Source organism: Elephas maximus, chromosome 18, assembly GCF_024166365.1.
Source record: "Elephas maximus indicus isolate mEleMax1 chromosome 18, mEleMax1 primary haplotype, whole genome shotgun sequence".
In the NCBI taxonomy this organism is placed as follows: Eukaryota; Metazoa; Chordata; class Mammalia; order Proboscidea; family Elephantidae; genus Elephas; species Elephas maximus.
The window spans coordinates 44,030,045-44,157,469 of NC_064836.1; the positions used below are offsets into that span (position 1 = coordinate 44,030,045).

Consider the following 127,425-nt stretch of genomic DNA (forward strand, 5'->3'; position numbering starts at 1 on the left):
TGTATGATAATGGGGAAAGACAAGAGAGTTCTAAGTTCTTTTTCAAGGAAAAAAAATTATGGACTCTTGACCTTTCAGAAAGTAAACCCGTTGCCTTCGAGTTGATATTGACTCATAGCGACCCTACAGGACATAGTAGAACTGCCCCCATAGGGTTTCCAAGGAGTGGCTGGTGGATCTGAACTGCCAACCTCTTGGTTAGCAGCCAAGCTCTTAACCACTGAGCAACCAGGGCTCCTGTTTCAGGACGGTTCTGTCATTAATTCAACAAACAGATCTTGAGTGCCTCTTATGAGCAATAAACATCTGTTCTATGAAGCCAACCATAGCACTCTCCACACCATCCCTAACAGCTGAACTTCATCTCTGACTCAAGTGCACTTATTGTTTATATCATTCGTTTGGCATACCTTATTTTTATGTCTTATCTTAAATACAGTACTAGGTCCTTAATTGTTGGGACTTATGCTTCTGCATATCCTTGACAGATGAACCTCTCAAACTTTAAGAGTATAACCCGAGAGGCTTGTTTAAAATGCTGATTCCTAAGCCTTCCACCCACCCCTTTCGATTCTGATTCAGTTATTGGCAATTTACATTTTTAACAAGTATCCCTCTCGGCAGTGGTCAAGAGCTATGGCTGCTATGCAAAAGGCTGGCAGATGGAATCCACCAGGTGCTCCTTGGAAGCCTTATGGGGCAATTCTGTTCTGGCCTATAGGGTCGCTATGAGTCAGAATGGACTCCACAGTGATGCGTTTGGTTTCTTGGTCTCCCCTCCCTGTGATTCTGATCCAGGTAATGTAGTGATCAAAATTTGAGAAAAAATTGCTCCACTATATATAGTACCTTTTCTTGCTGTTGCACTTAGTCTGAGCTCAAAAAATTATTTTTTAAAAATATCCTTTAATTCAGAGGCATAGATAGGCTTGCAAGGACAAAGATCTAAAAGAGAAAATGGCTCAAGAGGGATGGGTAATTCGATTTTTATGAAAAAAATAATACCCAAGAGGAAAGAAAATGGTAAAATACATAGGAAACCAAAGAGACTACACAAGGCTGATGGATCAACTACAAATAAAACAGACTGGCTGAAACCCATAACGACCAGTGAAGAGAAGGTTAAATGTCCGAGTAAGCTGAGGCTGCAGAAGGGGCTACTGAGCTAAGTTCAGAGAAAGTGTGCAGACCCCTGCACAGGCAGATGGAGACAGAAAGCATAACTTTCAAAATCTTATTTTGTTTTCATTTTTTGCTCTAAGGAGAATAACTGTAAACTAGAAAGCACAGAACAAATACCCTAAAGAAAGGGGTTCAAGAAAAAGAAGGGAACACGTGATAGCTGTCAATGCACACCTCTGGCTCTAGAGCTATTTTTAGATTAAGGGTGCACGGTCAATAATCTTGGAGGAAATGTTTAAACAAAAGAGAAATATCAAGAATTTGCCATAGAGATACATTCTGATCTTAAAAGACAGAGAAAAGTGGATTCTGAAAACTACAGACTTGAGTTCTTTCAAGATTTTAGAGGAGGTAATTTAAAAGTTTGCCACCATTTAGAGACGGAAAAGATGAAAACTTGTATAGTTTAGGTACACCAAGGACAATAATGCCAAACTACTTGTTTTCTTTTTTGACAGACTGAGGATTCTATAAAAGTGGTGACTACTGAGTTTAGCAAGTTATTTAACAAACTAATGATACTCTCATGAACAAGTTTTTTTGTATGTAGTTCTATTAGGTCAAATTCAAGTTAGTTGTTCTCAAGGACATGATTACATGATTAGTGGAGTAAGGCCTCAGAGCTTTTCTTTTCTTTTTTTTTTTTTTTGGTGATTTGCATTCATTCAACAAATATTTATTGAACATTCTACCTTATTCCAGGAACTGTTCTAGGTATTAGGGATTACAACAGTGAATAAATCAACGTTCTTGCTCTCAAGGGACTTATTAGTAGAGGAAAACAAGTAATAAACAAGTAAACAAATATATTCTATGTCAGCTAGTGGTGCGAGAAAGAAAAACAAAAGCAGGTCAAGGGGAGTAGACAGTAACGGGAAGGTTTCTTCTAAAAACAGGTCAGGGAGTCTGGTAGGACCTGGTGATACTTAAGCAGAGATCTGAAGGAAGTGGTGGAGTGAACAGTGTATGTAATTATCCAAGGGAAGAACATTCCAGGTAGCAGAGCAGCAAACATATGGGACCTCAGATAGAAGCATGCTTGGCCAAGAGGTCCTATGGTAGAAAGAATAATGGTTTCCCAAAGATGCCTGTGTTCTAGTCCCCATAACTTGTGAATTTGTGATACTACATAGCAAAGGGACTTTGCAGATGGAATTAAAGTTTTGCACCTTAAAACAAAGAGATTATCCCGGACTACCAGGATAATCTAATCTTAAAAAAAAAAAAAAAAACATTGCTGTCGAGTCGATTCCAACTCAAAGCAATAGCAGAGAATTTTCTCCTGCTTGCGGAAGAGAGATTCAGCAGAAGGAGATACCAGAAGTGAGAGGCTTTGATGCACTGTTACTGGCTCTGGGATGTAGGAGGCCCATGTACAAAGGTGGAAAAGAGGCCTCTAGGGTTATGGGCAGCCCCCCAGCTGACAGCCAGCAAGGAAACAAGAACCTCAGTCTCACAAAGCAATGGATTCTGCCAACAACCTAAAAGAGCTTGGAAGTGGATTCTTCCCAGGGCTTTTCAATAAAAGTCCAGCTGTCAGAGACCTTCATTTCAGCCTTGGGAGATCCAGAGCCAAGAATCAGTTGACTCAACCTAGATTTCTGACCTTCAGTACTGTGAGATAATAAATTTGTGATGTTTTAAGCTGCTAAATTTGTAGCGACTTGGGGTCATTTCTTATGGCAGCAATAGAAAACTAAACCAGACCATGACACTGGATTGAAATGAATGGGGAGTGTGGTAGGAAATAAAGCAAGAGAGGTAGGAAGGATGAGTTTAGGGAAGAGAGCACTTGAGGGGGCAGCTACCGTGGAACCCTGTGAACCATGGTAAGACCTTTGTCTTTTACTCTGGATGAGATGGAGAGCCAATGCGGGATTTGGGGCAGAGGCAGAATGTAATTTTATATTATAAAAGGATCACTCTGAACTACCTGTGTAAAACACAGTTAAATAGGTGCTGCAATAGTTTAAGCAATACCCTGGACTAGGAAGATAGCAATGGAGGTAGGACTGGTCAGATTCTGGATACATTAAGTTGAACCACATAAAATTGCTCTTTGAGTGAGTTAAAAGCAGTTGAAAATCAAAGGATAAGGCAAAAGGATTTGCTCATGAATGCGCTATGGGGTGTAGAGAAAAGACAGGAGTCATTGTTGACTCTAAAAATCTTTGATCTGAGCCATTGCTAGACCACTATGTGTCTGTCAGTTTGTTGAACTGTGGCATCCTGAATGTTGCTGTGATACAGAAAGCTTTGCTATGCCAAGAAATCTGGAAGACAGCTATCTGGCCAACTGAATGGAAGAGATCCATATTTGTGTCCATCCCAAGGAAAGGTGACCCAACAGAATGCAGAAATTATTGAACAATATCATTAATATCACACACAAGTAAAATTTCCTTGAATATCGTTCAAAAGCCACTGCAGCAGTACAACAACAGGGAGCTGCCAGAAATTCAAGTTGGATTCAGAAAAGGGCATGGAACAAAGGATATCATTGCTGATGTCAGATGGATCCTGGCTGAAAGCAGAGAATACCAGAAATATGCTTACCTGTGTTTTATTGACAGTGCAAAGACAGTCGATTGTATGGATCATAACAAGTTATGGATAACATTGTGAAGAATGGGAATTCTAGAACACTCAATTGTGCTCATGAGGAACCTGTACATAAACCAAGAGGTGGCTGTTCCAATAGAACAAGGGGATACTGCATGGTTTAAATTCAAGAAAGGTGTGCATCAGAGTTGTGTCCTTTCAACATACTTACTCAATCTGTACGCTGAGCAAATAACCCAAGAAGCTGAACTATATGAAGAAGAACATGGCATCAGGATTGGAGGAAGACTCACTAACAATCCGTGTTATGCAGATGACACAACCTTGTTTGATGAAAGTGAAGAGGACTTCAAGCACTTATTGATGAAGATCAAAGACCACTGCCTCGGAGACTGGGGACCATAGTATCAGGGGACATCTAAGTCAACTGGCATAACAAAGTTTATTAAGAAAATGTTCTGCATCCTACCTTGGTGAGTGGCATCTGGGGTCTTAAAAGCTTTCAAGCAGCCATCTAAGGTGCATCAATTGGTCCCAACCCACTTGTAGCAAAGGAGATAGAAGAACACCAAAGATGCAAGGAAAATATCAGCTCAAGAGACAAAAGATCCACATAAACCAGAGACTCCGCCAGCCTGAGACCAGAAGAGCTAGATGGTGCCCGGGTATGCAGTGACTACCCTTACATGGAACACAACAGAGAATCCCGGATGGAGAAAAATATAGAGCAGAACTTAAATTCACATAAAAACACCAGACTTAACGGTCTGACAGAGACGGGAGGAACTTCCGAAACTATGGCCCCTGGACACTCTGTTAACCCAGAACTAAAACCATTCCCAAAGCCCACCCTTCAGACAAAGATTAGACTGGAGTATAAAACAAAAAATAATACTCATTAAGAGTGTGTGCTTCTTAGTTCAATCAGATACATGAGAACAAATGGGCAGCTCCTGTCCCAAGGCAGGATGAAAAGGCAGGAAGGGACAGGAACTGGTTGAATGGACTCAAGAAACCAGGGTGGGAAGGGGAAGTGTGCTATCACATTGAAGGGATTGTAGCTAATGTCCCATAACAATATGTGTATAAATTTTTGTATGAGAAATTAACTTGAGCTGTAAACTTTCACCTAAAGCACAATTTAAAAAAAAAAAAAAAAAAAAGACCACAGCCTTCAGTATGCATTACACCTCAACAAAAAGAAAACAAAAAATCCTCATAAATGGACCAATTAGCAACATCATAAATGGAGAAAAATTGAAGGTGTCAAAGATTTCATTTTACTTGAATTCACAATCAACACCCATGGAAATAGTAGTCAAGAAATTAAACGAAGTGTTGACTGGGCAAATTGGCTGCAAAAGGCCTCTTTAAAGTGTTAAAAAGCAAAAATGTCACTTTAAGGACTGAGATGCACCTGACCCAAGCCAGGGTGTTTTCAATTGCCTCATATGCATGTGAAGCTGGACAAAAATAAGGAAGACCAAAGAATAACTGATGCTTTCAAATTACGGTGTTGATGAAGATTATTGACTAGGGACTGCCAGAAGAATGAACAAATATGTCTTGGAAGAAGTACAGTCAGAATGCTCATTAGAAGCAAGGATGGCGAAATTTCGTCTCTACTTTGGACATGTTTTCAGGAGGGACAAGCCCCTGGAAAAGGACATCATGCTTGATAAAGTAGAGAGTCAGCGAACAAGATGAAAACCATCAACAAGATGGATTGGTACAGTAGATGCAACCATGAGCTTAAGCATAACAATGATTGTGAGGATGGGGCAGAACCAAGCAGTGTTTCATTCTGTTATACATACGGTCGCCATGAGTCAGAACCAATGGCACCTAACAACAACATTGCTAGAAGAATTATACTCAGATAACAGGAGGAACATGTTCAGTGGGGCGTGGAGAGGTGCAGGGACGACCAAGGGTTTATCTTGGGACATGTTACATATGAAATGTTTATCAGCCATTCATAGGAGCCCCAGTGGTGCAGTGGTTAAACCAGGGCCAGATTAAGGCATGTGAGGACCCTAAACACTGATAATTGGAATAGGATATGTATATGAGTTGTATACACACATGTGAAAGTTATATATTTATATATATATATTTGGAGCCCTGGTGGCTCAGTAGTTAAGAGGTCAGCTGCTAACCAAAAGGTTGGAAGTTCATTTCACCAGCTGATCCTTGGAAACCGTATGGGGCAGTTCTGCTCTGCCCTATAGGTTGCTATGAGTTGGAATCGACTCGATAGCAACAAGTTTGGTTTTTATGTACATGTTTCTGTGTGTGTCTTAGCTATCTATGATGTAACTTCTTTTTAAATTATTAATTTTAAATTATGAGTATTGGCAGGAGCCCTAGTGTCTCAGTGGTTAAAAGCTCTGCTGCTAACCAAAAGGTCAGCAGTTTGAATCAACCAGCTGCTCCTCGGAAACCCTATGGGGAGTTCTACTCTGTCCTATAGGGTTGGTATGAGTCAGAATCCACTTGATGGCAACGGGATTTTTTTTTCTTTTATTATTATTATTAAAAATTGAACTTAAAAATGGCACATGACATTTTAGCGGAATGAGGTGAACTGGATTATAAAATTTTTAGTGGATGTTAGGTATTAAGATTTTTACTATATACCAGATTTTCAACAAAACCACATATTCTAAAACAAGAAAAGGAGTCAGTGAACCTAGTTGTTTCAACAATCAATGTAAAATTCCATTGATTTCCCACCAAATTTGCTTTAGATGGCTCATACTTCAATTTTGATGCTTGTTTTGTAATAAATGCAATAATTATAAATGAAAAGATGGTGTAAAAGAAAATTTAATGATCAGAAAACAAATATTACAACAAATACTATATTTTATTTTTAGATAGACCTTTCGTCTCTAGCATGTTATAATTAAAAACATTTCTTTCTGTTCTTTACTCTTACAAATCCTTCAGTGGTTTTGTCACAATTAAACTGCCAAACAATATCTACTTCCATACATAATAAGGATAATGAATGGAGTCTTTCTTGAATCACTGTTGTATCCTGAGAGTTTCTGAGTCTCTTTAGGGATGAAAATGATTGTTCTGTTGTGCAGTTTGTGATCATTAAAGTTAGCAATATGCATAAAGCAATGTCAACATTGGGAAATACGCATTGCTATTTTATCTTTTAATATGGACTCATACATGCCTACATGAGCAAAATTTGTCTTTCCTGAATCTGTACTTAGTTCTCATGCAAGAATGAAATCGTCACATTTCTTTGTAAAAATTTGTATTTAAGTCATCTGGATAAACCTGCACTAATTTCTTGGATGTCTTCCTGCATTCTTCATCAGGTGCATCCACATTTTTTAAGAAGGAAAATATGTTTGAAAGAATTTCATATACTTTCGCCCTTCTTTTCCTGCAAGATTCAAGCGTGTCAGTGACTGTGTAGTATGTGGTTATGCAAAATTGATCTCTGGCACTCAGTACTTCTGGAGTACTGCCATTTACTTGTTTCTTCCTAATCATTCTGCAGTGGCAAAATGCTTGATAATCAGTATTTGGCAGTCTTTGTTTTGTGGTGTTTTAAAGTCTCTTAAAGTATGTAAATATCCTGTTAATGACTGGTAGAGACATGTGCCTATCTTTAAATTTACTTCTGAATCTTGGACAGCTGGACTCATCTGATGAAAATACTGCAATATATTATTCCACATAATTAAGCTTCTTTTTTGTTATCTCCTTTTTGTGTCTGGTCTTCAGCAATATTGTCTAAGTCATCTAGAATCTGAGCATATGATTCCAGGACTGCACTCATTGCTACAGCATGTGCTTCCCAATGTATATTAGAAAGACATTTTAATACTGGATTATTGCCTAAATATTTTTTAAGAGCTGCCAATGTGTAACTAGAGGCAGCAAAAAATGTAGAGTAAAAGGAACAGTACAAAAAAAAATCGACTGCTTCTGGGCAACAATCTACTGCACTATATCCTGGAATGCACAGCACATGGTATGAAAACGGCTTATTCATTAAAAAAAAAAAAATTTACAACCTTAAAAAAAATAAAATCATCCCACAAAGCAGGATCTGTATTTATGGGGTTAATTGTGTTATTTATGGGATCTGCAGATGTGACAACTTCAGATTCTAAAACATGCCTTTATAATCCACTGACATATTGGCAGCCTTGTCATAGGACTGGCCTGTGCCCCTAGAAAAATCAATTTTGAAAACTTCATGTAAATAGTGAAGTACTTGATTTGCAATTTCTTCACTGGTATGACTTTTTAAGCTAGTAAATGCGATAATTCACACAACACGTTTTCCATCTGTTGGAGATATATATCTTTAAACAGTACTTAGTGGACTTGTATGAGAAAGACCAGGATTGGAATCTACAAACTAAAATATCAAGCTATGCTGACTTCACTGAAAATAGGTCACTGAACTTTATCATTTACTAAGTTTATCAATTCTTCACATGTTGTTTTACACTTATACGATGGGTTGCTCTTCCCTGTGTTACCGTATTTTGAAATGTGACCTACTAAAAATGGATCAAACTGAGCAACAAGTTCAAGTAAACTAGAAAAATTTCCATTTTGTGGAGACCCAAACTTCTTTCTCAAAAACAGTCCATATTCAGCAATTATAATAATAGCAACAATGCATTGCAAAATGGCTTTCCAATACTGATGTTCTTTATTAATTTTTGTTTTCAGTTCATGATTTAAGCCAAAACCATGCCTTTGGTTTAAATATGACAATATACAATCTCTGCAAATTGAACTGTTTTTATGTTTATCAATCATATTTGAGTCATGCCAATCAATAAATCTATCCATAGCAAATCAAGAATTAAATGATTTATGACTGAATAGTTGGCAAAAAAAAAAAATACAGAGCCGACTGATGAGGAATACGGTAGCCACTCCCTCTTGTAACTTTCTTAGTTTTGCATCCTAAAATATACATACTGGCTACAGAAACTTGTTTGTTTACTACCCAGAAATTCTTGACACAGATTTTCAAATGGTCCACTGTGATGCTGACGATCACTTGGTCCTCTTCCGATTCAAAATTTACATCCTTAGAAAAAAAAAATCATCCCACAAAGCAGGATCTGTATTTATGGGGTTATTTGTGTTATTTATGGGGTCTGCAGATGTGACAACTTCAGATTCTAAAATATATTCACTTTCTACACCATTATTAATTTTTTTTTTAACTCCACCAAGAAATGGATGCAGAATTTGGAACAAATACTGCTATATTAATATTGCTATTAGTAATTTCAGCACTTGTTGCTGTTGTTGTTGTTAGGTGTTGTCCAGTCAGCTCTGACTCATAGCGACCCCATGTACAACAGAACGAAACACTGCCTGGTCCTACACACTTCTCCCAATCGTTGTTACACTTGAGCCCATGGTTGCAGCCACTGTGTCAGTCCATCTCATTGATGGTCTTCCTCTTCTTCGCTGACCCTCTACCAAACATGACGTCCTTCTCCAGGGACTGATTCCTCCTGATTACATGTCCAAAGTATGTAAGACAGAGTCTCATCCTTGTTTTTAAGGAGTGTTCTGGTTATGCTTGTTCCAAGACAGATTTGTTCATTCTTTTGTTAGTATATTCAACATTCTTCACCAACACCATAATTCAAAGGCATCAATTCTTCTTCGGTCTTCCTTATTCATCGTCCAGCTTTTGCATGCATATGAGGCAATTGAAAACATCATGGCTTGGGCCAAGCGCACCTTAGTCCTCAAGGTGACGTCTTTGGTTTTTAACACTTTTAAGTGGTCTAATTTCAGCACTAGCAGTAGTAATACAATTTGCACCCATTAAACTTGACGTCCAACAAAAAAAGTCTCTTCTGATTCACTATGTTTTAAAAAGGAAATTAATTTTGGAATTGTCTTTCAGGACTCACAAATTCTTTTCTTTTTATCTTATTCGAGCTTTTGTTTTTATGCTTTACTTAGTTATTGCCATTTTATTTTATCTGGAGATAAAATTATGTCACTTTTCAAATTTGGTTCTACCGTAGCAAATAAATTTGAATAACTGAAGACAAATAAAATTTATAAAATAAATTTACATTCAAATTTGAACATTAACACAAAAATTTATATTTGAAAATTCATAAGTAAAAAATTTATTTGGAACATGTAATTTTGTCCTTTGGGTCTGAGATAGGCAAAAGAAATGGTATTTACAAGGCGGTCAGAAATAATTTCATTCGTTTGTCACATGATGTTTGTTGGCAGGCCTTTTGCAGAGTTCCGTGTTTTTTGTCTTGAAATAATACTTAAAAACTTGTGCATTCACTTTCTGTCCGATGATGCTACATTTTTTACAGGTCATTGGACTACTGCTGACACTCAATGGGGGCGAGAGTGATTGCAAAGAATGATATAAATACAAGATGCATTTTGGTTTGCTTTGCACAGAGCAGGACCAGACCCATCATGAGTTATGTGATTACAGTGCCATTGGCGTGCTCTTACCTGGTCAACGAGAGAGAACTGAATGTGACATTATACCTGATCGGTCCAAAATGGAAAGGAAAACATAATTGTTATCGTATACAGAATTTATGAAATGTACATTTTACTTCTTTGTGGAATTGTTCAACTCCCATATTCAGAGATACATACATAATTGATGCAACAATAGCACCACTTCTCGATAAGCAAGTTTGTTTTGGAGTTATAACAACAACAATCAATTTCTTAAAAGAAAGTCTCAAGGAAAATGGAAAATAAAATATATTTATATAAATTTCATTATCTAAATATGACAATTATTTCTTTGAGGAATTGTTCAATTTCCTTACACTGAAAAAAAAAAATCAATTGCCATCGAGTGGACTCCAACTCATAGCGACCCTATAAGACAGAGTATTGCCCCAAAGGGTTTCCAAGGAGCACCCGGTGGATTCGAACTGCTGCCCTTTTGGTTAGCAGCTGTAGGTCTTAAACCTTACACCACTAGGGTTTCCCCTTACACGGAGATATGTAAATATTCTGATAAAATATAAATGTAATGTTCTGATAAATGCCCTTTGTTGCTTTCTTGGAAGACGAATTTAGAAACACACTCATTGTTGCAAAAGAGAAACATTTTGCATGATAATTACATAGTGAATTTTACATTTTCTTATTGTGCCTAGCACCTCGTTTATTAACACATATAGAGTAATATCAAGCACTGTGTCCTTTGCAATAGACAACAAAAAATGAAACTCAGTTGATACGTAAATTACATATTAATATTTCCAGTATTTTTAGATGTTTGCTATGTTAAATTATTACCCATGTTAGTATTACATTAAATGTATGTTAGATTGCATCCAGGTGTATGCCAAACATATTTTAAAGTTAAAGTTATAAATATTGTTGACAAAACTTAGGACATAACTCTGTACATAAATGCTATACAATTAAAAAGTAACTTGATTGAATTCATTGCAACAGCTGACTTATTCAAGTTCCCTCACTTTTGCACGTCATCTGAGACTGAAATTGCCAGAGAGCATACCTTTGTGTTTGGATCACCGGTAAAGAGCACTGCTGGCCCTGCTGGCTGGAGTTGCTGGATCTGCAGATGTGGATGTACAGGACGGTTGTCTCAAAATGGATCAGAGGCCTGTTATCTATTAATATAATACATCTTTGTCCAGTAACAGTTCACGTTGTATCCAATTGCATGTTAGGTGAACGAAGCAAGAGTTAGACTCAACAGCTGACCCCACCACTTATTTATTAGAAACAGATAGTATACTCCCAAAAGACCCACCAAGATAAGGAGTTTCAATTACATGAGAGAGGACCATATGTGACAGAGGTCAAGAAAGGTGTCAAAGTGGTAGGGGCCTCATAACTTAAACAACCTTGCATGTGAGCGCCCTCACAGCCCTGAATAAATTTAATTTCTAATCGGCACATTCTCACACACTTGAGCTGGTATTAATTTCATTTAGTGCCCTGCCAGTTCCCTTATACTGCAGCACTTGCATTTTCTTGTGCCCTGTCTGCTTGGCATCTATGGTCTTTGCTTTGGACAGCTTGTGTCCCTGTTTTGTTGATGGCTTGAGCACACACTTACCTTTCTTATTGGGTAATCCATCCCTGGGTTAAGTGCTTGGCTGCTAACCAAAAGATTGGCAGTTGGAACTCAGCGGCCACTCCGTGGTAGAAAGATGCAGCAGTCTGCTTCCGTAAAGATTACAGCCCTGGAAACCCTATGGGGAGGTTCTTCTCTGTCCTACAGACATAGCAATGAGTCGGAATCGACTTGATGGCAACTGGTTTGGTTTTGGTTATCAGACACTCAAGTGGAGATGAGGTGTTCATTAAACTGTTCAGAGGATGTCTGGAGTTGGAAATATTAATTTGGGAGATTTTAGCACATAGACAGGATCCCTGGGTGGGGAAAATGTTTTGAGTTCAACTACTAACCTAAAGGTTGGCAGTTTGAACTCACCCAGCAGTGCCACAGAAGAAAGACCTGGTGATCTGCTTACATAAAACCCTATGGAGCAGTTCTACCCTGTAACAGCAATGGGGAGAAAAGCACATAGAAGGTATTCAAAGCTATGAGATAATAAATTCAAACATCAAGGAGATGAGTGTAAAAGAGAGAAGAAAAGTGGGGCCTCTGGCTTACTCCCTATTAAAAGTCTATTCTAGATTGTTCTTTTCTGATTTGTGAACAAAGATACATGAATAACTCTACAAACCAAAATATTTTTAACTAGTTTTGTATTTAATGAATTACCTGTCTTAAAAATAATAAAATTGAAAGAAATCAGTATCGTTGCAGAAAATCCAAAATAAATGGTTATCACTTAATTTTAGGGTTTCTAAATTATATAAAGTTGGAAAAACCCCAGTGAATTTAGCATACATATCAGAAGATTAGCAAATCATATTCCCCCGAGAGCTGTTGCTTTGAGATATTGAAACATCCTAGAATTGTGCACACATTCATACAGCATTTAATATTTATACTGAACATCTGGTGAGTAGTATTATCCTTTCAATTCACTTTGCTTCCTCACCACTGTGAGAATTCAGCACTTTCATCTCTGTAATGAAAAACATAATAAAAACAAAACAGAAAATTCCCAGCCCAACTTTGTTCTACTGTTTCCGTTCACACATAACCCCGCACCTTCCCCTCCACTTCCACTATTGTGTTTCATTTGTTTCTAGTGATACAGGAAAACAAAAAAGGGTGCCAGCAAGCCAGCTCCAACTCATGGTGACCTCAAGACGTCTCTGTAGGTTTACAATGGCTGATTTTTGGACGTAGATCACCAGGCCTTTCCTCAGAAGCACATCTGAGTGGAATTGAACTTTTGGTTAGCAGCCATGTGCATTAACTGTTGGCTTCACCCTGGGACTCCTCTAGGTTACAGCTAAATTATTACTCTTCCCAACTTGCCTTCAGAAAAAGAATTACTTGTGAGCATTTTGTTGTTATTTTTGAGTGCTGCCAAGTCACAGCGTTTTTGACTCCTAGTGACCCCATGTGACAGAGCAGAGCTGCCCCATAGGGTTTTCTTGGCTGTAATCTTTTCTGGAGCAGATCGCTGGGTCTTTCTCCCGCGTGCTTGAGCCCCGACCTTTCAGTTAGCAGCCGGATGCTTAACCATTGCACTACCACGGTTAGGCTAGTATAAAAACACTGAAAAATAATCTGCCAAAAATCTCTGTATGTACGTATGAATGTGTACATACATGTATCTATCTAAGGACATCGTGATGTGTAAAGTGAAGGGTAGTCAGCGGAAACAAGGGAAACTGTGAGATGGATTGACATGGTGGCTGTAATAACGGGCGCGAACTTGAGAAAGACGGTGAGAAAGGCGCAGGACAGGGTAGCGTTTAGTTCTGTTCTACATAAGGTCAACATGAGTAGGAGCTGACTCAGTGGCAGCTCTCGATAACTATCTATCTATCAACCAACACATTGCTTTACGTATCACAAAAAGAGTTAGGTGAAGCCTTCCTATAGGGCCAAGAAAAACATGGCCTGCAATTATCTCCCTAAAGCAAATCTATAAGCACCCTAACAAAACATTTCGCCAACCACATCACAAACAATTATTAGGTACTAAATTTATTTCCATGTTTTGAGCTCCTCCTGGGTCCGGGGTGGGGTGGGAACCTGCTGTTTATGGTATCATCTTATTGGATCATCTGCTGACAAAGCAGATTTTTACAGCTTGCCCATAATCACCCCTAATTAGGGCATCAGATGTCAGGACTTGCTGTGTGAATTTGATTAATTCTAGCCATCTCTGTGGAGCGACTGAGGTTGCCTGAATCAAAGGAGTGGTTCTGTCTTAGAAGCAATTTCCTCATGCTTACGGCCTCTCCCTCCACCTGCTTACACTTAAAAAAGTAGTAAGGAAGGTTTGCAATGACGCACTTACAAGTCTGTGGAACCTCCTTTCAGCTGCGAGTCCAATCACATCCAATCCCTTCTACATATCTACAACACTCTTGCCTTTATGTGGCATAAATGATGCAATATGTAAAGGAGGCTGTTCACACGTCTCTTTCTTCCACTAGATTGTGAACAACTTATTTATTCATCTGTTCAACCTCTCTGACTCACTGTCCCCAGTGTCTTAGCACAAGTTTCTGACATGGTGTGGAGTCCGAAAAGGTTATGCAGAAGATGGCCCTGAGAAAGGCATCCAATCTTCCCTACACATCTTCACGCTGCAAGATCAAAGAAAAACAAGTGGATTTTTTTTCCTTAATAAAAGCCTGCTTTATATTGTTCATGAAGAGATTTATGTTTTGAAATCTACTCACCATCGTGCCTTTAAAGAAATACTATTGAAGGAAAGTTGTATTTCAAGCCGTGCTTTCTTTTACAGTATTTCTGAACATTTTGCTAATTGCATATGCTTGTATTCCTAATTTATTGCTACACTGAATAAGGGTGGGAGTTCATGCGCTAGTTACAAATAAAAGTCATTTCTCTGTATGGAGAACAGAAGATTGGTGTCAAAGAAACCCAACAACAATGGCGCCTCCCATGCCAAGCAGAGACATTTTACACCGGGAGTTTCCAATATGAAGCTTTACCTGAGCCCAGAGTGTGTGGCCCCCACCTAAGTATTATAACCTATATATTTTCCTAACCTAGATCCATGGATTAACAAATCCTAACCAATTATCATAAAGAACCTAAGAAGTTTAATAAAAATATTTTCTCTTGGAAAACAAGGGGCAAGGTTGGGGCTGGGGCAAGGGCAGGGTGTGAACAGTTAATAGGATGTTGGAATGCCCAGTTTCCATTGCCTCATTTATCAAGAGAGTTTGTGTTGGGACTTTTGGAAGCCAGTTTTATTGCATGATGTAATAGAGAAAGTAATAAAGATTTACAAATTTTCTTTATGCTTATGTTTTTTAACCACTGCCAGTGTGTGGGTATTTTTTTATTTTTTAGGTTGAAGCAAAGAAAGGAGATTTAGTTTGTTTTAATTTAGCCAAATGGCTAGGTTCTGGAAATTTCTGGAGAACTATATTGTTTGGGGGATTAAAAAAGTCTTAGATCCCACTTGCTGGACCTCCAATGGTCCCCAAAGGCTGCACACATTTCCCTGAACCCTCCAGGTCCACTACAAATGCAGGAGAATTAATGCTTTTGTATTCAGACTCAAATTTGACATGTGGATTGAGAAGATGGCAACTGAAACTGTTCTGTTTTCAACCATAAACTTCTCTGAGTTCAAAAGAATAAAAGATATTAAAGAGTTAGAGTTATTTAGAGTTATGTAGTAGAAAATACATCCTAATTTTGGAGGTTATTCAGAGATTTTGTTACTGTGTGTGGAAAATACATCCTAAATTTGGAGGTTATTCAGAGATTTTGTTATTGTGTGTGTGTGACTTTTGCTCTACATGACTTTGGGGTACTATGTGATTATAAAGTCCTGGCCCTATCATTCCTCGCTTATGAACATGGTTAGATTCTAAAGACCAGGTAGTTATATGGAAATCGGGCATAATGCGAAAATGGGGGTGACTACATCAGATCACAGAAATGGAGGATGGCTACGTCATTACATAACTACCAAATTACATCATTACAAAACTGCCAAACCACTGAGAATCATGGCCCAGCCAAGCTGACACATAACCTTAGCCATTACAGCCAGCATTACTTTCTCCTCACACCTCTGCCTTCGTCACTGCCAGGTGTACATCATTAATATGAGGTACACTCATCAAGACACAACATCAGTGAACATTTAATTAGCTGTGAAAGGGAATCAGGTATGAAAATGGAAAATATATATTAAAGTATAACTGTTTATATCAGCTCTACTCCTCTCTTCTGGCCTCGTAAGGAGGAGGGAGGGCTCTGCCTTGCTAGATCAATTCTTTTAGGGTTTTCTGATTCTGAATTAGGAAGAAAGAGAGCTGGGGGAAAAACCTGAATCGCACAGCCAAGGCTGGAGAGTAGGATAAGCTCTGAAAGACAGAGGCACGAAAGGAGCCACTGTGTGAGAGAAGCGGACAGGAGAGAAAGGGGATGTGTCTAAGATAAACTGTTATGTACCTGCTTCACAGTGTTCTGGCTATGAGAGTTTTTAAAAAGTTATTTTGAAATGTTTTCAGGTATTTGCCTGTGGCACTTGATCATATGGGACGCATTTATAAACATTACACAAAATACCATTTCCAACCTACTGAAACATTCTGAGTAATGTTTGTGGCTATTTGGCTATTTTTTGGGATTGCAGAGATAAAAGGCCTCATCAGTATAGTAACCTCACTCAGATTGTTATGAGTTTAGAATGAAAATACTCTCATGTTCCCTAGAACAGTCCAGAGTGTAAATATTAGTGTTGTATCCTCTTTAAAGTGGCTTAGAACAGTTTAATTTAAAAAATAAAGTTTATTGTACTAGTTTTAGGTTTGCATATTACTGCTAAATAATTATCATTTTGAATTGCTAATAGGCTATCATCACCAACATCAGTAATAAAAATTTAAAATATTCATAAAACTGGGCTGAAAATATGCTCCCAGGTCTAGTGGGCAGTGAAGAATCTGGTCAATGCGTAACTTGAAAAACTAGTTCTTGAGTATCTTATAGCATGTTTTAGCTGGATTGAAAACTAGCCCTCTTCTAAAAAAAAAAAAAGAGTACAAATATCTTGTGCTGTTTCGGCCTGTTTGCTATATTAAAGTGCTTTCACAAAACTAACACCACGGTGCCAATTCAATATAAAAAGTGGGAAAGATGCCCCTCCTTTTCTTCGGAAAGTTGATGTACCTTTTCCACGTTTGTATTTGCTCAAAGATTAAGCTCTGTCTCTGGGACAATCCTGAGTAGGTGTCTCACAAATAGAAAGACTGGACTCCCAAGGCTTCATTCATTTTAGCCAACATCCCTGGAACCATCCTTTGTGCACCGTATTTATTCAATGCCAGGTCCAGGTCGGGGCACAAAGGCCAACGGGAGGCAACCGAAGGGACTACCTAACCCAAAACCCAGTGCCGTCGAGTCGATTCCGACTCACAGCAAGTCTACAGGACAGAGTACAACTAGCCACATAGAGTTTCCAAGGAGCGCCTGGCGGATTGGAACTGCGGATCCTTTGGTTAGCAGCCATAGCACTTAACCACTACGCCACCAGGGTTTCCTGAAGTATCTACCTAGGAGTTTTAAACAACCTAAAGTACAGCAGGGCGGCTGATTACCCAGTCAACGTGTCTGTAATTAATACGGCAAAAAGGGTGAGGATCAATCACATAAATACAAGGGTTCCCCTGTCGTCTGGTCCGTGTCGCTCCATGAAGCCCTAAGTCAAGAGCGCTGGCGCTAGAGCTGAGTCTCGAACTCGCCCCTCCGCTAAGAGGGTGTCAAGGCGCAGAGTGGAAAAGGACGGCTGAGGGGAGTGAAGAGCCTGAGACAGTAGAGCGGACGCGGCCCACGCGACCCCCGAAGGCGCTGCAGCAGGTGGCGCCGCCGGGGGGGGGCCATTCTAGCCTCAGCACGGATCTTTCGCCCGAGGCAGCCCAAGCCGCCGTGGGATTCGGTGTCTGACTCAAGGGTGGGCGCCCGGCGCGTGGCGGGGCCGAGGGCGCGTCGGGGCGCGCGCAGCGCTGCCCGAGTCTCGGGGGCGGGCTCGCGGGGAAGCCCCGCCCCTCAGGCTCCTCCCCCCGGGGTGCGCGAGCTGGTCCCGCGCGGCGCCAACCTTTTCCCGGGTCATCGCCCCTCCCCTCTTCCGGACCGCGAGCCCCCCGCGCGCTGCCTCGGGGCCGCGCTCGCTCGCCCGCCCGCCCGTCAGCCCGCCCGCCCTCTCAGCGCGCGCTCGCCCGCCCGACGACGCGGGAGCCGCACGCGCCGGACGAGGTTCCCCGCGCTCCCTCTGCCGAGCGCGGGCCCGCAGACGCGGCACCCTCGGTTCTCGGCCCGGGAGACTGTCCGGGCCGCCCACTCTGCGGCCCCGGAGCTGCGGCGGCGGCGGTGAGGAAACCGGGCCGGGGGAGGCGGACATGGCGGGGCTGAGGGGATCGGCGCGGGGGAGGGTGGTCCGCGCGCCCCTGTGGCCACGTCGAAGGCTCGCTGACGGGGCTGCGCCTGGGAAAACGGAGGGCTGGACCGAACCGGGCTGCACCGGCGCCGGCTCCGGTGAGGGAAGGGCCAGGGGCGGCGGGGCGGTCCGCGAGGGTGTCCGCGGGACCCTCGGCGGGCTACGCGGAGAGGAGACGCCGCCGGGAGCGAGGCTCCTGCCACGTTTCCACTGCGCCGGGGCGCGCGTTACCTTCCGCTTTGGGGTGGGCGACAGCCCTGCGCCTTCCCACCCTCATACCGACCCCCTCCGCGTCCCCGGGCTTCCGCTCCCCCTTTTGAGGCCGGCTTTGCTGTGTGTGGGGGGGGGGGGGTCGCGCGTGAGGGAAGCCTGGTCCTCGAACCCAGGGCCACTCGCCCATTGGACTCCAGTCTGGGCGCACAGGAACCGGGATGCTTGGGGGCAGGAGGGGGACTGGGCCCCGGGGCCATTTCCCTCAACTTTGGGGAAACCCGGGATTGCAGAAGTTGGACGCAGCTCGCAGGCCTTTCTTTCAGAGATGGGGATGCCTGATGTCTACTCACCTAGCACTCCAAAAGCCAAGCGCGAGTGCTCAGCACCAGGTCCTGGTGGCTCACAGAGTCACCCTCCCGGCCCCTGGGAACGCTGCTTTTCTCCCCATGGTCTGGAGAGCCCCCTTTGTAACGCCCCCGAGGCAGGTCAAGGTCTCACCCCACAGGCCGGTGTTCCCGCTTTCTCAACCTTGGAACGTCTATCAGGAGAAATATTGGCTTCTAGAAACGGTGGCGATTAGGTTTTCGTTACAAGGGAGGGAAAAGTTATAAACTCCTGGAATGCAGGGCTTGCGTTCCCTTTGGATTTTATCCATGCAGTCGTGAGCAGAGGAGCCTGTGGAACAAAGTAGAACTTGAGGGGCAGCGGCTGCCGTGACTACGTCCCAGGATGACGTCACCGTGCGATGTTTAAAATGGGAGATTTTTGCTCCGAGTGTGGGTGAAAGAATTGTGGCTTACTTACTTACCCAAGACGCCTAAGGTCTTCTTAGTCCCGCTTGCTTTTGTTTTTCCTCTCCCTGACTTTATTACTCTCTCCCTTTCACCTTTTGGTATTCCTAGAATACTGGTTTGGGGCGGGGGGGGGGGTTAGTTTTTCAGCTTTTCCAGTCATCGTTCCTTCAGAATGGGGGGGGGGGGAGTAATTTCATATGACTCATCTGTGTTAGAACCAAAAGCAAAAAAGGAAGACCACTGAGTGTTTTTTTTTTTCCTTCCTTTCTTCCTTTTTATTTTTTTAATGTGAAGGAGCAAAACAAAAAACAGAAAAACCCCAACACTGATATGTAGCACATAGCTGGCAAATGTAATGAATGAGGAGACTGATCTACTTAAAGATTCAGAACATCCCTTTAGTGTGGTTCCTTGTTTTCTTTGGTGGGGTGGAAGCTAGTGTAATACCATCAGCAACTTTCTTCCCAAACCGTGTATTAAATTGCAGTGGGTTTTCTTTTCCGTGGTAACACGGTGGTGTATGAATGTAGCTTTATAAAGTAGAAATGGCTTGCATTTTTCAGGAGGAGGCAGCATGGTGGTTGTGGTGGGCTAGGGGTGTGTGTGCCCACGGAGACCAGTGCCTGGTAGTTGATAGTGGAAGGTGGATTTGGCATTCTAAGTTTCCAGAAAGAAGGTTTGGGTGTCTTCCCATCCAGGATCAGGGTGGCTATGGCTGCCAGCACACCTCTCAGATAACCATATGGAATTTATTTCACAAGGAGGTCCCCTGTTTGAATTTGCACACAAAGTAAAGGGATCACATTAAGAAGAGAGACATTAAGAAGCAGATTTGAGAAAGGGAAAAAAAGGAAGTTTTATTTTTTGAATGTGTGGGAATACAAACTGTGGCTGGGTTAGCCAGTTTTTATACTAAACATAGCAGAAGCCGTATATCTTTAATAATTGGCTCCAAAAAAGGTGATGTTGCTTAGTAAGCGCAGCATCTGAATAACTCCAAGTTACTTATAGCAGCCAAATGAATGAGCTCATTGCGTAAAGAGAGAATACTCATCGAACCAAACTCAGGATAAGGTTTTTGCCTTTATGAATTAATCAGTGATAAATCAGATCTGCCATTAAAGAAAAAAAAGTCCTTCTTTGAGGCAGTTCCAAAATGTGGCTAAATATCTGCTTATTTCTTTTAGTTTTATCTTCCATGGATGACCCTGAGTTTCCATTGTCTTTAAATACGTTTTGATAGAGCCACTGTTTTAATGTCTTGTCTTTTAGGTAAATAAATCTCCCTTCCTGAAAAAGCACTTACATAAATTCAATATTGGATTTTTTTTAAGTATGTAACAGCTTTATTGAGATGCAATTCACATACCATACAATTCACTCATTTAAAATGTATAGTTTGATGGTTTTAGTGTAGAGTTTTAGAAGCCTCACCACAATCAATCGTAGAACATTTTCATCACTCCAAAAAGAAACCCTGAACCCATTAGCAATCACTCGCGTTCCCCGCTCCACCTTCCCTAACCTTAGCCACTAACCTGTTTTCTGCCTTTATAGATTTGCCTGTATTGGGCATTTAATGTAAGACCATACAATATATGGTCTTTTATGATTGGCTTCTTTCCCTTAGCATCATGTTTTTATGGTTCATCTGTGTCATAGCATGTGTCAGTACCTTAGTCCTTTTTATGGCTGAATAATATTCCAACGTGTGGAGGTATACTGCATTTTATTTTTCTATTCATCAGTTGATCAATTGTTCATCAATTGTGTTGCTTCTACTTTTTGGCTATTATGAAGAATGCTGCTATGAACATTCATGTACAAGTCTTTTTGTGGACATATGTTTTCATTTTTCTTGGATCTGTACCTAGGAATATAATTGCCGGGTCGTATGGTAAACTCTAAATTTAACCCTTTTAGGAACTGCCAGACTTTTCCAAAATGGCTTTATAATGCTAGATCTTAAAGTGGACTATTTTTTATTTTAAAACTCAATCATTTCACAAAATTTTAAACTTAAATTATTGTAGTTAAATATTGACACATTTAGTAAAAACTATTATAGTGCTTCTCTGATACCAAAACCAAACCAAACCTTTTGCCATCAAATCGATTCCAACTTATAACAATCCATAGGACGGAGTAGAACTGCCCCATAGGGTTTCCAAGGAGCAGCTGGTGAATTATAAACGCCAGCCTTTTGGTTAGCAGTAGAACACTTAACCACTGTGCTACCAGGGCTCCCAACAGGAGCAGTTTAGAGTACTCTCTCTACTGAACTTCATAAAGCTAAGTGATAAGATTCTTAGATAGTATTTTATAATAGTAAACTTTTTATGATAGAAACATAAATTAGTGATTGTTCCATACTTCAGATATGAGCCAGTGGAACACAAGATAAAATTGGGAGGAGGAAAGGGAGTTACAAAGGAGGAGTGTTTTACAGAGCTTTATCTTTTAGTTTTTATACTTTGTGTTTTTGAGAAAACCTGTTTTATCTTTGCAGGGCAAGATGAAGAATGAAATTGCTGCTGTTGTCTTCTTTTTCACAAGGCTAGTTCGAAAACATGATAAGTTGAAAAAAGAGGCAGTTGAGAGATTTGCTGAGAAATTGACTCTAATACTTCAAGAAAAGTATAAAAATCATTGGTATCCTGAAAAACCATCAAAGGGACAGGCCTACAGGTAAGGGAGTAGACTGGACAGTTGGATTGGACTAAGCGAAGAGGGCGATCAGTTCCTGAAATGGGTGCAAAGCCAGAGGACCGAAGGGTATCTGGATCATGCCTATCACAGTTTTACTTGCAAAATACAGCACAGCTATTTCTTGATGGGGTCCCACTGCCTGTCCTTAGGAGCCCAACACTGTAGGCTCATAGGGGTTAGTCTTCTGGTGGCTTATAGTTTGACTCATAACTGCGTTCCTTTTTATATATATCAGAGGTACTAAGGGTTTGCACAATTCTAGAGAACCCCTAAAACTGTCACCCACAAATGGTCATGGTGATAGTTGAGGGACTTGAGTTCTCTTGTGTCTAAAAATAAAATTACAAGTTACATGTTTTCGGGGGGAAGAAAGTTTTATGGAGAAAGGGAACAAAGATTATTAGATACCTAATACTAAGTTCTTGATACTTACAAGAATAATTTTGTGTTAGAAGCCAGCATACCTATTTTATAGATGAAGGTAACTCACCTATGATCCACAGCTGGTCAGTGTTGGCACCAGGATTTGAACTTAGGTCTAAATGACACCAAAGTCTTACGAGCTTTCTGTATACCACAGTATGACCACTGCCTTGGTGCTGGGAGGGAAGGTAATTCTCAGTTGCACCCCTCTTGTGCTTTGGTTTATAAGTTACATTTACAGTTTAAAGTAGAGCAGGCTTCTGCAAAACATGTCCTGGCATGCTTACTCCCTAGTATTTATGTGACTGCTTGGGAACCTGGGTTGAGAATGTTTTGTTGCTAAACTCAGCTGTTAAACTTTGCTCCATTTGTGGATGTGGGCACAAAAATGGAACAGTTGTGACTGTAGAAATTCTCTTTGATTTATGCATATTGCTGTCCCCAAAGTTTCCTCCACAAATCAGCTCTTTTGTGCTTTGGTATAAAAAGGAGTTTCTTTTAGTTACTGAGTTGCAAATGCAGGACTATTCAAGGAGCCTAGGAGAGAGGTGAAAATAAGGGTTTTGTTTTTTTTTTTCTAAAACTCAGGTAAGCCTGTATCCTATTGACAAGAATTCAGGTAATTGGTAGGTTTTCCACCACTTCATTGTTATCCAAAGAGGTTTCCTAATAAATTGAAAAATATGGTGAATTAAAGTAAAAATGTGGATAGTCTGTGTAAAGTAGGCTTAAGTTATCTTTTATTTTTACTTTTCATGATTCTCTTAGTTTTTTTTTTGTTTTCATGTCACATTTATGATAGTATAAACAGTTTTTGTGAGGTAGAGCTGTTCAGTCTTTTTACACTGATCTAATTGACACTGGATGAAGGCTTTGGAAGTGCCAAGCTACCATACTATTACTGAAAAAGAAGACGCTGTCAAGTAAATGTGTAAGGGTCAAATAGTGTACATTTTCATTTCCATTAGTTCTAAAAACCCGAGAAGAAAGTTTGTCAAATAGGATTAAGTTGGCATGTGATCAGAAGTATCATTATTGAGTCATTTTGAAGCTGTCTTTGAAGGAGAAAACGGTTGGATTTAATGGTGGGTCTTTACTGTTGTAAAAATGAACAGAATATAGGATTAACCAGAGTTAATAGACTCTTCAGTCCATAAGGAGGTTGGAAGTATTCTTTCTGTTCCAAAATGTGCATAAATTAAAATTGTTTGTCTGCAATATATATAGATAAAATGTTTGTGGAGGACAAGTCGGGAATATTATGGTCTATAAAAATATTCATATGCTTTGAACAGTAAGTCTCTCAGACTACTGTAGAAGCGTATCCGAAATGCAGACAAATATGTATGAATATGGACATTTCTTATACTTTATAACTGCAAAAATTGGAAAGAACTGAATTGTTAACATTAGGGAAATGATATACTATTTTTTGTGCAACTTTTAAAATCTTGTTTTTCAAGAGTAATTAAGGGATAACTAGTCACGGTATGTAGATTAAAAAAACGGTGAATATGTAAGGTATGCAGATTTTGTTGAAGCAAAGTCTCTGTTTAAGTGTCTGTATTTTCATATGTATTTTTTAAGCTTACAGCTGACATAAGAAAAATATACACAGCTAAGATATATCTTCTTACCCTTAGCTGATTTTGATCCTGGGGCCCATGGGAGTTTTAAATAATCCTGTATGCAACATTAGAACCTATAGCATAGGACCATTTTATGAAAAGGACCAAGTGGCATTTTATATACTATAAGACAGTTTTTTTCATTCAGAATTTGTTGTATTGTTGATGGTGATGTAATATAGGTACAGACAGAATAGAGTGCTGTTTAGTAATGTGAGTTTTGAAGTCAAATAGCCTGAATTCAAACCTTGGATCCACCACTTGCTACCTGTTTGATGTTGAGAAAGTTACTTAAACTCTGCCTCCTTTTTCCTTACAGGGGGGATAATAGTATCTAACTCATATGACAGTTGTGAGAATTAAAGAGTTGACACATGCAAAGCATTTAGAAAACTATCTGTTGTGTAGTAAACCCTTAAGTAAAGTTATTATTATTTAGAAACATTTGTTAGCTATTATGCAAATTGTTTTTAATGAAAATCAAAACCAACTAATTAAATACTTTAGTTTTTTTTTTTTAACTTTAAAAGCATGTTACTCCATTGAGAGAGCATTGTGTTTTGTCAATTAACTTGTATTGTCCATATTTTGTAACTTAAAGTAAAATGACTTACCTAAGTTCACCTTGTAAATAAGTACTAGGTTTATTGGCCAGGTTTTCTTAATTGATTTCCTAGTAGTAGTAGATTTTAGGCAGTAAATACTTTCTATTGTAGTTTCCCTTTTCCTAATTAAATAGAATGCTATTTTTGACATATTCACCCAGGGAGTTAGTTTTGGCATTCCATTAGGTAAATGTAGTATTTCTTAAGTTTTAAAAAAAAAAAATGTAAGAGGCTTTATTGGTTGAGAAATTTTTCTTTCTTTTTTTCCTTTTCTAAATTATTTTGTTTTTGAGAATATGCACAGTAAAACATACACCAATTCAACAGTTTCTACATAAACAATTTAGTGACATTGATTACATTGAGTTGTGCAGCCATTCTCACCCTGCTTTTCTGAGTTGTTCCTCTCTCAGTAACATAACCTCACTGGCTTCTAAGGTTTCTATCTAATCTTTCGAGTTGCTGTTGTCAATTTGATCCCATATAGATAGTTCTGGAAAGAGCATAATGCTCAAGGCAGAAGTTTTTTTACTAGTTAATCTAAACTGTTGTTTGTTTTTAAGATGATTTCAGGGGATATTTTTGGTTTTGGTGTGGAGATTATCTCAGGGCAGTGGTTTCAGGGGCTTATCTACCCTCCAGGACTCCAGGAAATCTGGAGTCCATGAGAATTTGAAATTCTCTTCTGCATTTTTCCCCTTTGGGATCTTTGATCAAAATATTCAGTAATGGTAGCCGGGCACCATCCTGTTCTTCTGGTCTCATGGCAAAGGAGGGAGTTGCTCATGGAGGCAGTTAGCCACACATTTCATATCCTCCACTTATTCCTGACTCTCCTTTCTTGCTTCGGTGACTAGAGACCACTTGTTATGTCTTAGATGGCCACTTGCAAGGTTTTAAGACCCTAGGTACTACTCAGTGAACTAGGAGGTAGAACAAAAGCACTAAACCCATTATTAGGCCAATTAACTGGAATATTCCATGAAACAATGACCCTAAATCTCCAAATCCAGGAACCAAATCCCATGAGGTGTTTGGTTGAACATAAGCAGCCTCATCTTACTTGTTTTGACAAATTTTTTAAAAAGAAAACCCTGGGGTAACTGAGAAGTTAAATGAGAAAAACCAGTAACTCTTCAGGATTATATTTGGCTTTTAAATATGAGATAAATGGTTCTATGTCCCTGACTAATTCTATATTTATAGAGCAATTCTAAGTAAAGAGCATACTTTTTAATACTTTATTTTATTATCTGGGATATAAAAGGAAAGTAATAACAGATCAAAACCTGCCATAAGAATTTTCAAATATTATTTGAAACATTGGCTGAAGTCTTTTGTTAGCAGGCAGTTTTGTTCTACAGGAACTTGGCCTAGAAAAATTTTGACCTTCAGAGCTCTAAGTAATTTTATGCAACTTTCATACTCCTCCTTGTTCATGTAATGTACATGTGAGGTTGAGTAGTCTCTGGATAAACTGAGGTAGAGTCAGTTCTGGTGATTTGTATGGGCTCACATAATTGTCCTCTTTCCACTAGACTGGGTAATCTTATTGGTTCTGCCTCTTGGCGTGTAGTAATAAGTAATACTAAATACTATTATGCTAATACTAATATATGTAACTAGGTTTATGGTTAAAATTTAGTTAAAGCCATAAATGTACCTTCTCTTTGTTGTAGATGCATCCGTGTCAATAAGTTTCAGAGAGTTGATCCTGATGTCCTGAAAGCCTGTGAGAACAGCTGCATCTTGTACAGTGACCTGGGCTTGCCAAAGGAGCTCACTCTGTGGGTGGACCCATGTGAGGTGTGCTGTCGGTGAGTTCTCAATTTTGCCAGCTCACTAATTACTGTGCCAAAACAGATTTTCCATGAAATTTTCTCATGTACTGCTTGCCTGTGTATCTTTACAACCAGGAGCTAGTGGTTTGGCTTTGATAGAAGTGAATTTTATTAAGTGCCCTTATGGAGGTGATGGTGAAGGGCTGCTCACATTTGTGTTTTGCAACTGAAGAAACTAAGAAATTGATTGAGCAGGTTTTTTTCTAGAGCGTTGCCGAGAAGTTTATTGTAGAACTTAGACACCCAGACTCCTCTAGGTCAGTTAGCCTTTTCTTTCATTGGTATTCACTTGTCCTTTTTCCTTTTTCCTACCACTGCTTATGATTTTAAGAAAATCTTTGCATTCTATTAATATGATTAAGATTTTTCCAAAAATAGGTTGTGATGTTATAAAAATGTTGTGGCGGGGCAACTGACCTCCTCTAACTTCACAGAGGGGAAGGAGAATTATTATCAACATCAACTGCCTATGGCTGATTCCTATGAGGCAGAAGTCAGATGTACCTCCTCCTGCCAACCTTTTTACCCGTTATAATACCAACTGTCTCTCTCACGGCACTCTACTTCTCTGTTCAATAATTTGTTGTAGTGGCCACACAGAACTCACAGACCATACTCACAGTTACGAGGTTTATTAGGGAGGTAACAGATTACAGTTCAGGTTCTAGAAGGCTCAGGATAAAGTTCTTTAATCAGGACAGCCTCCTTTCAGCTGTGCCCATAGGCACATCTCTCTCCGGCCCCTCAGCCTCTGCCCTGCTCAGGCAGTTGTTACAAAGCTCTTTTAGCTTTGCCAATAAGTGCCTAGAGGCACCCCAACTCTACCAGTAACCCTTGGCAGAAGGCGCTCAGCTTTAATACCGTGAATCAGCAAATAGCCCCACCAAGAGCCCAGAGGCACCCTACTCTGCCAGCAAGCCTCCTGCCCAAAGGTGCTCAGGGTCTCACTTCCTGGGCTGGGAAGCCCACTGTGCTGTCTCCTGGTTCTGCTGCCTCTGCTGCTTTTTTTTTTTTTGCGCCACCGTCTACTCTTCTTGGTTGTGAGGTCCCCTCTGTCCACCCCTAGGATACCTCATTTTAAGCCTAGTGGAATGGAAAAACTGACCAATCCCCTTGTTAGGATTCCATTCACCTTATTTGGATGGTTCCACCCCCACAAGGGTGTCATGCTCCTTATTTATATTACTAGCGAGCTATCCAGTCCCCTTGGTGAGCCATAGGCACCTCATTTGCATAGTCCCACCCAGTCATTTGGTGGAAGTTACAAAGATTATGGCTAGAAGGGCCGTATTAAGTAACGCACTGCACTGCAGATGTGATTTTTTCCACAGCTAATAAAGATCACTTTCAGAGCATAGCATGTTCACTCAGGGGTAACTGAACCCCAAAAAGAAAGACTTGCTAGCAATTGAGTAGAAGTGATTGCTGTAAGTTAATAGAGGAGATTGAGATACTGTGAAGTGCGTTTGGACCAAAACTGGGAAGATAAATATTCTGAAAATGAAAATAAACCAGATATAGTAGTTATATATAATAAAACAAATATCTGAGATTGATTGGAGGATAATAGCTTACTGATATACTAGAGACTAACTTAGGCTTATGGAAAAAAATCAAGATGTACTCGGGGAGCATTCTTTATAGTCTCACTTCATCAGGATTAAATGTTAGAAGGGTTCAGAGAGTTCTATATAGTTAGAAAGGGTATCACTGAGTTAAATATTTAGAGGATATAGAACAGATGACAGATTTTTCCCACGATAACAAGGCCTGAGAATAGCTGATAGCTTCATTATCCACTCAACAGTCTACAACTTTTATTTTTGTAACTTTCTGCAATCCTTTTTTTTTTTTCATGCTGTATAGTATTAGCAGGGATGGACTACCCAATAAGGAGGGTAAGCACATGCTTAGGGCATCAACAAAACAGGGGTACCAGTTGTCCCAAGCAAAGACCCATAGGACACAAGGATAAGCAGACGTAGGACACTGTAGAAGGGAACTGCCAGGGCACTAAAAGGAACTGAGACCAGTTCCAGTGCGTGAGAATGTTCAGCAGGGTCGTGAGGGCGCCCACATGCAAGGTTGTTTAAGCTGTGAGGCCCCTACCAGTTCAACAACTTCATTAACATCTATCTCCTATAGCCCCCTCCCATGTAATTGCAACCCCTTGTCTTATGGGTCTCCTGGGAGTATACTGTTTCTTTCTAACAAATGAGGTGGGTGTAGGCTTGTCCAGTCTAACTCTTGGTACATTCACCCAGTATGCAGCTGTATGCAACATGAGCGGTTACTGGGCAAGGATGGATTATATTATTAGATAACAGGTCTCTGATCCATTTTGAGAGAACTGTCTTGTATATCCACATCTGCTGATCGTGCAGCTTCAGCCAGGAGGGCCAGCAGTGCTCTTCGCTGTGATACAGACACAAAGGTATGCTCTCGTGCATGTCCTGGTAAACAACCAATGGGAACTCCAGTCCTTGATGATGAGCAGAAGTGCGGGAACTCAAATTAGTCAGCCATTGCAATGAATTCAGTCAAGTTACTTTTTAACTGTATAGCTTTCATATACAGAGTTATGTCCAGTTTTGTAAACAATATTTATAACTTTTTAGTGTCTCTGTGAGTTGGAATCGACTCAGTGGCAACTGTTTTTTTTTTCTTTTAAACTTTAAAATATGTTTGGCATACATGCAGTTACTATCTAGCACATATTTAACATAATACTAACATGGGTAAAAATTTACTATAGTACATAGTAAACACCCAGAAATACTGGAAATACTATTTATCTAACATGAAAAGTTTTAATTTATATATCAGTTGAGTTTCATTTTTTGTCTGTTGTGTGGGACACAATGCTTGATATTACTCTATATTTGCTAATAAACAAGGTATTAGGCGTACCCCCCTTCTGCATTCAGTCGCTAACTGCTAACATTATAGTCCCATTTAAAAACTTAAATCATGGATAGCTAAGACACACACGTAACACACACATATACATGTATATGTATAACTCACATAACCTATTCAAATGTATGGGTAAGCAGAGCAGGGGTACCACAGAGCATCAGTGTTTAGGGCATTCACATGCGTTAATCTGGCCTTGAGTATTAGATACTATTGATTTGTTTCAAATTAAAATGTTTTACCAGTGTGTCATTGAAAAATGGGAAATTTTAAAGTTCATTACTAATTCTAAGGAATTAACTGCACATTCTAATATTACGGTAATACAGCCAGCAGCTTCACTTAGCATTGAGAAAGCCCTCATGCCAGAACGCTGCAAAGGAAGATGAAGAGCCTGTTTGAACTTGCCTGTCAAAGAAATTTGAGTTAATAAAGCTGATCCTTCAATCATTAGATGTCTGCCATTGAATTAGGTTTCTGTTCCTACAAAGGCAGGGATTTTTCTCAAATTGCCCCACCTTTCTGTTTTGCTTGAATTTTTACTCTGTTAGTGGACAAAACTGAAGGTAGGCCTAAGCTCGTTAATGCCACTAGCATTAACTCATGAATTAACCTTTGATTATATTGAGATTGTGGAGTCTTTCAACCATGTAGAGGAAGGAAGAGTAAATTTCTACTGCTAAAGCCCTATGCTAAGTAACCTGGAATATGCATGAATTCTGTGTTGTGAGGAACTCGCCCAGTTGTTCAGACATCTTCTCCCAAGAAGAATCTCCAACCAAAGACCAACAGCTGTCCAGCAGGCTCCAGCTTCCTCGCCCAGCAGATAGAAAACTGAGGCCTGAAGAGACTAAATGACTTGCCTCCTGGTCACAGAGCTAGTTAGTGGTAAAGCCAGACCAGATTCAAGTCCAGTGATCTTTCTACCATCCAGTAGCACCTTCTTTTATGAGGTAAACTGAAAAAGAAAAGAGAGCTATGTACCATATTTGGGTAGCATTTATGACACCTTCCATCCTGTTGAAGTGGAAGACAGCACAGCTATATAAAGAAGTAGAACTCGTCTAGGAAACTGCTTGAGTTCCATATACACTTTCAGAGGCTTTAGAGCAGTCAGGCCTTTTACTTTATCAGATACTCCTGATTTAGAGACAATTTGAGATGAAACTAATTGACATCCCTATTTTTCTGTCAAATCAAAAACTTGACATTATTTCTACTTAGTTATTTGTTCTTAAGCTTAGAATCACTTCGTGTTTCTAACTTTAATTACATGTTCTGTAAGAACTGCTTAACAACTAATTTTCTTCTAACACTTAGTAGAAATTGTTCCTTAGTGTTTACATTGTGCAGTTTATTTAGATAGATTTGTGGGTTTCTCCTTTATTCTCTAAATAAAAATTTTATTATGCCATTTTCCCTCATCAAAATATTTATTTATTTATTTTTAGTAACCAGCAGCCTAGGTTATATATTTAAATTTTTTTTTTTTTTTCTGAAATCAAGGTTTCAGAATGTTTTGAAAGGATGAAAAGGCATGTTCACTTTATATGAGGTAGGCGATATAACTTAAGCAAAAGCCCTTTATTTTACTCAACAATAGTCTTTTTTCCTTTAATCTCAATTAATGCCCGAGTTCTCATTTTTGTCAGTGTGGGTGAAGGAAACACAGGCCCATTTTTTATTTAATTTTGGTAAAAGTAAATTCATAAGATACATATGGTGATTTGTGATTTGAATTACTAGAATGTACATTACAGGAGATACTTTCAAACACATCAGAAAATTTTACTGTAAAACCAGTGTCAGTGGTACCTAAAAAAATGTAATCAAAACGATGACTTTGTCTTTGATGTCTTAAATAATTATTTCTGTTCGGAAGCAGTAGAAAAGAAAGACAATTGAGAAAGAGAATGGGTCACTTCTATTGGTACTGAAATAGATCAGACGGGGAGAGTTGTGACTGGTTTGCTGGTATGTATGGAGCTGGGTTTAAGGTATTAAATGTGTAGGGTCAAGCTCTGGGAGTGTTTCTCTTTTGCCTGAGACTAATGATATGTCCAGACCCGTTTAATTGTTTTTATGGATAGTTCTTGTTTTTGATGTGACTTCAAGGTTTGTTAAGTATTTTATTTTATTCTTAGGTATGGAGAAAAAAACAATGCCTTCATTGTTGCCAGCTTTGAACGTGAGGATGAGAACAAGGATGAGATCTCCAAGAAAGTTACCAGGGCCCTTGATAAGGTTACCTCTGATTATCATTCGGGATCCTCTTCTTCAGATGAAGAAACCAGTAAGGATGTGAAACCCAGTTCGGTGACTGCAACCCCCAGCCCTGTGTACCAGGTAACCATGAAATGGCTTCATGTTGAACTGCATGGGCCGGGCTTGCCAGGTGCTCCAGGAAGTCCTGCTTATGTTGCCCAAGGTTTCTAATTTGATATTCTAGATTACAGATCTTGCCTTTCCACGCCAAAGGGAAGCTGGACCTCTGACATGTAAATAGGCATCCTGGTTCACTTTCAGTCAGGAGCCCTGGTGGTGCAGTGGTTAAGTGTTTGACTCCTAACCAAAAGGTTGGCAGTTGGAATCTACCAGCTGCTCCTGGAAACCCTGTGGGGCAGTACTCTGTCCTATAGGGTCACTATGAGTCGGAATCGACTCAGTGGCAATGGATTTGGTTTTGGTTTTTTTGGTTCACTTCATCAAAGGTCTGCTTTACTACACAGTAGTTAGGGTAAATATATTTCAAAATAGTGTGGCAAAGAATAGAGAAATTGTGATGATAAAACATTCGTGAGGTTTTAAAATTCTTTATTCAAACTTGAACACTCATTTTTTGTGGTACCTTTATGCTTGACTTCCTTGTTCCTCTCTCCTTTTTCATGATTAAAGAGAAACTTCATTTAAATTGTATTTTAGTTAATTTTATCCTGAAGCCAAAACAGTGTCTCCCTCTGTGCTCTAACGGTTGAAAAGCCATATAGCAAGTGCACATGCATACACAGACTCAGTCACTTATTTTTTTTATACCCCCGTACCAAACACATTTAATGTCTTTTAAAAAATCTCTACCACTGTGCAAACTTTCACTGAAAACACAATAAAATATTAAAACAAAAAAAATCTCAACCAGACAACTCTTCAACAGAAAAGATATTTTTAAAGTCGGAAAAGTTTAAAGAGATCTTTTGAGTTGAGCCTTATTCTGTACACATTATTGTTAGGTGTCATCGAGTTGGCTCCAACTCATAGCGACCATACATATAACAGAACGAGATGTTGCTTGATCCTGCATCATCCTCCAAATCGTTACTATGCTTGAGCCATTGTTGGAGCCACTGTGTAAATCTGTCTCATCAAGGGCCTCTGTCTTTTTCACTGACTTTCTGCTTCACTAAGCAAGATGTCTTTCTCCAGCAATTGGTCCCTCCTCATGATGTGTCCAAAATAAGCGAGACCGAGGCTCGCCATCCTCACTTCAAAGGGAGCATTCTGAATGTACTTCCCCCAAGCCTGATTTGTTCACTCTTCTGGCAGTCCGTGGTATATTCGATGCGTCAGTTCTTCTTCGATCTTCCTTTTTCGTTGTCCAGTGCTTGCACACATATGAGGCAGTTGAAAATACCACGGCTTAGGTCAGGCACACCATAGTCATCAGAGTGCCATCTTTGCTTTTTAACATTTTTAAAAGCTCTTTTGCTGCAGATTTGTCCAGTGTAAAATATGCCGTTTGATTTCTTGACTGCTGTTTCCATGGGTGTTGATCATTGGTCCAAATAGAATGAAATCCTTGACAACTTGAATTTCTTCACTACTTATCGTACAGTAGTTTATGGGCCGAGTTGTGAAGATTTTTGTTTTCATGTTCAGACGTAATCCATACTGAGGCTATAGTCTTTGACTTTCATCAGCAAGTGCTTCAGGTTGTCTTCACTTTCAACAAACAAGATTGTGTCTTAACATATCACACGTTGTTAATGAGTCTTCTCCAGTGCTGATACCACGATAGTCCAAGTCCAGCTCAGTATACAGATTGAATAAGTAAGGTGAAAGGATACAACCCTGACATACACCTTTTCTGATTATAAACCACACAGGATCCCCTCGTTCTGTTCAAATGACTACCTCGCGGTTTGTGTACAGGTTCTTTAAGAGCACAATTAGTTATTCTGGAATTCCCATTCTTTGTAATGTTGTCCATAATTGGTTGATCCACGCAGTTAGATACCTTTGCATAGTCGATAAAACAGAGATAAACATCTTTCTGGTGTTCTCATGCTTTTGGCCAAAATTCATGTGACATCATCAATTATATTCCTTATTCCATGTCCACTTCTGAATCCGGCTTGAACTTCTGGCGGTTCCCTGTTGATACACAGCTGCAGCTATTTTTAAATTAGCTTCAGCAAAATTTTGCTAGCACGTGATACTAATGACATTGTTTGGTAATTTTCATATTCCATTTGACTGCCTTTCTTTGGAATAGGCACGAATATGAATTTCTTCCGGTCAGTTAGCCATGTAGCTGTCTCCAAATTTCTTGGTATAGACGGCAAAGCGCATGCATCCATTTGTTGAAGTATCTCACTTGGTATTTCATCAGTTCCTGGATCCTTGATTTTCACCAGTGCCTTCAGCATGGGTTTATTCTATTTTCAGTACCAGCAGTTCATTGAGTTGGAATTGACTCAACAGGAATGGGTTTGATTTTTTTTTCTTGATCATGTGCTACCTCCTGAAGTGGTTGAACATTGACCAGTTCTTTTTGGTACAGTGACTCTGTCCCTTCCATCTTCTTTTCATGCTTTCTGTGTCATTCAGTATTTTGCCTATAGAATCCTTCAGTATTGAATTTGAGGCTTGAATTTTCTCTTCAGTTCTTTTAGCTTAAGAGATGTTGATCATGTTCTTCCTTTCGGGTTTTTTTTAACTCTCCAGGTCTTTGCACATTTCATTATAATACTTTGTCTCCTCGAGCCCCCTTTGAAATCTTCTATTCAGCTCTTTGACTTCATTGTTCTGTTTGCTTTAGCTACTGTATGCTCAAGTGCAAGTTTTAGGGTCTCTTCTGACATCTATTTTATCTTTTCTTTCCTTTTTAATGACCTTTTACTTTGTTTGGTAGGATATGATGTCCTTGATGGCATCCCACAACTCTTCTGGTCTTGGTCATTAGTGTTCAGTGAGTCAAAATGAGATGGTTTCTAAATTGAGGTGGAATGTATTCAAGTTTGTACTTTGGCTCTTGTGGACTTGCTTTGTTTTCCTCAGCCTCAGCTTGAACTTGTATATGAGCAGTTGATCTGTTCCACAGTTGGCCCCTGGGTTTGTCTTGATTAATAAAATTGGACAGTTCCATTGTCTCCACAGATGTAGTCAGTTTGATTCCTGTGTTTTCCATCTGGTGAGGTCCATGTGTATGGTCATTTTTATGTTGTTGAAAAAAAGAATTTCCAGTGAGTAAGTCATTGGTCTTGCAGTATTCTGCCATGTGATCTCCGGTGTCATTTCTATCACCAAGGCTATATTTTCCTGCTTATGTGAGTATAAAATGGTACAACCACTTTGGAAAACTGTTTAAAAGTTAAACACGTATCTGCCCTATTACTCAGCAGTTCCATTCCTGTTTACCCAAGAGAAATGAAAAGATGGCTATAAAACCTTGTATTAGACTGTGTATAGCAGCTTTATTCATAACAGTATTCTAACTAGAAACAAAATGTCCATTAACAGGTGAATTGATTAACAAATGTGATATGTTTATATAGTAGACTAATACTCATCAATAAAACAGAAAGAACTAATGATACACATAATATAGAAGAACCTAAGAAACATTAGGTTGAGCGAAAGAAGCCAGACACAAAAGAATAATGGATGATTCTATTTATCTGAAGTTCAAAAACAGGGAAAACTAATCTGGTGATAGCATTGAGAACAGTAGTTGCCTGTGGGGTGTTAGGATTAACTGGAAGGGGGTATAATTTAAGTTCCAGGCTTTTATCTGCTTTCGGGCAATTTAAAAATCTTACCACCATCCCAGTATAGAAAATAAAAATTTTATTTTGCTACCGTCTTGCAGGATAGGTCAGTTAGCAGTTTGAACTATAAAGTCTTCTATATTTTCCCCATTGTAGGTAATCAAGAATTAACTGTGCTAAGGTTATTTATTGCAACATTATTTTTTGTTTGTTTTTTCAGCATTGTTTTTTAATAGCAAAAGAGTTGGAAGCAATCTAAATGTCCCATCAGTAGGAGACCATTTAATTTAATTACGGTATAGTCATTGCAGTACTACGTAACTGTAAAACCAGAATAAGGAAGGTCTTTATGTATTGATATAAATATCTGCAAGATGTATTGTCATAAAGTACAAAAACCAGGGTACAGAATTGCGTGTGTGTTTAAAGTGTATGCATAGATACATACACAGGTATATGCATAGAATATCTCTGAAGGTATACACACAAAAATTGATTAGTATCTGTTGCTCCTGAGAAGGTGATTGGGTAGCTGGTAGTCAGGTAAGGAAGAGGGACTTTCTACTTACATACTTTTGTACCTTTTGAGTTTTCTGTCATGTGAAGACAATCCTATACAGAATATAAATAATAATTAAAAAAAAAAATACTCGTACTAAGAAGAACAGATAAGAGATCAGAGAAATTTGAAACTCATAGTCAGGGTGTGTGATGTTCTGAGCAGAGTGCTCCAAAACTGCTGATGACATTTTGAATAATGTGAACTTAATGTGCTTACCTGACCTGTGGGAGAAGGTAAGGCCTGTTGTTCCCAAACACCAATCTGGATATATCAGAATCAGCTGGAGAGCTTCATCAGCCTACCTGGGCACTATTTCTAAGATTTCACTAGTCTTACTGTTGAATAAACTAGGGCTGGTCCGTGAACATTTTGTATTTAAAAGCTCCCTAGGTGTCTGTCTCCTTGCTTAACCAGCCAGTTGTGGAAAACACTGGTATAAAACATGATGTGTCATACAAGCTTCCATTCTTTCTGTGTTTTGATCTCTTCTAGTTGAAAAACCCTGAGGGTACAGGCCATCCCTTACCTTTTTTTTTTAATTGTGAAAATATATATAATATACACGATCTCAACAATTTCTACATGTACAGTTCAGTGTCCTCCTTTTATGAAGTTGTTTTAGAGCTGAGTTTGTGTTTAGTTTATTCAGGTATTTCCACATTTATTCGTAAAAACATTGATCACCTGTTATATAGGTAAATGTATATCTCAACCACTGGTTATTAGTGGTTGTCCGGGCCAGGACGGGGAAGCAGTAAGGGAATTGGTGAATTTATATCTATGGTGATGGGAAAATTGGCATCGATAAAGGGTAATGGTTATACAGCTTAACTGATACCACTATAAATTGTACACCAGAAAACAGGCACAATGGCAAATGTGTTAGATACAAATTTTACAGCAACATAACCCCCGCCCCCCCATAAAAAAGATGGCAGTTGCTGATACTACTTAGGTACAACCACACACCTCATGGGATTAGTTATCTTGGTTTGATGCTTAGGATCATGGCTTTGTGGGACTGTCCAGCCAATTTACCCAACACTGTTTTTAGTTTCTGACCTACCCCCAGTATGGCGAGTAGTACCTGGGGTCTTAAAAGTTTGTTAGCAGCCATCCAAGATACAATAGTTGGTCTGTATTCACCTGAATCAGCAGAGGAAGAAGACAACCCAGGGACTGGAGAATGAACTGGACTATAGGTGTAGTTGTCTCCATGAACTGCTGCCTCATTTGCCATGAGACAGCAGAACTAGATGGTGCCTGAGTACTGAATGTTTTGATCAAGAACTCAATAGGGGAGTCCTGATCAAAGCGGGGGAAAATGTGAAACCAAATTTCAAGCTTCTTATAGAATCCAGACTTACTGGGCCCGTTCAGTCTGGAGGAACCCCTGAATCTGTTGCCCTGAGAAAATTTTTGAGCCTTGAGCTGAAACTATCACCTGAAGTCAATGGTTTAGCTGAATTAACAGAGTGTTCACCTTAAGCATTGCACTCTTTTAAGGAATTACCTCTATCAGATCAAATTGACAACAGTAACTCTGAAGCATAAAATAGTTTATGGGGCAGCAAGTCTAAGTCCATGGTGGTGAAATAATACGGAGAGGTAGAATGGTTACACAATGTGAAGAATGTAACCAGTGTCATTGAACTGTACATGTGGAAATTGTTGAATGGGTGTATGATCTGCTGTTTATATTTTCACCTAAAAATAAAACTGATCTATTAAAATTGAGGTTTTTAAAATACACTTAGACATTTAGGAATGTCACTGGGGTTTTGAGTGAGTGACTTTGTCTTTAATTAGGAATCTGGAAGGCCACTTAGTCTTAACATAAAATTTTACTTTTTCCATTGAATTAAGGTTTTCTCTTTTTTACAGGTTTCAGAGCTGATATTCCCACCCATTCCAATGTGGCATCCTTTGCCCAGAAAAAAACCAGCAATGTACCGAGGGAATAGCCATCAGAGTCACTACCCACCTCCTGTTCCATTTGGTTATCCAAATCAGGGAAGGAAGAATAAACCATATCGCCCAATTCCAGTGACATGGGTACCTCCTGGAATGCATTGTGACCGGAATCACTGGATTAATCCTCATATGTTAGCACCTCACTAGCTCCTTTTGATTCTGTTAGTGTCATGTTGAAAGAAAGGTAGAATAAGCCTGACTATATATTAAAAGTTCAAAGTTCATACTCGGTAGTAAAGTTAGATGGACCAAACCATCAAACTTATTTTTATAGAGAAGTTATTGAGAATAATCTTTCTTAAAAATATATATATGCACTTTAGATATATTGATATAGTTTGAGAAACTTTATTAAAGTTAGTCAAGTGCCTGAGTTTTTAATATTGGACTTGAGTATTTATATATTGTGCATCAACTTTGTTGGATACGAGAATACTGTAGAAGTGGACAATCTGTTTTAGCACCTTTGATCATTTACTTTATGGAGAGTATGTAAGTTATTTATACACAGGATATCTATATTTTATGTCATTGTTTAGAAGAATTGCGTGAAATCATGTAGTTGCAAATAAAAAATAGTTTGAGGCATGACAATGTGTGTTTCTCTTCTCTGCATAAAAAAGAAGGGAGAAAGCAAAGGGTTTGTTCTACTTCAGTGTGTTTAAATATTTAGCAAAAAAATAAATAGTATAGGCATGAATCAATATAAATGTTGGAGAGGCTGCAGGGAGATCGGAACCCTTATACACTGCTGTTGGGAATGCAAAATGATACAATCATTTTGGAAAAAGGTATGGTGCTTCCTTAGAAAGCTAGAAATAGAAATACCATATGATCCAGCAATCCTACTCCTAGGAATATATCCTAGAGAACTAAGGGTTGTCACACAAATAGACATGCACACCCATGTTCATTGCAGCATAGTTCACAATAGCAAAAAGATGGAAACAACCTAGATGCCCATCGTCAGATGAACGGATAAACCATGGTACATACACATAGTGGAGTACTATGTAATGATAAAGAGCAATGGTGAATCATCTTACAACATGGATGAATCTGGAGGGCATTATACTGAGTGAAATAAGCCAGTGACAAAAGAACAGATACGTATAAGACCATTACTATAAAAATTCATGAAAAGGTTTACACACAAAAAGAATCTTTGATGGTTGCGAGGGAGGGGAGGGGTAGGAATGGAAAAACACTAGATAGACAATAGATAAGTGGTAACTTTGGTGAAGGGTAAGACAGCACACAGTACTGGGGAAGCCAGCACAACTTGTACAAAGCAAGGTCATGGAAGCTCCACAGACACATCCAAACCCTGAGGGACTGAACTGCTGGGCTGAGGACTGTGGGGACTATGGTCTCATGGAACATCTACTCAATTGGCAAAACATAGCTTATAAAGAAAATGTTCTAAATTCTACTTTGGTGAGTAGTGTCTGGGGTCTTAAAAGCCTGAGAGCAGCGATCTAAAATACTCTGCTGGTCTCACCCTGAAGGGACCAAGGGACAATGAAGAAAACAAGATACAAGGGAAAGATTAGTCCAAAGGTCTAATGGACCACATCTACCATGGCCTCCACCAGACTGAGCCCAGTACAACTAGACGGTGCCCGGCCACTACCGGCAACTGCTCTGACAGGGATCACAATAGAGGGTCCCGGACAGAATTGGAGAAAAACGTAGAACAAAATTCTAACAAAAAGACCAGACTTACTGGCCTGACAGACTGGAGAAGCCTTGAGAGTATGGCACCTGGACACTTTTAGTGCAGTAATGATGTCACTCTTGAGGTTCACCCTTCATCCAAATACTAGGCCCATAAAACAAAAGGAGACTAAAAGGGCACACCAGCCCAGGGACAACGACTAGAAGTCAGGAGGGGACAGCAAAGCTGGTAATAGGGAATCCCAGGTTTAGAAGGGAGAGTGTTTACATGTCGTGGGGTGGTTAACCAATGTCATACATTAAAACAATATGTATACTAACTAATGAGAAGCTAGTTCTGTAAACCATCTAAAGTTCAATAAAAAAATATATAAGAATTTCAGTTTTTCCTTTTAAAAAACTTTTTATTAACTGTCTTTTCCCCCAAGGCTACTATCAAAAATACACATATAAAAAGTCAATTTCTTAATGGTAGCTATTGAAAATACAAATATAATAAAACATCTTTTATTATCAAAGTTACTCTCCATAGAATTTTCCTGTCCGAGCATTTGGCCTGTATTAATTTGATCTGTCCCCTGACTTACATGCCTAATGCCACTTATACAGCAGAAGTGTTCTTCCAGCGGCTAGTAAACTCTGCCATATAAGAAAGCTTTTCCCAACATGTTCAAGTCTGATGTCGAATTATTTAATAAATACTCAAGTAAATCCAAATAGTACACAGTACTTCAGATTCTTCAGTAGTCCTTCATATTTATACCACTGTAATCCCATCAGTCTCGTAAGCGTACTTGAACTACAAAAAACAAAAAGAAACAACAGTTTGGATTTTTTCTCCCCCAAAATTAAGCTTTTAAAAAAACTAAGATCAGCAATACTTTTCCCGTCACTCAAATCTTTTAAGTTTCGAGTCCTCAATTATTTGACTTATCTCAAAACAAAAAAATCACAACGGGCTGATAAATCTTTGGAAGGCCTTGGCTATCCCAAAAATTTGTTATTGTTTTTTGCAAATTACCTTTTGGGTAAGTTTCTAGTAACCATAGAATATAGGAAAGTGCACAAATCATAAGGATCTAGCTCAACGATTTGAAAGCATTAAGTCAATTTCTACTGTGGCATTTAAAATGTTTGGAACTTCATCAGAAAATCCATTTTTAAACCTTGGAAACCTAAAGTTATTGATACTTGGTAAAGCCATATACAATGTATTTACATATTTCTAAACCATAATATCCCTTTTTTCTCTCCCTGAAATACATAGTGGATGGCTTATTCATACTAGGGATAGCTGACATCACAAGGGACATCAGTTTTATTTAAGTTTAAAAACTTTTTGACTGTCATCAAAGCCTTCACACCCTTATAGACCCCAGAGGTTTCGTGGCAATTGCAGATTTGTGGGCAATTAAAGGTGGCAAGTTTTGAGTATATCATGAAGTTACCAGATTGCATTTGTTCTTGTAGTCTGTACATGCTGTAGGTAAGGGCTTGTTGAGAAAATCAGAAGCATAATAGCTGTACTGCCAAATGGGAAGTGTTATTTTTGACACACACCTACTAACCAGGCCATTCTTTCCACCTTACATTATTACAGAATCTTTTAAGTCTCTTATTCATTAGTGCTGACAATTAAATGGCAGGGCCCCTTGAAGAAAATGCCAATTTAGAATTTGGCAGCACATGAGACACCTACTTTTCGAAGATTATGCCCTTTAAAGCAAAAACAAAAACACTATAGCTTTTCCAATCCATTCCTAATGAAGTAAAAATATCCGCCAGCAGCCCTAGGCACTGGCCCAGTAAGCACCTGGCACAAAGTTTGCCAGCCCTTTTCTAATGATAACTATGATCCTAGGTGTTAACTTCTCTAAGTCTACCTCTGTTAGTCAACTCCAGGACTACTCCAGTGAAGACAAAACATAGCTGCATTATTCCAGCTTCAAAGACTTATCAGGCTGTTTCAAGCAGGAGTGGTGTGTGACTGGTGAAAGTAATTTGTTTTAATTTTCCTTTTTATATCTGTAAGCATATCTGCAAAGTCATAAATTCTAGAGGTTGAATTTGAATTTTTTAAAAAAATGTAAAAAATATAAATTCGTTTTGATAAGTTCTTTTACATCAGCACTGAGGTGATTCTAGTTTTTTAGTGTAAATTTTACCTCAAAGTGTTTAACTTCAACAAACTTCTATGAGGATCCCTGGTAGTTAAGCACTTGGCTCCTAACGAAAATGTTGCAGTTCGAACCTACTGGGCACTCCACAGGAGAAAGATGTGGCAGGTGTCTACAGGCTTGGAAACACCAGAGGGCAGTTCTACTCTGCCCTATAGTCACTATGAGTCAGAACTGACTTGACAGCAACAGGTTAAACTTCTGTGATTTCAAGCTAAAATAGCAAGAAAGCATTCGTGTTGACTTCTACTCAGCTATCTGATATATTTCCCTATCAACTCAGCTATTGCTGTTAGGTGATTATTTCTTATTTGATAATAGGGAAGGAGGAAAAAACTTAAAAACACCTACCATATACATTTTGTCTTGCAGAGCAGTTACTATATCCATTTTACAGATAACAGTAATAATAACTTAGTTTTTCATTTTTATCGCTATGTGCCAACAACTTGGTTAGTCCTCATAACAAGCCTATGAGATAACCAAACCAAACCTGTTACTGTCAAGTCAATTCTCCACGGGGTTTCCAAGGCTGTAATCTTTACGGAAGCAGACTGCCACATCTTTCTCCTGCAGAGCAGCTGGTGGGGTCAAACTGCCAACCTTCCGGTTGGCAGCCAAGCACTTAACCACAGCGCCCCCAGGGATCCTTTACCCTATGAGATAGGTACCATTATTATTCCTGGTTTAGAATAAGGACTCTAGCTCAGAGAAGTTAGTAATGCCCAAGATCACAGAAAGCTAAGCAATGAAGCCATGACTCAAAACCAAGATGGGCTTCTGTCAAGCCCATGCTCCACCGATGCCTTGGCACCAGATTCGGCTTGTTACCTATAAAATCTCGCAATTCTGGAAATCTGTGTGAATTCAGTATCAGGTCAAGACTTGAAAAAAGCAACTGATACAAAACATAGTAAGTAAGAATATAAGACATTAAAGTATCTATTGATGAATCACTAGCAAGGCCCTGACAAAGTTCACTGCTGCAGACTAGTCAGATATTTCTGAAAAGGGGGTTAACTAGTAACTTGATAGCAATTGTGTTGGCTTGAATTAGAAATCAAATCGCAATAGACAATACAAGCCAATGGTTTGAGGTTTGAGATGACAAAGCAAACCTCGCCAGTGACTGGTCAAAGGAAAAGATCACATAGATAATATTAGTAATGCCTAAGTTTATCACAGACTGTATTTCTTTTTTCTAGTTATCAAATATTTGGAGATTCAACATGGTGTATGATGTTAGCACTCCTTTTGCCAACATTTTCCATATAATCTCTGGAATCTGTATTCCGGTGGGTGAGGCAGTAAGGCTGTGATGATCTTACAGGAACACAATACCTCTGTATTACCGACATCTTCATGGCATCATCTTATTACACTAGGAAGTTGTCAAGGAAGCACAAAAATTAAGAAGGCTCATGCAATTCCTCTTTAAAATGTGTACACTTTATTCATTGCAGAAACCATCACTACCTCCCAAATGAATAGCATTAGGCCATCTTCCAGATTCCTTTGTTCTTCTTTCACATTTAATTTTAAGGATAGTATAAGGACCAAGATTGAAACACAATTAATCCTTACAGAAAGCAAATTCATCATTAGGACTTGCAGCAGATATGTCACTGCAACTAGGGGTGGCTTGATGTTTATCAAACGCGATCAGCGTAAATAAAAGTATTGCACTTAATTGTTTCTACCCTCAAGAAGGGAAGAGCTAGTTATAGAAATGATTCCCAGGAAAATTACAAATGCAATCACGGGTCATTTTGCATAAATTTCATAGGACTTAGAAGTACAAGGTGTTATTTAGACAGCTGTAGCTTGATTAAAAATTCTACCTTTAGGTATATATAATACAAAACTACAGGGAATATGGTGGGAAGCATCTCTATCCAGCTTAGAAGTTTAATGGATAACTTCTGTGTAGAATTTTAGTGTTGTGGCCAACAAATGTATGTATAGTCATTAAGCTTCACTAGTCATTAAAGGCAAATGAAAGCAGATTTATTTTGGCAATTACAAGACAATAATGCCCAACGTACTTGAGGGTGTAAAAGCGGTCACTCTCATCTACTGTTTGTAGACGTTTGAAACGGGTATAACCTTTTTGAAGAGCCTTTAAAAATGTTGGTGTGCATATCCTTTGACCAGGCATCTGTATTTCCAGAAACTTGTGTACAGAAATATGCAAAACAATGGGGCTGTGTGTGATCTATAAAAATTTTCATTGCAACATGGTTTTAGATTGCAAAAATACCAAAAACAGAAATAGCTATTAATAAATTTGAACATCTAGTCAGGGAAACAACTGTGGAAAATATCATATAGACTTGAAGAAAAAAGGAGGTGGATCAATTTGTAATGATATAGAACAAAACATTGCAAGTTGAGGAAATATTCCAAGTGGGGGAAAATGTTATGTCTAGAATGACACCAACATTGTCTGGAAAAACAAATACCAAATTGATAACAGCAGTTAATGTTCACAGGAGTAGGGGGAGATGGGCAGATACAGAGAACTTTATTTTTCTAGTTCATCCATTTCGGTCTGGATTTTTATTCCGAACATTGTAACCGGTGGGAGAAAAAGACAGGCATGTGTTTTAAGAAAATATTATTTAAGGAATGTACAGTGGCTGATTTTCTGGAAGTAAATCACCAGGCCTTTCTTCTGAGGTGCCTCTGGGTGGACTTGAACTTCCAACCTTCGTGATAGCAGCTGAGTGTGTTAACCATTTGTACTATCCAAGTACTCAGAAGCTGGACAGGAAGCTGAAAAGATAGCCCCTAAACTGTAATAACGATTATCCTTAAACGGTTAATAATATTGAGTGTGTGAGCATTATCTTTGTCATTTAAAAAAGCAAAAAAAACATAATTCACAAAGAAAATGTTCTACATTCTACTTTGTGAGTAGCATCTGGGTCTTAAAAACTTGCAAACAGCTATCTAAGATACATTTATTGGTCCCATCTTTTCTGGAGCAAAGAAGAATGAAAAAACGAAAGACACAAGAAAAATATTAGCCCAAAGGACTGAAGGACCACACGAGCCACAGCCTCCACCAGCCTGAGCCCAAAGAAACTAGATGGTGCTGGGCTACCACCACTGAAAGGGATCACAATAGAGGGTCTGGAACAGAGCAGGAGAAAAGTATAGAACAAAATGCAAGTTCACAAGAAAAGACTAGGCTTACCGGTCTGACAGACTGCAGGAACCCCCAGCCTATGACACCCTGCAAACTTAGAACTGAAGCCACTCCTGAAACCCAACTTTCAGCCAAAGGTTAGACACGCCTATAAAACAAACAGTAACACAGGTGAGGAACGTGCTTCTTTCTTAGTTCAGTCAAGTACAGGAGACCAAGTGATCAACTCCTGCCCAAAGGCAAGACATGAAGGCAGAAAGGGACAGGAAAAAAATGGACAAGTGGACACAGGGTGGAAAGGGGGAGAGTGCTGACACATCACGGAATTGCAACCAATGACACAAAACAAGTTGTGTATAAATTTTTGAATGAGAAACTAATTTGTGCTGTAAGCTTTCATCTAAAGCACAATAAAATCTAAGAAAAGAAAGAAAGCAATAAAATAACATTTTCGTATTATTCTCTTGGTTTAGACAAATTTCACCAAAAACAAATAAATCGCGCATAAAATGGCTGGCCACAAGGGGGCATCAGATATTCTTTTCTACCTTTCAAGCTAAACGTTGTGTTTGCAAATAATATTCTCCCTTCTCCATGGAAAGCATTAGTGGTTATAGTTAAAATCACTGCTTTTCTCATGGATCTATATGAAGAAACTCTTCTTAATAAGGAATTTTAATTAAGCATGCCATAGTTATACTATAGGGTCGCTATGATTCGGAATCAACTTGACGGCAACAGGTATAGGACAACAAACACCTCTATTTAAATTATTTTTCATGTATTGTTTATTTAGAAAAAAAATAAATATACAAAAACAGAGTGAAAGATAATAAAATCACCTATAATCTCTCCAGCAGAGATAACCACTGCGGATAATTTAGTGGCTAGGGGATGTTTAAAAAGAGAGCTTTTCCTTTATATACTCCTATAACGCTATACATTCTATTTAATTTTGTAGTCACTAAATTTGAAACCATGATGAACATTTTGTCACTAATTTGTCTAAAACATGATTTTTTTTAAATAATTTTGATTGTGCTTTAAGTGAAAGTTTACAAATCAAGTCAGTCTCTTCACACAAAAACCCATATACACCTTGCTACACACTCCCAATTATTCTCCCCCCCTCCTTTTTTTTTTTAATGAGACAGCCTGCTGTCTCCCTCCACTCTCTCTTTTCCTGTCCTTTTCCCCAGCTTCTAACCCCTCCCCCCTCTCATCTCTACTCCAGGCAAGAGATGCCAACATAGCCTCAAGTATCCACCTGATCCAAAAAGCTTACTCCTCACCAGCATCCCTTTCCAACCCATTGTCCAGTCCAATCCATGTCTGAAGAGTTGGCTTTGGGAATGGCTCCTGTCTTGGGGCAACAGAAGGTCTGGGGGCCATGACCACTGGGGTCCTTCCAGTCTCTGTCAGACCATTAAGTCTGGTCTTATGAGAGTTTGGGGTCTGCATCCCACTGCTCTCCTGCTCCCTCAGGGCTTCTCTGTTGTGTTCCCTGTCAGGGCAGTCATCGGTTGTAGCTGGGCACCATCTAGTTCTTCTGGTCTCAGGACGATATAGTTGCTGGTTCACGTGGCCCTTTCTGTCTCTTGGGCTCGTAATCACCTTGTGTCCTTGGTGTTCTTCATTCTCCTTTGATCTAGGTGGGTTGAGACCAACTGATGCATCTTAGATGGCTGCTTGCTAGTGTTTAAGACCCCAGACGACACTTTGATCAAAGTGGGATGAAGAATGTTTTGTTAATAGATTTTATTAAGCCAACTGACTTAGATGTCCCCTGAAACCATGGTCCCCAGACCCCTGCCCCTGCTACGCTGTCTTTCGAAGCATTCAGTTTATTCAGGAAACTTTTTTGCTTTTGGTTTAGTCCAATTGTGCTGATCTCCTCTGTATTGTGTGCTATCTTTCCCTTCACCTAAAGTAGTTCTTATCTGCTATCTAATTAGTGAATACCCCTCTCCCATGCTCCCTCCCTCCCCTCTCTCGAAACCACAAAAGAATGTTTTCTTCTCAGTTTAAACTATTTCTCAAGTTCTTATAATAGTGGTCTTCTACAATATTTGTCCTTTTGCAACTGACTAATTTCACTCAGCACAATGTCTTCCAGGTTCCTCCATGTTATGAAATGTTGCACAGATTCCTCACTGTTCTTTATCGATGTGCATTATTCCATTGTGTGGATATACCATAATTTATCCATTCATCCACAGAGTTGCTTCCATGTTTTTGCTATTGTAAACAGTGGTGCAATAAACATGGGTCTGCATATATCTGTTTGTGTAAAGGCTCTTATTTCTCTAGGATATATTCCAAGGAGTGGGATTGCCGGATTGTATGGTAGTTCTATTCCTACTTTTTAAGGAAGTGCCAAATCGATTTCCAAAGTGGTTGTACCATTTGACATTCCCACCAGCAGTGTAGAAGTGTTCCAATCTCTCCACACCCTCTCCAACATTTATTGTTTTGTGTTTTTTGGATTAATGCCAGCCTTGTTGGAGTGAGATGAAATCTCATTGTACTTTTGATCTGCATTTCTCTAATGGCTAATGATCGTGAACATTTCCTCATATATCTGTTAGCTACCTGAATGTCTTCTTTGGTGAAGTGTCTATTCATACCTTTTGCCCATTTTTTAATTGGGTTATTTGTCTTTTTGCAGTTGAGTTTTTGTAGTATCGTGTAGATTTTAGAGATCAGGCGCTGATCAGAAATGTCATAGCTAAAAACTTTTTTCCAGTCTGTAGGTAGTCTTTTTACTCTTTTGGTGAAGTCTTTGGATGAGCATAAGTGTTTGATTTTTAGGAGCTTCCAGTTATCTAGTTTTTCCTCTATGTTCTTTATAATGTTTTGTATACTGTTTATGCCATGTATTAGGGCTCCTAACATTGTCCCTATTTTTCTTCCATGATCTTTATCATTTTAGATTTTATATTTAGGTCTTTGATCCATTCTGAGTTAGCTTTTGTGCATGGAGTGAGGTATGGGTCTTGTTTCATTTTTTTTGCAGATGGATATCCAGTTATGCCAGCACCATTTGTTAAAAAGACTGTCTTTTCCCCATTTAACTGTTTTGGGGCCTTTGTCAAATATCAACTGCTCATATGTGGATGGATTTATGTCTGGATTCTCAATTCTGTTCCATTGGTCCATGTATCTGTCATACCAGTACCAGGCTGTTTTGAATACTGTGGCGGTATAATAGGCTCTAAAATCAGGTAAAGTAAGGCCTCCCACTTTGTTCTTCTTTTGCAGTAATGCCTTATTTATCCGGGGCCTCTTTCCCTTCCATATGAAATTGGTGATTTCTTTCTCCATCTCATTAAAGAATGTCCCTGGGATTTGGATCGGAATTGCACTAAATGTATAGATCGCTTTTGGTAGAATAGACATTTTTATGTTAAGTCTTCCTATCCACGCACAAGGTATATTCTTCCACTTATGTAAGTCTCTTCTGGTTTCTTGCAGAAGTGTACTGTAGTTTTCTTTGTATAAGTCTTTTACATCTCTGGTAAGATTTATTCCTAAGTTTTTTATCTTCTTGGGGGCTACTGCAAATGGCAACAATTTGGTGATTTCCTCTTCGATGTTCTTTTTGTTGCTGTAGAGGAATCCAAGTGATTTTTGTATGTTCATCTTGTAACCCGATACTCTGCTGAACTCTTCTATTAGTTTCGATAGTTTTCTGGAGGATTCCTTAGGGTTTTCTGTGTATAAGATCATGTCATCTGCAAATAGAGATACTTTTACTTCTTCCTTGCCAATCTGGATGCCCCTTATTTCTTTATCTAGCCTAATTGCTCTGGCTAGGACTTCCAGCACAATGTTGAATAAGAGTGGTGATAAAGGGCATCCTTGTCTGGTCCCCGATCTCAATGGGAATGTTTTCAGGCTCTCTCCATTTAGGGTGATGTTGGCTGTTGGCTTTGTATACATGCCCTTTATTATGTTGAGGCATTTTCCTTCTAGTCCTATTTTGCTGAGAGTTTTTATCATGAATGAGTGTTAAACTTTGTCAAATGCCTTTTCTGCATCAATTGATAAAATCGTGTGATTCTTGTCTTTTGTTTTATTTATGTGGTGGATTACATTAATTGTTTTTCTAACGTTGAACCATCCCTGCATACCTGGTATGAATCCCACTTGGTCATGGTGAATTATTTTTTTGGTATGTTGTTGAATTCTGTTGGCTAGAGTTTTGTTGAGGATTTTTGCATCTACGTTCATGAGGCATGAGGGATATACGTCTATAATTTTCTTGTGGTGTCTTTACCTGATTTTGGTATCAGGGATATGGTGGCTTCATAGAATGAGTTTGGTAGTATTCCATCCTTTTCTATGCTCTGAAATACCTTTAGTAGTAGTGGTGTTAACTCTTCTCTTAAAGTTTGCTAGAACTCTGCAGTGAAGCTGTCTGAACCAGGGCTTTTTTTTGTTGGGAGTTTTTTTAATTACTTTTTCAATCTCTTCTTTTGTTATGGGTCTATTTAGTTGTTCTACTTCTGTTTGTGTTAGTTTAGGTAGGTAGTGTGTTTCTAGGAATTCATCCATTTCTTCTAGGTTTTCAAATTTGAGTATAGTTTTTCATAGTAATCTGATATGATTCTTTTAATTTCAGTTGGCTCTGTTGTAATATCGCCCATCTCATTTCTTATTCAGGTTATTCGCTTCCTCTCCTGTTTTTCTTTTGTCAGTTTGGCCAATGGTTTATCAATTTTGTTGAGTTTTTCAAAAAACCAGCTTTTGGTCTTGTTAATTCTTTCAATTGTTTTTCTGTTTTCTATTTCATTTAGTTCAGCTCTACTTTTTATTATTTGTTTTCTTCTGGTGCATGTGGGTTTCTTTTGTTGCTCTCTTTCTATTTGTTCAAGTTGTAGGGATAGTTCTTTGATCTTGGCCCTTTCTTCTTTTTGGATGTGTGCATTTATTGATATAAATTGGCCTCTGAACACCGCTTTTGCTGTGTCCCAAAGGTTCTGATAGGAAGTGTTTTCATTCTCATTGGATTCTATGAATTTCTTTATTCCATCCTTAATGTCTTCTATAATCCAGAGGGGAGGCCAAGATGGCTGACTAGGTAGAGGCTACCTCGGATCCCTCTTGCAACAAAGACTCGGAAAAGCAAGTGAATCAATCACATACATGACAATCTACAACCCCTGACCATCAAACACAGATCTAAAGAGTTGACCTGCGTGACAGAGACTGAGAACGAACAACCACGGGGAAGCAGCGACTGTTTTCGGAGCCTGGAGCCAGTGTCCCAGTCAGGAAACCTTGGCACCGGGGTTTGGACTGGGCGCAGGGGAGCTGAGCACAGCATCCTGAGACGGCGCAAACACAGAAAGCAGCCCTAGCCCCCAGAAATGACCTCGGGGGAAGCCCAGCCAGTGCACGCAGGCAGCGCAGTGACACGGCTGAAAGGAGGAGAAGTCACTGGGAGGCAGCGACTGGTTTTGGAGCATGGAGTGTGGCGTCCCAGCTGGGAAACCTTAGCACTGGGCTTTGGACTGGGAGCGGAGGAATTGACCACGGCTTCTGAGACAGCGCAAGCACAGGACGCAGGCCTGACACTCGGGGGGCAGTCTCTACCCAGCCAGCACACACAGTCAACATGCCCCTCGGGAATCTCAGATAAAACAGTCATCCCAAGCAAGATAAGTAACTTTGTCTATATTCTGGGGTGCTACTCTCTCCTATTTATCTGAACCCTCCCCTCCCCTTTCCAGGCGGCTTCATTAACATTGGAATTTCCTGAGCCAGAAAGTGAACTGCACTGCGGTTTTTCTTTCTTTCTTTTTCTTTTTTTTTTTTTTTGGTCTTTTCCTAACCCATTCTCCTGGCCTGAGAGAAGCAGCTACAAAAAACCCAGGGACCAAAAATCCTTCCCTAATTGGACTAAAAACACAGAACCAGCTCCAGCCAAACATATGTGATCCACAGTCTTGGGCTTTCATCCCTACAGGGAACAAGGTAGCTATTATAATGCAAGGGCATTTCTGATACGGATCTGACTATAATTGTTTTAGCGGATTACTGGAAAGACAAGTTTCCCAGGTCTGATATCTCTGCTTATTCAACAGAGCCCTCACTGACCACAACAGGGAACTGAGGGCTGAAGCTCCCCACAGACCACCTAGCCTCCTGCCTTAGGGGTCTAAAGAGGGTGATACCTACCAATCTGTAAAGGTACTTGCATTGGGGGCCTAAGGTACAGCTGCAGAGCCCACCCACCAAAGTGCTTTAGGAATAGAGACACACCTACCTCACTGGCACTTGGGGGAGGCCTGTCAGCATCCTGCCCCCCCCCCAGAGCGTGAACCCCAGCTGCTACTAGAATCTGGTGCACACAACTATCACCACTACTTCTCTAGGTGGATAGGTGACAGTCTGCACCACACACTTGATGACCCAAAATGAGATTCTACCTAGGAATAGTGAATGGACTCTTAGGTTTATATATCTGGTAACAGCCCAAACCAGCTGGTAATAGGACATAAGTGATTCAAGGGCTACAACAATCAAGACAGCGCAATCTAGTAGCCCATCTACCTATACTGAAAGAAAACAAAACAAGATAAGACTCAGTGAGCAAATATAGAATAAATCACTACAATATCTTAGAAATGGCTCGGAGACAGCAGTCGATATCAAACCACATAAAGAAGCAGACCACGATTGCTTCTACAACTCCCCAAACTAAAGAATCAGAATCTTTCCCAAATGAAGATACAATCCTGGAATTGCCAGATGCAGAATATAAAAAACTAATTTACAGAATGCTTCAAGACATCAGGGATGACCTCAGAAATGAAATAAGGCAATCTACAGAAAAAGCCAAGGAACACACTCATAAAGCAGTTGAAGAACTCAAAAAGATTATTCAAGAACACAGTGGAAAAATTAATAAGCTTAATGTCTTCTATAATCCAGTCTTTTTTGAGCAGAGTACTGTTCAGTTTCCAAGTGTTTGATTTCTTTTCCCTGCTTTTCCTGTTATTGATTTCCACTTTTATGGCCTTATGCTCAGAGAAGATGCTTTGTAATATTTCAGTGTTTTGGATTCTGCTAAGGCTTGCTTTATGACCTAATATGTGGTCTATACTAGAGAATGTTCCATATGCACTAGAAAAGAGAGTACAGTTGGTTGCTGTTGGGTGGAGTGTTCTGTGTATGTCTACGAGGTCAAGTTGGTTGATGGTGGCATTTAGATCTTCCGTGTGTTTATTGAGCTTCTTTCTGGATGTCCTGTCCTTCACCGTGTTGAAGTCTCCTACTATTACTGTGGAGCTGTCTATCTCACTTTTCAATGCTGATAGTGTTTGTTTTCTGTCTCTTGCAGCCCTGTCATTGGGTGCATAAATATTTAATATGGTTATATCTTCTTGGTGTATTGTCCCTTTAATCATTATATAGTGTCCTTCCTTATCCTTTCTGATGGATTTAACTTTAAAGTCTATTTTGTCAGAAATTAATATTGCCACTCGTGCTGTTTTTTGATTGTTATTTGCTTGATATATTTTTTTCCATCCTTTGAGTTTTAGTTTGTGTCTCTAAGTGTAAGGTGTGTCTCTTGTAGGCAGCATATAGACGGATCTTGCTTTTTAATCCATTCTGCCACTCTCTGTCTCTTTATTGGTGCATTTAGTCCATTTACATTCAGGGTAATTATGGATAGGTATGAATTTAGTGCTATCATTTTGATGTCATTTTTTGTGTGCTGACAGCTTCTTTTTCCCACTTGATTTTATGTGCTGAGATTTTCTTTATATATTGTCTTTTCCTCATATTTGTTGTTTTTGATTTTGTTTCTGCTGAGTCTGTATTTTTCCATTGTGTTTTATTTTGATGAGTAGGATAGTTTGTCTCATTTGTGGTTACCTTATTATTTACCCGTTTTTCTAAATTTATAACTAACTTTTATTTCTTTGTATCACCGTATCTTCCTCTGCATATGGAAGGTGTATGATTACATTTCTTAGTCCCTCTTTATTATTTTAATGTTGTCTTCTTTTACATAATAACATCACCATTACCCTGTGTTGGGCTTTTTTTTTTTTTTTAATCTTGCTTTTTTTTTTTTTTTTATTTCCCTGTCTGGGTTGACTTCTGGTTGCTCTGCCCGGTGTTCTAGTCTTGGGTTGATACCTGATATTATTGATTTTCTAATCAAAGAACTCCCTTTAGTATTTCTTGTAGTTTTGGTTTGGTTTTTACGAATTCCCTGAACTTGTGTTTATCTGGAAATGTCTTAATTTCACCTTCATATTTAGGAGACAGTCTTGGTGGATATATGATTCTTGGCAGGCAATTTTTTTCCTTCAATTTTTTATATGTCATCACATTGCCTTCTTGCCTGCATGGTTTCTGCCGAGCACTCTGAGCTTATTCTTATTGGCTTTCCCTTGTAGGTGACTTTTCTTTTATCCCTCGCTGCTCTTACAATTGTCTCCTTATCTTTGGTTTTGGCAAGCTTGATTATAATATGTCTTGGTGACTTTCTTTTAAGATCTACCTTATGTGGAGTTCGATGAGCATCTTGAATAGATATCTTCTCATCTTTCACAATATCGAGGAAGTTTTCTGCCAAAAAATCCTCAAAAATTTTCTGTGTATTTTCTGTTATCCCTCCCTGTTCTGGTACTCCAATCACTCCTAGGTTATTTCTCTTGATAGAGTCCCACATGATTCTTAACGGTTTCTTCAGTTTTTTTTAATTCTTTTATCTGATTTTTCTTCAAATATATTAGTGCCAAGTGATTTATCTTCGAGTCCAGAAATTCTAGCTTCTACTTGCTCAATTCTGCTCCTCTGACTTTCTACTGAATTATCTAATTCTGTAATTTTATTGTTAATCTTCTGAATTTCTGATTGCTGTCTGCCCATGGATTTTTCCAGCTTATTAAACTTTTCATTATGTTCCTGAATAATCTTTCTGATTTCTTCAGTTGCTTTATCTGTGTGTTCCTTGGCTTGTTCTACGTATTGCCTCATTTCCTTCCTGATGTCTTGAAGGGTTCTGTATATTAAACTTTTGTGTTCTGTATCTGGTAATTCCAGGAATGCACTTTCATCTAAAAGATCCCTGGATTCTTTGTTTTGAGTGCCTGTTGAGGTGATCATGGTCTGTTTCTTTATGTGACTTGATATTGACTGTTTTCTCCAAGCCATCTATAAGTTATTGTATTAGTTTATGCTTGCTTACTGTGTCGTAGCTGCTTGCTTTGTTTTGTTTTGGTATACACCTATGGGTTGTTTGAGTGAGCTAGCTTGATTATTTTCACTTTTGGAACTCTGGTGTCCTGTCCTTAGCTGGCTAGAGCTGTTATCAGGTATATCAGTCTAGGAGTCCATTCAGTTTTCTTGTATGAATTCAGCTCAGGTTTCCAGGTAGCTGATATCAAGTGTGTGGTACAGGCTCTGTCCTATAGTCTTAGAGGGGCAGGGGTGATTGGCATATATACTGGTATCTGATTGCAGCAGGGGGTCAAGCTCTGAACAAGGCAGGGGGCTGAGAACCGACCCCCAAGTGTCTCTGAGGAAAACACGTCTCTGTTCCCTAGAGCGTGCTGGTGGGTGGGCTCTGCAGAGGGACCACGGGCACCCAAAGTTTTTGTTGTAAAGAGTGGGAGGTACCAGTTATCCCTGGTCCCCTTTTGCACGTGGCTGGGTGACCCAAGTGGAGCCACCAGTCCTTAGGTCCCCGTTGTGGGTAGGTGAGGACCTTGTTTAATAGGCAAAGCAATGTCAAACATCAAACACCCACCTCTCCACCACACAACTGAAATGGTTGGAGTTTGCCAACAAGGACCTATTCTCCCGAAATAGGCCCACACAGGTCCATGCAGAAGGGAAAGGTGCTCAAGGTCCACGGACGGTTTATGCCTGGTCAGGAGCCACTTCTGTCCTGAGCTCCCCCAATTAATGGAACTAGCAAATTATCTTTTCCCCCCATTTGCAAATTTTTTCCTTCTCCAAGGCCGAGAGGATGGCTCCAGGTGTTCACCAGGGCCTATCGCAGGCCTAGGGATTCAGCCGCTGAAGCTGGATTTGGGGTGGGGGTGGGGCGCGGTAAAAAATAGGCAAGTACTTAGCTTTTGCCAAGAGCGCCGTTCTCCTCAGTTTCCAGAGGTGTGAGTGGGCTGTGTGGCTGCTGCTCCTCCCTGAGGAAACTGTGGCTGAACACTAGTACCAGCCCGCTGCCACCGCCCCGGGAATGGTGCCTAAGGGCTCCCTGCGATTCAGGTCCGGTAACTCCTCTCCTATTCTGAATGGTCTCTTCCTTCCCCTGCCCCTCAGTTCGTTGTCTAAGCTTGCTTTTGATGCTCAGGGCTCCAAGCTTGTCACAAATAGAGTTGCTTCACTTGTTTTTTTGGGTCTTTGTTGTAAAGAGGGCTCGACAGAAGCGTCTGTCTATTCCGCCATCTTGGCTCCACCTCCCTAAAACATGATGTTTAATAGTTTCATGGTTTGTGTGCCTTGATTTATTTCATTGATCTCTATTATTAGATATTAAGCTACAGATCTCTTTCGGAAACATCTTTTTCAGCCATATATCTAAATATTACCACCTTTGGTGGTGGAAGAGTGTTCTTTTAAAGTCCAGAAATGGACAGTTGATCCTGTAACAGAATTGCCAACCCTTTTAGTTTACACATAGAAAATACATACAAGATAAATTTCCTAGAGTCAAATCCATAAACTATAAAATTCAACAGAAAAATGACTAGTATGCTTAACTGACCTTTTGTTTAAAGTCAATGGAAGAAACATTGTTTTTGCATCTTATAGATCATCAAACACTGAGAACTGATTCCCTAAAGAAGTGAAAGTAAAATATGTTAAATAGTAATGAAAGTGTATTTAAAGTTTCTGAACTTTGCCTAAAGTGCTTGGAATGTAAAAAATAGAAAATTCTGTTTCATCATATAAATTATTGGTTTGTGAATTCAGACTGTTTCGAGTTTCTTCTTTTCTCTGGTTAACTGTAACCCCTCCAATTCTGTCTTCTGCTGGGTGTATGTGTGTGAGAAAAACAGAAAAAGAAGCACAGAGATGACTCATTATGCCAATCGGTCCTTCTCTAAAAAAGTTCTGAGGGTCTGGACTGGAGAGTACTGCTGATTTCCTGCTTGTTGTGTACACCAGATGTCCAAAACTCTTAGGTATATATAAGAGAAACTACACGTCTGGACTAGTGTATCAGTAAAGCTGCCATGCGGGGGGAGGAAGGCAAAGATATTTAGGGTACAAGGTTAACAAAAGGCTCAAAAACAGAAATAATATTCTTAATGCTGCCTAGTGATATAATAGATCATATTTAAAATTTTAAATTGATAGTTAAATCAGATCCTTCAATAAATAATTTTGAAATGCCGTTTCTGTTGACTGATACTGGGAAATTTGGGAATGAATACACAAAAGTTAAAACATGGGATCTGACATATGGATTTGGCATACAGGTTTTAGTAAAATCCTTCTTGACTGACATAATCAGGAGGGTTTATCAAAAAAGTTTAGATGAGAATCCATTAAAAATTATATATACCTTAAAGATCTTAAACATTGTATCATTATACTTTCAGTCACCAAATTTTTGATGCAGAGTCAAGAATTTTTCTTAAAAGACGGGTCTGTTGCTTCAAATTGTTTTCTTTTCCCCATCAACTACGCCCGTAATACACGGTTCTCATTTAAAGTTTGATTTCTTTGCAGTAGCATGAGACACTTTTGTAGCAATGTGACAGAAGAATCAGGTTTTCATTTTCCTCAGCATTTTAATGTCATCTTGACCAAATCTATTTGATAGCAGTTTTTTTTTTTTTTTTTTTTTAAGCAACGTGTCTTTGTCATCTCTTCCCAAAACATTCAATTTCATTTTCAAAGGTACAATCTCTTCTTTCTTGCCCATGCATTTCTCCGGCTTATGTACTCTTTAATTACATTATGTAGTCATCAAGCATAACATGCATGAACAGGTTTAAAACCAAACAAAACGGGCTTGTCAAGCACCCACTCCGCAGCCAGCAGGACTAGCCGGGCCTCCTGGAGCTGAGCCTGCAGCTGTCGGTGTGCGGGGTGCCCTGGGCGTCAGTGACCACGATTCAGAGAGGGAATGGAGGGGTCTGGGTAGGGGTGGATCTGCTCTTCTTTCATTGATCCCCCAGCTAGCGTTGCTGAAAAGGGAAATGTGAGGGGTCAGAGGGGGTCACCTACTTTTAACTCTTCCCTTCTTTGCTTTTGCTTCTTTCTCAGGGCCTGGATTGCCAAGGACTCACGGTTCCTGGAAAAACACTAAGCCAAGAATCAGGAGACCTAGATTCCTAACTATGTGGCCTTAAACCCATTGCCGTGTAGTTGATTCCAACTCATAGGGACCCTATAGCACAGAGTAGAACTGCCCCATATGGTTTCCAAGGAGGAGACCTTTAGGTTACCAGCCGAGCTCTAAATCAGTATGCCACCAGGGCTCCCATGTGGCCTTGGGAAGTCAAAACCTTTTTGGATGGACCTTGGTTTCGTTATAAAATGCTATTGAACTAAGACTACAGAAAGCATTCTAGTAAGATTTTTATTGCTGTGTGTTACATAATGATGACAATTTATCTGTGTCAGGCTTGAAAACAAGCTTCTAAAATGCCATCTTTTATGGAGCAAGAATTTTCTTTCTCAAACAGCTGTTCCCTACTCTTGCTTTAGACAAGCTATACCATCTTGGGAGCAAGACTATAACGTTCATATTTGCAAAGCCAAGGTCCAAATATATTAAGAACCACCTGAGACTTCACTTTCTAGGGCAGAGTGACCAAAGAAAAGGTGAGTGAATGCAGGGTGACACTGATGTGTGTAAAAACTCCTTTTAGAAGACGACTTTCACTTAGCTGTTACAGACCCGAAGAAATAAATAAAAATCTAAAAGCTACAACCTTACATCATAAGAATCATTGCTTACTGACCACCTAATAGTCACCAAGTCTAGTGCTAAGCCCTTTACATGACTATCTCATGAGTATTCATGAGGTATATACAAATTGTTTCCTCATTTGCTTAGTGGCTGAGCCAAGATTTGAACCGATATCTAATTCCAGAGCCCAACCTTTAACTATGATACTATTTCTAATAGAACCCTTTGTTTATCTTAAATTGACTGCCAGCATACACCTTTCCCACCTGAGTTGACTGCATACACAGACCTAGGAATAAGCATTTTTGACTTGTGTAAGCTTGCAAAGCACTAACTTGTGGCCACAATGATCTCCTTCTAGCACAGGAACAAAGAGGAGGAAGAGGGATCCTTTCTATGTGAGATGCTACACCCAGGAGCGGCCCTGTATTTCTACCCTGGAGAATATTTTAACGTGGATGAGACCAGGTCATAATGAGGTCTTTCTGGGAGCTTCTATAAAATATCCTTTTAGGAGTCCACAGATGAATTACATGTGATAACTAGAGTCATGCTGAATTAAAAAAATCTATTTTCTCTTCTGTACCATGACATTGGGCACACAAGAGGTGAGGGCAGTACCCAGAATTTGTATTTCCTAACTAACAGTCCAGGCTTTAATCATTAAAATACACTACTCGCTGATGTCAGGGGGAGAAGAGTGAATCTCAAAGGGTGTGTGTGAGCGTGGCCCAATTATCTGATGTTACCTTTGACGAGATGGTATTTTGTTTCCAGTCTTGCTTTGGTAATAAAGTGATGCATGATAAATGTACAAAAGTAATCCATGTGCTTTGGAGCAAATTTGCAAAACACAACCAACACCCAAAGTTAATCTCTATTAAAATTTAGCCTATTCTTCCTGTATGTAACCCCTCCACAGATATTTAAATATTTTTTTAAGATTTAAAATAGCCATTTAGCTTTCCTTTTACAAAATTGGAGATGCTATGTAAATTTTCCTCACTTAATCACACATTATCTTTTGCCCATAACATTACAAGAAGTCTATTATCTCTCTACCAATAGATCTACCTATCATCTATCTCTGTTCATAGATCCCTGTTGGTACCGTAAAGCACAGCTTTACATTGTCCTGGATGTAGCACACAGTATCTTTGAGTTGACAGGGCAGAGACTGCATTTCCTCCCATGTAATTATTTTATTTTGTGTTCTGGTGTTTTTGTGAAAACCTAAACTGTCACCTCCTTATCAGGAGATTAAAACACTGGTGGAGGCTAAACTTGGAGGACCATGATTTTGCAACAGTTTGTAAGTTGCAGTCATTGGTATCTTCTCTAACCTCTCCTCTCCTCTCCGAATTACAAGGTCATTCACTGTTCCCTAGAGAAGTTCTCACACTTGACAGTTCTGGGACTTTGTGAGAGGTAAGGTTCCTACTTGGCAACACTAAAAGAGCACAGAGCCAGCAGCCAACATTCAACTTAGAATAATAATATCTGACAACTGACCTAACACATGATCTAGACATATCTTCTTGTCAAGCCCAAAATAACTCATTTTCTTCATTTAGTTCGTGCTGATTCCATAAAACTTCTCTGGACAAGAACCCCAGCAAGTTGACCAAACCAAAGATACCTTAAGAAGAAACACACTGATGAGGAAACAAATGGTGAGGGCTTGATATGAACAGAGTTAGAGCTGTTGTTAATTACTACCATTGACAACGGTTACCGAGAATCTCCTGAGGTTCACCCTCCAGCCAAAGATTAGGCCCATAAAACAAAACCAGACTAAATGGGCACAACCAGCCCAGGGGCGCAGACAAGAAGGGAGAGTGTTGCCATATCGTGAGGGTGGCAACCAATGTCATAAAACAATGTGCATTGTTTAATGAGAAACTAATTTGCTCTGTACACCTTCATCTGAAGTACAGTAGAAAAAAAAAATTACTGAGAATTCATTATGTGCTAAACATTACGGAGGTAAAAATGTCCCTGCCTTTGAGAAGTCTGACATCTGCTTAGGGAGAGGAGACAAACATGAAAAGACAGGCAACCTCCAGCTCCTGCATACAATTTCAAGAAGGGAGAAGCTGGGTCGAAGGAGGATGACTGGAGGTTTCTCTGGTGGTGTTACTTGGGAAGAATTAGGATCACAAGGTCTGAAAAGGGTAAGACCACATAGAGAGTCAAAAATGACAAAGCGAGAAAAAAAAGTTTCAATTCATATCACACACACACACCAAAAAAACACAACCAAACCTGTTGCTGTCGATTCCAACTCATAGCGACCCTACAGGACAGAGTAGAACTTGTCCCATAGAGTTTCCAAGGAGTGCCTGGCGGATTTGAACTGCTGACCTCTTGGTTAGCAGCTCTAGCACTTAACCACTACAACACTAGGGTTTCCAGAATAATAATACAAAAAATGGGGAAAGGGTATGAACAGTCAACAAAAAAGAAAATACAAATGGTTCTTAAACATGTGAAAAGATGCTCAACTGCAACACAGAAAGAGACACAGAACTTTAAATCAGGTGATAATTTTCTCATCTGAGAGAGAAAGATCAAAGAGTCAGCTCAGCATATCAGTGAGGATTTGGGGAATAAACACTCTCATCCATTGGGAGCATCAGCACTGCAATACTTATGAAAGTGTTTTAATAATAACTATCAAAATTCAAATGCGCATATTCTTTACTCAGCAAATTGCCCTCTAGAAATTTACCTTAAGGGATATTTACACACATGCAAAATGATGTATATACAAATATACCGATTGTAATTTTACTAGTTATACCAAAAGAATGGGATCAATGTAAATGTCTATCATTTACATTGGAGATCAGTGAAATAAATTGTAGTGTGTTATTTTAATGTATGTTATTTTGAAAAAGTATATATATGTAAGTATGTATATGCAGGTATAAGCATAGGTTGTGACAGTGGAGGGACAGATATGAAAATCTAAAGTTAGGCTAGGATTAGGATTCTTTAAGCTGGAAGCTGTCCAGGAAAGTTTTTCAGCAAGAGAGTGAATACAGTATTTTAGCAAAGTAATCTGGAAGTGAGTTTGAGACCAGGGAATTAACTCTCATCTATGTGAACACAGGTAATTGATAGAGGCAAAGAGTCACCTATTTGCTCCCATAATTGGGTAGAATCCTATTTCTTTCTAAATGGGTCCATTGTCTCTTCATATCTTAATGAGGCTAGGTGCTTCCACTATAAACGGTACAGACTTCACACACGGTAAGCTATTAACTGTTGTGGCTATTATCCCATTTAATTTTATAAGGTAATTCTATCAGTTGTTCCATTTTAAAGTTAAGAAAAACATGCACAAAGAGGTTAAATAACTTGCCCAAGGTCGAAGAGTAAGTAATGGCAAGCCTAACACTGGCATCCAGAGTTTTCTCTCAAACTCGAGTTCTAAATTTTGCCCCAGGATGGAATATGCCTAAAGTCTCACCCATATTTGACTTAGATGATTTAGAGGATGATTTTTTTGGAATTGGAGTTGATCTAAGACTTTTGGGATGATGTGATAGGGTGAATGTGTTTTGCACGTGGCAAAGACATGAATTTGGGGGTGGCAAAGTCATGGATTGAACTGTGTTCCCCAAAAATGTGCGTTGTAAATCCTAACCCCTATACTTGTGGCTGGGAACCCTGGTTATGTAGTGGTTAAGTGCTTACAGCCGCTAACCAAAAGGTCGGCAGTTTGAATCTACTAGGTGCTCCTTGGAAATCCTGTGGGGCAGTTCTACTCTGTCCAATAGGGTCACTATGAGTTGGAATCGACTCGACAGCAACGTGTACACTTGTGGCTATATTCCTACTAGGGAATGAGGTTTTGTTATGTAATGAGATGGGATCAGAGTAAAGTCAATCTCCTTTGGATTTAAAAGAGATTCAACAAGCAAGTGAAAGAAGCAGAGACAGGGAAGAGAGATGCCAAGCCACATGAAGATAACTGGTCAAGCACTCAACTACTGTCTGGAAGGTTGTGCCTCAGAACCCACCTAGATGTGCCTCAGAAGACAGGCTTGGTGATCTGCTTCTCAAAAGTCACAGCCTTGAAAACCCTATGGAGCAACTCTGCTCTGCACATGTGGGGTTACCATGAGTTGGAATCAACTTGATGGCAACTAACAACAACAAGGGCTATCACATTAAGGTGTACGTTGTGGGTATGGTGAAAATAAGCCATAGTGAAATGGAATGGACCATGAGTGGCCTTTTTTATCATGTTGAGATGATCTGTTTTTAGTATGACCACATTTACACTTAAAGACAACCAAACCACTCAGACTAGGGAGAATAACTTAGGGAACCACAAGCCAAGATCATGATGGTTTCTAGTAGTTTGCTGGTGGTTTACATCAGGCTTTACCTCTATAATTTCCTGAATTTAAGTTTCTCTTGCCTCCCCATTTTCCATTACAGACTTAGAATTTTCACGATCAACAGTGAAATAAGAAACAAACTGAGCAAGGGCCTAATTCTTGTTTGGATAACTACGATCAAGGAGAACTTGACAGCTTCTTTTTCTGATGTTAATTTAGGGCAACTACTTTCTTTTGTACTAATATTTAACAAATTCAAAACAATCACCTATGTAACAAAACAACAAAGCACATGTGATTTCTACTTCAGGAACACCAGCAAAAAATCTTGACTCAGTTTCTAGGTCTGGCTTCTTGATCTTTCCACTGCTGCCTTTACTGCATTTAGAAATAACATTTGATTCTGCCTTAGACTTTAAAACTAGACGATTTTTATTTAATAACAAATTACTTTGTATATATTTTGCCATTTGGTATTTAATTAAACAGAAATAAGGTCTGGCCTTTAGAGCTGCAAGGTTAAAATATGGTCTAAGTTAAAGGTATTAAATTATACTCAGCAATTTCACTTAGCATATTTTATTACAATCTCAGTTCTTTGAAAATTTGTGTATCATTACCAACATCCCAACTACCAGGGAGAAATACAAAGATTATATCAATTTTATCTGTAAACCTTCCAGCATCCCCTGTGAAGTAGATCTTTTCATCCCAATTTTAAGCACTGGAAACTGAAGCTAAATAAAGCACCTAGTAATAACTGGTATTCTAACACATCTAACTCCAAAGCTTGTAAGGTTCAAGTCCATTCAGAGGCACCTTGAAAGGACTGATGATCTAGTTCCGCAAGATCGCAGCCATCGAAAACTCTGTGGAACACAGTTCTACTCTGACACACAGAGTGTTGCCATAAGTCAGAATCAATTTGACACACCTGGTTTGTGTCTGTGTGCATAAACCAGTGGTTCTCAACCAGGCATGATTTTGCACTCCACTCTCACCCCCAGCGACATTTGGTAATGTTTGGAGACATTTTTGGTTGTCACACCTGGGAGGGTGGGAAGTGCTAGTAGCACCTAGTGGACAGAGGTCAGGAATGCCACTAATCATCCTACAATGCACAGGATGGTCCCACACGACAGAGAATTATCTGGCCCAAAATATTAATAGCACTGAAACTGAGAGACCTTGGTATGAAGAAAATATTCCTCAAAACGTCTTCTTACAGAAACACTACTTACTACCCCATCCTTATTCTTCCTGGTGTCTTAGTTATCTATAGTGCTGCTATACTAGAAATACCACAAGTGGGTGGCTTCAACAAACAGAAACTTATATTCTCACAGTTTAGCAGGCTAGAAGTTTAATTCAGGGTGCGAGCTCTAGGGGAAGGATTTCTCTGTCAGCTCTGGGGGAAGGCCCTTGGTCCTTGGGTCCTTGGTGGTCTTCTTGTGATGTGGCATATCTTTCCCCATCTTTCTGCTTCCTGCTCTCTGCCTAATCAGCTTGGTTTATATCTCAAAGGTATAGGTTTAAGACACACCTTACACTGATACGGCCTCATTAACATAATAAAAAAACCTATTCCCAAATGGGATTACATCCACAGGTATAGGGGGGTAAAGAATTACAACAGATATTTTGGGGGGGACACAATTCAATCCACAACACCTGAAATAACATTTAGAAGTCAATGAAAATAGCTTTACGCCATAAGTAGATGTGTATGTACTTAATACATATAGGTACGTATCTGAAAATCTTGGGTTTACAACTGTAAATTCTGAAATAATCACAGAACTTTGAGGATTTCACCCCCAAATAATATATCCTGTCATATAAATGCACAGAGTAGGGAAATACACCTCTCTCTCTCTCAAGGAGCCCTGATGGTGCAGTGGTTAAAGCATTCTGCTGCAAACCAAAAGGTCTACAGTTCAAATCCACCAGCCACTCCAAGGGAGAAAGATGTGGCGGTCTGCTTCTGTAAAGATTTACAGCCTTGGAAACCCTATGGGGCAGCTCTACTCTGACCTATAAGGTCGCTATGAGTCAGCAGTGGGTTTGGGTTGGTACTGGTGTGTGTACGTATATATATGTATGCACGTACGTATGTACGATATATGTATGTTTGGCACGTTCTCACTGATGTGTGACTGTCATACTTTTTATTGTTTATCAGAGTATGCAAGGGGTGGGGGAGGAAACCCTGACTCAGGAGAGCAGAGAGGAATAGCACATTCAAAGTTCAGTAAACATTTAAAAAAGGCACAATGAAGCCACACCACACTCTAAGTTGCAAGGCAGAAAACTGCTTTCTTGATTTTATTTCCAAAGTACACAAGGTCACAAAACTAGAGCAAGTTTTTGCTTTTTTAAACAAATTTTGTTGTTACAAATTTCAAAATCTGCACCATTGAATATTTAAAGCCAGAAACTTCAAATACAAAAGTTTGAAACTGACACTACCAACTCTCTACTTGGCATACGTGATGTGTCAAAATATTTTTCTTCTCAATAGTACAAGTGTATTTATCGCTGAAATTCAGAGTCAGGGACAAGAATAAGTGAATCAATGAATTCTGGTTCTCTTAACACTTGTGTCATTAAATAAATTAACAGAAAACACAAGGCTCTTCAGTGACTGGAGCTTTAATGTCCATGATCAAAATCAAACCCAACTTATATCCACCATACTTTAAATGATAAAAATAGGGTTTTGGAAACGTGATTTTAATCAATAATAAGTGGCGAGATGAAGCAACTATTTGGTGGCGTTACCATCCACAAAATAAATGATCAGTCTTGCCTGAGGAGGCATAAGCAGAATCACAATTCACACATTTATTTTCTTTCCCTGCTTCTCCAACATTTATAAACCAAGTCCTGCTCAGTTAGGGACTAAAATTAGTGTCAAAATAGGCAAACAGGTAAGAAATTCTATTGCAGCATGTGTTGTCTTTATTCCAAGAGTAGCCAAAGGTATTTGAAATAGTAAAACTTGCCCAGAATATTTATACCACTAAACACAGAAACATGATATATATATACATGTACATATAATATATACATATGTCACGACCCACTAGAAAAGTTAAAACTGTGCCAACATTTTCTACAAACTACTCCTCATGAGACACACCGAAGCATTAACCACATAAAATATGAACTTTCTCTGTTCACACTGCAATAAGGCATCTGAGAGCCCTAAACACTGTTGAGATGAAAATAAGAAAAAACTTTTAACATTCATATAACTTCAAATATACATGCCACACACACACACACACACACACAAAGACACTAAGAATAGTTCTTTTAAGAAGCCATACATTACAGAATTCCATATCCAGCTTCATGCAATCGGCCCTTTTTATGTTTACTCAAAATGTTTACTTGCCCCTTGAACTAATACTCCGAATTTCCATGACTCAGTCTTTGATTAAACATTTGGTGAACTGAGGAACGGTGAAAGCAACATATAAACTGAGGCAAATAATTAGTTAGAAGTCAGATATTTCTTCATATCCATAATCTATATGAATAAGAGTTTCAGTCTCCTCAATTAACATCCCCCAAGACACACTCAGGCTGTATTTCCCCTGAAAAATGCCATGGCAGACAGTCAAAAGCAGTTATAATTTCCAGAATAATTGGTTAGTGTGATCAAAGAGATCCCCCCCCCTCCTTTTTTTTTTAACTGGGGAAAGTTGGTAAGATTGCAGAGGGGGAAAAAAAAAAAACCTGTAAGCTACTTCATATTCAAGATGCAGAACCACATACTCCACGGTATCATTTCTTTTAGAGTTACTCCGTGTAACGTACAAACAGTGTTTTGGGTTGCTTAGGTGTAGAGTGGCCCTCAACGGCTCTGCTCTGAAGATGCAGCGTCGTCCTTGACCGATGTTTTTGTCTCTCTATAGAAATGCTTGTACAGCAATTTTTTTTTGAGTAAACTACTGATGATTAATAACAATTCCATAACAAATATTTGATCTCTAGCTCAGTTGAAATTATCAGTGAGGATTATTTGGGAAGTTAGTAGTGATACTATCTGGCCTTTGGATCACCTGAAATTTAAAGGAAAGCAGCTGGAGACACATGCCTGAAACTCAATTCTGTCCTGTCAGCTTAACCACACGTAACAGGTCTTCCTTAGGGTACTAGCTCATTTCTCAGACTGCAGTTGGTACGGATCTATCTACACAGAAAACTTTTCTGAAAGAGATACTGATTTACTTAGAGCCAAATTCTAGATAAATAGGAAGACTAGGGGAAAGAAGGGTCTCACACATGTCCACCTTTTGGAGTAGTCTCTACTTATAAACTAAACCTGTTGCCATCGGGTCAACCCAACTCTAGCGACCTTACAGGACAGAGTAGAACTGCCCCACAGGGTTTCCCAGGAGGGGCTGGTGGATTTGAACTGCCAGCCTTTTAGTTAGCAGCCGAGCTCTTAAGCACTGTGCCACCAGGGCTCCAATTTCTACTTATAGTGATAGCTTAATCTTCATTACATGACAATCAGGAATAGAAAGGACCAACTTTATATTAAAATTTGTGTTCTGCTACATATTTATTCTTATAGTATCTTATAAATACATTGTATTCATATAAAAAAGTCCAGCCATCTGGCATTCAAAAATAGTTACTATTATAAAATCAGAAGCCATGAACACAGTCAAAGAATGCTGGGGGCGTTGACATTTTGAAATCCTTATGAGTAACACATTTAACTGCATCCAAAAAGAACAGAGAAGAAGGGGCAAGATTCAAAGTGAGAGGATAGGTGTCACAGTGATGCATTTTTGGAAGCAGTACCTTCACCTCTAAGCACCTTTCAGGTGATAGCTAGCTCATAGGCACCAGAAATTCATAATAAAAATTACATTACCCAAAAGGCACAGATGAAAAGTTTAACACAGGTATAAAAGTAACTGTATGTAAGGTTAAAAACCTATTTTAAAAATGCTTCCAAACATGTAAAACTATACACTAATCCATTACAGACATTCAGCTTAAGTTACCATTAAAAAGTGTACACAATATTCTGCTTAATTGTAATTTCATGCCAACATTAATTTATAATGCAGCATTTACCACCACAGCACCCAAAGAGGTTAACAGAAACCAACTCCCTACTAAAATCTAGGGAAAAGGTTTTACAGCTAATGAAATTTATTGCAGACCTTAGTATTTACTATAGAGAAACTGTTGGCTCACTCCACTATATCCACGCTCCCTCACAATCTGAAGGGAAACACAATGGGTTCACTTTCTTCTACTAAAACAATATTTAACACATTTGGCAGGTAGTATCCTTTTGCGCCTTTTTTCTTTTTTTTTCAAAGGATAAATCACTTTCACAAAACTACGGCTCACACTTTTTCAAAGCTCAACGTGATTTTCTGGAACTACACAAAGACATGTTGGCCATACAATAGTAACTGTACATCCTCCCAGAACTGACGGAGGAGACTTACTCTCTCACAATGTATTTGATCATTCTGCGTCTATAAGGAAAATATCCTCCAGGAACTGTGTTCAAGAGGGTAAGGATTATATAATGATTCTTACATATAAAATATACAAGAACGTTTAAAAAAAAAAAAAAAAAACTGAATGGGGGAAATTTTAAAATTTGGAACCAATAATTACAGAATTTCAGTCTGTAACTACCAAGTGATAAATGAGTTATAATTTTTTCTTACTAGAAAAATATCAGCTACAGTGGAGAGCCTGTGTTTAGCTGGGAACAGCCGTTCTTTTTAAAGAGTCTAGGTCCATGAGTTCAGTGGATAGGGCAAGCTACAAAATCTTAGTCACTGATCTGGCTAGTCACCGCCATGAATACCGCCATTGGCCTGGAGGCCTTGGATCACTCTCCAACAAAATCCATCCCCACTACTGTACCAATGCTTGTCATCTCTGTGTGCAGCTGACATTTGTTCATCTCTAATGAACCTGATAGATGCTCCTTGACTTTAGCATATAAAAGAGTGTATATGTCTCTAGCCCTGTAGCAGTCTATCGGTTAAATACTGAAATCATTTCATAAACAAGGTTCATGGATGATTAAGTGACTCAGAAGTAAAACCAGTAATTTCTAAAACATGTTGGTGTTTTCTGTTATTAAAAACATTCCAAACACACTTCAGAGTTTTTAAACAAGCTATAAAATCAAGAAGGAACATATATGTCTGTAAGTATTTTTGCCATGAATGTTTCCTTACCAACTGCGGGGGGGGGGGGGGCACTAAATGGACCATAAATTAAATGAGAAAGGTATCCAGAAACAAATGGAAGAAATTAGAAAGTACCACTTCCAGATGATTCAAGTATCAGCTTGGTGTGCATGTAAGTTCACCAATTTCTCCAGCTATGGTTTCAGATTCAAAGTGCTACATCTTACTTAGGTATTAATATTGTGAAACTTATGAAATCAACCTCTTACAGAAAATCTATCTTTTTTGGATGGTTTATTTACCTTTAGTAACTTTAATGCCTTTACGATTTCAATATAACCAAACAAAACTATTCAAAGTAAATGCCTTATGGTTTCTGATTAACTTCTTTTTGGTACCTTTTGAGGCTGGTAATGAAATTTAGAAGAGACCAGGTGTTCATTATCTCAAGAGAAGAAGCATGGAGAGAGCACAGATGAACAGTGAGGAGGCTCTATACTATGGAGCCATCCTTGCTCTGGGCTGGGATCATCACAGGCACTGCTCCCATTCTACTGAGATTTGGGCCAGCTACCTTAGTGGGTGGGAGAGTCGGGCTCTGAGGAGCATGTTCAAAGTCTTCACTTGGCACTTGGTTATACTGAGTCTTGGAATAGCCTTCCATGTTGGAAGGAGACATGGATCCCAGGGATGAATGATTGCTGCCGATGTAGCTCCTGGCAGTGGATGTTCGGCTCTTTGGAGGAGGCACATCCTCTCTGGAAAGCAAAGTTCCCGATACAGGTTAAAAGAACAAGTTTTTTAAAACCTACAGTTATGTAAGCTACGAATCATGGGTGGGGTGGGGGAAGATCCTCTAGTATATTACTAGTATATACTAAGTACATAAAAAGTATGTGTGTGTGTATTTAGTTACCTGATATCATGATGCACTTCCTTTTCATATTTTTCTTCTCTGCGCTTTTTACGGCAGCAAAAGATAATTAGACCGATGAGCACTAGAGCAAGCAAAATTCCGATAACAGCTCCTGCAATTGTTGCAGCTCTATTTGAAGCTAGAACAGGAGGTTAATAAAAATACAATTAATAGTTAAATAAAACTATATTCATACCGAAGGTAGGATACACACTAATAGGTTGGGAATTATTTAGCCTTTTATGATCTAGGGGGAAAATTCATTAAAAGAACTTTCCTCTGAAATGTATAATCTACATAAAACATAAAAAAAGATGAAACAAGGGTAAACAATTTTAATACTCAAAGCTATCCTGGTTAAAAAAATAAAAAAAAATTTTTTTTTTATTAGCATATAAGAATGTTCTAAGCTGCTCATACTTACAATGGTTAAATATGGTACACGAAAGTTAATTTGACAACTCTTATTTTCTTAATTTAATATCACTATGATAATGAAGAAGATTTTGTTAATATAGTATTTTCTCCTTTCCATAAGTTAGAAAAGCTAATAACCGAGCCACAAAATGCTTTGTGCAAAATTAGCATCCCCTTGCCCTGGACAGACACTTGCTGACTGACTCAAAGAAGAGCTCTATAAAGTAACAGAAAGAAACGTTATCACGACTGACGGAAAGATACTTACGAGGAACGACATCCAGGCGTAGCAGGCACTGGTCAGTGCCCACTCTGTTTTGGACTGTACAACTGTATGTCCCAGAATACTCAGTAGAGGCATTTTTTACAGATATAACAGGTGAAGTCATTTCTACGGTGAGAAGGGGAGGGAAAAGAAGTGCAAAATTCATTTTTACAGTACAGGCAGTCCCCAGGTTACAAATGTCTGACTTAAGGACAACTCATACTTAAGAACGGACTGCTATCAAGCCTATTATATTAAAAATTTGAGTTAAATACAAGGTTCTGTAATGACAAATGTGCATACTACTTCCTGGCCCTCATGAAAACACTGTGGCGCAGTTTGGAAGTGTTTTCTCAGGTGTTCTATATGCATGTGGGGCCCTGATGGCGCAGTGGTTAAACGTTAAGGCTGCCAACCGAAAGGCTGGTAATCCAAATCCACCAGCCGATCCTTGGAAACCCTATGGGGGACAGTTCTAAGACAAACATACGGACTAACATTTGACTAAATGACGCTAAATAAGAACCGTATGTACCTGTTCCAACTTACCTACAAGTTTGATTTAAAGACAGGCTTAGAAACGGATCTCGTCTGTAATCCACAGACTGTCTGTACTATTTCAACTCTTAGCTCTGAGATTTTAGTTTAAAGCACAACAGACTAAAACTGGGCTGCACAAACAGTTCAGCAAGCCACATGCATGCCCTGGAATGAAGCAATCATGCCTCCAGTTCACTTGTATCAAGGTAAAAGAAACCACGATTCCTTTAGCCAGGCACAGAGATCCTCAGCTGATTCAGAGGAGCTGGTCCTACACATAAACCCACTTCTGCCACCATCTGATTTATAAGAAGTGCCCCATGCCATAAAGGCTCTTGGTGCAGCAAAAAGATTTGCAAAAACTTATCATGTGGAAGAAACATACAAGACAAAGTCAGAAGGGATCTCAGATCACCTAGTTTGGCCTCTTGGTTTGAAAAACGAAACAGAAGCCAAGTCCTACTTAAGACCAGGGTGGGGAGGAGGGAAGCAGGGTAAGTCATGTTCAAGTGTTGCATTCCTTTAAGTTAGTAATTGGCTTTAACTACCAGGTCAATTAACACACCATGGGTAAATTATTACATCTCCAACACGAACTATTAACAAGGCAAAACAGTCAAGATCCAGTTCTTGCTGTTATAATTTAGCCACTATCAAATTTATGATATGAACATTTCCCATCATTATCATCAATTGAAAAAAAAAATCACAAAGTTAGTAAATATAACATACTAAAAGGTGAAATCATTACAGAAATGTTATTTATTAACTTATACTATATGACATTGAGATGCCATTATAGAACACTGGATCGGTTCCCACAGAACTTTGATGGTTCTGTGTGGAAAAGGGAAGGCATTCAGGAATTAAACACACACGAACACACACCCCCTACTGGATTTAAGTTCAAACCAACGGCACACCTTACAAATCGGATAATCAGCAGTACCTGCTAACCATGACGCGGGCATTTTCTGAGAGTCAGACAGTTTTTGCCATTCATATCGTAATGGAAGTGAACCTTCCTGTGGCTCACATTTTAGTTTAAAGTCATTTCCGATTTCTTCTGATCCATCAATGTAACATCTCGTACCTGAAGGCTTAACTGGGAAAAGGAAAAAAAGAAACTTCATACAAGAAAATGGAATTCACTTTTATAACACTTAAACACAGAGCATGCTGCACAGCCACCAGCTTGTTATCAGTGGATCCTGCATTCAGAATTAACAAAAAGACTGAAAAGCCACAGTAGGTTCTCAACACCAGTTTACTCAGCTTTAACCCACAAAAAACAGGCAAGGAGCTCAGGCAAGCAACAACTGCATTAGGAGTCTGGCAATATAACAGGGGCAGCTCTGCGCTCCTCCGTTCCACAAGGCGCACTTCAAAAGAGCAAGGATGATGCGGGTTGGACCACTTAAGACTCAAGGAAGCTTTCCTCTCCATTCCTTACCTATTCTTTTACTCCGTGCTTGACATGTAGCCCTCTGGGAGTATGTGCCAAGTCACATCTCTCTGGGTGCTGCTACCCGTCAATCAGAGAGTTTACAATACATAGTTCTAGTAACAGGGACAATCTGCTTAGTGCAGCAAGGACCAATTAACATTCCACAATTACATTCACTCTATACTTTCCAGAAAGCAATGTTATAAAGAGGTAAATTTGAGGTTATGTCCCAGGTCTTCCTGGGTAAAAGTTTAAAGCAGCTGCTAAACTTACTTACTTCCTGCAATTCACCCAACCCGCACCCTGGATTAACACCTGTCATCTCATACTCTTCTGAAACTTCATGAAGGCAGAACATACATACAATAAAACCGTATCTTAATCTGCAGGCTGATCACTTCTGACAAGCACTACCCAATCATCTTCCAAGAAAGTTTCCTCATGCTTGGTACAGTCCATCTCCCTCCCCAACTCTAGCCAATCAGCCACTGCTCGGATTCCTACCCCTATAGATTAGTTCTGCATCTTCTAGGCTCATATAAATGGAGTAAGACAGCATATACTTTTTGGTCTTCTACTCTTCCTTTAGTCAACATGTTTCTGAGACTGATCCATGCTGCTGCATACACCAGTAGTTCGTTCACTTTAATTGCTGAGTAGTATTCCAATGAATGATGACGGCATAAATTTCCTCATCTGTGTACTTTTTTTTTTATGTACTTGTTGATGAACACTTTTTCCAGTCTGGCGGCTATTGCTAAAGCCTAATCAGCTAAACCCACCCTGAGTAAGCACGTAGTCTGTCAACATCAGACTGATGAGTCAGGATGGCACTCTAGAGGAAGCGCGGGATGCCACTGGACAAGAGAGGAGGGACTTGGAAGGATTCTGAAGAGTGTCTAAGGGAAGTGGGTATCTGTTCTGAAGCAGATGCTGTTTCTGGGGTGGGATTAGGAGAAGTGGGGATTAAACAGGGACTGGGTTCTGTCAGGCGGTGAGGGTGGTTCAGCAACTGTACCCCCAGTAAAGGATGAGTAGAGCTAAACAGGTCTGGGGACGACACTGGGAAGACAGCAGTAGTCTGCATCTTACAGCTACAACTTCGGGATCCTTGGTGGCGCAGTGGTCAAAAGCTCCACTGGTAACCAAAAACTCGGCAGTTCTAACCTACCAGCTGCTTCTTGGCAACCCAACAGGGCAGTTCTACTCTGCCCTATAGAGTCACTATGAGTCAGAATCGACTTGATAGCAATGGGGTTGGTTTTGGTTTTTTTTCTACAACCTTGGGAGAAACTGTTTCTTACAAACTCTGCAGCTGGCTTTATCTGCCTGTGTCTTCCCAGTGTAATAAATATCAGGACTGCTTTTCCTTTTTAATTTGAGCTGATTTTCACCTTTCAGTCTTGTATGAGTTTTTATTCTTCCACTATTATGAATAAACGTGAAGATGTATTTATAGTTTTCTACTATTGGGAACAATGCTGTTTGGCCATCCATGAACCCATAGGCCTACCTTTTCCTTTCTTTTGGGAATTGCTGGGTTATATGGTTAGTGTATGTTTATAGGAGACTGCTAAACTGTTTTCCAAAGTTGGCCAACAGGATTTGTCCTGTCCGGTGGGGTATCTTCAGCTAAGTTTGATTGTATGTCTGCCCTTCACCTGTTGCTACTTCTACTTTTAATAGGGACCAGCAATGCTTTTAACTGCTTTGCTGAGTTTTCTAGGCAAATTTGTTTGTTTTTAGATTGACAGTTGCCATGGAGATTACATCAGTTGGACTTTCACACTAATTTTGCAAATTACTTCATCTTATGAGCTTTTACTGAAATAAGCCTTGTTCGCCTTCGAACTACCCACAAATCCTTTTGTATGCTAGCAGTAAAGGAGGTATTAAGACAATGCTCTGTACATCAAAAATCTATTGGTAATATCCTATTCTAACCCTAAAATTTCCCTTTCCCATATACCAAGCATATCCAATATGGCAGTTACTAAAAGCCACTGTTCAGAATTCCAGGGCCACCTTGAGTCTGGGATCTCAACATACTGCAGCCACAAAAAAACAAGATTTTGTCACCACTGGTTTCCCGGTGTCACTTTGGAGTAGCCCACGTGCTTTCCGCTGGGAAGAGAAAATACAATACTTTTAAATGCCCAACCCCAACGATTCCATCACTAGGAAGAGTAACTCTTAATCCATGGTAGTCCTGCTGGAATGGTAGAGGAAGAAAGATAAAAACCACAAAGGAAAAACAAAGCCTTGTCTCCTACACGTTTTGTTGGCCTGGGCTTTCAGGATAGCTGGCCATTATCCTCAGAACATTTAACTCCACGAGCATGAGCACAGCCAATAGTCCTTCCCAGGTAAGGGTACTGGACTGTCCAGTTACACTTGCACCAACTTAGTAATGCTGTGCTCCATGCCTATATTCCATCATCATCCTTCCATGCTAGTGGCCGAATGGGTCTATAGGAAAAGCTCTCTAAACCCCTATAGAGGACAGCATGTAGTTTTATCATGATGTCATCCTTCTAAGAATGTCATTTCTGCATGCTTCAAAATATCCCAACTCCAGGAGAGATCCATCAATAGATGCTAAATTCAGGAGGCAAAAGCATGAGGCGAAATAGGATATTTTCATGGTGTCAAACTATCTCCCCTAAGATATTTTTTAATTACAGAAGGAAAAATAGTAACTTTATGGTGGAGAAGCCCATCTGATAAAACTTAAACCAAGTGATCATGATTAACAACAAGATATACTGATATCCCACGCCCCTTGACATAACTGAAGGAGACTAAGGAGACATTTGATAAATGTATTGTGGAAAACCATGAAATTCAAATTAGGTCTGTAATTTAGTTAATAGTATTGTTTTGTTAGGTCCCCTCGAGTTGGTTCCAACTCAGCGATCCTACGTACAACAGAACGAAACACCAATGTACCAATGTTTGTTTTGATAATTGTGCTCTGAAAACGGATGATGAGTATACAGGAACTCCCTGCTATTTTTGCAACTTTTAAATAAATCTAAAATTATTTCAAAACAGAAAGTGGGGGTAAAAATGCCCTGCCTCCAGGGGTTTGGGGACCATGGTTTCAGGGGACATCTAAGTCAGTTGGCATAATAAAATCTATTAAGAAAACATTCTGCATCCCACTTTGGAGAGAGGCGTCTGGGGTCTTAAACGCTAGCAAGCAGCCATCTAAGTTTAAGATACATCAATTGGTCTCAACCCACCTGGATCAAAGGAGAAAAAAGAACACCAAAGATACAAGGTAATTACGAGCCCAAGAGACAGAAAGGGCCACATAAACCAGAAACTGTATCAGCCTGAGACCAGAAGAACTAGATGGTGCCCGGCTACAACTGATGACTGCCCTGACAGGGAACACAACAGAGAAGCCCTGAGGGAGCAGGAGAGCAGTGGGATGCAGACCCCAAATTCTTGTAAAAAGACCAGACTTAATGATCTGACTGAGACTAGAAGGACCCCAGTAGTCATGGCCCCCAGGCCTTCTGTTTGCCCAGGACGGGAACCATTACCGAAGCCAACTCTTCAGACAGGTATTGGACTGGACAATGGGTTGGAGAGGGATGCTGATGAGGAGTGAGCTTCCTGGATCAGATGGACACTTGAGACTATGTTGGCATCTCCTCCCTGAAGGGGCAATGAGAGGGTAGAGCGGGTTAGAAGCTGGTGAAATGGACAGGAAAAACGAGAGTGAAGGGAAGGAGCGGGCCGTCTCATTAGGGGGAGACAAACTGGGAGTATGTAGCAAGGTGTATAAGTTTCTGTGTGAGAGACTGACTTGATCTGTAAACTTTCCCTTAAAGCACAATTAAAAAAAAAATGCCCTGCCCCATAGCAATGGCTTGCAGATGCCATAGGACCTTTAGGGCTAGAGTTGACTGCGTTGTCACACATGCTGTTGTTGCCAATGTGTTCTGGTAGCATGGATGCAGTCTGAGTGCACTACATACGTCCAGGAAACCATTTTAATTGTGCATGCTCTACTCTTTCAGAACAAGTCAGTCTGTTCAAAGCAAAAGGTCTTAAGAGAGATTGTGATATGTGGCCACCATATTAACCCTCAATCAGTTCCTTCTGTTATCATCACCTCCCTTTAGCTTCTTTATTCAACAGCATCTTCGTGCTGTTTTGATTCTAAAAGAGTAGGACAGGCTCTGGCCTATGGGGAAGCTACAGCAACACATTCATACAACTGACTGAGAGACACGTTGGGTTCATGGCCACACAGATCACAGGGGCTCAGTGGTGAACTATCATTATTCTATGGACACCACAGTAGCATCTCCCTCAGATTTTCTACAAAAGAAAGTATTCAACAGAGCAACTAACAGTGAATCAAATGAAAACTCCAATGAACCATGATTCAGTCAGATCACTAGAAGGCATTTCATCTTATCTTTCCTCCAGATTACCCAGGCAGGATTTTCAGGCAATGCTAACAGATAAGCTTGATTTTCACTGCCAAGAGAAAACAAAAGTGGCTTTCTACCAGGAGTGGCAGGATTCCTCTGAGAAGATGGAAGAGCAAGCTAGAGAGGTTCTTTGCTGGCTCTGAGGCAGCCTCGAGGGATCAAAGTATATCAGTCACCCATTATCATTAGGGGCAAGAGCCTCTGGGTGATGAAAATGGTCAAGAGCTCGGCTACTAACTGAAAGGCTGGTAGTTTGAATCTACCAGGAGGCACCTGAGAACAAAGGCCTGGCAATCTACTTCAGAAAGGTCACAGCCACTGAAAGCCCTATGGGACACAGTTCTACTACTCTGACACACATGGAATTGCCATGTGTCGGAACTGGCTCAATGGCATCTGGTTTGGTTTTTTTTATTTCTTAATAGTGGGGGCAGCTAACAACAACGAATATTTCCTGGCTCCTTTCTCTTCAGCAAGACCTTCTTCCTCTTTCCTCTTATCTCAATTTAAACCCCTTCTCCCCTCTTTAGGTTTAATTCATGGTTTGCTTGGCCATGGTAATCTCCTACAGATTTAACAAAAGGAGTTAGCATTAACAAAGCACTTCCATTCCAGGAAATCAGATGTTGGGTTTGTAAGGTTTAATTAGAAGAGCCATTCCTCCCGCTGCTGCTGTGAGAGTGCACTTGGCCGTATTATGTGCAATCAGTATCCAAGACCCCCTTTTTTTTTTTTTTAATTTATTGTGCTTTAAGTCAAAGTTTACAAATCAAGCCAGTCTTTCATACAAAAACTTATACACACTTTGCTATGTACTCCTAGCTGCTCTCCCCCTAATGAGACAGCACGCTCCTCCTCTCCACCCTGTATTCCCCGTGTCCATTCAATCAGCTCCTGTCTCCCTCTGCCTTCTTATCTCACCTCCAGACAGGAGCTGCCAAGCCCACCTCCTTTTGGGATACGTGTTGTAATACTTAAAGGCAGAGTCACACTGTCCTGTGCTGCAATGACCTCTTCAGTTGGAACCTGCAAATTTAACCTAGAACCTGGTCCTATGGGATCCAGCAATACACACATACACAAACTGTGCTCGTCCACAGTTCTTCTGGGAATACATGCCAATCACATTCCTTCCAGTGCAGCTGTCCCATCAAAGAGGGGTTCCATGATAAATAACTCTGATGACCAGGTATAATCTGCTTGGTTCATCATGAACCAGCTGAACTTCCATATATACCTTAAGAGTTCTTGGACAGCAGTGTTGAAAGAAAGGCCACTCGGGATCACATTCTCAGGTATCCCTGGGTCTGGGATGAGTTCAGAACACCTCTTAAACTTTTACCTGTTTACACACTTACCGCATTCAAGCAGCAATCAAGAAATCAAAAAACCTATTGCATTGGGTAAACCTGCTGCAAATGACCTCTTTAAAGTATTAATAAGAAGTAAAGATATCACTTTGAGGACTAAGGAGTGCCTGACAGTCATGGTAATTTCAATCACTTCATATGTATGCAACGATTGTGAGAATGGTACAGGACCAGGCAGTGTTTTATTCTGTTGTATATGGGGTCACTGTTATTCAGAACCGACTCAATGGTACCTAACAACAATGTCATCATCAAGAGGGACCAATCCCTGGAGAAGGACATCATGCTTGGTAGAGGGTGAGCAAAAAAAAGGAAGACCCTCAATGAGATGGACTGACACAGTGGCTGCAACAATGGGCTCAAGCATAATAACAATTGTGAGGATGGTACAGGACTGGGCAGTGCTTCGTTCTGTTGTACAGAGGGTCGCTATGAGCTGGAAGCAAATCCATGGCACCTAACAATAACACACACTTATAAAAAGAAAGGTTACTCCATGTTTACTCACTATAGACACAGAAAGCTAGGCTTTCCAATGTCATCATATTCCTTTTCCTGGTTCCTTGGCCAGGTTCACTTACTCTCATACCACAGGAAACATTCTGATGCAGTGCCATGTAGGATGGGGTGCCCTGTCCTCCTTTTCTTCCCACCCGTTGATGCTGCCAGTAACCAGAAAACTGCCTCACCAATCAGGATAGCCCCAGAAGTTGTCATTGGGGAGCACACGAATCAGCAATACTTCTAGTACACATCTGCTCTGATATTCATTCTTTAGAATGCAATGATATTCTAAATGACTCTGGAATCCAACACACTTTTCTACTTTACACTAGTCAGTTATCTACAACAGAAGGAATGAGGTGAAAGTTGATGTGGGGAGGCCTGCCTTGATTAGTTATTTCTAGGGTGTGCTAGGCAATCCCAGCAATCAGCATTTCCTATATAAAGTATGTCCCTGAGTCCCTCCTCAAAACAGGAGACTTTAGGTCAAGAACGGGGTATTTGCTGTCATAGAAAAAAAGAGCTGGATGGCTATGTTTTTCTACATGGTAGCCAATGCACATTTTGTGTAAAGTCACCACAATAAGGTTTTAGAAGTATATTTATAAATTACAACATTTGAGGGTGTCTCAAACTGAAGAAGTTAAGACTGCCTGTGCACATCACCATAGAAACTAGAGGAGGAGAAGGAACTTTTCAGTCTTTGACACTTCACAAAGCAGCTTATGCTTATCTCCTTCATTATCATATACAGAGCTACAAGACACCCTGTGATCATCTATCTAACCCTCTCACTTTAAGGATACAAAACAGTGATGCTCAGGGAGACTATATGACTTTCTCTGACATCTAATGGCCATATTCCAAGTCAATGTTCCCTTTACCACATTCCATCTCCTAAATACTCCAATTATTCATAATAAAAACCTCATTTATTTGAGGGTAATGAGGGTAAAAGCTTAAAAGAACACATAATAATTCTGAGCTGAATGAGATCTCACGGGTAAATTTAAAGACTATTAAATCTCATTCTTCAAAAAGATAGGCTGAGGCCCAGGGAAATGAAGAGGTTCCAGTTAATTCCGAGACAAAACAAAGTAAGGATCTCCTCTCTGCCTTGGGGCCTTCCCCCCATCATCACATTCCTCCACTTACTTTCAAACTCTTTTGTGAACCTGACAAAGAAACTGATCACTGCTATGTTTCACATCCAAAAAAGCTACTACTTTTATGTTTTATGATATTTGAGGACATTGGAGGTACCTTAAATGTTTAAAATTGTTACTCTAATATGCTGCTACTATAATACTGTTAATACTTAACATTAATACAAATAACTTACCAAGAACTGTCAGCTGAATCTTCTTATTTCCAACACCAGGAGCTTTTTTCACTTTGCACTGATAGGTGCCAATATCTGATAACTGCAGATTTGTTACATTTATCGATGCATCACCAGATTTGAGATCATTACTTGTAAAATGGACTCGTCCTTTCAGATCTTGATAGTAGTCATCATAAATTTTGTCTCCAGAATATAAAATAATCTAAAAGAAAACCAAAATAACATAAGAGAAAAAACCAGCCAACCAAATAAAACCTGTCTCATTAAAGGAATGATAAATATATCACACTATTGTGGGATAAAGAAAAAAACAGAGTAAGAACACAGATTTTTGAAAAGCCTACAATTATCCAAATTACAGAATGAAAAATTAGAAAGGGATCGATGTGATCCTTCAGTCCACTCCCCTTTTAATTGGGGAAACCAAGACCCAACATGAGTAAGAGAGCTATTGAGTAACACTGGACAAAAATTCAGATCTCTTAATTTCTACACACTCTATTTTTCTGGAGTCCCTGGATGGTGACAATGGTTAATGAGCTTGGCTGCTAACTGAAGGCTGGAGGTTCCAATCCACCTAGAGGTGTCTCAGAAGAACGGAAAATCCCATACAGCACAGCTCTGCTCTGACACACATGGAGTTGCCATGAGTCAGAGCTGACTTGAGGGCAATAGGGTTTTCTAATTTCCAACTGCCTCATAGGCTGCATGTGGTGTGTCAATCAAGTGTATAACATCAACCCTATCCCCAAAAGGCTTATGATAATTTACCTGTGGAATCAAAGACAGAAAATTAAAAAAGACAATATCATTTTTGTCTTAATATTAAACTGGAGCACTTGAGGGTTCTAGACTCTAATAGATGAAAAAAAACTCTTAAGATACATGTACTTAGGTTAACATGATCATCCTAAGACTTTTCTGTAACTAAGAACAAAGATCCTTTCCTAATTCCACTGAGTTCTCTAAGCCACTATTATTGGCACTGATGGAAATACCTGAAGGTGAGAATTGGAGAGGAAATAAAATCTGTGTTAAAACTGACTTGGATGGCAACAGAACAAGTAGAAACAAAAATAATGAGAATGTTCACGCATTGTGAAGAACGTAACCAATGTCACTGAACAACTTCTGTAGTAACTGTCGAACGGGAACCTAAACTGCTGTGTAAACCTTCACTGAAAACACAATAAAGTATTATTTAAAAAAAAAAAAAATGAGTTGGAAGAAAACTGCCAGTAGTTATCTCTAACAACCAACAAAATTAATTTAGCATATAATTTTGCACATTTGCTAATGAGATCCCTTACTCTGGTGCTATGAGACCCAAGGGCCAAAGAGCAGTGGTACCAGGCTCAAATAATAATCAGGAAACATGCCTACATCTGCAAATAGCTTTTTATCTGAGATGTGAATTACGGGCAGTACAATCAGATTAAATGTCTCCCAAGAACACCTTTTCCCATGAGGACAGAGACTTGAGTTCTTCTCTGCATCGCCACCTCCCCCGCCAGGCTGACTACCCCTAATCCACTAAAAGCCTTTCTTGTAAGTGTTTGCATCCAGGGTGCACTCAATACCAGTTTGCTAATAAAGGAAACCCTGGTGGCATAGTGGTTAAGAGCTACAACTGCTAGCCAAAAGGTTGGCAGTTCAAATCTACCAGGTGCTCCTTGGAAACCCTATGAGGCAGTTCTACTCTGTCCTATAGGGTCACTATGAGCTGGAATCCACTCGAAGGCAGCAGGCTTAAGGGAAAAAAGAACAGTTGAAGAGTCTACAGCTGATGTACTCTGCCAACACAGGCCATTACTTTATTTCTGCCACCTTCCTGCCACCCACACTTGTCAACAGCAACACTGAGAACTCCTCAGAGGAGGTTACTATATTTTGTTCTGGATTTAACTACTGAATCTCTGTTGTGAAAAGCCATTAAGTTCAATCTACTGTATTTTCGATTCCTCATGTTTGACTTGACAGCAACGGGTTCAGTTTTTTGGTTTATGTTTGCTAGGCACACACGCTGAGTAGGCTTTTGAGGAGGACCTGACAAACATGTGTTCCCACTGTTAATTATTTTGTAAACCATTATAGTAATTTCCCAAGAAAAACAATGTTATGAACAGTAGTTACAGAAATTAGAAACTACACCTGCCCAAAAGCAAAGACGAGAAGGCAGGAAAACTGGACGAACGGACATGGGGAACTCGGGGTGGCAAGGGGGAAAGTGATGATACATTGTGGGAATTACAATCAATGTCACAAAACAATTTGTGTATAAATTTTTCAATGAGAGGCTAATTTGCACTGTAAACTTTCACCTAAAGCACAATTTAAAAAAAAAAGAAGAAATTAGGAACTGACATTTACCAGGTAATTTTATACGTCTTCATTTATTCCTCTTGACAATCCTACAGGGGTGGGCACTGTCCACGTTTAACATTTAGGATGAGGAAAGCTGTGGCAAATTCACACAGCTAAGATGCAAACCAGATCCATTCAACACGGCACAGTATACAGTGCTAAAATTCTTAACTAACATTTTCATTCACTTTTAAGCTTACAAAATGCTGTGCAAATAAGGTTTCACTGAATTCTCTTAACAACCCTGTGAAGTAGGTATATTTGCTCCTTTCTACACATGAGAAAACTGAGGCTTAGGAAACAAACATGGGAGGCAGTACAGGATAGTGCAAAGGATAACAGAAACACAGGTGTGGGAGACAGAGAGAGCTGGGCTGAAACCCTCAAAGGCATTCGTTAACCAGTGTGTGAAAGCAGGCATATTCCTTTAAGTTCCTGGATCTCTACTTCCTCCTCTTTATGTGTATAATAATTCTTATCTGAGGGTGTTATTTTAAGGCTTAAATAAGGAAATGTAATGTAATAAAAGTACATAAAAACACTGCTCAGCACATTTTTTAAAAACCTGATGCTATACGGTCAGTTCCAGCTCATAGGCCCCAGGTGTTATAGAGGAGAACTGAGTTCCGTAGGGTTTTCTTGATCTGTAATCTCTACTGAAGCAGATTGCCAGGACTTTCTTCCAGAGTGCCTCTGGGTGGGTTTCAACTGCCAACCTTTCAGTTAGTAGCCCAGTAGAAACCATCTGCGCCACCCAGACACATGTTCAGCACATGGTAAGTGCATAATACATGGCAACTCTGCCAACTAAGGAGATGGAATGGTCTTCAGCCCAGTCCTTAAACACACCGCCAGCAAGCTTAAATACATTAAAAAGAGGCCCCCATTAACAGATGATGTAGCTGAAATCCTATGTAAAAATCCTCTTCTGCCTCAATCTTGCCCTCTTTCTTTTGGTCTGATGGTGTTTTAGGTTAGAGGATAGGTTTTTCACCCAGAAGTGGGTACTCAAACCCAGTCCCCAGTTTCATGCTTATCTCACAACTACTGCACATGTCAAGGCTGGGCATGGAAGACATGGGGCCTCCTTCCATCAGGGACACACTCAAGGTTACGGTGTGGACAGTGCCTCTTGGTTTCTATCTGCACCTGGTCACAGGGCTTCAATCATGAGATAAACGTGTGAGGCCGGAAGCATTTAGGACCTGTACCCTCTACAGATCTCCCAAGCTTCACATATCTTAGGCATTGTTGTTAGGTGCTATCAAGTCGGTTCCGACACACAGTGACCCTGTGTACAAGAGAACCAAACACTGCCCAGTCCTGCACCATCCTGACAATCGTTGCTATGTTTGGCCTACTGTTGCAGTCACTGTGTCAATCCATCTTGTTGAGGGTCTTCCTCTTCTTTACTGACCCTCTAATTAACCAAGCATGATGTCCTTCTCCAGGGACTGATCTCTCCTGATAACATGTCCAAAGGTAGGAGCCTATATTCAAGGTGCCAGCACTTCCACAGAGAAAAGAAAGGGGAAGCAAGAGAGAGAGGAAGAGAACAGGGCATCTGGGCTGTTTACAGAGTGAATCCAGCTGCACTTATTCTGCTTAGGCAGCCAGAAGGAAGTTGCTGATATTGAAATCAGGGCAGAGGTATGTCCCTGCAGGGACTGGCCATAGTCATTCATAACTTGGCAAAGAACCTTAATTATTTCCTTCACAAATACATCATAATTCAGCCACTGAATGGAAGAACTTTACATTCAGCTTTTAAATAACCCCTACTTTTATATGAGGGAGCCCTTGTGGCCCAGTGGTCAAAGAGCTCGGCTGTTAATCAAAAGGTTGGTGGTTTGAACCCGCCAGGCGCTTGGCGGGAGAAAGACATGGCAGCCCGCTTCCGTAAAGATTACAGCCTTGGAAACCCTATGGGGCAGTTCTACTCTGTCTCACAGAGTCACTATGAGTTGGAATCAACAAAATGGCAATGGTTTTTTTTTTTTTTCCTTTTACTTTCATATGGACCATAAGTAAAAATAAAATTCTCCCCCAAATGCATGCATTACCATATTCCCCTAAATATTTTCTTTTCCTGTGCTCTACGTAATTAACTTTTTAAATGAACTCTATCAGATCAATATGCACCATTCAAAATCAAATGAAATCTTCTGAAACCACTAAAAGGGAAAGTGTGATATATGTAGCTGAGGTGAGATTATTGAGCAATTTCCCTCCTTTGTGCTGTTTTTTGATTTTCCAACTTTTCTACAGTAGACTGTCATTACTTTGCAATCAGCGAAAAGTTCTATAACAATGTTTTGATACTCAATTTTTTAAACTTAAGATTAAATACAAGTTATTTCTATGGTATAAAGACTAAGAAATTCATTGTACAGGATTTCTAACTTGAAATCAGGCTCTGTAATAATATGTAGCTTTGTTACACTTAATGACAGTTTCTAATGGCGACAGAATCCTTGTGTAAAACTTAAAAATCACTTCTAACTTTTAACAAAAGTGCAGTTTATGCACGGGCCCCTAACACATCATGCACGTTCCTGCCATGCTATCATGTCTGCTCCATGTTATCCTGCCCTCCATGGCCTGCCTCAAATACATTCCAAATGCAGATTTTCAGAAGCTTAACTCACAAGTTCCTCTTCCTCCTTGAAGTCCAGTGACCTCTTCTTCCTCTGAATCTTAGGTCACTTATTATCTATCTCACTCCATTACATATTCCTCACATTCCACCAGACTGTATGTCTTCCTCACCCAGACTAAAAAATCTGAGAAGTCTGGGGATTTCTTCCCAGGTCCCTGCGCCCACCCAGGTGATCAGCACAACAATGCACATGTAACACAAGCCCCCCAAACATCTGCTGAGTGAGCAAGCCCTTATCCAACTTACCACTTGATCCACCTTCTGATTATCAGCTGGCGATAGCAGCCACTCGATGTCCAATGGTCCCTGGTCTTCTGGACTAAGGGTAAATTTGCATGGCAAATACGCAGTTTCCCCTTTGGCTTTTTCAATCATCTGGTCAGGAGTAGTTATACTTAAACTTCTAGTGAAATCTGGAGAGAGAAACGTGTACATGGACTAAATAAGTATCTGCTATTACTTTTTTTTTTTTTACTAGTTCCCGGATAGTGCAAATGGCAGTTTGAATCCACCCACAGGTACCTCGGTGATCTGCTTCTGAAAGGTCACAGCCTCGAAAACTCTATGGAGCAACAACAGTAATAGCCAAAAAAGATGTGTGTGGTTACCTAGGTAGGTATGTTTGCATATATGTGTATAAAAAGGCATATGTGAATAAATTCATGTGTGTGCATAGATGTATCCGTAGACTTATGTATACACATGTTTGTGTGTGCTGCACATATATTCATATAAATAACAAAGCACACAGGGGCGCACGGTTACAGAGGCTTCCTAGACATATCCAAACAACTCGCACGACTGGTTTACTGGGTTAAAAGACACAGGATCATAGTCTCCGGGGACAACTTAGTCAACTGGTATAACAAAGTTCATAAAGATAATGTTCTATATCTTAGTTTGGTCAGTAGTGTCTGGGGTCTTAAAAGCTTACAAGTGGCCATCTAAGATATAACTATTGGTTTCTACTCATAGAGCCAGAGGGAACGAAGGAAATCAAAGGCTCAAAGAAGAAACTAATCTGCAAAACTAATAATCCACACAAACCATGGCCTCTTCTAACCTGAGACTGGGAGAACTAGATGGTACCCATATTTCACACCATACACAAAAACAAGTTCAAAATGGATCAAAGACCTAAACATAAAACCTAAAATGTTAAAGATCATAGAAGAAAAAATAAAGACAATGCTAGGGGCTCTATTAAATGGTAAAAATTCAATACAAACCATAACTAACAATGCACAAACATCAGAAGATAATCTAGGTAACTAGGAGCTCCTGAAAATTAAACACTTAAGCTCATCAAAAGATTTTACCAAAAGAGTAAAAAGAGAAGCTACAGATTGGGAAAAAATATTTAGCTACAACATCCAACAAGGGTCTAATCTCTAAAATTGATAAAATACTGCAACACCTTGACAATAAAAAGACAAATAATCTGATTAAAAAATGGGCAAAGGATAGGAACAGACACTTCACCAAAGACGACATCCAGGTGGCTAACAGACACATGAGGAAATGTTCACAATCATTAAGCCATTAGAAAAATGCAAATCAAAAGTACACTGAGATAACCATCTCATCCCAACATTACTGGCACTAAAAAAAAAAAAAAATGTTGAAGAGGCTTGGAAACTGGAACTCTTGTGCACTGCTCGTGGAAATGTAAAATGGTACAACCAATACAGAAAATGATATGACACTTCCTTAAAAAGCTAGAGATACCATACGATTCAGAACTCTCATTCCTAGGAACATATCCTAGATAAATAAGAGCCATCACATGAACAGACATATGCACATCCACATTCACTGCATTATTCATAAATACCAAAAAGATGAAAACAACCTAAATGTCCATCAACAGATAAATGGATAAACAAATTATGGTACATACACACAATGGAATAGTATGCAATGATAAAGAACTATGACAAATCTGCTAAATATCTCACGACATGGATGAATCTGGAGGGCATTTCGCTGAGTGAAATAAGTCAATCACAAAAGAACAAATACTGTATGGGACCACTATTATACAAACTCAAGAAAAGGTTTACATACAGAAAGAAACAATCTTTGACGGCTACGAGGGAGGGGAAATCACTAACTAGATAGTGGATAAATGTTAACTTTCTTGAAGGGAAAGACAGTATACAATATAGGAGAGGTATGCATAACTTGACCAAGGCAAAGTCATAAAAGCGTCATAGACACATAATCGCCCAGAGGAACTGAGTTACAGGTGTGAGGGATGGGGACTATGGTCGCAGGGGTCATCTAGGTCAACTGGCATAACATAGTTCATAAAGAAAACGTCCTACATCCAACTTCGGTGAGCAGAATCTGGGGTCTTAAAAGCTTGTAAGCGGCCGTGGAAGGTACATCTACTGGTCCTATCCCTTCCAGAGCAAAGAGAATGAAGAAAACCAAAGACACGAGGGAAATATTAGTACAAAGGACTAATGAATGAACCACAAGTACCACAGCCTCCACAAGCCTGTGCTCAGAAGAACTAGGTGGTGCCCAGTTACCACCATCGACAGCAATTACAACTTAGGGCCCTGGAGAGAGAGGGAGAAAAAATGCATATAAAAATTCAAATTCACAAAAAAAGACCAGACTTACAGGTCTAACAGAGACTATGGCCCGAGGACACCCTTTTAACTCACACTGAAGCTACTTCCAGAGTTCACCCTTCGGCCAAAAATAAGACAGGCCTATAAAACAATAACACAAGTAAGGAATGTGCTTCTTAGTTCAGACATGTATACAAGACTAAACAGGCAACACCTGCCCAAAAACAATGACAAGAAGGCAGGAAGAGACAGGAAAAACGGACAGATGGAAACGGAGAACCCGAGGTAGGGGAGAGTGCTGACGCATCACAGGGAGTGCAGCCAATGTTATAAGGTAATCTGAGTAGAAAGTGCTGAATGGGAAAGTAATTTGCTCTGTAAACTTTCAGGTAAAGCATAATTAAAAAAAAAAAAAAACTAGATGGTACCCTGTTGCCACTATCGACCTATCGGTTGTTCTGACCAGAGATAAAACAGAAGGTCTTGGATAGAATGGGAGGAAAATGTAGGTCAAAATTCAAATTTCTAAAAAGACGAGACCTACTGGAACAACAGAGACTAGAGGAACCTCTGAGACTATCACCCTAAGTTAACCTTTGAAGTTGGAACTGAAGCTATTCTGGAGGTCACCTTTCACTCAAACCATAGACCGGCCTATAAAATAAACAGTATCATCTGTGTGAGTAACGTGCTCCATTAAACAATAAACTATATGAGACCAAACAGTCAACGTTTTCCCAAAAGCAAGAAGGAGGTGAACAGAAGCTAGAGCAACGCAATAAACAGTATGGAAATTATGAGAATGCTGACATATTGTGAAAATTGTGACCAATAACATGGAACAATTTATATAAAAATTACTAAATGGGAACCTAACTTGCTGTGTAAACTTACACCTAAAATACAATGAAACATTATTTAAAAAAAAGAGCCCTACGGAGCAGTTCTATTCTGCACACATGGGGTCGCCATGAGCCTGTATTAACTCAACATCAACTAACAATAATAACGACAATTACCCTGCGGGCTTGCTTCATGCACCACAGCCACTCAGGAAGAAGAGTGTAATTTGGGGCCAAAATAGCTGAATTCAAACTCAGCAATCCCCCAGTTTTTAATTTGTGCCTTTGTAAAAATGCACTCATAATATTAACATCTATCTTTACGGATACGATTTTCTTCAAGAGTACTGTGAATTTTCCAACATTATATAAGTTTTCACTAGAACTGAATTTAACCAGATGCTCTAAAAGGTCAGTTTTGTCACACTAATTCAAAGCTACATTAATTCATGCTTGTCACAGTGCCACCTCCACACTGGGAGCTCTCTGTTGGTGGGGCACACATTACCGAATTCTGACAAGTCTTCTGCCAAGGCTTCTTTAAGTCTAAATTTTGATGAAGACAATTCAGAAAGAGGGGAAACACTGTCAATTTCTATTTGTTAATTTACAAAATAATTAATCTATTTTCTTTAAGGCATTTCTTACTAGTCATCCCTTATTTCCCTTCTGAACAATAGCCATCAATCATATTTATTATATGCTGTTTAAAAAGAGGACACCCTGGTGGTGCAGTGGTTAAGTGTTAGCTGCTAACCAAGGGGTCGGCTGTTCGGATCCATCAGGCGCTCCTTGGAAACGCTATGGGGCAGTTCTACTCTGTCCTATAGGGTCGCTATGAGTCGGAATCGACTCGATGGCAACGGGTTTGGTTTTGGTTTAAAAAGACACCTTAAAATTGCATAAACAATTTTGAAATTCATTATCTGTTTTAAAAAAAAAAAAAAAAAAACTGTTGCTATGAAGTCAATTCTGTTTCATGGTGATCCCGTCTGCTTCAGAGAAGAACTGTGCTCCACAGGGTTTTCAATGACTGTAACCTTACAGTAGCAGATTGCCAGGCCTTTTTTCCACAGCACCACTGGATGGATGAGACTCTTCAATTTTTCAGTTAGTAGCTGTCATGGATTGAATTGCATCCCCCAAAATTATGTGTATCAATTTGGCTAGGCCATGATTCCCAGTATTGTTTGATTGTCCACCACTGTGCCATCTGACATGATTTTCCTATGTCCTGTAAATCCTATCTCTGTGATGTTGATGAGATAGGATTAGTGGCAGTTATGTTAGTGAGGCAGGACTTCATCTACAAGATTGGACTGTGTCTTGAGCCAATCTCTTTCAAGCTATAAAAGAGAGAAGCGAGCAGAAAAGACCACATACCACCAAAAAAGAAGCAGTGGGAGCATAGCGTGTTCTTTGGACTGAGGATCCTGATGCTGAGAAGCTCCTTGACTGGGGGAACACTGATGACCAGTACCTTCCTCCACAGCTGACAGAGAAAAGAATGCCTTCCCCTGGAGTTATGCCCTGAATTTAGACTTGCAGGCTACTAGGCTGTGAGGGAATAAACTCCTCTTAAAAAGCCATCCACTTATGATATTTCTGTTATAGCACCACTAGATGACTAAGACAGTAGCCAAGAGCAAATTATGGCGCTCAAGGACCTAAAACTTCTATTTAGCCACACACAGAAAATTAATCCTGAATGACATATTTGAAAAATAAGTAAAAGTCAAAATAATATATCTTGAGCCAAACAAAAATCCCTACAATCCTTCCAGTAAATTGTTAAAAAGAGATAGCTTAAACTCACTACAATGCTGCAAGAGCTGGAAAAAAAAAAGGAAGAATGAAGAAAACTAAAGATACAAGGGAAAGATTAGTCCAAATGACTAACGGACCACCTCTTCCACGGCCTCCACCAGACTGAGTCCAGTACAACTAAATGATACCTGGCTACCACCACTGACTGCTCTGACTGGCATCACAAAAGAGGGTCTTGGACAGAGCTGGAGAAAAATGTAGAACAAAATTCTAACTCAAAAAGGAAGACCAGACTTGCTAGCCTGACAGAGACTGGAGAAATCCTGAGAGTATGGCCCCCAACACCCTTTCAGCTAAGTAATGAGGTCACTCCTGAGGCTCACCCTTCAGCCAAAGCTTGGACAGGCTCAAAAAACAAGACTAAAGTGGCACACCAGCCCTGGGGCAGACTAGAAGGCAGGAGGGGACAGGAAAGCTGTAATAGGGAATCCAAAGTCTAGAAGGGAGTGTGCTGACATGTCAGGGGTGGTTAACCAGTGTCAGAAAACAAATATGTGTGCTGTCTAATGAGAAACTAGCTTGTTCTGTAAATCTTCATCTGAAGTAAAATTAAAAAAAAAAGAAAAACAAAAAAAAGGCTCCTCCTTGCTGCTAAGTTTACTTAATGATACCAGTTATCTCTTACATGCATAAAAGGTGGAAAATAAACTGTGAGCAAAGCTGCACCATTTCTTGATCTATAAGAGAAAAACAGCTTAATCTAGTCACATCCTGTTTTTCAGGAGAAAAACAATTCTGTTCATCTCAATTTTCCACATAAAAATAGATCTGTTTATTGGTTATGTCTTATGGTGTCAAGTTGGAATAAGCTAACATCGGGATTTAAAACGCACACTGATTCTGTAAATGAACAGTCGCACAAAACAATTTTTTTTCTACTTAATGTCAAAGTTGGCATGACTATCTCATCACATCTGTGTTTTCCCTGTGATAACCTCACATTTTCTTAAGTATAAGCTCAAACATCTAATGCACCATGAACCACCTATTTCAAATCAATGCACTGTTCTCCGTTACGCAGTTCCACCATTTGGACCTGACGCTGACATTCAGCGCTGAGTGGTGACCTAGAAGAGGCCCTAAACGCTAAGCTTATGCTGCAGGGACCTGCCTCCTCCCCCACCCCCCACCCCATAAATACGAACATATTATAGCAAACTAAAGGATAAATAATCCAAAGTTCTAATTCTCCGCAATGGTTAGTCCGACACTGTGTTTAAAGTAATAAATTCCAACAAAACAAAAAAACAAATTATTAGCCATTATATGATCATTTTCACTGGCCCTAAAGTAATCTGAACACAAAGAGGCTATCAATAGTAAGAAAATGTTAATCAAGTTGAAGTCAACAGACTGAGCGGAAAAAAAAAAAAAGCCTGGTTCCATTCAAGACCACTGATACTCAGGCACAACCATAACTTTAAACCACATTCAAGTACACCACTTAAAGATGACAAATGGACACAAACTCTCTGCACCTCTTCCTTGAAATCTGAGGCTGACCTTGCTCTGAGCAACGTGGCATGAGTGTGCTGTCATGTGAACTTCGAGTCTAGGTCTCAAGAGCCCTTGGCCTTCTCAGGCCACAGACACCGTGTGAGCCAACCACAGAAAAGAGAACTGCCCGACATGCGGCCACCCTGGGATACCGAGCCCCAGTCCAGGCCAGCCGTCAGGAGCCCCAGGAGTAAGCCTAGAACTTTCCACCTCAGCCTAGCATAAACTGCCAACCTGCAGAATCATAAATAACACAATTTTTGTTTTTAAATCTGTAGAATTTGGGTTGGTTTGTTATACAGCAGAGACTGATCCTACACAATCCAAATCCATGGATTCAGCCCAAATGGACTACTCTTTTGTAATCGTTACCTGCCATCAAGTCAGCCCCCAACTTGTGGCAAGCCCATTCACAATGGAACAGAAGGCCACTGCTCCTGTGGCACCCTCATGTGACTGGCTGCAGATTAAAAAAAAAACAAACTTTTTTTTTTTTTTTTTTTGGGCCCTTGTTATTCACTGGGTTTTCACTGGCTAATTTCCCAAAGTAGATCATCAGGCCTTTCTTCCTTGGTCTAGAAGCTCCACCGAAACCTTCTCAGCCTCATAACAACACACAAGTCAGACGGCGTCCGTGCATGAAGGGCACTGGCTAGGAACAGAACCTGGGTCACCCACATGGAAGGCAAAAATATTACCACTAAACCACTACTTGCCCTCTTATTATCCCCCGAAAGATCCATACTACTCCTGTCTCCATTTCATGTCCACTATTCTATTAAAAGAGCGCCTTGGCAGTGCAATGGTTAAGCCCACCCCTGGCAATCTGTTTCTGTAATGATTACAGCCTAGAAAACCCTATGGGGCAGTTCTGCTTTGTCACATGGGGTCGCTATGAGTTGAACATAGACTCAATGGCACCTAACAATACCACTCTATTTATAACTATATGGTTTGATATTTATGTGTAAAATCTGAAATGCTTCTCCTGAATAATTACTTCATCCTTTGAATAAATAACTTCCTACCATTCCTACCTAATAAACCCGGTTGCACTCCGACCTCATTCACTAAGGTGTTCTTCTATCTCTCCAGCCTGCAATGGTGTTTCTTTCCTTCTTTCTATGAATGCTCACAGTACTTTACTTTCTACTATCTGAATCATCCATTCAGCATTTAGCATATTACCCTGTATTTTTTCTTTTTAATTTTATTCTTAAGCTGACTTAGGTGGGCTCCAGAGTTTTATCACATTTCCTAGATGTTGATGAACTTATCTTTTTTCAGTAATACCTTATATTTTTAAATGATTTTTTAAATATACATAGCCATACCAATTATGCCATTGGCTCCATTAAAAAACCAAAAACCAAACCTATTGCCGATTCCAATGCACAGCGACCCTGTAGGTCAGAGTAGAACCGCCCCACAGGGTTTCCAAGGAGCGGCTGGTGGATTTGAACTGCAGACCTTTTGGTTAGCAGCTAAAGCTCTTAACCCTTAGCCACAATGCCACCAGGACTCCAGCTCCATTAGACAAAAAAAAAAAATCTGTTGCCCTTGAGTCGATTCAAACTTACAGTGACCCTACAGGACAGAGTAGAACTGCCCTATACGGTTTCCGAGGAGCGCCTGGTATATTCAAACCACTGCCCTTTTGGTTAGCAGCTGTAGCTCTTAACCACTATACCACCAGGGTTTCCAGCTCCATTAGGTAGATACTGTGGGTACCTCTATCTTCTATTGTCCTATTGTAATTCCTTGCACACAGTAGATGAGAATTGGTAACTGGATTAAAAATTTGACCGTTTGAAAATATTCTTTCAAAAAAGGAAAAAAAAAAGAAGTACTAACCTGCCACATAAAGAAGTTGGTGGATTTTTCTTGCTACTTCAAAAACTCCTAATACAACAATTTGTTGCCTGTATTTAATTGGCCTCGGTATTAATACTTTACGGATCAAGTAATAGAAGTACACTCCATGATAAAAATTCCATTTCAAAATGAATTAAGACATAGCCTAAAAACGTACAAGGTGAAAACATCCAACTGAGGATAAAAAACTGCTAAAAGTAACAATTAAAACTTCCTGGTTACTGTGTGCTTCTAGGGTTTTTATTTTGTACAAGTCAAATATAAAGTTAAATGTCATCAATCATACAATCTAAATGCAGAAAAGTTCTAATCCTTCCAATTCATGCTTTCAGTGCTTTTACTACACAGTCAGAATAAAACCCAACTTCAATTTCAAGATACCATTTTCATTCTTCCTTGGTCAATACATAAAGATTACTTTTATTTTAAAAGACTGACTTAAGAATAGTCATATACGTGTGTGTATAAAAATGACCTAGAAAGATACTGTATATGCCCAGTTAACAGCAGTTACTTTCAATAACTGATATTTTAACAGAGCCGATTGCTCATTTCTGTTTTATACTGATATTTTCTTAATATGTGTATCGGTTAAGAAATTTTAAACAGATTTTTAAATGGCTTTCAGTGTACCTTTATTTAAAAAAAATGTTTAAAAGATTCAACTACTCTCTACTGTGTTGCACTAGAAATGAATTAAAATCTTAAAGACGGGACAAAACAGTTATTGGGCTTCCTACCAACACTTAATGGCCTCTTTTCACAGAGGTAGAGTTTTTCAAGTGCTCAAGTACGCAACAGTCACAAAGTGGATAAGACAAAAGGCGGACAATTGGTTTTTATTCAGTGTCTCTGGGGATTCTTTCTTATTACTACCCAATTTTAGTTACTCAGCAAATGAGTGATACTTTTTTTTACTTGCAAACTCCTTGCAAGTTCAAACATGGTCTGAAAACTAAGTAGTAAATCTCAATTTTATTCACTTACATTGAGCGTGATGAAACACAATCGAGCCACAAGTATTTGCAGGACCCATTTTAGTTAAGTGCTCAGCAGTGGATTATATAAATAAACAAACTGAATCACATGCCATTTTGGCAGTGACTGAAATAACATCCCCCATGTTTCTGCTTGCCTTTTTTTTTTTTAATCTCCAAATTCCAAATCGCTTGGATCTGTAGAGTTTCTCTTTTGCCCAGACTGACTTCTATGTGAGCATCAACATGACAGCAGCTCATAAAAGAGTATTTTAGCCCTTGATGGTGCCACTTCTCACAGTGAATATTTTTATATTTTAATTAGGCTTACAGTATCATTTTCTAAATTTATTTTATTTTTGTTGTTATTGTTGAGAACATACACAGCAAAACAAACATCAATTGACAAGTTTTAAATATAGAGTTTAGTAACACTGCTTACATTCCTCGAGTTGTGCAACCATTCTCACCCTCCTTTTCTGAGCTGTTGTCTCCCGTTCACATAAACTCACTGCCCCCTAAGGTTCCTATCTGATCTTTCAAGCTGCTGGTATCAGTCTGATCCCACATACACTCATGCGTCCTTAAGGTCCACAATATATTCTGTGAAACTGGATGTTGTATGGACACCATACTTATATAAGGCAGTCCCAGGTTCCATTCCCAAGTCTGTCATTAAGTCAGATTTGTACGTAAGTCAAATTCAGTTAGTAAAATGTTTGTCTTGGCATATAATGTACTTTTCTAGGCATAAAAAACATTAAAGAAACAATTCCATATGCACTAAAACATCTTTAACGTAACAACAAGGCCCTAATTAATGTTTTGATGTGCTCTTAATCACTGCACCCAGGAATTCCCAAACATTACCCCTGGTGGCACTGTGGTTAAGAGCTCAGCTGCCAACCAAAAAGTCAGTAGATGCAATCCACCAGCAGCTCTTTGGAAACCCTTTGGGGCCATTCTATTTTGTCCCATAGGGTTGCTATGAGTTGGAATCAACTCGATGGCATCGAGTTTATTCTCTACTAATTAAGCTAAATTATTGTTTGGTTTTAAGAACAACTGAAGAGGTATTTTTGGTTTTAGGTTTAAAGGTTATCTCAGGGCAATAGTTTCAGGCGTTCATCCAGCCTCCATGGCTCCACAAAGTCTGAAGTCCATGAGAATTTGAAATTCTCTTCTGCATTTCTCCCCCTTTTCATCAGAATTCTTCTACAGAGTCTTTGATCAAAATGTTCAGTAATGGTAGCTGGGCACCATCCAGTTCTTCTGGTCTCATGGCCAAGGAGGCAGTTGTTCAGAGAGGCAATCAGCCACACACTGCATTTACTCCTCCTATTTCTGACTCTCCTCCTTCTGTTGTTCCAGGTGAATAGAGGCCAATTGTTGTGCCATGGATAGCAGCTTGCAAGCTTTTAAGACCCCATGCACTACATAATACTAGGAAGTAAACAGAAGCACCACACTCATTATTGGGCCTATGAACTGAGATGTTCCATGAAACCATGACCTTAACCTCCAAACCAAGAAACCACATCCCAGGAGGTGTTTAACCAGCACTGGGTAAGCAGCCTCAGCAGCTACTCTTTTTTTTTTTTTTTTGTCTGTTATAAATATATCTGTCATACAACTTTTGTCAATTCAACTTTTTACAGGTATACAATTTACTGACAACACTCACAATAATCCACTATGCATAAAATACCATTTTTAAAGTGAAGGAAGAAGGCCAATGAACAGACAATGTAACAGACTCCATTAGGAATCATTTCGTGGGGAGGACGGTGGCCATGTCTAGGTGTTTCCCACCTGATGCTGGCTTTCCTTGGAGTCCCTGGGTGGCATAAACAATGAAGCGCTCAGCTACCAACCAAAAGGTTGCAAGTGTAAGTCCACCTAGAGGCACCTCGGAAGAGAGGCCTGGTGACGTAATTCCAAAATTCAGCCATTGAAACCCTTATGGAGCACAGTTCTAGTCTGATATATGGGGATGTCATCGTTTGGAGTCAACTCCATAGCAACTTTTTTGTTTTGTTTTGTTTTAAGAAGGTCTGTTGCTACCCTAAGCATGGAGCACATAGAACTGGAAATAATAGAAGAACCTGTTCCTCTAGAAGGGAGGCAATGCTTTGAACTGATGGCCTGCCTCCATTTCTTTCATTTTATTTTTCACGTTATACTATATTAACCCAGATGGTCTATCAAAAAACCCAACCCAACCCAGTGCCATCGAGTCGATGGCCTACAGCTATCATACTCTTCCGCTAATATTAAAATCAGGAGTCCCTGGGTGGCACAAGCAGTTAAGTGCTTGACTACTAGCTGAAAGGCTGGTGGTTTGAACCCACCCAGAGGCCTTAGAAGACAGGCCTGACGATCTGCTTCTGAAAGGTCACAGCCTTGAAAACCCTGTGCAACAATTCTACTCTGCACATATGGGGTCGCCATGAGTTGGAATCAATTCGACAGCAGCTAACAACAACAATCTTAAAATCACAGGAGTTAGAAAATGCTCATGGAACTTTACGGTTAATGAAGAAAAAAAGTAAACATGTGAGAATTTTAAAGAACATTTTGAGGAACACCTTAGAAAAAGGTAGAGAACAAAACAGCAACGGAGGAGAGGACATACATTTAACTATAAGATTCTTAAGTTACGTTTGCAAAAAACATCAAATAATTGCTCCAGACAAGAACCATCAATGGATGCCGAAAAATTAGTGGGTCAAAGTATAAGGAGAAAAAGGATATTTACACAGTCTCAAAGTATCTTCCCACAAGACACAGTAAGTACAGGAAAAGTAGTAACTTTATGATGGAAAAATCCGGCAGACACCACTTCAACCAAATGACTGAAGTTGCCGTCCTCAGAAGAAATGGACAATCACGTATTTTCTGATATGATGCTCTGAAAAAAACATACTACTTCTACGTATTCTTATTAACAATGAATAACCTGACTTTAGGCTTCAGACAAGTCCAAAATGAGGGATAATATGCAAAATAAATTGGCTGGCATGCTTCAGTCTTGAGGTCATAAAAGACTAGAAAATTCTGCAAAACTATTTCAGAATGAAGGAGATAAAAGAAACAGAAGAGCTAAATCCCAGATGTTATCCTGGATTGGATCCTGAACCAGAAAAAGGACATATGACAAGTGGATAAATTTGAATCAGATCTGTACATTAGATAATAGTACGGATCAATGTTAAACTCCTGATTTTGATCACTGTACTGTGGTCATGTAAGATGTCTCACATTTGGGGAAATTCTGGTACTATTTTTGTAACTTTTTCATTAAGTCAAACTATTTTATTTTAAAAGGAAATGTTAAAAATTAAAAAAAAAAATTTTCATACAGTGTAAGCAGCACACACAAAGATAAATCCTTGCACAAAATGTAAAGGGGAGAGGTAACATTTTCCAATATACAAGCCTTCCAAGTCATGAGAAAAACGGTCAAATCTGAGAGAAAAACCAAAGGTACAGAGTAGCAGTTCATAGCAAAAGAAATGTACATAGCCAAAAACCAGTGTGAAGACACTCAACCATACTCATGACTAGAGAAATATAAATTAAAGCAATGTGGTCACTATAATTCTCATCTCTAAGAATGGCAGGGTCAAAGTTTAATAAAGGCCATGTTCGGCAAAAATGTTGGAAACTGACACTCCCATACATGAAGAATAAATTAGTACAGCATATTCTCAACACAACGGGCCCCCAAAAAACCAAACCCATTGCCGTCAAGTCAATTCCGACTCATAGCGACCCCACAGGACAGAGAGGAACTGCCCCACAGGGTTTCCAAGGAGCGCCTGGTGGATCTGAACTGCCCACCTTTTGGTTAGCAGATGTAACAATTAACCACTACACCACCAGGGTTTCCAAACGCAATGGAAAACGTGTGAAATATTAATGTGCAAACCCACTTCTGGAAATTGAGGTTGAACCCTCACAATAGCTCCTGTGCGGTAGGATATTATTCACTGAAGCACTATATGATAGGAAAACATCTGAAAACAACCCAAACATCCAACAAGAGGCAGGAAATTTAGGGTGAGAAATCCAAGCTCCTCTACTTGAAGCTACAGCAAATATTCGAGGCCTGAACCAGTCTCCTTCAGCAAAAAGACCTTACTAAAATTTGGCTCCTGGGTGGTAAAATCAACTTCCTCACACATTACTAGGAATACATTGTCACCTCCAGCTTTTATTCCATTCAGTTGACAGAAACAATCATCTGATCAAACTGGAACTTTCAAAAAGAAGATGACTTTTTTTTGACTGCTTGCAGCTTTCATGGGAGTGATGCAGTTTTTCATCATGGCGGAGGAATGCTGGTTGACTAGACATGAGACTAATGCACCCAAAAACTCAAGAAGATTTAAACATATTGGGAATTCACAAAACAACGGAAAGAATGTGTTTCTCAATCTGCAGCCAAAAAGACAAGCTACCTGCGAACTGCTAAGGAGGAAAAACAATTGATATATACATTAATTTGCTGAGGTGTACAAGATTTATACTTACTGTCTATTTGCAAGCCAGGCATTGTGCAAGGGGCTTTACATTTATTATTTCATTTAATCCTCACAAAACCTGTGAAACAGGCACAGACAATGAAGCCAAGGAACTGTTTCTCTTGTGAAATCCAGGTTAATTGCTGAATAACACCAGCTCTTTAGTCCAGACTAATGTGGAGGGAGAAGAGGGAAGAGAAGATAACGAAGGCACTGATGCAAGAAAAATGAGGAAATGAGGTAAGAAAATTCAAGAAAAAGAGAAAAAAAAAAAACTGTTCAGGTTAATGTAGTTGTCCTTAGTTGACACTGAGTTAGCTCCAACTCAGCGTGACCCTATGTACAAGGGAAGCAAATGCTGCTCGGCCCTGTGCCGTCTTCAGCATCGTTGGTATCCTTGAGTCCACTGTTGTGGCCACTGTGTGCTTGGAGTGCCTTCCAACCTAGGGGGCTCATCTTCCAGCATATTCAGACAATATTCTGCTGTGATCCATAGGGTTTTCACTGGCTAATTTTCTGAAGTAGATCATCAAGCCTTTCTTCCAAGTCTTAGTCTGCAAGCTCTGCTGAAACCTGTCCATCACCGAGTGACCCCACTGGCATTTGCAGTACCAGTGGCATAACTTCCAGCATCACAGCAACACTCAAACCACTACACTACAACAAACTGACAGACCGGTGGTGGGTTCAGGTAATGGTGTGTCTCAGTAGGTCCCTTAAGAATCCAAAATGAGGAAAGCACAAACCACCAACAGTTATAAAGCTGGGCTAGAAAAGACCTTATAGTACAAGAATCTAAGAAGAAACTTACAGTACAAGAAAATAGGATGGTAATTTTAAAGTTGGACCCACATACTTGATTTCGAGGCACGGAGAAGAGTGATAGCAAACTATGATTGGTTTGTTCGCAGTCTAACCCCAAATTTCTTCTCTGGATTTCCTATCTCAGTGACCAACCACTATCACCTTCAGCAACCAATCCCTGCCTAAGACCAAGCCCGTAAGAAATGGCTGCATCACCAATCTACTTGCACAAACCTGGAACTAAAACTAAAGAGAGGGGCAGCTATGAATGTTCACTTCCTTTCTCAAAAAAAAAAAAAAAATTCCAATGTCCTGTTAGTTCTGCCTTTTCAATTATCCCAAATCCAACCATTTTTGTCTAAGTCCAGACCACTATTATCTCTTGAGGTCTAAGCCTGCTGACTTCCCTGCACCCGCTCTTCCTCATTCCAACCCATTTTCTATACTTCACCCAGAGCATTCTTTCTACAATTTTTTTAATACCAAAAACAAACAAACAAAAAACAATAATGTCATTGCCATGCCTGAAAACCTCTGGTGGCTCCCCACCAATTCAGACACTTTCATTCTCCTTTCAAAGCCCTTTATGATCAAAAGCTTCCCTAACGCCAGTCTCTTACTTTGACTTGCTTACTTTGGATATGTCATTAGGAAAAACCAATCACCAGAAAAGGACATCATGGTTGATAAAGCGTAGGGTCAGTTAAAACGAGTGAAGCCCTCAATAAGATGGAGGGACTCAACAGCCATAACTCAAACATACTGATTGGGAAGATGGCACAGAACCAGAAAACGTGTATACATAAGGTCGCCATGAGCTGGAGCTAACTCCACTGGCAACTAAGTAGTCTTTTACCGCTCTCCACCTTCATATTGTAGGATTCAGCCAATTCTTCATCTTTCCTCCCACTGAGTCTTTACATGTATTACGGAACCTCCTTCCCAGATCCCTCACACCTTCTTGGCTAACTTCTGCTACTTCGGTCTCAGTTCAGAGTCACTTCTTCTAGAAAACATTACTTGGGCCCAAATATTAACTGAATCAGAAATCTTCTATGTACTCCCCGGACAACTGATGATGCCTCCATCACAAGCACTTATTGAAATTGCTTCTTTACTGTGTGTCCTTCCTTCCCCTGTCCCCAGTGAACACATCTGACTTTCAGACAAAGACCACGCCCATCTTGATCATCATTGGTTTCCCTCGGTCTAGCAAAATTTCAGGTACTCCGCTAGCATTCAACAAACATTTGCCAAATGAAGGAAGGAAAGTTTTCTGCTGTTTTATTCCTGAGGAGATAAAACACAAGAGTGTTCTGAAACATATTTTCTATGTTTTTCTCTATACTAGCAAGATACAACATGTGAAGTCTGGCCAGTGATGGTTTATGCACAGGATTTTTAAGACCATGTCTGACGAAAGAATGGAGGCAGTGACAGGTGAGGTCTTTTCACTTGGGTGTAAAGACAATGCCACATCGCCAGTTCCATCTGAGTCAATTCTGATTTATGTGTGTGTCAGAACAGAACTGTGCTCCACTGGGTTTTCAATGGCTGACTTTTTGGAAGATCATCAGGTCTCTCTTCTGAGGAGCCTCAGGGTGGATCTGAACCTCCAATCATTTGGTTAGCAGCTGGGTGCATTAGCCATTTGTACCACCTAGGGACTGTGGTGCAAAGAGGAGCTATGAATTAGGAGATAGGCAACTAACTACATGAACTGTTTGAGGCCTAAGCAATCAAGATCATGCTTCAACACAACAGAATAAAACAGCAATCAAGCAACTGTGGATACTCAGAGGTAAGCAGGTCACAGTTCCGAGATATGAAAGGGATTCAAAGAGAAACACAGTTCAACTAGAGTCCAAGGAAGAGGAGGCAAAGAAAGCTCACAGGCACGAGCACCTCTGTATAAAAGAATCCACCAGAAACAAAAGATGGTACATTTCAGAACAGTGCAGGAAAATAACAAGATGAAATGCAGCTGAAGTTAGGCGAGACTAAGGTATTCCTCTACTAAAGATGGAACAACAGTAAAAAAAAATCCTGGTCTGGGACCAATCAGAGAACAAACATCAGAGGAAGCACTAAGGGGGAACAGTCTCATGCTTGTGCATACTTGTCCTTATGTCTGAAATATCCATCTTTCCCTCTGCTCCACCTTCTCCCACTAGAGGACCTCTAGCTTTTTATCAAAGTACATTTTTTAAATCTGTTACCTCCAATCTGAGGCTTTCCTTGATCTCCACAGGATGCATTAGTCGCGTCCTCTCCTGTATTACACAATATGTTCCTTTCCTAGAGTTGCTTACATGTCCCTACCCTTAAGCACAGAAGACCTTGCTGGTTCTGTGGTAGATTTCTCATCCTCCATGTAGGAGACCTGGGTTCAACTCCCAGCTAACGAATCTCAAATGCAGCTACTACTCACTTATCAATGGATGCTTGCATGTTGTTATGATGCTGAACAGGTTACAACGGAACTTTCAGTCTAGGATGGACTAAGAAGAAAGGCCTGGCAAGGTACTTCCAAAAATCAGCCAATGGAAAAACGCTATGGATCACAATGTCCCGATCTCATTGTGCATGGGGTCGCCATGAGTCAGGGCTTACTCAACGGCAGCTAGCAACAACCCTTAGGCACACTTGTACTCACTCAACAGGGTCTCAGTGGCTCATCTCTGCAGCAGGTGGCCCAAACCTTACTCAACAAAAAGCTCAGGACTTAGTGTTGGACAAAACTGCTGAACATCAAGTGGTGGCTGAGAGCTCAGAGTAGAAGAAAAGTAAAGGAGCTATATGGAAGAGGAGTGGTAACGGGAAAGGAGGCCAAGTAGCCCTTGTGGGGAAAGTACAGGAAGGAGAGCCAACAGGGAGAACAATCGAACAGGAGGTAGAGCTTAGAGGGAGTTGTGCCAGCTTGGTCATGTGTTGATGGAGCCAAGGCTGAATATCTACTATTTTAATATTCATATACAAGAAATGTAAGCAAATCTGGCAAGAAATTAACCTGCCCGCTACTTCATACATAGTTAACATGAAAGAAGTATGTTGTTTTAAAAAACCTTAATTTGTGGACACTCTAAAATCACAACTGCAGATGAAGAAAAGTTGCCTGTATCATCAGTTATCTCTAGGACAATATGGAAACCCAGGTGGTGCAGCGGTTAAGAGCTACAGCTGCTAACCAAAAAGTCGGAAGTTTGAATCCACCAGCTGCTCCTTGGAAATTCTATGGGGCAGTTCTATTCTGTCCTACAAAAGAAAACAATTACACTTTTTTTTTTAACATGGTTTTTCTCTCAGAATATCTAGAGTCATTCCAAAGATATTAACAAAACGGAAAAAATTTAGAAATAAAAATGAAAGGAATTTAAATTTACATTCCAAAAGTCTTGCATGTGTCTTTGGTTTCTTACAAAGGCGTATGTTATGATGACTTTATCATCAATTGTTCTGTATTTATTTCATATTGAGCTTTTTAAGAAATGTCAAAGAATGTACAAAGGGTTACTATTTTAAATAGAGAATACACATTCAATAGTATTGCTGAGTTCAGTTAACAGAATTCAGGAACCTTATAATAAAAATGCAATAATAATAGCAAAAATGATTCACTAGAGCAATTTAAAAAAAAAATTAGACAAATCGGGAAGTAATATGTTTAAGGGATTGACAAATACAATTTGTTTGACCTAATACTGCAGATATCTGGGTTAGTAAGTAAGCAAGTCACTGGGTATTCCAAATCCTGTACAAAAACACAACCACCATGTTATCTGTCTCCTTTGCCCTGCAGTACAGTAAATTACTTATATGGCCCTTCTAGCCAGTCTTTGTAACTCCTGCCAAACGACTGGGTGGCACTGTGCCCATACGTGCTCATGGTCCACCAAGGGGATCAGATAGCCTGCTAATAATGTAAATAAGGTGCATGGCACTCTTGTCGGGGGTATGACCATGCAAATAAAGTGTATGGAACCCCAACAAGGGGAATGAGCCCTCCCAGAGGCAAACAGGGGGGACCCTCATGACCTTCAAGAAAGAAGAACCAGGAGTGGAGTACGTCCTTTGCACCTGGAATCCCTGTGCTGAGAAGCTTCTGGAACCAGGAGACTGAGAAAGAGAGAGAGATATGTAACACTGAAGACGGGGAGAAGTGGCAGCAAAGGAATTGCGGTAGCAGAGGCAGCAGAACCAGAAGAATGGCAGGAGATAGCGCCGTGGGTGTGCTGACCCACGGAGCGAGAGAGCTCAGCGCCTTCAGACTGAGGCTCCCTGGAGGAGTGGTGTGCCTCCAGGCACTTGCTCATCGAGCTATAAGAGCTTTGGAACACTAGCCCAAGCAGGGCAGAGGCCTGGCCAAGGGGCCAAGGGGCTGATAGGCCAAGTAGCACGGAGAGGCTTGCATGAGGCATTGCTGAGAGAAGGCTGTCCTGATGGAAGAACGGTACCCTGAGCTTTCCTGAACCTGAATTGTAATCTGTTGTTTCCCTGGTAAACTCCATAACTGGGAATATGGTCTGTGAGGTGTGTGTGGCCACTGCAATGAATTACTGAACCCAGCAGAGAAGTAGAGAATGCTATTGGAGGGATGGTTAGCGTCAGAATTGGTAAAGATTGGATAGGAGGTATAACTGGCCTCTGCCTTATGGGAATCAGCCTGGAGCTGCTGATGCCGATGATGATTCTCTCTAGCCCTTTGGAAGTTAGAGAAGGAAGTCTGGATGCCGCCACCACTGCCATTTTTACAGCTGGCATCAGAAGTGGGACTTGTTGCAATGGCCTCCAGACTCATGGAAGCATGGGACTTTGTAAGAGAAAGAAGAAAGCAGCATGGAAAGTGAAACTTTTGATTCTTAGATTGTTACTGTGGTTGCCATCTGTAATGGCTAAAAGGAAAAGTGAGAGATGTTATGCTACCGCTGAGGGAAGAAAAGCAGCATCTCCTGCCATTCTTCTGGTCCTGCTGGCTCTGCTACCGTAATTTCTCTGCTGCCACTTCTCGCCATCTTCAGGCTCAGGTTAAGGGCCAGGCCGGTTAAATGAGATGACTAATAGGTGGCAAAGGTTTTCTGGTCTCACCCAGCCAGAGGCCCGAGGCCATACACATATGAATGGGAAGACAGTCAAGGGGTGGAGAAGATGAAATTGGAATGTTTTTAAAGAGCTTTGTGTTTATTTGAATGTACCATGGATACTGAATGTATCTCCTATCTAGGGCTGTAAAGCAAATCTAAACGTATGATAGAAATAAATATTGGGTATTACAGATTACACACAGCGTGTAACTCCACCTTCAGCCAATACTTGACTGGATATGCTAAAATGGGAACCAGGATTTGCCTGAAGAAACACAGGGCTTTTTTTTTCAAGCCAGTAGCCCAGTGTACAGAGTACTGAGGACTTAGGTGGAAAACCTCAGCCTCATCCAGGAAATTTTCATATGAAAAGATAGGCAGACCTACCCAGGACTGCTGAGAGAACAGATTTACATCTGAAGGAAGGACCCACATAAAAAAAATGACTGTTTGCTTTTTAAATTTCAAGCAAGCAGTTTGCCTTTGGGTGCACAAGGCAAGAAAAGTCAGCGCCTCTCAGAAAATCCCCCTTCCAGGACTCCAAATTAAAGGGAGTCAGCAAGTAGACAGCCTGGTATGCTCATTTATGGTGGTCACCTGGGTCTACTTGATGAGTGGAAGTGGAGGAGGAAGAGCAATGAAGAGATGGACTGAGTTTGGACATATTCCATTGGCACTTGCTGACCTAGCCCACACAAGCTAGGGATGAGAAAGAGGGAGAAAGGGCTGGCTGGTCTGAAGTGAATGGAGTTGTGTGGACTCCTGAGCTTACGGATGGTATCCACTGACCTAGCCCATGGGGGCTAGAGATGAGAGACAGAGGAAGGGGCTGGTTGATCTGAAGTGCCAGAGGTGCAAAGACTTCTGAGCTTATGGCTGGCACCCACTGACCTAGCTTGGATGGCTATGGATGAGCTAACCACATCTCGACAGAATGAAGAGAGAGATGTTCGACACCAAGAGCTGGTGTAAACTGCTGCAATTTGACGGCCTGCTCTGCACCGGACTTTGTTCGTGGATGCAGGTGCAAGTCCCACCTGGAACAGAAGATTCTTCAAGGAACATGCTTGTCTCTTCAGAGTACTGGTTTGACAAGGATTGGCAATTTAAAGATTGGCTATCTAAAATGGGGGGAGATAAAGGCATAAAGTGGCTGGCTTACATGCTTTTGTGAGTATGCTTATACCCAAAATGAGCAGACAATGGACAATCCCACTGAATACATTCCTCTTTTCCTGACGTGTCTGGGCAAGAGAGGGTGGGGGAAGATGCTGATAGGATTATATAATTCGGTTATCTGTACTGACTGCTAACAGGGTTAATTGTGATTGTAAAAACTAACTGTAGAAGCAATAACTGTGAAAGAGTGGACTAAGGAGGAGGTACTGCTGGACTGAAGTATGGTGGCCAAACCTAAAGTCCTTTAAAGGTTTTGCTATGCTGATACCTCGAGAGGCTCAGAGCAAAGGAATAATCTTCTCTCAGTTAAAATGTTATCACTGGCCAGAGAGAGTGAAGCCAAGATGACTTTTGGAGAATACAACCAGATCAGAAGGATACCAGCAGCAGACGTGAATGGCTGGTACTTGAGTAACCTCACCCTGGAGTAGGACTCTTTGCCCCACAGAAGGACCAACTGTTAATGACTGTTTTGGACTGCTAAAATGATTGGGAAGGGGCAGTTAATCCTTCAAGTATGAAAGGGCCAATGGCTGGAAGAGCCAGAGGGTGGGCTGCCGTGCAAGGAATTACTTAACATGGCCCTTCTAGCCATAGTCTCTGTAACTCCCACCAAATGACTGGGAGGGAGTATGCAAATGAGGTGCTTGTGGCCCATCAAGGGGATAAGGGTAGCTTGTTAATAATGTAATAACTCCGGCCTGTGGCCCATCTCACCAGCAAGTTGCTTTGGGATTGGCAATATTTGAAAATCACCTAAATAGTGAGTATTCCCGTTTCTAGAAAAGAAAAACACTTTCAATATGTTAATATTAGTTTAACTGCTCCACTTGGGCCTTTAAATATTACTGGGGAGAGAAGAAAACAATTACAGGGTAGAAATTATGCTCTTTGCAGTCTTAAGAGTTTGAGTTGTTTAATTCCCATGTGTGTTACTCAGTATAACATGTTAATTTGTACTTAGAGCCAAGAAAATTAATAGTTACAGTCAGATAAATTCATAACAATGATTAATGACATAGTATACTTATTTGCTTTTCTACATAGTCCTTTTATATCAATTCTCAGCTCCCCTTCCCCAATGAGTTAAAAAAAAAAAAAAAAAAAGCAGGTGCCCAGATAAAAACTGGGATAAAACCAAAATCAAACCCATCGTCAGCAAGTTGATTCTGACTCACAGCAACCCTACCAGACAGAGCAGAACCGCCCCATAGTGTTTTTCCAAGACTGTAATATTTATGGGAGCAAACTGCCACATCTTTCTCCCACCAAACTGGAATAAGGATGGGAAATCATCATCTTAACAATAAACAGCAACTGACAATGAGTGTTCACTATGCGCCAATCACTTTTCCAAATATTTTATACATACTCTTTCAATTTTCATAACTCTAAGAGGGAAGTATTAATAGTATTAATATTATTCCCATTTATGGTACAATAATGAAGCAGAAACACTGTGGAGTTAAATACGGTGCTCAATATCTTAAGCTACTAAGGAAGCAAGATACAGATCTAGGCAGACTGGCTCCCAAGCCACATTCACCCTGTAAGAAGTCACCAGCGAACACCCTGGATGGAGATTTCATTTTTAAAATCACTGCAAAGCGCGGTGAGTACGTTATTAGAAACTCATGGGCATTGCCTTATTCCTTTCCTATACTAAATTTCTAAACAGCATGGTACGCAGCCCATGGTTCAAGAGTTTGGTTGAACTGGTTCTTCTTTTTTGAAACAAGAAAATAAATATCAGACGAAGAACCTATTGTCAAACTTGTCACAAGAAAAGCAGTGTACCATTCTGGACAAATTGCTTCTCTAGGGCTCAAATGTAAATTAAAGGTGTTAAACTAAATTATCTATTTCAGCTCTACATATGTTCCAATTCCAGACCATCAATCAACCAAGAAGCCTAACACCTGTCTCCTCTCCTTCCCTCCCTCACACCTGAAGGAGTGTTAGCACCAGTTTTCTGGACTCACCTCACAATAAGTACAGACACTCTTAGGCACCAGCACACTGAATTATGGAAGCAGCTCTGCCCATTAACAGCATCAGCTCTGAAGCCCAATCTGGGTTCAAATTCTGGTTTTAGCTTATTAAATGTTCGACCATGGGCAAGTTTCTAACCCTTTTAAGATTCAATGCTTTCCTCTTTAAAACGAGAGTTAATGCCTGCTTCATTGTGGGGATTAAATAAAATAATGTATACAAAGCTCTTATAACAGTTCCAAGTATCTACCTACCTGGTATTCATTCAATAAACAGTAGCTATTGTAACAATCCATTGTCACGTTAAAACCTGTCACTCCTAGAGAATCCCTGAAAGAGCAGGAGAACAGTGGGATGCAGACCTCAAATTCTCGTAAAAAGACCAGACTTAATGGTCTGACTGAGACTAGAAGGACCCCACAGGTCATGGTCCCCACACCTTCTGTAGCCCAAGACTGGAACCATTCCCAAAGCCAACTCTTCAGAAAAGGATTAGACTGGACTACAAGACAGAAAACGATACTGGCAAAACGATACTGGCAAGGTGTGAGCTCCTTGGCTCAAGTAGACATGAGACTATGTGGGCTGCTCTTGTCTGGAGGGGAGACGAGTGAGCAGAGGCGGACAGAAGCTGGCTGAACAGACACGGGCAATACTGGATGGAAAGGTGTGTGCTGTCTCATTGCAGGGAAAGCAACTAGGGGTATACAGCAAGGTGTGTATAAAGTTTTGTATGACAGACTGACTTGATTTGTAAACTTTCAAAGCACAATTAAAAAAAAAAAAACCTGTCCCTCCTACTGTGAGATAAACTCTTTAAGTCTTGGGAAGGTATCTTTTAATTCTTTATCCAGTGCCTACCATATAAAAGAAAAAAAAAAATTTTTTTTTTTTTTACCATATAAAACACACAAAATGTGTTATGTAAATAAATGAAATATATCCACTAGGTCTGGCAATGAGAAGGTCACTGGTACCTAGGCCAAATCTGATTTGGTGAAGACTTTGGGGAGCTGCAACAGGATATTTCTGACTACAGTGGTTGAGACATATGAGTAGACAGACTGGCCTCAGTTTTGAGGAACTTGGCTTTCAAGGAAAGAAGAAAAATAGGTAGTAGACAGTGTGTGATGTGTGGTGAAGGAAGTCTGTTCTGAAATGAGAAATGCTGATCACATTTAAAAGTCAAAAGGGCAAGAAAAATGAGAGAAGCTGAAAATATATATAGAACACTCAGAGGCTGAAAGATAAAAACCCCAGAAAAGAATGAGGCCAAGAAAACAGAGGATAAGATATCTTTAATTAAGACTAGAGAAAAAAAGGTAAGGATTGGTAAAGTTATGGATAAGTTTACATATTAGGGGACAAAGAATTAAGTGAATTTGTATGCGATAGCCTCTATTTTTCTATAATAAAGGAAGCACGTATTTACTTAGAATGAAAGGCAAAAGAAAATGTGGGTAGCAGGTTTCTGGAGACTAAATCTGCAATACCTGTGAAAAGCAATCGGAGAAGGGAAGAACTGTAGAATGGCATCAAGAGGCCAACCGAGATGAGCAGGTAACTGATGAAGCTGAATGAAGACCCATTAAGGTCTATCATAATATTTTCTCTAGTTTTGAATCTGTTTAGAAATTTCCATAATAAAAATGCTAAAAGCACACACACAATGAGATATCACTACATACTCACCAGAAGAGCCAAAACGAAGAAAACACTAGCATGAGGATATGGAGCAACTGGAACTCTCTTATTCCACTAGTGGGAGCGTCAGCTGGTTCAATGACTCTGGAAAACTGTTGGGCGTATCAATTAAAGCTAAACATTATGTATACCTTATGATCGAGAAATTGGACTCATATGCAGAAATGTATGCACGTATGCACGAAAATAAACTACAAGAGTATCACAGCAACATTGCTCACAGTAGCCAAAAACTGCAGAGAAAAATGTCCATCAATAGTAGAATGAGTAAATCAATGGTGGTAGAGTCACAGAATGGAATACCATATAACAAAGAAAATGAGTGAACTACAGCTACACAAAATGAATAATCTTTAAACACAATACATGAAAACTACGACAAAATACATATATTGTATAATTCCATTTATATAGTATTAAAACCAATCTATATTGTTAGAAGTAAGAAAGGAATAAAAGAAGTGAAGAGAAGAGGCTTCTGAGATTCAGGTTGTGGTTTATTTCTCCATCTGGGTGACAGCTACATAGATGTATTCACTCTGTGGTAATGTTCTGAACTACATAATTTTCATTTGTGCATTTCTGTGTATTAATGTCACACTTCAATTAAAAGTTTTTTTTTTTAATTTTAAAGGCGCTAAGGACAGAAAAGTGCTATTTTCAAACTTTTTTTGTTAAAAACAACATTCTAATGCTGTATATTGTTATCAATTGCCTTCGGCTCCAACTCATGGTGAGCTTATGTATAACAGAACGAAATGTTGCCTGGTTCTGTGCCATCTTCCTGATCGTTGGTATATTTGAGTCCACTGTGGCTACTGACAATCCATCACATCCAGAGTTTCCCTCATTTTTGCTGACCCACTACTTTACCACATATAATGTCTGTATAAACCAAAACCAAACCTATCACTGTGAAGTTGATTATGACTCATAGCAACCCTACAGGACAGAGCAGAACTGCCCCATAGGGTTTCCAAGGGGCGGCTGGTGGATTAGAACTACTGACCTTTAAAGCCTGTAACCACTGTGCTACCAGGGCTTCTATGTCCCCCATAGGCAAGGTAAAAATATGATGTCTTGTACGTATATTTCTTTTTCTGCCATATAAATGTGAATGCGTATAACTATAAAATAAGGACAACTGATATAATTTTGTGTGTAACAAATGCTCTGATGATTACGAGAAACCAAATCAACAAGGGAGACTTTATTTAGCTCCTTCCCAGGAGATACTATGTGACACCAACAATTATTTTAGAGGTAAAAATCTCGTGACAGCAATTCCAAAGGCATGCTCCAACTGACAAAGCTATTTAACATGGGTGATATTTTGATGGCATGCTGTACCCGTGAATGTTTCAGGACTGGATATGGTGAAAAGACATAAGAGCTAAAGCTCCAAGCTCTAACCCTGTGCAGTCCAAGACAGCTGCTGCTAGCCACAGATGGCTACGGAGCACATGAAATGTAGTTAGCGAAAACTGAGATGTGCTGTAAGTTCAAAACAGGTTTCAGACTTAGTATGAAAAAATTTATCTCATCAATAATATTTTTATTTTTATTACAAATGAAAATGATATCTTTGATATATTGGGTTAAACAAAATAAAATTATTTCTCTTTTTACTTTTTAATGTGGCTACTAGAAAATTTTAAATTACATATGTGGCTTGCGTTACACTTCTCTTGGATAGCACTGTCAAGAGCCAACACCACAACTTACTGGACTTAGGCCTTGCTTGGCCTTAGGGCTTGATTCCTATAAAATAAGAAAATGTGATGTATCATTCCTACCCCCGGGGTTGTCAGGAGAGTAGATTCAAACATAAGGTACTATTACTTTTGCAGCCCAGATTTAACAGTTCAGATTTCACATTATATAGCAAAGGTAGGATAGAGAGTCTTCTGAATTCTTACTACAGAACTACCTCCAGCATAAAACAAAGTCAAAAAAAGTTTTTGTCTGGTCCATTAGAGAAAACCCCTTTGGGAACTATGTAGTACTCAAGAGTTCAAAGCACTCTTCCATTTGCTAATCCAATACAAAAAAGGCTGAGGCGAGCCAGCTACTTCACTCACAATATAACAAAGACATTGCTCAACAAATACGGTTCATTGCATCTGGACTTCCCTTGAGTCTTCTGGAGAGCACTTTATCTGTGCAGCCAAACCAACCATCCCTTGGAGAAACTATTAATCTCACACATACTATGGGAAGTAACCATGATTAGTTACATTGTTTCTTTTTAAAATCTGAACACATTTTCCATTTCCTAGAAGTAAATGGAATTAAAGCCGTTCCATTCCAGCTCGTAAAAAAAAGTATCTTTGAAGGAATGACAATAATTTCATAGTTTCCAGAGGTATCTGTATTTGTCTCAGGATGTACAACTATTAAGTTAATTTGATTGTTGGTCCTTTTTCTCACCAACTACCAAAGGCCAAACTGAGTCATTCCACTGATCTCATACCTACTCTAAAAATAGACTGCTGTTATCATCTCTGGAGCCCTGGTAGTGCAGTGGTTAAGAGCTTGGCTGCTAACCAAAAGGTCAGCAGTTTGAGTCCTCCAGCTGCTTCTTGGAAACCCTATGGGGCAGTTCTACTCTGTCCTATAGGGTTGCTATGAGTTGGAATTTACTGGACGGCAATGGGTTTGCAGTTTTTGTTATTACTATCTCTTTCCCTTATCCTACCTTCCCCATCTCAAGACAGCAGAAAAGTCTTTTCTTCCACAAGCATTCTGCCAACTGAAATAAAAAGCAAATACTGCTGAGTCAACTTGGACCTTTAAGGCTTAAACTCTTAATTGACTATCTCCTTATTATGAAACCAGGATGGGCGAGCCAATGAGGTGAGTGAGGGAAGAAAGGCTACTGAAAAGACAAGTGGGAAGGCACCAAAGAGATAAAATATTCCCCCAAAGAGCATATGCCTTCTACAGCTATTACTGACCACGAAGAAACATTCTCAATTTTGTTGCCACTTTCTTTTACATGGAGATGGTAATGGACTCAAAACGGGAAACAACTATTCAAAGAACATCAATAATTCAGCCCCAAGAGACGCCAAACCAAACCATGAACCCCGTGTTCCAGCTTCTAGAAAACCGAGGTGTCACTCTTCCAGCCACCACCACCCCCCCCCCACTTCTGGTTTTAGCCCCACCAAAGAAATTAAATAGAAAAAAGGGGGTAGGGAAACCAAGGCTAGAAAAGGTCGCTGTTCTGTACCTCTACTGAGCACCACACTCCCTTAATAGAAACCAATCTCAGTCCAAAATCAGCCTAAAAATTATCATAGATGATTAGATTTTTTTTTTTTTTTGTAACAAACGCAAGACAGATGACAGGCAGCATAATAAAGCCATAAGCTCTTTCTTCTTGATTAGATAATCTTTTTTCTGAGTTACTTAAGTAACCATTTCAAACTTCATATCCACTACTTGCTGGCCACCAAATGAACCAATTCGAAAGTTCCCAAGCTTATTTCTTTCCTTTACTTAACTACAGAAAGCATCAGGTTCTCACCTAAAAATGACTTGTGTATTTTAGACAGGGGAAAGGTGAAGACAAGGGGAGTGGAAAAAAGGCTGCAAAAAGGAGATTAAAATTTGAGAATAGAGTGCCAATACAAACCCACTCAGTTACTGAACACATGGAAAACCACACACACAAAGCTCACCTGTGCAGGATACGGGGCCTGTCCCTGCTCAGCAACTCCAAGAAACATCTTTTCTTGATCTTCAAATCTTTCTAATCTTCAAACCAATTTGTTTCTACCCCCTTTAGGCTCTTCCTTAAGCTAACAAACATGAACTCCTGTCTACCACACCCTTTCCCATATATTCAACGAACATGCAGTGTCACATACTGCAAATAGAATGAAGACCAAACGGACCTCATGAAACATAGAGTCTGGTGAGAGGAAAGAGACAATTAAAATAAAGGCTCACTGGAAAAATGTTAGGACGTGCTCCGGTAACGAGATGTGCCTGGACACAGAGAAGAGCTCACTTAATCCGAAGCCAATTATGAAGCTCCTTCAACAAGCCTAAGAGATGATGGTACAATGTGGACTATGTGCTGTGACTGAAGGGACATAAATGACTTAGAAATGATTGGATGTGCGCAAATCAGCGAACAGGAAAAGAAGTAAGGTACCCAGATTTCTGCCTGGGCATTCTGGTGGCTGAAAACGCTATCTAATGAGAGAGAATATTGTCTGGATAGGATTGGTTGTGGGAAGTCTTAAGTAGAGATGTCAAGCGGATGGTTTGAAATTAGAGGTAAACATGGGAGAGGCTAGAAATAGACTGGAGGCTAGAAGTATGTAAATGGTAACTGAAGCCATTAACCTGAGGAACTCCAACATTTAAGGTTCAAGGAAGAAATTGAGTTCACAAAGGAAAAGGAGAATAGCTGGAAAGGAAAAAGAGATGGTTCAATAGTGCTATTCACAATGGGAGGTTCTGAGGTAAAAGATGTGACATGTCCATCTGATACAGCAACAGTGTCAACTGCAGCTTCACAGGAGTGGAGGTGGGTAAAAGCCAGACTGTAAAGGGTGGAAGAATGCAGAACTGAAGGAAAATAACGGAGTCAGCAAATGTAGGCAACTCCTTCAAGTAATCCAGTTAAGAAGGGAAATGGAGAGACAGCAGCTGCTGAAGGGATATAAGGCAGGATACTTAAGCTTGTTTAAAATTGATGGGATCCAATTCATAAAAAAGACCAGACTGACTGGACTGACAGAAATTGGAGGAACCTCCAAGCCATCACCCTAAAACACCCCTTTAACCTGGACATGAAGCCACTTCTGTAGGTCACCCTTTAGCCAATAGACTAGCTTATAAAATAAATAAGACCGAGGAGGAACGTACTCCTTAGAACAATCAACCAAACGCGCAACATTTTCCCAAAAGCAAAGATGAGAAGGCAAGGAGGGGCAAAGAAACTGGACAAGGGAAGGCAGACTGGAAATGAGGAGAGTGCTGACACACTGGGGGATATGTGTCACGGAACAACTTGTGTATGAAGTGTGGAATGGGAAACTACTTTGCTGTGTAAACTTTCACCTAAAACAACTTTTTTTCCCATTCTTGTTGCCATTGAGTTGATTCCGACTCATAGAGACCCTATAGGACAGAGTAGAACTGCCCCACGGGGTTTCCAAGGCTGTAATCTTTATGGAAACAGACCGCCACATCCTTCTTCCGTGGAGTGGTTGGTGGGTTCAGATCACTGACCTTTTGGTTTGCAGCCAAGTGCTTAACCACTATACCACCAGGGCTCCTAGAACACAATAAAACAATTTAAAAAAAAAAAAAAAAATTTTTTTTCTTTTTTTTGATGGGATCCAGATACAGAAAACGGATAGTAGAGTGACATCTCTGAGAAGGTAAAGGGTACAACATTCAGGAATTAGCCTTAAGGAGGAATACATTGTTGGAAGAATGATAATATGAGCAAGGTTGTAAGTCTTGGTGATGGAAAGTAAAGGGAGTTCTCATTGACTGGCTTCTTCCTTCTCCTCTGGAGTCTATTTCCCTCTGTAATTATGGCCATATGGTTCCTCTGCTGTCAAACCAATTGCAAATGCAAAGCACCTTTCTTGTTCTCCACTTACCTGATGCCCACTCCTCAACATCTTAAAATCTGGCTTCACTGTCACCACTACGGAATCAGCTTCCTAAAATGTTATCGATAATCTCCTAATGGTCAGACCCACTGGCCTTGTTTTTCTGCACCAGTCTCTGGACACCACCGCCCTCTAGTTCTCTTCTGTTTCCTATCACTCCTCGTTCCCAGGTTCCTCATCTCTGTCTGCTAAATAGGTGTTGATGTTCCCTCCTATCACAATTCACCTTCCCTCATCCCACCTGCTTTTCTTGGTTAACCTTACAGTGATGCCGCTTATCACCAGCGATCCTCAATTCTGTATCATTAATCTTTGCCTCTCTCCTTAGATCCAGTCCTTTGTTTAAAACTTCCTAAACATTTTTACCACCACAACCTACAGGCACCTCAAATCCAACTTGTCCAAACTTATGCTCACTGTCATCTCCCTAAAACCCTCTCACCTCTTCTTCATTCCCCCAGATTATCTTCACTGCTGCACCCACCACCACAAGCTGCCAACTCATGGTCACTCTGTCTGCATCTGAGTAGAACGGGGCTCCAAAGGGATTTTAACGGCTGATTTTTCAGAAGCAGATCACCACGCCTTTCTTCTGACCCGCCTCTGGGTGGACTCAAACAGCCAATCTCTCAGTTAGCAGACAAGCATATTAACAGTTTGCACCACCCAGGAGGGGGAAGGCGCAAGACCTGACAGACACCTCTCATCTCCTATCAAGCCTGTCCACACAGCGTTTAGATCTCCGCCCACCCAAAGTGTAGCTACAGCATCGACCAGCAGCAATGGTGTCACAGAACTTGTCAGAAATGCAGAATCTCAGAATGAATCAGAATGATTCATATGCACATTAAAGTTCAAGAAGTGTCATTTAGATCATGTATATATGCTGAACTTCTCAGCTCTCAAGAGACATCGTACCCTTTCAGATCTCTATGTCTTTGCAAAAGCTGCACCATCTGCTTGGGTGTTCTACTGAACATTCTGCATCTTGCAAAGTCCTATTCTGTTGTAGGGACACCTGGCACAGGGCATAGTACACAGGAGGCCATTAATAAACATAAATGACTGGATCATTAAAACTGACGAGTTCAGCAGGGGACATGCAGAGTATGAGGTAAGCGCATTCAGGTGGAGGGTGAATATTGGGCAGTTGGAAACAATGGCTCAGGATTCAAAGGAGACGTGGGCTGAGTTGGAAATATTTGTAAGTCTCTAGCAATTACCTGGAGGGTACCTGATAGGTAGATAAGGTCACCCAGGTTTAAATGACGACTGAGACAAGGGGTATGTGCCAAACCATAGGGAAGGCGGACTACTGGAGAAGAAAGGCAGTGAAGGGGAGGTCAACAGGTTGGGAAAGAACAAAGACACGTGTGAAGGAGATCTAGAGGGGTGATGGATTTGGCACATGCCTTACCGTCACCTCTAGCAACTGAAGCAAAGGGGTGGAATTGAATAAGGCCAGAGATAAAGTCTCAATTTCTTTATGCTAACAATCGAATGAGAAAATGTTAGTGGGCCAGTGGAATGACTACTGTAAGGACAATCTTTCTAGGACGAGAAGGGAGAAAAAGGGAAATGGAATTGTATTATACACACACACACAGCCTTCTCTTCACTTATCGATACGGTTAGGTTCCAAAGACCAGATCATCATGCAAAATCGGCATTATGTGACAATGTAGCACGACAACATATCACAAAATGAAGAATGTCTACTTCATTACTTAACTGCCAAATGACATCATCATGACAGAATTGCCAAATTATATCACCATGTAACTGCCAAACCACTGGGAATCACGGCCCAGCCAAGGTGACACATAACCTTAACCATCACAGCCAGTGTTACTCTTGCCCTGTGCCTGTGTTTGTTACTGCCAAACATATGTTATTAACGCACAAAATAGCTGAAGAGTAGATTTTTTTACTATTGTTGTAAATGTGAAACGTCACATAACAACATAGTCGATAAGTGAGGTGTATGTATACATCTGTGTGTGCATAACTGCGTGTACACACACACACATGCCTAGCAGAAAATGGGTTAAAAATAGTTATACAACAAACACTGGCTGAACCCTTGCTGTCAGCCGTGCCCCAGGAGCTGACACTGAGACTGTAACAGCGAACAATACAGACAATGCTCTTGCCCTTTGATCTAGTGCAAAGAGATACATCTGGTAACAGAAGCAGATTCTACAACAAAGGAGTCAGCGTAGGCAGGCTAGCCTTGGAGGCAACTTTTGTTCAGATGGTGGGATGATGGCAGGAATATAAATATTAGAGGAAAGCACACAGAGGAGATAAAGTTCGTACCTAATAACCTTAATTTTTTTTTTAACTTAAAGGAAAAGATTTCAGGTAAAGTGATAAAATATCTTTCACTCCCCACTACAACTCTGAGATAGCATGGGTCTCATTCTTAATACATAAAGCAACTGAGGCAACAGAAGAGGACAGAGGCCCGCCCATCGTCAAACATGGTTGAGGGACCAGAATCACTGACCAGTCCTTTTTCAGTTCCACTCACATTGACAGCATGAAAACAGAAGCACCCCAAACTTTTGTGGGTACACGGGTCAGTTTACAACCACGGTCTCAGCCCTGAAGAATACTAGTGCTCTTGTAGTGCCTGAAAGAATTTAACTAAGATCAGGAAATTAAAGGGCTCATAATAAAAGCCCTCAGTGCTTGGCACAAAGTCAAGCCAACAACAGATTCTTAATAAATGACAGACGACCAATGGTAGACATTAGGACGTCGATTAGAGGCAATCAAAGAGTGAAGTATCTGGCTGCTTGAAAGGCAGAATAGCACAGATAAGGGCACAGATTCAGGAGCAATTTCGTAATCCTAGCAAGCTAAGTCATTTACTCGCTCTGTGCCTGTTTTTCCCACTTGTACAACAAGGGTAATTACGGTTGCTAGGAAGGTCGGTACGAGTAGGAATCGACTTGATGGCCCTGGGTTTTTTTAGGAAGATTAAGCGAGTATATGTAAAACTCTTAGAACAGCACCTGGCATTTAATAAGTGCTTAATTAAGGGATTAATTTTAGTACTATTGCTACTACTACCATGTGCCCTGGTGGCACAGTGGTTAAGTGCCCAGCTGTTTACCAGAAGGTCAGCAGTTCAAACCCACCAGCTGCTCCACAGGAGAAAAAATGTGGCAGTCAACTTCCGTAAAGATTTACAACCTTGGAAATCCCATGATGCAGTTCTACGCTGTCCTGTAGGGTCATTATACGTTGAAATCGACTCTGGCGGCAATGGTTTGGCTGGGGGCTGCTACTACCGTTTTACTGCTGCCACTACTGTAAACAGCAGTGGTAGTAATAGAGAACTGCTACTAGTAGTAAGACTTGGCACTAGGTAAGCAATAATAATGCACGAAAAGGAATCCCATCAACATCCAAAACACAACACTCTTTACTACCTACACAGAGACAGGTCTAAAGGAGAATCTATCACAGACAGCACTGCAATTTCTAATACGTAAGCCTCCACTTTGATTTACCAATGTAGGAGACATATCATGTTAATACTGAACTTGAGTTCTTAGCAACACATTTCTAAAATGGTCAGAAATAGGTGAAGTACTCAAAGCCAGGTATCAATTCCAGTTTCTGAGTTGATTTCTAAGACGGACAATTAGAATAAAAAGTTGTCTTGTTTAGCTAACCATGATGTCCTCTAAGGTGATGTTCGCTGTACCCTGGTGTACACACTATGAGCGCAACAACTTTATATGTATCAAAATAGCCTTGGCTGAGAATGTGTCCATCAAAGTGAGGCATTCCAGAAGAAATGAAATACTATAATCTGGATAGCTGGTGGCGCAGTGATTAAGAGCTACAGCTGCTGGTCAAAGGGTCGGTAGTTCAAATCCACCAGGCATGCCTTGGAAACCCTGTGGAGCAATTCTACTCTGTCCTGTAGGGTCGCTATGAGTCGGAATCAACTCCATAGCAATGGGTTTGGTTTGGATAGCCGGGGTGGGGGGGATGTCCTCTATGTTCTTACACTTCTCTGATTTAGATGTGGTCTAAAATGCTTTTTCTCCTCTAAGAGAACATACACATTGCCAACTTCAGCTTTTTCAGTCTTGACAAAACAAAGGTAGGAACGTACACATGCCATGTAAACTGGTGACGTAACCTTTAATCTTTTCAGGAAGCTTTACTTTGGAAATTTAAACCGAGTCTAAATTACATGTAAAGGTGAAGGCAGTGCTACAAACTTTGATGGGAGATTGCTGGGTGCTGTCAAGTTGATTTCAACTCATAGTGATCCCATGTGATAGAGCAGAATTGCCCCATAGGGTTTTCATGGGTGTAATCTTTACGGGAGCACATCACCAGGTCTTGCTCTCAAGGAGCCTCTGGGTGGGTTCGAACCGATGACATGTGGGTTGGCAGCCAAGCACTGAATCACTCGGACACCAGGGCTCCTTGATCAAAGATTTGACTTGTTAATTGACTGCTGATCACATGAGTAATGCTCACAGCTGTGGTATCCAACAATGGCATTAACATTTCAACAGGAAGCAGAGAGCCATCCCAACAGAAAAGAGCCACCGGATCATGCTTTACAGAGCACTATTATCCTTCCGGAGGCTACAAAGTGTGCCTCCTATGGCCCCACCTATGGATTTTTTCTCTTTCGAGTATATAAAAGGCGACGTATGCTTAGCCTGACAAACAAGATTCGCTGGTTGAAACACTGATAGAGAAACTGATCAGGTTCTTAAGTGTCAAAATGATTATGTTTTCTAATGGCCAGCGCATTTTTTAAATACCCTTTTCCCCCCTCCCAGAGTAAGGCACAGACCAAAAACGTACTTGGTGAAGGAATTACCCCGTACAAGCCACCCCATCCCGTTTTATCTTCAAAACGAACCAAATGATTTCAAACTCACAACCGAGGTTACTAAATTTCCCTTTGCTCTGGACTGCAGAAATCAATACTGCGTTTTTGCAGAAACCTATTTTGATTTCCCACGGTCTACCTCGTGATTCACCCATCCGTCTCTTGCCGGGGCTTGCCTCTTGTACGAGATCAAGAAAGCCTAGGATAGCACTCCTTCAGCGCCTCCTTCCTAGACGTACCTTGGACGATCCGCGGCACTGAAAAGCGCGGTGGCTACTGAATAATGGCGTTTGTAATTCAGCCTCTATGCCTGGACTGCTCGACACCTGAAAACCCGCCGCCCGAGGCTTTTGAAATCGGGTAATCCTGGACGAACGTGATCCGGAGGCTAACAACGGAAAGGGCAGGAGCGTACGAGGCACAGCCCGCACCCGCGGCAAACACGGTCTGGGAGCCGTCGGGGGCACCGCGCGCCGCGCCCACCCGCGAACCCGAGCTCCGCTAGCGCGCCCGGCCCGCCCGGCCGCCGCACCCTCCTGGCTCGCGCGCCCAGCCCCAAACCACGGCGAGCAGTGCAGCCCGCACCCCACCACCGCACGGCGCCCCCGAACCGCGCCAGCCCCCTCCCCCACGCCCATTGTTCCCGGGCGGCCGCGGGCTGGGCCGGCGGCGCGGTGCCGGGAGCCGCCTCGCCTGCACGTACCCGCGAATCCGCACAGGAGCACGAAGCTCAGCAGAAGCGCCATGGTGGCGGCCCGGCCGTGGGCGGCGGTGGCAGGTATGCGGCTGTCGCCCGGGGTCCAGGTCTCCCCGCGCCTCGCGCGTTCCCGACTGGTTCGCGGCGGCGGCGCGGCACCTCTGCACCCCCGCCCTCGCTCCGCAGGTGAAGTCGCGTCACTTCCGGCTGCGGCTCGGCCCTACGGCTCCCGGTCCGCCCGCCGCGTGGGGTTGCCATGGCAACCGGGAGCTGCGCGGGGGCTGCCCGCGGGGACTCTCGGGGCAGCGAACTGTCGCGCCCGCCGCAGCGCAGCGCTTCGGGGTGCCGGGGTGGCGCCCGCCTCGAGCCTGAGCCGGGGTGCTGCCTCCACGCCTCCGACTAAACGTGGGGGTTTTGTGCCCGGGAGCCGGGTCAGGCTCTCTCCCCAGGCAACTGAAACTGCGGTCGCGCGCTCGCCCCGGCCGCGGCGCGGGATTATCCTCACCGCCTCCCTCCGACCCTGAAGGGCGGCTAATGCCGTCGGCGCTGCAGCCCACCCCAGCCCGGCGCTCCGGCGCCCACCCCGCCCGGCCCTCGGGGACGCAGGGGATGAGGGACCACCGCCCCATCTCCGCGCTTCCTGCAGGGCTGGGCGCTCACGCCTGAGTCTAGGCGACGCGGGCTGGGCACACACCCCCACTTGCTCGCTGCCTTTGAGAAGACTTCTCAACTTCCAGCAATGACGAACCGCCAAACTGCGACTATGGATTTGGAACATACCCAGTTTTTTGTTTTTTCCTTGCATTTAAAGGATATTCTATTTAAGGAGACCTGGTACTGCAGCGCTAACCGAAAGGTTGGTGGTTCGAACCCACCCGGGGGCTTCGCGAGCGAAAGACCTGGCAATCTGCTTCCCTTAAAGATTACTGCCTAGAAAACCCTACAGGGCAATCCTACTCGGTCATATGGGGTTGCTATGAGTCAAAATCGACTCCAGGGCACCCAACCACTAACGCTGAAATTCTTGGATAAGGATGAGTGAGTTTTTAAAATGGGGCTAAGTAGGGGTGGTTAAAGGCCTGGGGGTGGGAATGCGGGGATTTAGATGTCTTGAGTGTCCCCGTCAACGCTTCACTGTCGCTTTTGTCTCCTGGTGTCCTCAGTACTTGCTTGTGTGTCATTTTGCTGCCCCTTCTGGGGTTGCTCCTCCCAGATAAGGTTTATTTATAACTGCAGAGATATTTGGGAGTTGTGAACAGTTAGTTCCATATCAGGAGTGAGATAGAGGAGAACCGTGTGGTGCAGTGGCGAAGAGCTTGGACTCCACAGTGGGGCAATAACTGGGCAACTTATTTAGAAATAGCACCTACCTCAGGGGATTGCTATGAAAATTACACAAGATAATGCACAAAAAATGTTTGCCATAGAGTGCCTGGCACATAGTAAATACTCAGTAAGTGGCAGCTGCTAATAAAGATAATATTGAAAAATTCTTGTTTACTGCAGCAGAAAAGAGAAAGGGCAAAGGAAGTAAATCTGTTATCATGAAGACCAAAACTGTCCAACTTCAATTTAGCCTGGTGGTTTGCACCCCTAGAGGCACATTAAAATCATGTGGAGAACTTAAAAATACCACTGTTACAGCTCCACTCCAGTGATTCTGATTTAACTTGTCTTAAGTAGAATCTTGGCATATCCAAGGAGTATAGACATGAGACAGGATGAGTAACTGCTTCAGACTTCCTATTCATTGAGGAAACAAGAATTCTACTGGATATAATTGTAGATACATAATATTTGGAATTTACATTTTTAATCACTACATCATACTTTATGGAATTAAGTAGAAGAGATTAAGTATTGAAGTTGCTCTTACCTATTTCAAACTGTTTCATGAGAACCTTTCTTAGTATTAACTGCTTCATAGTAGCACACACTTATTATAAAGTTGTACACTTAATGCCTCCTCCAGGTAGAAACCAAATCCACCCTTCAGGGTTCATTTCAACCAGTTACTACAGTAAATCTATAGAGATTGCCCAAAAGACTTTTCGTCTTAATCCCTTTCCTCCTTTTTTTTTTTTTTTTTTTAGTAATCCTTACCTCTGCCTCCTCCTGTGGTAGTCATTTGCATACAAAAAAAAATTTTTTTTTTTTTTAAGTCACTTCCCTTACTCTGAGCATCCTTACAAGGCTGAAAAGGCCCATCATTCATCTTTGTTGCTCATGGAAGCACAGCACATAGTAGGCTCTCAAGTATTGAGTTGAATGTTCATTTTCTGTATCGTGTGTTAATAAAAGTTGTTTAAATATCCATACAATAAATCACAAATATTACATCTTCAATTTTTAGAATGGACTTTTAAAAAAAATTTTACAAGCTGAATGTTTTATATACTTCTTTGAATTACTGATCTCAAAGCTTTAAAAATGTATCATCTCTGAGATTTAATGAACTATGAAAAGAGCAGCTTACCTTATTTAGGGAGCTAATGTTCTTTAAACACATATATGAAGTCACTTTTTGATGTTGCTTTGTGACAGTCTCATTAATTCCAGAACATACAATTATACATTGTTGGGTATCCTCAAACCAAGCTAACAAATAGCACACAACCATTAAATGAATTGTTCTGTCTTAGTAAAGCTCTATGAACTCCTCATGGTATAGCCTCTAAACCAGCGGAAAGGTGATTCTGGTCCGTCAAGAAGGTGGTAATTATAGAGACATAAATAACTCAGTGGTTAATAAAGCATTCGCCTTTACAAAGATCTCTCAGCAGTAATGATCTTTCGACACACCCACAGATGATTAAAATCCTACTATCATATTCGGGGGTTGATTTACCTTAAGAATGAAAGGCTTTTCACTTCTACTAGCTCCGAATATGAAGGTATGTGAAATACGGAACTTCCTATCATACATGACACCACTGAGTTTTATAATTTCTAGAAAGTGATAATGCTTTTTTTAAGAAACAACAGTTTTCTTGCTTGTGAACTGTATGTTGTTCAGAACACTGGTTTTTTTAGATTAATATCAGCAAAAAACTTATCATCTTGTTCTAATGAGAGAAAGTCATCTATTTACCCTTAAGCAATGCATTATAAATATAAGCATTTTTAGTTTTATGTACATAAACACTAATACTCTAATATTCATAAATCAGCCCTTAGCCAGTGACCTAGCAATGTTGGATCTTTTTCTTGCTTTTTTTTTTTTAGGTTCCTGATAATGCAAATTCCAAAATAAATACACAAAAGTGATAAGTTTATACAGACCAAAATTGTAGGCATGTAAAGATACCTTTATAAAACTCACAAATGAAAAGGCTTTTTCCCCCCTTATGTAGCTAAAGGAGGCCTGGTTAAGAGCTTGGCTGTTTGTTCTATTAACCAAAAGATGAGCAGTTGAAATTCACCAGCTGCTTCTTGGAAACCCTATGGAGCAGTTCTGCTCTGTCCTAGAGAGATGGTTGCTATGAGTCGGAATCAAGTCGATGGCAACGGGTTTGATTTTGGTTTTAAAGATCCCCTGCATTAAGCTGGAGTTTCTACTTTTTCTCTTTGATTGTAGTAACTTTTCTTTACCCCTCCAAAAAAACCAAAAACCAGTTGCCATCGAATCGATTTCAACTCATGGTGACCCCACATGCTTCAGAGAGCTGGCCTCCATAGGGTTTTCAGGGCTGTGACCTGATCTTTTGGGCGGGCTCAAACTGACAGCTTTTTGGTTAATAACCCTACACTAAACCATTTATGCTACGGAGGGGGCTCCCTCTTTGCTGCAGAATTCTTATTTTTATCCGTTATGTGAGGCATTCAGTGGGACTGCAGATGCATTTCCTTCTGGGAAATTTTCTTGAGTGAGTTAATCCACATACTGCATTTAGCATGGTGCCTGGAACCTAGTAAGTACTCAGATGATGTTATCTGTTATTATCATTATTGTTTCCTTGTTTACCATTCCCTTCTTGCATCTCAAACCACTTTTGAGATCACCTTCCTTGTTCCAGAATTATATCCTTTAGAAATTCCTTTACTGAGGATCTCTGGAAGGTATTTTTGTCTGTCTAAAAATACCTATTTTTAATTTGCCATCATTCTTTTTTTTTTAATATTTTACTGTGTTTTAGATGAAAGTTTACACAGCAAATTAGGTTCCCATGTAACAATTTTTATACAAATTATTCCATTACATTGGTTACATTTTTCACAGTGTGTCAACATTCTCACTATTTCTTTTCTGTTCTATTAATCTGGCCTCCCTGAAGGAGTCCCAGTGGTATAGTGGTTAAGGGCTTGGCTACTAACTGAAAAGTTGGCTGTTTGAACCCACCAGTTGCTTTGCTGGACAAAGATGTGGCAGTCTGCTTCCACAGAGATTAAAACCAAAAAGTTATTTCTAGGTAGTAGCTAGTGGATTTGAACTGCCAACCTTTGGTTAGCAGCCAAGCTCTTAACTACTGCACCACCAGGGCTCCTTTGCAAAGATTACAGCCTTGGAAACCCTGTGGGGCAGTTCTACTCTGTCCCAGAGGACTGATGACTGGTGTGGTGGTGATGAGCTTCCCTGACCCTCCTTAGCGTCTCATCTTTGTTTTAGGGTAAGTATTGACCATTTGGTTTCCTATAGTTGATTATTTAAGGGAGCATTGTACTCACAAGTGGAGCCCCGGTGGCGCAGTGATCAAGAGCTACAGCTACTAACCAAAACGTTGGCAGTTTGAATTTATCAGCTGCTCCTTGGAGACCCTCTGGGGCAGTTCTACTCTGCCCTATAGGGTCGCTGTGAGTCGGAATCAACAGCAACAGGTTTCGGCTTTTGGTACTCCTGAGTGATATGGTTTATTTTATAAGCCAATCTATTATTTAGATGAAAAATGATCACTGGGAGTGGCTTCGGTTCCAAGTTCAAAGGGTATTTTACAGTGATAGTCTTGGGGGTTCCTCTAGTCTCCAGCAGTAGAGTAAGTCTGGCCTTTTTTAGGAATTTGAGTTTCGTTCCACATTTTTCTCCCCTTCTATCTGAGACCTTCTTGCCGTCATTTTTGAAAGGTAGAGTTCTTGTATAGAATTCAGGGTAACCTGTCTTTTCTCTCAGTGCTTTCAAAATATTATTCCACTATATTCTAGCTTCCTTTGTTTCTCTAGTAAGTCAATCTAATAGTTCTTGTAGTTAATCTGGCTGCTTGTATGATCTCTTTGATTTTGTTATTCTACAATTTTATTACAATGGGATTAGGTTTTTTTTTTTTTAATCCTGCCTAGGATTTCTTGAACTTGAGAGAATTCCTATCTTCCCATAATTCTGCAAAAATCTCAGTATTCAAATTCTCATTGAATATTGCTTTCCTCACATTCTATTATTCTCTTCTGGAACTCCAATTCGATGTATGTTACACCTTCTTCTATCCTTTCATATTTTCAAAGTATTTGATACTCTGAGCTGAAATCTAGGTAAACATATCCATCTTTTTTGTCACCTAACAACATTACTCTTCACTTGTGTTGAATCTGCTATTTAAACCTTCATTTGGGTTTTCATTTCAATTACATTTTTATTTGTAGATGTTGAATCTTTATTTCAAATGTTTGGTCTCTTATTTCCTATCCATACTCCCAGTTATCTCATATTTCTTTAAACAAATTGTTGTTGTTAGGTGCCCTCAAATTGGTTCTGGGTCACAGTGACCATATATACAACAGAATGAAACATTGCCCAATCCCACACCATCCTCACTCACAATTGTTGCTATGCTTGAACCCCTGGTTGCAGCCACTGTATCAGTCCATCTTGTTGAAGGTCTCCTCTTTTTTGCTGACCTTCTACTTGACCAAGCATGATGTCCTTCTCTAGGGCTAATCCCTCCTGATAACATGTCCAAGATATGTGAGACAAAGTCTCGCCATCCTCACTTCTAATGAGCTTTCTGGCTGTACTTCTTCCAAGAAAAATTTTTTTGTTCTTCTGGCAGTCCATGGTATATTCAATATTCTTCACGTACAAATAAAAAAAATATGCTTTGCTAACATCTTGATTCAGAGGCATCAATTCTTCTTAAAACCAAAAACCCATTGCCGTTGAGTCAATTCTCACTCATAGCGACCCTACAGGACAGAGTAGAACTGCCTCATAGGGTTTCCAAGGAGCATCTGGTGGATTTGAATGGCCAGCCTTTTGGTTAGCAGCTGTAGCTTAGCTCTTAACCACTATACCACCAGGGTTTCCCAGTTCTTAGGTCCTCCTTATTCATCCTCCAGCTTTCACATGCATACAAGGTGATTGAAAACACCATGGCTTGGGTCAGGCATGCCTTATTCTTTACAGTGACACCTTTGCTTTTTAACACTTTAAAGAGGTCTTTTGCAGTAGAGACTGCTCAACTTGACATTTCCAGAGTTAGATATGGAATTCAGAATAGTACACCTTTCTTTGATTAAAAGTCCCCAGGTGGTACAGATGGTTAACTTAATGCACTCAGCTGCTAACTAAAAGGTTGGAAGTTTGAGTCCACCCAAAGGTGCCTCGGAAGAAAGTCCAAATAACTCCATGGCCACTTTGAATAAATTGTAATCAATGGCACACATTCCCTCTCTGTGAAGATATTCTCTTCAAAGGCTTTAGTTGTGTTCGTAG

The 127,425-nt window shown here is 40.2% G+C and overlaps 2 protein-coding genes across 2 annotated transcripts; one reads left to right on the forward strand and one right to left on the reverse strand.

Moving 5' to 3' along the window:
* The first annotated feature begins 17,961 nt into the window (after positions 1-17,961).
* On the forward strand, positions 17,962-38,539 carry BTG3 (BTG anti-proliferation factor 3). Its single transcript, XM_049858587.1, has 5 exons — positions 17,962-18,241; positions 21,825-22,003; positions 26,360-26,497; positions 31,582-31,783; positions 37,868-38,539. Exons 2-5 carry the CDS (start codon positions 21,831-21,833, stop codon positions 38,102-38,104), a joined length of 750 nt encoding a protein of 249 aa, XP_049714544.1. The 5' UTR covers positions 17,962-18,241; positions 21,825-21,830; the 3' UTR covers positions 38,105-38,539.
* A 26,020-nt stretch (positions 38,540-64,559) lies between these two features.
* On the reverse strand, positions 64,560-120,968 carry CXADR (CXADR Ig-like cell adhesion molecule). Its single transcript, XM_049858585.1, has 7 exons — positions 120,792-120,968; positions 84,934-85,100; positions 79,662-79,866; positions 71,497-71,652; positions 70,011-70,133; positions 69,326-69,464; positions 64,560-69,167 (listed from the first exon to the last, which is right to left on the reverse strand). The coding sequence occupies exons 1-7, from the start codon at positions 120,832-120,834 to the stop codon at positions 68,903-68,905; spliced, it is 1,098 nt and encodes a 365-aa protein (XP_049714542.1). The 5' UTR covers positions 120,835-120,968; the 3' UTR covers positions 64,560-68,902.
* Between the last annotated feature and the right edge of the window lie 6,457 nt (positions 120,969-127,425).

Coding starts and splice junctions, on each gene's coding strand:
- CXADR (XM_049858585.1), bottom strand. CDS start 120,834: ATGGCGCTTCTGCTGAGCTTCGTGCTCCTGTGCGGATTCGCGG. Junction 71,653..79,661: donor GATTCAGCTGACAGTTCTTG/GTAAGTTATTTG, acceptor TCCTTTTCCCAG/TTAAGCCTTCAGGTACGAGA. Junction 70,134..71,496: donor GCCCGCGTCATGGTTAGCAG/GTACTGCTGATT, acceptor TTCTCACCGTAG/AAATGACTTCACCTGTTATA.
- BTG3 (XM_049858587.1), top strand. CDS start 21,831: ATGAAGAATGAAATTGCTGCTGTTGTCTTCTTTTTCACAAGGCTAGTT. Junction 22,004..26,359: donor TCAAAGGGACAGGCCTACAG/GTAAGGGAGTAG, acceptor TCTTTGTTGTAG/ATGCATCCGTGTCAATAAGT. Junction 26,498..31,581: donor CCATGTGAGGTGTGCTGTCG/GTGAGTTCTCAA, acceptor TTTTATTCTTAG/GTATGGAGAAAAAAACAATG.